The sequence below is a fragment of the Trachurus trachurus genome (genome assembly GCF_905171665.1).
Source record: "Trachurus trachurus genome assembly, chromosome: 11".
NCBI lineage: Eukaryota > Metazoa > Chordata > Actinopteri > Carangiformes > Carangidae > Trachurus > Trachurus trachurus.
In genome coordinates, this window is record NC_139904.1 from 4,493,752 (window position 1) to 4,637,001 (window position 143,250).

The 143,250-nt window shown below is 42.1% G+C and overlaps 7 protein-coding genes and 1 long non-coding RNA gene across 10 annotated transcripts in view; 2 read left to right on the forward strand and 6 right to left on the reverse strand.

The window, feature by feature from the left end:
• Positions 1-709: 709 nt before the first annotated feature.
• On the reverse strand, positions 710-20,268 carry LOC310993854 (T-cell differentiation antigen CD6-like; the record flags this gene model as incomplete). The annotated part of the gene is made up of 13 exons (XM_083982337.1): positions 710-1,029; positions 1,873-1,944; positions 2,307-2,477; positions 2,630-2,704; positions 4,314-4,436; positions 6,249-6,398; positions 7,290-7,439; positions 7,530-7,592; positions 9,146-9,457; positions 10,559-10,876; positions 13,494-13,808; positions 18,425-18,541; positions 20,217-20,268. 13 exons carry the CDS (start codon positions 20,266-20,268, stop codon positions 965-967), a joined length of 1,983 nt encoding a protein of 660 aa, XP_083838463.1. The 3' UTR covers positions 710-964.
• A 3,085-nt stretch (positions 20,269-23,353) lies between these two features.
• LOC310993739 (G1/S-specific cyclin-E2-like) lies at positions 23,354-35,804 on the forward strand. The gene is made up of 12 exons (XM_083982187.1): positions 23,354-23,589; positions 24,421-24,448; positions 25,027-25,078; positions 25,190-25,240; positions 25,382-25,488; positions 26,795-26,930; positions 30,184-30,330; positions 31,930-32,025; positions 33,327-33,461; positions 33,578-33,689; positions 34,534-34,688; positions 35,559-35,804. Exons 2-12 carry the CDS (start codon positions 24,435-24,437, stop codon positions 35,595-35,597), a joined length of 1,044 nt encoding a protein of 347 aa, XP_083838313.1. The 5' UTR covers positions 23,354-23,589; positions 24,421-24,434; the 3' UTR covers positions 35,598-35,804.
• A 189-nt stretch (positions 35,805-35,993) lies between these two features.
• Positions 35,994-61,081, reverse strand: ints8 (integrator complex subunit 8). Its single transcript, XM_083982138.1, has 28 exons — positions 60,939-61,081; positions 59,823-59,963; positions 54,894-55,068; positions 54,113-54,253; positions 53,402-53,473; positions 51,678-51,729; positions 51,301-51,483; positions 50,823-50,930; positions 49,135-49,287; positions 48,916-49,016; positions 48,164-48,305; positions 47,997-48,067; positions 46,747-46,922; positions 46,357-46,487; positions 45,276-45,386; positions 44,372-44,576; positions 43,529-43,650; positions 42,661-42,845; positions 42,403-42,436; positions 42,085-42,144; positions 41,508-41,569; positions 41,291-41,409; positions 38,977-39,080; positions 38,739-38,789; positions 37,766-37,839; positions 37,603-37,667; positions 37,375-37,418; positions 35,994-36,140 (listed from the first exon to the last, which is right to left on the reverse strand). Exons 2-28 carry the CDS (start codon positions 59,953-59,955, stop codon positions 36,024-36,026), a joined length of 2,991 nt encoding a protein of 996 aa, XP_083838264.1. The 5' UTR covers positions 59,956-59,963; positions 60,939-61,081; the 3' UTR covers positions 35,994-36,023.
• Positions 61,082-63,420: 2,339 nt separating this feature from the next.
• On the reverse strand, positions 63,421-91,844 carry LOC310993704 (putative C-mannosyltransferase DPY19L4). The gene is made up of 19 exons (XM_083982140.1): positions 91,466-91,844; positions 90,297-90,497; positions 89,903-90,027; positions 88,377-88,467; positions 88,175-88,296; positions 82,969-83,114; positions 82,259-82,382; positions 80,502-80,636; positions 79,373-79,504; positions 79,179-79,280; positions 78,523-78,596; positions 76,129-76,287; positions 73,681-73,800; positions 73,429-73,549; positions 72,430-72,486; positions 68,046-68,128; positions 67,807-67,939; positions 66,896-67,054; positions 63,421-64,159 (listed from the first exon to the last, which is right to left on the reverse strand). Exons 1-19 carry the CDS (start codon positions 91,569-91,571, stop codon positions 63,995-63,997), a joined length of 2,355 nt encoding a protein of 784 aa, XP_083838266.1. The 5' UTR covers positions 91,572-91,844; the 3' UTR covers positions 63,421-63,994.
• Positions 91,845-93,753: 1,909 nt separating this feature from the next.
• On the reverse strand, positions 93,754-111,242 carry LOC310993710 (uncharacterized protein). 3 transcript variants are annotated; one of them, XM_083982149.1, is made up of 12 exons: positions 110,895-111,242; positions 108,101-108,211; positions 107,904-108,011; positions 106,645-106,752; positions 105,171-105,290; positions 104,974-105,081; positions 103,204-103,365; positions 100,551-100,670; positions 100,274-100,465; positions 97,987-98,151; positions 97,218-97,364; positions 93,754-94,156 (listed from the first exon to the last, which is right to left on the reverse strand). In XM_083982149.1, the coding sequence occupies exons 1-12, from the start codon at positions 110,938-110,940 to the stop codon at positions 94,086-94,088; spliced, it is 1,458 nt and encodes a 485-aa protein (XP_083838275.1). In that variant the 5' UTR covers positions 110,941-111,242; the 3' UTR covers positions 93,754-94,085. The 3 variants fall into 3 exon arrangements, with proteins under 3 accessions (XP_083838275.1, XP_083838276.1, XP_083838277.1); XM_083982150.1 differs by lacking the exon at positions 106,645-106,752; XM_083982151.1 differs by lacking the exon at positions 105,171-105,290.
• Positions 111,243-113,699: 2,457 nt separating this feature from the next.
• LOC310994205 lies at positions 113,700-114,061 on the reverse strand. Its single transcript, XR_014595783.1, has 2 exons — positions 113,890-114,061; positions 113,700-113,857 (listed from the first exon to the last, which is right to left on the reverse strand). It is a non-coding gene; the product is annotated as an uncharacterized lncRNA (long non-coding RNA).
• Positions 114,062-114,572: 511 nt separating this feature from the next.
• On the reverse strand, positions 114,573-136,890 carry kdm1b (lysine demethylase 1B). The gene is made up of 21 exons (XM_083982753.1): positions 136,738-136,890; positions 136,371-136,513; positions 134,988-135,109; positions 134,804-134,893; positions 133,927-134,038; positions 133,727-133,840; positions 132,714-132,752; positions 131,669-131,861; positions 130,401-130,585; positions 128,432-128,602; positions 127,871-127,945; positions 127,637-127,771; positions 126,385-126,556; positions 126,171-126,298; positions 125,094-125,225; positions 123,895-123,969; positions 122,708-122,824; positions 121,928-122,053; positions 117,295-117,417; positions 116,393-116,545; positions 114,573-115,129 (listed from the first exon to the last, which is right to left on the reverse strand). The coding sequence occupies exons 1-21, from the start codon at positions 136,751-136,753 to the stop codon at positions 115,046-115,048; spliced, it is 2,505 nt and encodes an 834-aa protein (XP_083838879.1). The 5' UTR covers positions 136,754-136,890; the 3' UTR covers positions 114,573-115,045.
• A 115-nt stretch (positions 136,891-137,005) lies between these two features.
• The window catches only part of cfap69 (cilia and flagella associated protein 69), a gene marked incomplete at its 3' end in the record, with an annotated part of 35,852 nt that continues 29,607 nt past the window's right edge, over positions 137,006-143,250 (forward strand). The window contains exons 1-11 of the mRNA XM_083982338.1: positions 137,006-137,043; positions 137,213-137,379; positions 138,410-138,472; positions 138,570-138,635; positions 138,962-139,071; positions 139,214-139,290; positions 140,441-140,539; positions 141,353-141,505; positions 141,746-141,923; positions 142,931-143,054; positions 143,150-143,198. Coding sequence (XP_083838464.1) covers positions 137,299-137,379; positions 138,410-138,472; positions 138,570-138,635; positions 138,962-139,071; positions 139,214-139,290; positions 140,441-140,539; positions 141,353-141,505; positions 141,746-141,923; positions 142,931-143,054; positions 143,150-143,198 — 1,000 coding nt within the window. The 5' untranslated portion in view covers positions 137,006-137,043; positions 137,213-137,298. The remainder of the gene's footprint in view (positions 137,044-137,212; positions 137,380-138,409; positions 138,473-138,569; positions 138,636-138,961; positions 139,072-139,213; positions 139,291-140,440; positions 140,540-141,352; positions 141,506-141,745; positions 141,924-142,930; positions 143,055-143,149; positions 143,199-143,250) is intronic.

Consider the following 143,250-nt stretch of genomic DNA (forward strand, 5'->3'; position numbering starts at 1 on the left):
GAAAGAACGAAGCTGCTGCAGAAATAAAATGTTACAGTTTGATTCCAGCTTTGTGGCAGTTTGAGGGAGTTTCACCGTATTAAACTGTACAGACATCATTTAACTTCTCTTCCTGCCTGAACATTCACGTCGAAGTTCATCAGCTCGTCGTCTGAACACGCTTTGACTTCTACGAGTTTGAATCTGCAGGAACTTTCTCTGGAATCACTAATAATGAGTCTTTTTTTCTTTGTGAAACTAAAACGACATTTGTTCGACGTCAAGGCGGTTGATGGCGTCAGAGCAGCAAGAAGCAAGAAGCAAACTACATCTCCCATCATGCCTTTCACAGCAGGCTGCTGCTGCTGCTGCTGCTGCTGCTGCTGCACTGCAAAAACTCAAAATCTTTCCAAGAATATGTGTCTTATTTCTTGTCAAAATGTATAATTTCTAGTCAAAACTAAACTATTTCCACTTAAAATAACTTGTTTTTAGATAATTTTTACTTCTTTCAAACAAATTTTCACTTGAAATAAGTAGAAAAATCTGCCAGTGAAAGGAAGTTTTTTGTGCTTGTAATAAGAAAGAAAAACTTGCTCCACTATCAGATTTTTCTACTTATTTCAAGTGAAAATATGCTTGAAAGAAGAAAAAAGTGTCTTAAAAACAAGCTACTTTTGATGTGACGAGTCTTATTTTGAGTATAATTTGATTTGTTTTGACTGGAAATGACATTTTGACTAGAAATAAGACAAATATTCTTGGTAAGATTTTGAGTTTTTTGCAGTGTGCTGCTGCTGGAGAGGAGTCGTCTCAGTTTGTCTATGAGAATATTTAAATCCCTTTATAGTTCAATGTGTTGATGAGTTTCGACCTCTGGAATTCACACCAGAGTCACAGAAGGTGAGGATGACTCATCCAGAGCGGGAGGAAGGTCACGTGACCCCCAGTGACCTCCAGCTGACCTTTGACCTCCTGCTGACCTCTAACAGGGGCCGAGGTCTTCACACACATCTGGGCTGACGGGGGAGTAGAGGTCGTCATCCTCACCTGAGGAGAAAGAAAACATCTGTTGGAACACCTGTTGAAGTAACATCTGGAACATCTGCTGCTTTATAGGGATAGTTCACCCAAAATTCAAATTTCACTCATTATCTACTCCCCCTCATGTGGACTCAGGGCTGGGAGAAGTTTCAGAGTCCTCCGTGGCTTCTCTGAGTTACAGTGGGGCTCCGTGCAGCACTGCATGTCCATATGACGGTTGAGAACGGAGCTCCCTTTTCTTCGTAACAAAAAGACACACCAAAAAACATCCAAATACCTCCATGCTGCTCGTCTGTAATGTCCCTCTTGTATTGAAGCCCCAACATGAGAAATTGTTCCGAAAAAAATTAAGTAAGTCTATGTTTTAAGCTTGTTTGTAGCGGAAGCTCCCAGTGTTGCTCTTCTTGGTCCGTCCAAATCTCGCAAGATTTGCATTGACGTCCAGTTCATGACTCCGCAAATCACACGAGATTCGCTACAAACAAGCTTGGAATATAGACTTATTTAATTTTTTTCGTAACAATTTCTCATGTCGGGGCTTCAATACAAGAGGGACATTACAGACGAGCACTATGGAGGTATTTGGATGTTTTTTGGTGTGTCTTTTTGTTACAAAGAAAAGGGAGCTCCGTTCTCAACCGTCATATGGACATGCAGTGCTGCACGGAGCCCCGCTGTAACTCAGAGAAGCCACGGAGGACTCTGAAACTTCTCCCAGCCCTTAGTCCACATGAGGGTGAGTAGATAATGAGTGAAATTTCAATTTTGGGTGAACTATCCCTTTAACATCTGTAACATCTGTTGGAGTAACATCTGTAACATCTGTAACATCTGTGTGGTGCCACCTACTGGAGCTCAGGCCAGCTGTTCGTCCGTAGTTGTAACCTGCAGGACCGACAGAAGCTCCGCCCTCCTGAGTTTCTGTCGTTAAAGAGAGAACAGGTGTAACATCTGTAACATCTGTAACATCTGTAACATCTGTAGCACCACATGTTTATCAAGCTTTTGTATTGCATTGTACAATGTTAAATCATGTTAAACCATGTTTGTATTTATTATGTATGAACGATTTTTGTACCTCACAAATGTGTCTATGCTCATTAGCTTAGAACTGTAGTTGGAGAATGCCACCCTACGAGCCCCTGGAGGGGTTATTTTGGCATTTCCCCTTCACATTATTTTGGATTTTATATGTTATATCTTTTTTAACTTTGATATGTGAAAATAAACAAATAAACAACATAAATAAATGTTTATGTCTCTGAGGTCAGAGGTCAGCTGACCTGGCGTCACCAGGACGTATCCGTTGCCCTTGGCGACGTTCTGGTAGTCCTCTCCTGACGAGGTGCTGGAGCTGTCGAACGAGTCCTCGGAGATCTTGGACACTCGGGCGTACTGAGGCTCTGGGGCGCCGCCGCCGTAGCCCGCCGCCTCGCCGTGGGTCGGCTGCACATCTGGAGACAGACAGAGGGAGGCTGCACATCTGGACTGGAACAGACGCTGTGATGTGTGTGTGTGTGTGTGTGTGTGTGTGTGTGTGTGTGTGTGTGTGTGTGTGTGTGTGTGTGTGTGTGTGTGTGTGTGTGTGTGTGTGTGTGTGACTCACCCTCCTCGTTCAGGCTGTCGAGACCTGACGACCTCGTCATCAGAGGATGTCGGTCGTTTCTTCCCTTCTGGGAATCTGAGGTTAGAACGATGCAACTTTTAATCAGCAGCTGCAAACTGCACACACACCCACACCACACATGCACACACATACACGCACGCACACACACACACACAGCAGCAGCAGAAGCGACCGCAGGCTGCAGACACACACACACACACCCAGCCAGTTGTTTTGCAGACGGAGACTCACTCTTGAACGTGGACAGGGGGACGGACGTTGCCTCAGCGCCTAACCCTAACCCTAACCATAACTAACTGGAATAAACCAGAATAAACCAGAATAAACCAGAATAAACCAGTATAAACCGACATGAACCAGTATAAACCATAATAAACCAGTATATACCGGCATGAACCAGTATAAACTGGTATAAACCAGTATAAACCGTAATAAACTGGAATAAACCGAAATAAACCAGTATAAACCGGAATAAATCGGTATAAACCAGAATAAACCAGTATAAACCAGTATAAACCAGTATTAAACCAGTATAAAGCGGAATAAACCAGAATAAACTGGAATAAACCGGTATAAACCGTAATAAACCGGTATGAACCAGTATAAATCAGTATAAACCGCAATAAACCGTAATAAACCAGAATAAACCGTAATAAACCGAAATAAACCAGTATAAACTGAAATAAAATCGGTATAAACCAGAATAAACCAGCATAAAACAGTATAAACCGGAATAAACAAGTATAAACCGGAATAAACCAGAATAAACCAGTATAAACCGGAATAAACTGGAATAAACCAGTATAAACCGGAATAAACCAGTATAAACCGGAATAAACCGGAATAAACCAGAATAAAACAGTATAAACCGGAATAAACCGGAAAAATAAACACACACACACACACACACACACACACCCAGCCAGTTGTTTTGCAGACGGAGACTCACTCTTGAACGTGGACAGGGGGACGGACGTTGCCTCAGCGCCTAACCCTAACCCTAACCATAACTAACTGGAATAAACCAGAATAAACCAGAATAAACCAGAATAAACCAGTATAAACCGACATGAACCAGTATAAACCATAATAAACCAGTATATACCGGCATGAACCAGTATAAACTGGTATAAACCAGTATAAACCGTAATAAACTGGAATAAACCGAAATAAACCAGTATAAACCGGAATAAATCGGTATAAACCAGAATAAACCAGTATAAACCAGTATAAACCAGTATTAAACCAGTATAAAGCGGAATAAACCAGAATAAACTGGAATAAACCGGTATAAACCGTAATAAACCGGTATGAACCAGTATAAATCAGTATAAACCGCAATAAACCGTAATAAACCAGAATAAACCGTAATAAACCGAAATAAACCAGTATAAACTGAAATAAAATCGGTATAAACCAGAATAAACCAGCATAAAACAGTATAAACCGGAATAAACAAGTATAAACCGGAATAAACCAGAATAAACCAGTATAAACCGGAATAAACTGGAATAAACCAGTATAAACCGGAATAAACCAGTATAAACCGGAATAAACCGGAATAAACCAGAATAAAACAGTATAAACCGGAATAAACCGGAAAAATAAACACACACACACACACACACACACCCAGCCAGTTGTTTTGCGGACGGAGACTCACTCTTGAACGTGGACAGGGGGACGGACGCCGCCTCAGCGCTCGGGTCAAACTGCTCGTAGTCGGTATCGATGGAGGTGCTGTCGCCGCTGAGCTGCGTCCACAGGTAGCGAGGGGCGGCGGCGGCTTCAGGGACACACACAGACAGAGACGATGAGATGATGAGACGATGAGACAGAGACGATGAGACGATGAGACGATGAGACAGAGACGATGAGACAGATGGTGCCTTCATGTGCTATGGTAATTATGGTAAATACCAAAAGACGACATGAAAAGTGCACATGAACACCCTCTAATGTGGTATTTTCCACTGGGCAACTCGTAGAATTTTTTGATGCCCGAGCTGCCGAGATGAAAATAACCTTTGGCCTTTTCAACATGGCGGTGAGCAACGCAAGATTCGTTAATGGTAAGCAAGGCAAGCCTTTAGAAAACAGTTAGCAGCTATTCACTTTATGTATGCGTGCATGTACAGTAAAAAAAAACGCTTTTAAAAAGCTAGCCAAATAGCCAGTGCTGAATCTCCATGAATATTAATATATACCGTTTGAGTTTTGATAAGTCATGTTCTTGCTGTAAGAGATGAACTAGGCAAGCCAAGATTGTTTTACCCCATAGATATATACACGTAGATGCCACACGTGTATATATCTATGGTTTTACCCAAGTAACAAGTCTGAATCTGTGTGTCCACCATCTTTATTTTCTCTGTACAACAACAAAAGCACATGAACACAACGCACTGGTAATAAAACCCCAGTAGTCTAAAAAACTGCTGACCATATTGTTGGCAGCAAGTAAGAAATGTGTCACTAGGAAATGGTTAAAAGTGGAACCTCCCACCATCGACGAATGGATTGAAATTGTTTATGAGATTTATGTTATGGAGAAGATTTCTTTTTCCCTCAAAGTTGAGAAAGACATTTTTTATAGGATCTGGACCAAATGGACTGAGTATGTAAAACCAATCAGATCTGATTTTATCTGATTATACTTGCGCTTTGAGTGAACCTACCCTCTTCTATTTTTATTTTACTTTTTTTTGTTTTTGTGAATGGAGTATAGATTACATGTAGGGGTGCGCTCCCCGGTTTTGTTGTTTTTGTGTTATTGCTTCCACCTGGTTTGTGTCCGTGGGAGAAAAATCCAGAGGGGCAGAAGGTACAACATCATTGTATCCTTGACAAACTGAGTAAATGTATGTGTGAAGTGATGTATGTGATGGATGTCTGCCTTTCTGAATAAAAAGAGAATTTCAAAAAAAAAAAAACCCCAGTAGTCTAATCTTTGTATGACTGATTTATTCTTCGTAAGACCCTGACTAATACTCATAGTACACTGTAAAAACTCAATATCTTTCCAAGAATATTTGTCTTATTTCTTGTCCAAATGTCTCATTTCTAGTCAAAACTAATCTCTTTCCACTTAAAATAAGACTCATTACCTAAAAATTAACTTGTTTTTAGATAATTTTCACTTAAATTCACAATAAATAGAAAAAACTGCCAGTGAAAGTAAGTTTTTTGTGCTTGTAATAAGGAGGAAAACTTGCTCCACTATCAGATTTTTTTCTACTTATTCCAAGTGAAAATCTGCTTGAAAGAAGTAAAAAGTGTCTAAAAACAAGCTACTTTTAATATGATGTGTCTTATTTTAGGTAGAATTAGATTTGTTTTGACTAGAAATGACATTTTGACTAGAAATAAGACAAATATTCTTGCTAAGATACTTGAGTTTTTGCAGTGTAATGCTGCATTAGCATCAAAACAAAGAAGGCTAAATAAAAAACGATAATACATAAGTAGTCTAAGAAAAAAAAGGAAAAGTTAGGGGGAGGGGCCCACTTTAGTATTCTTTAAGGGGGCCCAGAATTCCTAGCAACGGCCCTGACTGCAGCACAAAGACACACACACATTAAACACTGGAGACACTGACCGTCAGCGTGGGGGGTGGCGGCGGCGGCGGCGGGGGCAGCAGCGGCGGTGGGGGTGACTTTGACCAGGTCCACGGGGCCGTTGAAGACGTAGGAGTTGTGATGAGGACCAGAGGACGGACGAGCGCCGCGAGACTGCTCCAGGAGAAAGGCTGAGGGGAATCGAACCGACGATCAGCGGTTAATAAATAAAGATAAGAACAAGAGTCACTTCCTGTTGTTCATGTTCATGTGACCTTTGATCTTCTCTCTGGTAACGAAACGTTTCTGTTCTGATCTGAATCTGAAGTTTCATCTTCACATCAGTTTATTACTTTATAGAAACACATTTAAAGAAACAATCTGTAGTTTTTTTACACCTTAAAAGAATAGTTCACCCAAAATTCTAATTGCACTCATTATCTACTCACCCTCATGTGGACTAAGGGCTGGGAGAAGTTTCAGAGTCCTCCGTGCCTTCTCTGAGTTGCAGCGGGGCTCCGTGCAGCACTGCATGTCCATATGACGGTTGTGAATGGATACCACTTTTCTTCGTCCAAAAAGACACACCAAAAAACATCCTAATACCTCCATAGTGCTCGTCTGTAATGTCCCTCTTGTATTGAAGCCCAGACATGAGAAATTGTTCCGAAAAAAATTAAATAAGTCTAGTCAGTAATCGGCAGGAAGAGGAGCTTCCGCTACAAACAAGCTTGAAATATAGACTTATTTAATTTTGTTCGGAACAATTTCGCATTTTGGGGTTTCAATACAAGAGGGACATTACATACGAGCACTATGGAGGTATTTGGATGTTTTTTGGTGTGTCTTTTTGGACAAAGAAAAGTAAGCTCCGTTCTCAACCGTTATATGGACATGCACTGCTACGTCGAGACCCCCTGTAACTCAGAGAAGCCACGGAGGACTCTGAAACTTCTCCCAGCCCTTAGTCCACATGAGGGTGAGTAGATAATGAGTGCAATTTGAATTTTGAGTGAACTATCCCTTTAATATAACGTTTTTCTAACTGATCCAGAACTGATCCAGTGGACCGGGGGACTGACCGTGTCTCCTCTTGTAGTGGCAGCACAGAACCGTGTTGGTGACCAGAACCACCAGCAGCAGCACCGACACCGACATGGAGACCAGCTGCTCCACAGACACCGGGGGGGCGGAGCCACTGTCAGAGGGGGGGGAGGAGGGGGGGGCGGGGGCTGCAGAGACACACAGAGGGTCACATGACCATCACCACCATCACCATCATCATCATCATCAGTCAGAGGGACATGAAGGTCTCTCCTCACCTGTCGTCCAGCTGCTCACATTGGTGGTGTTGGCTGTGGAGGGAATGAAGAGACCGAGGGAACCTGAACACACACACACACAAACACACACACACACACAAATTCGTTTATTGATTACTTGATGATGTGTTGAAGATGTTCCTTATTTATCTGAATTTGTTCATTACTGTTTTATATTTTAGTGTAGTTGATTACATTCATGCCTTCATTATTATATAAATCCTTTATTTCAACTCCAGAGCCCATTGAGGAGAAGTCCTCATTTACAATGGTGTTGAGAAGTTACAACAAACTGGAATAAACCAGTATAAACCGGAATAAACTGGAATAAACCGGTATAAACCGGAATAAACCAGAATAAACCTGTATAAAACATTATAAACCGGAATAAACCAGTATAAGCCAGAATAAACCAGTATAAACCGGAATAAACCAGAATAAACCAGTATAAACCGGAATAAACTGGAATAAACCGGTATAAACCGGAATAAACCAGTTTAAACTGTAATAAACCAGAATAAACTAGTATAAACTGGAATAAACCAGAATAAACTGGAATAAACCATTATAAACCGGAATAAACCGGTATAAACCGGAATAAACCAGTATAAACTATAATAAACCAGAATAAACCAGAATAAACTAGTATAAACTGGAATAAACCGGAATAAACCAGTATAAACTAGAATAAACCAGAAAAAACCGGAATAAACCGGAATAAACCAGAATAAACCGGAATAAACCAGTATAAACTAGAATAAACCAGAATAAACCAGTATAAACAGGAATAAAGCAGTATAAGCCAGAATAAACCAGTATAAACCGGAATAAACCAGAATAAACCACTATTAAACCATTATAAACCGGTGAACCGGAATAAACTAGTATAAACCAGAATAAACTGGAATAAACCAGTATCAACCAGTATAAAACAGTATAAACCAGAATAAACCAGTATAAACCAGAATAAACCAGTATAAACCGGAATAAACCAGAATAAACCAGTATAAACCGGAATAAACTGGAATAAACCGGTATAAACCGGAATAAACCAGTTTAAACTGTAATAAACCAGAATAAACTAGTATAAACTGGAATAAACCAGAATAAACTGGAATAAACCATTATAAACCGGAATAAACCGGTATAAACCGGAATAAACCAGTATAAACTATAATAAACCAGAATAAACCAGAATAAACCAGTATAAACTAGAATAAACCAGAAAAAACCGGAATAAACCGGAATAAACCGGAATAAACCAGAATAAACCGGAATAAACCAGTATAAACTAGAATAAACCAGAATAAACCAGTATAAACAGGAATAAAGCAGTATAACCCAGAATAAACCAGTATAAACCGGAATAAACCAGAATAAACCACTATTAAACCATTATAAACCGGTGAACCGGAATAAACTAGTATAAACCGGAATAAACCAGTGTAAACTGGGAAAAACCGGAATAAACTGTACTGTTTATACCGGTTTTTCCGGTTTATTCTGGTTTATTCTGGTTTATTCCATCTTCACTCGTCTCTTTAACTTGTTTCTGTCTGTCTGTCTGTCCTCTGACCTCTGACCTCTGTCCTTCCTCCTGTGTTTCCATCACTCACCGTTACAGACGACTCCCGCTGCCTTGGAGTCGATACACAGGTGCCGTTTGTTCACCACCTCCCTACAATCCCACAGACTCTGCTCCGGGAATAAGCAAAGGTAAAACCAGTTGTCGCCGTTGTGGCTGAGCGGCGGGACGAACTGCGACACCTGCAGCGGCGGCGTCCCGCAGCCCAGCATGGAGCAGACCAGCGCCGCCATCTTCTCGTCCCAGCAGTTGTCGCACACCGTCCCCCAGCTGCCGTTACGGTGGATCTCCAACCGGCCCGAGCAGCGGTCCAGACCGCCGGAGAGCCGGAGCGCCCGCATCTCTGCACACACACACATAGAAGTATAGAATAAGAATAATAGAACAGGAATAATAGAATCGGAATAAGATAAGAAGAATATAGACTAGAAGCTGTGTAGCAGCGGTCAATAACTTACATTGGAACTGAAAACACTATTAGTCAGGACTCAGGATACACTAAAAACACCTTTTACCTATGTGTATATTGCACATTTACGTTTTTTTATGTAGGCTATGTGCTACGTGCTATGTTTATGTGCTCACTATTTATTGTTTATTGTCTTTTTTTTAGAGATTCTAGAGAGTTGCCAGACAAAGTGTCCAGTGACAATAAAATGTATCCGGTAACCCTTTAATTTACAGGCCACTAATCGCGTGATAATGTCAAGAAATAGCCAAGAAATAACAATTATTGCGTCATAATGTCTAGAAATAGCCAAGAAATAACGGTCTATTTCATAGTAATGTCTAGAAATATGGCCAAGAAATAAACATTGATTGTGTAGAAATAGCCCAGAAATATCAGCCAATTGGTCAACGACTTGGTGGAGAAAAATTCTGGCCTTTCCCAAAAAATTTAAAGCATGAAAAGCATGTGTAATCTACCTTTACCTTACCTTTATGAAAAACATGACATTATTATGAAACTCACTGACTCATTTTGAGTAATTATCCCACAATTTTGAGTAACTATCTCATCATTTTGAGTAATTATCTCATAATTTTGACTCAGTATCTCATAATTTTGAGTAATTATCCCATAATTGTGTTATTATACCACAATTTTGAGTAATTATACCATAATTTTGAGTAATTATCTAATAATCTTGAATAATTATCTCATAATTTAGAGTAATTATCTCATAATTTAGAGTAATTATCTCATAATTTAGAGTAATTATCTCATAATTTTGACTCATATCTCATAATTTTGACTCTTATCCCATAATTTTGAATAATTATCTCATTATTTTGAGTAATTAGCTCATAATTTTGACTCTTATCTCATAATTTAGAGTAATTGTCTCATAATTTAGAGTAATTATATCTATTTTTTTAAATAAACTGTCAGAAATGAGCGTCCATACTCTACAGGAAGTGACCTGGCTCTAGTTTCTGAGACCTGAGCACACGACGCCGGCGTCCTCCTTGTGTCCACAGTCGTGCTCCTCCTCGGCGGCGGACGGACACGCCCACAGGTGCCCCTCCCCCCCGGTGCAGTTGAGCTCGTCCAGGTGGACGGGGCCGCGGCCGGGTGGGAAGGGGCCGCCCTGCCCCGTCACGTTGAGGGCGTAGCCGCAGCCCAGCTGAGCGCACGCCACGTCGCCGTCCCTCAGGTCCCAGCCGTCGTCGCACACCGTGCCCCAGCTGCCCCCACGCCACAGCTCCACCCGGCCGGCGCAGCGGTCGGCCCCGCCCACCAACCGCACCTTCTGATGACCTGAGGATGACATCATGCTGTCAATCACCGTCAATTACTCTCCTCTTTTTTTGTGAAGTGTTCATTCTGCAAAGCTGCACTGCATCGTCGTCATGAGAGTCTTTCACTTTATGTTCTCAGTATTTGCAAAAAAAAAAAGAAACAAAATACGTGCAAAACACCTGTATTTTGGACATTTGTGTCTGTGTTTAGTTTAAACTTTGTGATTTTGAGGATGAAATTAACTAATTAAAATTTTTTTGGGTAACTGTGTGTTTTAGGTTTGATGTGTGTTTTGAAAAAGTGTTTAAAGTTTTGACAAACGGGTCATAGCGATCGTAAAAAACTGTAAAACAAAGATGATGAATCCATGATGAAGAAATAAAAAAGTTAAAGCAGCTGAACTTCCTGTCGTCGACTTCACTGAGAGTTTAAATGATCAAACACTGATTCATGTTGATACTGATGACTCGTTAAACTCATTAAACTTTATAGCGTTACAGTTTTGTTTTTTTTATGATCACTTTAAACACTTGTTCAAAACTTTTAACGCACATCAAACCTAAAACACACTGCAAAAACTAAAAATCTTTCCAAGAATAGTGCTGAATAGAATAGACTTGTTTTATATGGTAAAAATGCTGGGTAGCTTAATTTGGTATGTAGGACAGGCATTAATATAAGCATTATGCTTCTGCCTGTGCCTTTTCAGTCACTATTTTGTCGATAATGTTTTGTGTCGATGGGGTTATTGTGTGATGCGACTGAATAAAGAATTTCAATCAAATCAAATCAAATCAACTTCCCATGAGAGCAGAATTCGAAATGTTCTAGAAAATTCAGTTTTTGAGATAAAATTCTAATATTTGCTAAACTTCATCAACCACGACTTGAAAGGGATAGTTCAACATTTTGGCAAATTGGCCCATTGCCATAATCCCTATAGTCTTAGCAGTAGGTTTGTTACCTTTAATTGTCGGTGCAAGCTATTTTTAGAACGGCGGAGCAGAGCCGCGAGCTGCTCAGAGCTACGCTACGGAGGCTCATGGGATTTCTTGGTTTCCCTCATCAAACTCATCAAATACACAATCCAACAACTCCAAAACGCTCTGGTGGACAAGTTGTGACCTGCACATTCACCACGCTATGAGATAATAACAGAACGTTGCGATTTACAATTAAAGATAACGAACCTACTGCTAAAACTATAGGGATTATGGCAATGGGCCAATTTGCCAAAATGTTGAACTATCCCTTTAACCAAGAATTGTCTGGTACAGTCAAATGTTTTCATGCACCGTCGGCTCAGTGTTTGCAAATATCAAAAATCCAGGTGTTAACTTTGTGTAGAACGGTCTGAAGATGCAGTCGCAGCAATTTGGTGACAGTTGAGCAAAAATAGTGGGAGGAGAAAAGTTGAATAAGTTTTACAGTTTTTGAAGAAAAAAAAAGTGAGTGATGGACTTCATAAGTTTAATAGTAGGGAGGTTAAGCGACTTTTGACTTCAAGTCATGATGCAAAGGTCCCCTTTGGCATGGAAGTACATTAGGGTCATACAAATAAATCTATCCAAAGACACAAGTGAGATCACACTTTGTATCCGAAATAAACACGTTTTTAAAATGCCTTTTTTTAATTGAGAAAAGGCATGCTAAAAGCACATTCCATTTACAATGTCCATATAAACTACAATGTTTTCAGCTCCTGGATGTTATCTACAGCTTATTTGTAACATGATTGCAATATTTCAGGATTGTTTCTCAGTTTGAATGATGAACAGGGATCTAATGTCTTTCAATCTGTAGGGTGGACTCACATAAGAAGCATGAAGTCCAGTCACAACATTCCATTATGGCTAATTTTAAGAAATAAATAAAGATACTGTAACATCATGAGATAGATAAGATGAGCATTTTCAAGCATTCACAAAAGTAAAAATCTACCAAAATAATGAAGCTTACCAGTTTCTCAGCATTACTCTAAGAGAGGATCTTAGCCAGCTATACTGCGCTGGTGAAATAAGTCAGTCCTAATCATATGCTTTATGTCAGAGCTGCGAACCTAAACTTCAGTATAGTTTTATTAATGTTTTTACATTAATAAAGCCCAATATCCTGTCACACAAGCAGCTCCATGTTGTCATAGAAGCTGTAGATCTCATCCAGGAGCTGAAGGCATCAGGGGATCTGCCTGAGTTTATATGGACTTTCTAAATGGAATGTGCTTTTAACATGCGTTTTCTCAATTAAAAAAAGGCATTTTAAAAACGTGTTTATTTCGGATACAAAGTGTGATCTCACTTGTGTCTTAGGATAGATTTATTCGTATGACCCTAAGGTACTTCCATGCCAAAGGGGACCTTTGCATCATGACTTGAAGTCAAAGGCCTATTTTTTGGGCTTAACCTCCCTACTATAAATAGACAAAAGTTTCTAGTAGGAAGTGGGATTTCCTAGGAAGAGGAAGAAGAAGGATACTTGTGAAAACCTTCCACAGAGAAATAAAAAGGTGTTAACCCCTGAACCGCTGTGTATAAAACCAGATATAGACCCATAATAAAAAGGGGACTGAGATGACGTCGATGTGGTTTTACAGTCAGTACAGAGATGACTATGCTCTGTAACCATGGTAACCTACCGCAGACCGCCCTGGTGACCACGGTGCATTCACTTCCCACGCGCTCGGAGCAGTTGTGCAGGCGTCCGTCTCCGTGGGAACAGCCGTGGAGGCAGGACGAGGCGTTCAGGGGCGTCCGGGCGTCTGTGTTGTTGTTCAGCTCGTAGGAGAAGACGCCGCCGCAGCCCAGGTCCTCGCAGATCTGCTCCACCAGCGCCGGCGCCGTGGCGACCGGGAGAGACACAGCATCATCCTCCTCCCTCCCACCGCTCCGGTTACCAGGCAACCGTAGAGTCCACTCACACCTGCCGGCCAGGTGGAGGACGTAGGGGTCACCTGAGGTCACACAAGACGATCGATTAGATCAATAATCAATTAAAACAAAGATGATGATTCAATAACTAAGAAATAAAAACCTTTTTTTTTCTTTTTTCGATCGCTACGACCAGTTTTTCAACACTTTTAACGCAATTTTTTGTTCTTTTGACACAAAACAAACACATTTTACACATTTAAAATTAGTTTTAACTTCTTTTACAACAACCACACTGCAAAAACTCAAAATCTTTCCAAGAATATTTGTCTTATTTCTTGTCAAAATGTCTCATTTATAGTCAAAACTAATCTCTTTCCATTTAAAATAAGACTCATCACCTAAAAATGAACTTGTTTTTAGATAATTTTCATTTGTTTCAAACAAATTTTCACTTGAAATAAGTAGAAAAATCTGCCAGTGAAAGGAAGTTGCTTGTGCTTGTAATAAGAAAGAAAAACTTGCTCCACTATCAGATTTTTCTAATTATTTCAAGTGAAAATCTGCTTGAAAGAAGTAAAAAGTGTCTAAAAACAAGCTACTTTTTAATATGATGAGTCTTCTTATCGTATAATGAGATTTGTTTTGACTAGAAATGAAATTTTTGACTGGAAATAAGACAAATATTCTTGGTAAGATTTTGAGTTTTTGCAGTGCAAGACCAAAACAGTAGTGTTGTTGTGTCAGTTGCTTTCACACTGTTTGTCAAAACAGAAAACCTCATGTTCAAAGCCAAACCTAAAGGTCAAGTGAACAGTTGCAGTTCACATTGTAGGCTGAAACTAATGTATTTTAGGCTGTAGGCTGAAACTAATGTATGACCTGTATTTTGTTTCATTGCTTTAGAAAAAACAGTTGATTGAGCTCATGCAAATACATCATCATTCTTTTTTTCTTTTTATCGTCGTCGTGACGGTCTTTCACTTTTTGTTCTGAGTATTCGCAAAACACCTGTAGCCTATTTTGGACATTTGTGTCTGTGTTTAGTTTAAACTGTGTGATTTTGAAGATGAAATTAACAGTATTGGGTAATTAACTGTGTGTTTTAGGTGTGATGTGCGTTTTGAAAAAGTGTTTAAATTTTTGAAAAACGGGTCATAGCGATCGTAAAAAACTGTAAAACAAAGATGATGAATCCATGATGAAGAAATAAAAAAAGTTAAGGCAGCTGAACTTCCTGTCGTCGACTTCACTGAGAGTTTAAATGATCAAACACTGATTCATGTTGATGCTGATGACTCATTAAACTCATTAAACTTTATAGCGTTACAGTTTTTTTTTTTACGATCAACACTTTAAACACTTGTTCAAAACTTTTAACGCACATCAAACCTAAAACACACTGCAAAAACTCAAAATCTTTCCAAGAATATTTATCTTATTTCTTGTCAAAACTAAACTCTTTTTACTTAAAATAAGACTCGTCACCTAAAAATTAACTCGTTTTTAGATAATTTTCACTTCTTTCAAACTAATTTTCAATTGAAATAAGTAGAAAAATCTGCCAGTGCTTGTAATAAGGAAGAGAAACTTGCTCCACTATCAGATTTTTCTACTTATTTCAAGTGGAAAATCTGCTTGAAAGAAGTAGAAAGTGTCTAAAACTTATTTTAAGTATAATGAGATTTGTTTTGACTAGAAATAAGACAAATGTTCTTGGTAAGATTTTGAGTTTTTGCAGTGCACACAGTTACGCTCAAAATCTCCAAAATAAAATAATACGCAATTCACCAAATTACAATCTACAGGATATTATAGGCTATTGATCATAAATTGTTGTAACCTAGTTTCTTTTGAACCCTTCTTCATTTTTCTATTGTTAGGTTTAGTAAAAGCAGGAATTATTATTATTTTTTTGCAAACACTCGGAACAAAAAGTGAACGCCCCATCTCAGAGCAGAATGAACACTTTACAAAAAAAAGAGAATAATTGACAACATTTCCACGGTAAAGCAAAATGCATATCATCATCATAGCTGCTGTTCATTCATAGATGTGTGAAAATGCATTTTACAAACAGAAAAATGTATATAGATGGAATCAGCTGTGATTGATGTGTTTGCATGAGCTCAATCAACTGTTTTTAAAAAGCAATGAAACTAAATCTACAGGACATAAAAGTGTTTCAGTCTGCACTATGAACTGCTGTTCACTTCAGCCTTTAGCTTCAGTTCAGAACATTTCAGAGCTTTTCTGTTGTGACAAACAGTTTGACAGCAAACGAAAAAAAGCTTTGTGTGTAAAAGAAGTTAAAACTATAATTTTAAATGTGTAAAATGTGTTTGTTTTGTGTCAAAAGAACAAGAAATGTGTTACTTGTTCAGCCCACACAGGCTGATGATGTGGTAACTGTGTGAAGAGTTTGGAAAAAGTGTTAAAAAAAAAAGGTCATAATGAAAGAAAAAAACTGTAATTACTAGAGCTGCAACTATTTATTTTTACTGACAACAATAATCTTCCATAAGTACGACAGAGTATTAGGGCCACATTGAGAAAAAAATAAAGTCATAAATTTACGAGAATAAAGTCGTAAATTTACGAGAATAAAGTCGTACATTTCATACGAGAAAAAAGTCATAACATCACGAGAATAAAGTCGTAAATTTACGAGAAAGTTTGTGATTTTTTTATTTGTCAATGTGGCCTTAATACTCCGTCGTACATAAGTCATTTATCATTTCATTTACATTCATACTTTAAAAACAGTTTTGACTTTTAAGATGTAAAAACTTTAATAACTTTAATAAGTTTCTTTATGAGCTAATGTGACTGAACCTGATTCTTTCAAACGCATCGTTTTACTTTGTGTTTTCACTTTGTTCTACTTTGTGTTTTCACTTCATGTTTATGACATTGTGTGATTTGTGTGATTTTAATCTACATTTAATAAATATGTTGGTTAAATATTTCCGACCAACAAACAAACAACAAATTGTGTCACCTTGAGGTTTCACACATCAGAGCTCAAACAGGTTCAAAAACCACACGTGTCCTGTTTTAATGTTTCCTGCTGCTTTTCATAGTTTATAATTTTCATTGTTCTTATCGTTGTTAATACGACCTCCTCATGTAAAAGCACTTTAACTGCATCACATACTGCATATTTATATTTAAGATAAACTGCATACAAGTTTCATATATGCACATACAGTATATCCTCATGAGGATATATAGGATATATATGCACATATATGAAACCTATATGCAGTTTATCTGTGCATATATGCACCATATATTAGCATACATGCGTATATATGAAAACGGCCAATTTTATGTATGTCACATATATTCAAACCTATATTAAAACCTAGTCACTGCAAAAACTCCTTAAATCTTACCAAGAATATTTATACTATTTCTAGTGAAAATGTCATTTCTTGTCAAAGCAAATCTAATTATACCTAAAATGAGACTCATCACATAAAAAAGTAGTTTGTTTTTAGACACTTTTTACTTCTTTCAAGCACATTTTCACTTGAAATAAGTAGAATAATCTGATAGTGGAGCAAGTTTTTCTTCCTTATTACAAGCACAAAAAACTTGCTTTCACTGGCAGATTTTTCTACTTATTTCAAGTGAAAATTAGTTTGAAACAAGTCAAAATTAATGATTAAAGATTTAGTGTTTTTGCAGTGTAGGTTCTGTCCGTGTGGGTTAACTGATGTGACTGAACTTGATTGTTTCAAACACATTGTTTTAGTTTGAGTTTGTGTTTTTTCACTTAGTGAGTGTATGAAATCTTCTTTGTGCAATTTCCAATAAATTGAAACACGTGGGTTAAATATGTGAAGTGTCTCAGCTTCATCTTCTATCATGTAAATCAGACTTTATTGTGAATTCTGTCTCTAAGAAGTAAGAGTTTCACATTGACGTTTTTCTGGGACAGAGTTGTTGAGAGAGTGTGTGGGAGCGACGGCGCTCTGCAGCAGCAGCAGCAGCAGGTCGATGTGCAGCTGCAGCTTCACACAGATCTGTTTCAGAAGCAGGTCGGACTCAGCCCACATCCTGTGACTGCAGAGGAGGCTTCACCCTGCCTCACCCCGTCTCCCCCTGCCCCCCCCCAGCCCCCCCTGATCCCCACCCTGACCCCGTATATGGCAAGCCATTTTAACATTTAAAAGCCAGACTGGATATGTGTTGCAGTCAGATATCTGTAATTCAGTTTTGCCTATAGTCAAAAAAAACATTTCAGATATCTGCAACTACATTCTTCCTATCCACAATAATTGTCATTTCAGATATCCACAACTACTTTCTTCCTAGGATAAATGACGTCACTTTAACCATTCATGTGTATGGGGTTTGTCATTACAGATATCTACAATTCAGTTGCAGATATCCACTATGTGAATTACAGATATCTGTAACTGGATTACGACTAGTACTAATTCCAGTTTGAGATATCTACAATTTGATTCTGACTAGTCATAATTCCAGTTCAAGATATCTTTAATTCACCTCAATTAAAGATATCTACATGTCCCTTTTTTGGATATCTTAAATTAAGTTTTTACTATAGGCGATATGACGTTGTAGATATCTCAAACTGGAATTCGTACTAGTCGTAATTCAGTTACAGATATCCGTAATTCACATAGCGGATATCTGCAACTGGCCTGGTGGTTCTGCTGTGACTTACTGCTGCTCTCCTCCTGTGTGAGCGTGGTGTGTGTGCTGTTTCCTTGTGGCGTTGTCGGTGTCGGTGTCGGTGTCGTCGTCGTTGCAGCTTCGCTCTGAGACGACGAGTTCTGAAAAGCTGAAACACAGAGAAGTCGACACGTTGGTCTCACACACATGGTAGTGGGGGGAAAAGGGGACCTGAGTAGTAACCCAGGGCCTGAGTAGGGAGAGGAGAGGGCCCATGAAAATCCTGAAATTATTATATTTTTGTGTGATGTTTCTATTTTGAATGAATTGGGCCCTCCAATTAATTGGTATCACGAGCTGTCCTCATGCTGCCCAAAAAAACAGAAATTGGGGTATCAGAAAAAGAAAGAGCGAAAAGAAAAAGAAAGAAGGCAACTGTTAAAGGGATAGTTCAACATTTTGACAAATTGGCCCATTGCCATAATCCCTATAGTCATAGCAGTAGGTTCGTTACCTTTAATTGTCGGTGCAAGCTGTTTTTAGAACGGCGGAGCAGAGCCGTGAGCTGCTCAGAGCTACACTACGGAGGCTCATTATGGGATTTCTTGGTTTACCTCATCAAACTCATCAAATACACAATCCAACAACTCCACAACGCTCTGGTGGACAAGTTGTGACCTGCACATTCACCACGCTATGAGATAATAACACAACGTTACCAGACAGAGTTGTTTTAGAGGGAAATACAGAGACTGCTTGATGAAAAACTGTCCCTGAAGGCAACGTGCATCAGTGGTTTTTCACGAATTTCCCTCTAAAACAACTCTGTCTGGTAACGTTGTGTTATTATCTCATAGCGTGGTGAATGTGCAGGTCACAACTCGTCCACCAGAGCGTTGTGGAGTTGTTGGATTGTGTATTTGATGAGTTTGACGATCCCCTTTAATTTAATTTATCCCTTTAATGCATCATCACCGTTAATGATGCTCAAGACAGAGTTGTTTTAGAGGGAAATACAGAGACTGCTTGATGAAAAACTGTCCCTGAAGGCAACGCGCATCAGCGGTTTTGCATGAATTTACCTCTAAAACAACTCTGCGCTTCGTGCACTGGCGTGGATAGGGGCCTATTACACACACTAACATCTGTGTCGTGTGTGATAGGCTAATATCCAGTCTCAGCACCAACACCACTTCAAACACTCTGACCACAGGGGCTGATGGGTAACAAGTGGCCGTGGGTGTCAGTGTGTGTGGACGGAGGCAGCGTGGTCGAGCTGTGATGAGGTCACAGTGGCCGCCGCATGTTACTGATGTGAGTCACATCAATAAGTATCAGATAATAATATTAATATCATGTTAACACTGAACCACATCTACAACCGTCACATCGCTCTAACATCAAATAACAGAGTAAATGAACAGATAAACCAACACGACGTCCGTTCACACGACATTTTCTGAAGTTTCAGAAACAGTTTCTCACTTTTTCTCGTTTTAACTGATCCTGCGTCTTTTCGAAAATGTTAATAACACATAAAAGAAGAAAAAAAGAGAATTCAGCTTCACATCAACTTCGTTTGAATCAAGAAAAATGTTAAAACTTTTCACTCACAGTTTCTATTAAACTATTCAGTCAAACTGAATCTTTTCTAAACTAGAAACTCATTTTCTGAACAGATTTGGTAAATAGATTTACAGTAACTTCATGTATTTACATAAGTGTTTAACTGTTACAGCAGAGATCAATAAACTTCTCCGCTGGTGGTGAAAAACGTTTAAAAAATATGTTAATAAAAGCAGAAAAGACTGAATGAAACTTTATGAAGCTTTATGAAACGTTACCTGCACAGATGCAGCTCAGGTAGAAAATTAAAACGATTTCCAGCAGCTTCATGTTGAACTGATTCTTCTGTTTCTGAGCTCGGGGCAGAGAGAGACAATGTGTGTGTGTGTGTGTAACTGTGTGTGTGTGACTGTGTGTGTGTGTGTGTGTGTGTGCAGCTTCCTCTTCTCTTCTCTTCTCTTCTCTTTATGTTCAGCTCACACATCTTCCCATTTGCCAGCGCAGAAGAGGGAAGTGAACTGAACTATGACGTCACATCTGAATCTTGTTTTGAGTTTGACATTAATTTTAAATTCTGGTGTAAATGTGATATTATGGTAAATTAATAACATATTAAGACTGAATATCTTTTAAAAAACAACCTGCACTATAATTTGTAATCACAGTTTAAATGATCAATGTAATCAAGATAAACAGAATTAAATCTAATGATAGTAAAATGTCGATGTAGTTAAAGTTAGGAAATGAACATAACACATGACGTCATGACAACAGTTTTGTACTATATTACAGTTTTTTTCCAATTGCTAACAAACTAAAATGACATGCTGCAATCAGACAAAATCAATCAAAATCATCAAATCAATTACATCCGGTTTGCCTGTCCACCTGCTGGCTTATACCAACCGTGCTCTTTCTTTTAGTTTTTAGTATGTTTTTATTTGAACTTGTATTACAAGTATTTTACTCTATTTATTGCACCCCGCACTTTCTTTCTTTCTCTTCTCTTCTCTTGGATATGTTTGCCTTTGTTACTGTTTTATTGTATATTATGCACTGTGTATGGATGTTTTACATGTATGGCAGCTGTCACAACTCCCTTGCCCAAGACAAATTTCCCGTTGTGGGACAAATAAAGTTTATTATTTGATTTGATTTATTTGATTTGATAAATATTTATACTGACACACAGAGAGCTACTGTAAACCTCATTTTCTGCTTTACACACATTTTGTGATTCAAAATGTCACTTTTTAAAATTCACTGACCACGGTTCTCTGCATCAAACACGACAATCTGACATAAAGTCACATGTTGGACATTTCAAAATGAAACTACATGAGCCAACAGGTGACATGTGATGTGATGTGAACATGTGATGTGCCACTTGGGCAAACACCTCGGTTACATCGTCACCACTTCAATCAGGAAGTTAGCAACTAAAATACCTCAGTTTGTTTACAACAACTGTAGAAGACGTTGCAGAGAGAGGAAGAGAAAGAGGAGGAGTTTTTCTATATTTTTATATAGATATATCTGCTGTATGTTGCACTGACTTGTTTGGTTTCAACAGGATGTTTGTGTATCTGCAAATACTTCTGTGCATGTGAACAATCTGATTTTGATAATGATAAATGTAGTTTTGGTTGCAGTGCTTCATTTTGCAGGATGTATGAGGTATTTTGCAGTTTGTGTGTGTGTCGTTTTGTGAATTGTGTTGAGTATTTTGATAAAAACCAGGCTAGTTTGCAAAATTGTGTTTTAGCGATTGGAAAAAAAACTGTGAATAAAAGATATGAAGTGTATCAGCCAGGTGACCTGATTCTACATTTAACCAGCAGAGGGCGACACAGACGAGCAGCTGTTGGTCTGAACCTGGATCAGTTCTGGATCGTGAAGCGTTTAAATGTATAAAACCACATGTAGTTAAATGACAGAGAAGATTTATTATATATAATGTCATTAATAACATCTGGACCTTCATGTTCAACCTGCAATATTATTTATTTCTATATTATAGTCACTTACACTGAAATATTTTATGTATATAGTTTATACCTGCAGTACTGGTTATACCACTGTCACTTACTTTGTAATATTTGTACATCATGGTCACCTTACATTATGATATTTTTTTATTTCATGCATACCTGCTGTATTAGTATATTTATATTCATATCTATATTTATATCATTGTCACTTACGTTGCAATATTTTTTATTTTCTTTCTTAACTTGGCTGATGTAACAACTAAATTTCCCCGTTGTAGGATGAATAAAGTACATCTAATCTAATCTAATGTTGGGAAACATGTTTTAGAGACCATGACTGGACAGCTGAATAAATGAAATCTGGAATATACATAATAATAATATTATAAATGATAATAATATTCAAGTGTGTGTAAAGAGAGAGATGTTGAGTTGTCATTTATTGTTTGTTACATTTATTGTTATTAATATTATTTATCATTATCATAAATCTTATATGATATTATTATAAATATATGTAAATGTTTTATGTTTTAGGCTATACACTGCAAAAACTCAAAATCTTTCCAAGAATATTTGTCTTATTTCTTGTCAAAATGTCTAATTTCTAGTCCAAACGAATCTCTTTCCACTTAAAATAAGACTCATCACCTAAAAGTTTACTTGTTTTTAGATCATTTTCACTTCTTTCAAACTAATTTTCATTTGAAATAAGTAGAAAAATCTGCCAGTGAAAGCAAGTTTTTTGTATTTGTAATAAGAAAGAAAAACTTGATCCGCTATCAGATTTTTCTACTTATTTTAAGTGAAAATCTGCTTGAAAGAAGTAAAAAAGTGTCTAAAAACAAGGTACTTTTTAATGTGATGAGTCTTATTTGAAGAATAATGAGATTTATTTTGACTAGAAATGACATTTTGACTAGAAATAAGACAAATATTCTTGGTAAGATTTTGAGTTTTTGCAGTGTAGCCTATGTATTAACTGTTTGTGAGAATATTTTCACATGAACATGAAGTTTAACGCTTCTCCACATGAACAGTTAATAAGTTAATAACTTTGGGCTCTTACTGTGATGACAGCTCTCTCCGCTTTGTTTACATCCGGCTGCAGGAGCACGCGCTCAACTCAACTCCGTCTCCTATTGGCTGTCGCGTCTCTGAGGCTCCGCCCACCGCCGGCAACCCGGAAACCCGACAAAATAAAAGCCGAACAGAAGAAAAAAGAGGGGGAAAAGTAGAATTTAATGTAAAAAGAGATGTTATTTATGAACATTATCGGGAAAACAACAACAGTTATTGACGCATGACACGAAGATATGATGAAAACAGAGGAAATAAAACAGATAAAACCGATAAAAACCTCAATTTCCTGGTTCAGTCCCGCGCATGCGCAGTGAGTCTCCGGGTGTTGGCGCCAGCGGCGACCGGAGGGAAGTTTGACCTGAAGGAGGGAAACAAAACAAACCAAACCGGGTCATATGATGTCGGACTGAACTCCGGTTCCCTGGTCCCGGTTCTTCGTCTCTACCGGTTCTGACCCGGTGGTCGGTGACGTCAGAGCCGCTGCTGCACGAGCCCCTCCGGCCACCGGAAGCTGCTGCTGCTTCTTTTTCTCCTTCTCTCTGCGGCGGGAAATCACCGACCGAGCTCCGGTGTCACGGTGAGGAGAGCTGCTGACGTCAGCTTCAAGTAGTTGTTACTGTTGTTTATGAGTTATATGCATATGCATGAGTAAATTAGAGTAACTAGTGTTAATTAAGTGCATATTATTATTATTATTATTAGTAGTAGTAGTATGTGTTGATAATGATGAGGCTGTGTGTGTGTGTGTGTGTGTGTGTGTGTGTGTGTGTGTGTGTGTGTGTGTGTGTGTGTGGCTCATGGATCTATTATAAGACCGATAATAATAAATAGATAATATAATACATCCATGGTGAAGCTGCAGGAAGTTTATCTCTGGTCCTTTGACTACAAATGTGGATCAGCAGCAGATTGTATTTGTAACATGTATGTTGTCAATTTAACCAGAGAAACAAACTTGACTTTGTTTTTTTTCCCAATATGATACATTTAGCAGCATAGCAACTCCTTGCAGCTTTATGTTTAGTTCAGCTTCACGCCAGTTTTAGAGTTAAACAGCCTCCAAAAGTTAAAGAACAACACCCACAGCAGCAGAAAAGCAACAGAGATGTACAGTAGAGGATTTTGAAATTTTCATTAACTGTGTGTGTGGTGAAAAACATAAAAGATTCATGCACGAGTAAAAACCTGCAGACAGGAACCAGACTCAGACTGAGCTGCAGCATCGGGAGCGCTGAAGGTTTTGTTTTATTTTATTTTATAGTTTTTACGTGGGTTATTGATCGTATATTGGTGCGTGTGGTCGCTTCGTGCACCAGCTGCAGCTTCATGTGGTTTCATGTCTCAGTGTTTTGAGCTGCAGCAGCTGCAGCTTCACCTCTAACTTCTGCTTTTCTTTCCTCTCACACAGAAGCAGCTGCAGCCATGACCAGACAGAGGTAAACACTTCCTCCTCCTCCTCCTCCTCCTCCTCCTCCTCCTCCTCCTCCATCACTGTGTTACCTCCTCCAGCTCAGAATTAAAGGACAATTCTGGGCAAATTCAACTCGGGGCTGTATTTTCCTAACATTTTAGGTCTAAAAGAAGGAATCTGCAGATTTTTACATGTGTTGTTGTGATGTTTACATCCCTCAAAGCCACAGACAGCGTCAGATGGAGACTCAAACATGCACCCAGAAGTTTATTTACTCCAAGCAAGTCAAGAGTTGATATTCCTGTGTTTATGACACAAACGGGAGCTTCCGACTGCACGTGAACACACCGAGCACGGCAACTTGGGTCTCGACTCTGCGAGACTTTGAATTAGATCTAGTTTTACAAACATGTCGGCTTGCTTGAAGTAAATAATAAACTTCTGGGTGCATGTTTGAGTCGCCATGCGCGATGCAGGGACAGACACAACTACCGCAAAACAGGAGCAATTAAACTGAAAATCTACAGATTCCTTCTTTTAGACCTAAAATGTTAGGAAAATACAGCGTTGTCCTTTAATTAACTCAGTGTCGTGTCTCTGCAGCGGTCGCCTCCACAGGAGATCAGAGAACGGTCCGGGGCAGAAGGCGTCGAAGGTAGAGATGATAATAATAATGATAATAATAATATAATATAATATAATATTGTTATAATAAACCATGTGATGTGACCTGACTGGAGCGTCTCTGTCTCGTGTCGTCTTGCAGCAGAGCAACAGGAAGAAGACTCCGCCGCTGTCCAAGCTGCAGTGTGAGAAGGTGATTATTCATTTCCTCTTCTGCTGTTTTCACTGTGTTTGATCAGTTTGTGCGTCGCTGCAGCCGAGTCACAGACGACTGAACAGAACCACAGAGAGCGACATGAATAAATACAACCGAGTGTGTTTTCCTTTCTCTCAGAACCAGCTGGTCCCTGAAGGCATCGCGGCGCCCGGCGTCCTCGCTGAGAGTCCAGAGAAAACAGACCCGGTCTCTGTGACCCGACCATCTCCTCTGCCTCAGCTCAGGTAACCCCTAGCAACCATAGATCTGTATAAGAAGACGCCACACGGCCGCCATCTTGGCTCAGTCCGCTCGCCCCCTCAGAGCTTCAGAGCCTCTGGTTCATGTTCTACTGTTATGAACGACAGAAATACAGTTAACCCTCCTGTTGAAAGAAAGAAAGAAAGAAAGAAAGAAAGAAAGAAAGAAAGAAAGAAAGAAAGAAAGAAAGAAAGAAAGAAAGAAAGAAAGAAAGAAATATTGTGGAAGGGAACAGATTGGGTCAAGAAAGGAAGAAGAAAGAAGGAGGGAGACAGGAAGGGAGGAAAGAAGACAGATTGGTTCAGGGAAGGAAGAAGGAACGACCAAGGGAAAGAAAGGAGGAAGGAAGTGAAAAGTATGGTGGAAAGAAAGAAGGATGGAGAAATAGAGGAACAAGGAAAGGAAAGGATAGGAAGGAGAAAGGAGCAAGAGAGGAAAGAAAGGAGAGAGAGAGGAGGAGGAGGGAGGAAAGGAGGATGGATGGAGGGAGAGAAGGAAAGGAGGAAAGAAGGACCAGTCAAAACAGAGTCAGTTTGACCCAGGGGGACAACAGGAGGGTTATCCCTCCTGTTGTCCCCCTGGGTCAAAACTGACCTAATCTGTTCCCTTCCTCCATCCTCCCTTCTTTCCTTCCTTCCTCTCTTCCTTCTTTCTACAATCCTTTTCCCCTTTCTTCCTTCCCTACATCCTTCCTTCTTCTTCCCTCCTCTCTTGATCCAATTGACCCTCCTTTTCTTTCCTTCCTTCTTTCCTCCCTCCCTCCCTTCATCCTTCCTTCCTCCCTTCCTTCTTTCCCTTCATCCTTCCTTCCTTCCTCCCTTCCTTCTTTCCCTTCATCCTTCCTTCCTTCCTCCCTTCCTTCTTTCCCTTCATCCTTCCTTCCTCCCTTCCTTCTTTCCCTTCATCCTTCCTTCCTTCCTTCCTTCCTTCCTTCCTTCCTTCCTTCTTTCCCTTCATCCTTCCTGCCTTCCTTCCTTCTTTCCCTTCATCCTTCCTTCCTCCCTTCCTTCTTTCCCTTCATCCTCCCTGCCTTCCTTCCTTCTTTCCCTTCATCCTTCCTTCCTCCCTTCCTTCTTTCCCTTCATCCTCCTTGCCTTCCTTCCTTCCTTGACCCATGAGCGTTAAAATCATGAATAGTTTTCATCATGTACTTTTTTCTGAAAGTTACATGATGCAAATAGTTACAGTAATATATTGGCTGGTCCCTTCCTGTGTGTGTGTGTGTGTGTGTGTGTGTGTGTGTGTGTGTGTGTGTGTGTGTGTGTGTGTGTGTGTGTGTGTGTGTTGCAGCTGGGGCTCGGAGGAGGCCGTGTGGCGCCACCTGCTGGACAAGGAGCAGAGCTACAGACACGACAAGAGCTTCCTGCTGCAGCACCCGGGGCTGGAGGCCAGGATGAGGTCGGTCCTGCTGGACTGGCTCATAGAGGCAGGTGTATGACATCATCATCACCATGACGACGGGTTCCTCTTTTCATTCTCTGTGTCATAATCAGGGATGCAAACAGCGCGCCGAAAAGCGAAACTCGCTTTTTTCATGACCAATTAGGTGACTTGTGTGAATCATTCAGATCCGAAGAGTTTTTGTTTTGAGGGGGGGGGGTCTCAGCGTCTCAGCTGGGGTCAGTAAAATGTTTTTCTAACAGGCTGACAGTGACAATCACGTGAAACTGAGGCGAACTCATTCATGGTTTCTGATCATACTGATAACTGCCGACCTCCAATGTTGACGCGCGACGTGCGCGCTCGTTACCCAAAGCGGCGCGTATCCGCGTGCAGTCGGTACATTACTGTGTCAGGCAGGTGTCTCCCACGGAGCTCTGCCCCGTTTCAGAGGTGAAGGAGAGACGTCGCCTCCGCGATGTAGAATGTGTTCAATTAAAGTGAAACTAACACATTATATAGGCTATGTCCATTACACACTTTTAGGTCTTAAAATGTCTTAAATTTGTTGAATTATTGTTTTTTTCAAGTCTTAAATAATTTTAGACAGGTCTTAAATTTTCTTATGCCCACCATGGGCGAGCATTTCACTCGCATTTGCCCCTAAAAAAAAAAGACATGTGTGAACCGGGAAAATCACAAAAAAGAAAGAGCACAACCTGCGATTGGTCCAAAACTACAAATCCCACAATTCTCTGGCCTTAACAATAACAGTAGTTAGTGTAAGTAAGGGAGAGTGGAGCTGTAGGTGAAAAGAGGAAACAACGCACGTCTGGTCCTGTTCTATGTTGTTCGTTCACACCGTCACCGTTTATTCGTTACGTCCGCGGTGTAAAAGGCCGTGACGCAAAGACGCGATTAGGCGCGAGACGCGGTATACGCGACTTTTTTTTTTTTGCGACGCTACACGCGATTCTTTTTGTGCGACGGGACCTTCGCGTCTTCGTCCTTTTCATCGTGTTTGGCGGGAAGACCCGCAAGGGGCTTCCCGCCAAACACGAGGAACGCTTTTTTTTTCGCTCGAGTTTTTACGCGCGACCAAACGCGAGATACGCGAGAAATACGATTTATCGCTCGTTTTGACTCGTGTCAAAAAAAAAATTCACGAGCCCGCCAACAACTTTTTTTTTTTTTTTTTTCAAAGGAGGTTCAACTGGACTTAGTTATTTGTCTAGGAAGACGTTTCACCTCTCATCCATGAGGCTTCATCAGTTCATGTAGCATCTGACCAGGCTGGGACTGGTTCAACTAACTGGTGTGGAGACTCAGTATAAGTCCAGTTGCTTTCGATTTAACCTCCTTTGAAATACTATGACCTGGACAAATGAGAATATGCACAGGCCTACAACAACATTTCTGCTCTCACCAACCATGGTTGAGGTCACAACGCTGCTGTAGCTGCTCTGGAAGTCCGAGACACTGAGGCCAAACGCCGCCGTCGCTTCTGATCCATGACGGCGAGTTCCGGGCTGATGAGCTACAGAGACTGAGCAGCGCGTCGCTGTGTCGGACTGTTTGTTTGGATTTAATGAAGAAGCTGCACAGAGTCAGGTGAGCAGAAGCTGCCCCCCCCCCCCCCCCCTCACCGTGGAGCCGCTGCTGTCTCACAGCCACCACCGACCCCTAGAATAAAACACCACCGACCCCTAGAATAAAACACCACTAAGCCGTGGACGGTCGCTGCGTGGATAAAATGCTGACGACCAAAACAGCCGCCACCAGGTCACTGACTGGAGAGTTTTAAAGTCGGCACATGAACGCAGCTCAGACCGGCCGGTGCCTCAGCGCGGTGATCAGCAGGACGCTATAGCCTACCCAGTACCGGCCAGCTCAGTACAGAGGGGGGGGACGATAACGTGACGCACAGTATACTGTTATGAGACACATTATGCATCCCAAATGTCTTTTTTTTTAGAGGATTTTTTTTTTTTTACCAAGAATGCGCCCAAAAAAATCATGATCCAGGGGCCAAAATTCGAAACAAATATATATTTTTTTAATCATAATTCTCATTATTCTCCTGATGTCGGTTTAATGTAAACAGATTGCGCTGATATGCGTCATGTGACAGCGGGGCAGTGCTGCAGCTGCTGTGCTGTGATGGACCTGATCAGACTGCTGGTGGTCCACAGTCAATCAGTCCCAGATCCTCCACCGTCAGCAGATCCCCCGGAAGCCCCCAAGTTGCACCTTTTCGTCGGCTTATTATTTGCGGATTATTTTTTTTATAGCCTATATAACGTCACTGCAACATGCGGCTCTCAGTGCTTGTCGGTGTTGTGTCTATAAATTGTGAAATAACTTTTCCTCGATAGAAATATGAGACGTGGTCGACAGGTTTCATTCATCCATGTTTTGGCAGACAATACAAATAACCAATGATAATGAGATTTCCACCGCGCCGAACCAATCATGTGGCTGGAATAGAGCCAGTCAACAGTAACATGTGCATGTGTTTGGGTTGCTGCAGATGTGCACATCAGCTGACATCGCCGGTAAAAGAGAGAGAGAGAGAGAGAGAGAGAGAGAGAGAGAGAGAGAGAGAGAGAGAGAGAGAGAGAGAGAGAGAATGAGTGTTGTCTCGAAAAAAAAAACAGTAAAGGAGAACTTGGACAAGTGACTGACAAGACGCGTGGTGCGTAATGGGGACACCAGGCAGCTGGAGCGGACCGCGGTCACGGTGCGGCCGCTCTGCTGCTGCTCACCTCAGTGTGTGCGACAACTCATTCATGGTTGTCTCTGATTATACTGGTAACAGCCTTCCTATTCACCTCCAATGTAGACGCGACGTGCGCGCTCGTTACCCAAAGCGGCGCGTATCCGCGTGCATTCGGTGCGACGGCGCCGCCGTTTCCCCCCCCCGTGCATGTCCGTTGCTGTGTCAGGCAGGTGTCTCCCACGGAGCTCTGCCCCGTTTCAGAGGTGAAGGAGAGACGTCGCCTCCGCGATGTAGAATGTGTTCAATTAAAGTGAAACTAACACATTATATAGACCTATATGTCCATTACACACTGAATGGGATGTTAAATCCCATGTCTTTATTTCTTCTGTTTATTTTAATAGTAATAATTATGACTAACATTCAGTGAAGACCTAAAAATCAGTATTTTCAAAATTGAAATATTGCAATGGTTTTTATTTTTTTAAAGCATTTTTAATAGAAATGTTGCCCCCCCCCCCCCCCCCCCCTTTGCATCCCTGCATAATAACAACAACAACCATGATGTCACCATTGCCAGGTGAGCGAGGCGTACTCCCTGCAGCGCCAGACCTTCTACCTGGCTCAGGATTACTTCGACCGCTTCATGTGGACTCGCAGCGGCGTGGAGAAGAGCGTCCTGCAGCTCATCGGCATCACCTGTCTGTTCATCGCCGCCAAGATGGAGGTGAGGACGCCGGGGTCAGAGGTCCAACCAGGGACGGGTCATCTGATCTGAACCTGCATATATTTATTGGTTTGTTGTGTTAATGCAACAACATCCAACAATTTATGGAAATAATAATAATACGGAAAAGAATGAAGCTAGTGGAAGACAAATAATAAAAGTAAACCAATAAAATTAAACAGGATTAATCAAACTGCACTTTAATTCAATTAGTCAACAAATTACTGTGCAATGAATATTAAATGAAAAAAGAGAAAGAAATATCTTCCAAATGCTGTAAAATTCAGAATAACGACAATAATCAGTCAGTTTCTCAAGAGCCAATTCACCATTCAGTCTACGATTCGGTTTGATTCGATTGAACGATGCATCACATCTTCAGTTTTCTATGTTCCCTCACATGGCTTCTTCGTTAATTAACATAAATAGTCAGATAAATATATTCAACTTTTTATTCACATAAGATAAAATAGAAAACATGATTTTAAATGCATTTCCACAAAGCAGCAGCTTCCTCGGAGTTTGAGAGCACAAAGAAAAAGAAAAGGCCCAGGCTGCTTAAAGGTGCACTTGTTAATTTCTCAATTTTTCTTTTGAATTTAAATAAAAATCAATAATGTGACGTAACTGCATCGATTCAGAATCGTCTCATTAAGAATCTCGATGACGTTCAGCGCCTCCACATCGACCCATTGACTTTAAATCTTAGGAGCGCAAGTAGAAAACGTAGCCGCACAAACTGTAAATATTGTTCACATTTCTCTCTTTATTCACCTTTTCATTCATGCTAAAACATATTAAACTAACTGAAAATTCAACCACACATAAGTGCTACTGGACATATAATCAATTTTAGGCATTTTATGACTTTTATTTAATATTTAATCCTTATCTCCTATATAAGTGCATTGCATTCTTTCATGACGGTATTGAAACTGATACCGTTGCTATTTTTAAACAGCTGCAGTAATATACGGTATTACCGTAATACCGCCCAAGCCTAAGATAAATAATATATTAAACCTTTTATTCACATAAGATAGAATAGAAAATATGATTTCCATAAAGTAGCAGCTTAATTGGAGTTTGAGAGCACAAAGAAAAAGAAAAGGCCCAGGCTGCTTAAAGGTGCACTTGTTAATTTCTCAATTTTTTGGGGGAAAATCAATAATGTGACGTAACTGCATCGATTCAGAATCGTCCCATTAAGAATCTCGATGCATCTTTGAAAAGATGACATTCAGCAGCCTCTACATCGACCCGCTGACTCTAAATCTTAGGAGCACAAGTAGAAAACGTAGGCGCACAAACCGTTAATATTGACTTGGAAAGCAAATTTCACATTTCTTTCATTATTCACCTTTTCATTCATGATTCTCACTAAGTGTTAGAAGGAAAATAGCAGATTAACTGGTGGTTGCACATGCGCAAGTAAATGAACAATTTATTGCACCGTCTCAATTTTCAGGACAAAATGCCTCAATTCAGAGTCTAGTTTAGTCTGGACCCCTGCTCTCTGATCAATAATCAGTAATAATAAAGTGTTTTCTTTGTGTGGGGATGAAATCTGACAGAGTTGAGTTGTGTGTTTTCCTACAGGAGGCCACGCCCCCGAAGCTCTCCCAGATGGCCTACGTGACGGCGGGGACGTACTACGAGGACGAGATCCTTCAGATGGAGCTCATCATCCTGAAGGTAAAAACACTGCATTCACTGAGTCATTGGTTTGTTTTTCGTGGTAATTTTTTTCTGACTTAACAAGATTTTTAACCGCTGCAGTCAAACCTCCACTTCATCACGGATCTATTACATCTTAGATCCATGAGACACATTGTTAAGGATTTTTATTCAAACTCCACTTTGGTTCAGGTTCCACCGTTGCTTTATTTTCCAGACTCGAACACATAGAAGCATCAACAAACTTTTCCCGGGACAAGCTACACACGACAAGTCAGGGAGCGTATAACAAACATCCTTCAAAATAAAAGTACTACTCTTAACACAATGAGTAAAGGCGCTTTCTTTTACATTGCTTAACATACATTACATCCATGGATATGCACCACAAAAAAATACAGTCTTATTGTCACTGTGTTCCCAGTAAATTCAGATTTATATTGAAAGGAAACGACCTGTTATTACAGAACTCCTCCTCAGAGAGAGTCACTCAGAACAGTCTGATGGAGCACCTTTATTTTGAAATCAGTCCTCTAGTTACTTGCAGGTGGGAGATTCTCGCGGGATTTTGAAATCTCGAAGCTAAATCAGAAAAAAAGTACCACGAAAAACAGAAAAAAATTATTCCAAAAAATAAATTACTCAGAAAAACAGGATTTTTTAAAATTATTAGTCAAGTGAATGTAATACACTTCCGTACAGAACCATCAGAGGATCGATCGATAATCAATAACAGAGCTGTAACAAAACTCAGTACCTGAGGATGAAAGACTATGCACATTATGTAATTTAAATGTAATTGAGGATGAACTGCATTTTGTGTTTCATTGTCCGTTATATGACGAAGCCAGAACAGGCAGTTTCTGTTTCAGAAAATGCAAAATGTGAAACCTGAGTTGTTTTGGGTTGATGATGATGAGGTAAAGTTGGAATGGTTCTTCAGAAAAGAAGTCTTTACTATAGCTACTTTCATAAAAAGTGCCTGGTCAAAAAGAAAAAGTGAATTATTTATGTGAACTCCATGTGGTTTCTGTTTTTGTTTGGTTTTATCTGTGCTCTGATGATTTTGTTTGGTGTCTAAATATGATGATAATGTGTCTTGTAACTAAGCCCTTATAGGCTGGGCGCCTTAATTGGTGCACGACACGTAAATAAATATAAATTCATTCATTCAAATTCATTCATAAATTCATGTAGTGTGTGTGTGTGTGTGTGTGTGTGTGTGTGTGTGTGTGTGTGTGTGTGTGTGTGTGTGTGTGTGTGTGTGTGTGTGTGTGTGTGTGTGTGTGTGTGTGTGTGTGTGTGTCTGTGTGTTTTAGTCTCTGCGGTGGAGCCTCTGTCCTGAAACCTCCGTGTCGTGGCTGAAGCTCTACCTGCAGGTGGCGTCGCTGAGCGCGGCGTCGGAGCTGCTGGAGCCGCGGTTTCCTCACGACGTCTTCGTCCAGACGACTCGGGTCGGTTCAGAGTCCAGAGCAGCTCCTCCTCTCCTCTCGCCTGCTGCTGCTTCCAGATGTTTTTTCCAGATGTGTTTTTGTGTCTCACTCACATCGTCTCGTCCTGTGTCTCTCAGCTCTTGGACGTCTGCGTCCTTCACATCGACTCTCTGGACTTCCCGTACCGAGTGTTGGCCGCTGCCGTTCTCTGTCACTTCCTGCAGCAGGAAACAGTGGAGCAGGTCTCAGGTCAGATTCAAACCACACGGACCCAGATCACAAACTCCTTAGTGTAAATACGTATATAATTAAAGGGATAGTTCAACATTTTGTCAAATTGTTCCCATTGCCATAATCCCTATAGTCATAGCAGTAGGTTCGTTACCTTTAATTGTCGGTGCAAGATTTTTTTAGAACGGTGGAGCAGAGCCGTGAGCTGCTCAGAGCTACGCTACGGAGGCTCATTATGGGATTTCTTTGGTTTCCCTCATCAAACTCATCAAATACACAATCCAACAACTCCACAACGCTCTGGTGGACAAGTTGTGACCTGCACATTCACCACGCTATGAGATAATAACACAACGTTACCACACAGAGTTGTTTTAGAGGTAAATGCAGAGACTGCTTGATGAAAAACTGTCCCTGAAGGCAACGTGCATCAGCGGTTTTGCATGAATTTACCTCTAAAACAACTCTGTCTGGTAACGTTGTGTTATTATCTCATAGCGTGGTGAATGTGCAGGTCACAACTTGTCCACCAGAGCGTTGTGGAGTTGTTGGATTGTGTATTTATTTGATGAGTTTGACGATCTCTTTTAATTTAATTTATCCCTTTAATGCATCATCACCGTTACTGTTGCTCAAATCTCCCTCTTTTCAATTCCATCATTACATCATTATCATTATTAGTTCAGGTTAGTCGTGGCACAATCATTAGAAAATATCCCTCCAAAAAAAACTAAAACTAAAACCCAGGAAGCTCTTTTCCTTCCAGGTATTAAATTCACTATAGCAGCACTAACCACCAGGTGAGTCGACTGACCTGTCTCTCTCTCCGTCTCTCCATCTGTCTCTCTCTCCGTCTGTCCAGGTCTGTCCTCCGACGTCCTGCAGCCGTGTCTCACCTGGACTTCTCCCTTCGCCGAGTCTCTGCGTCGCGGCGGTCGAGCCTCGTTCAGAGATTTCTCCAGAGTGCGAGAAGACGGATTCGACCTGCAGACGCACACGGACTACCTGAGCCTGCTGGTGAGGTCACTGCTGCTGCTGCTGCTCTGATTGGTCAGGGGGAGGTCAGAGGTCACATGGAGCCGACCTCACTGTCTGAAGAGCCCAGAGCAATTGATATATATCTATATAGATGATATATATATCTATATATCAATCAATCGCTCTGGAAGAACCTCATGTGGGCTGAAGTTTATTAACAATGACACTGATATATATTAGATATTACCCAAAGGATTCGATCAGGCCTCTAATGGAGCCGTAACATCAAACCTCCATTACGGTTATTAGAGTTTAAAATGTTCACTAGTTTTTATTTAGTGTTTCAGTTTGCTTTTTTATTTTTAGTTTAGTTTCAGTGAGTTCAACAAGTGATGAATCCGTTTTAGTTTAGTTTTTATTTAGTCTTAGTTGTAGTTGTTTTCATTTAGTTGTAGTTTTTATTTAACTTAGTTGTAGTTTTTATTGAGTCTTAGTTGTAGTTTTTATTGAGTCTTAGTTGTAGTTTTTATTGAGTCTTAGTTGTAGTTTTTATTGAGTCTTAGTTGTAGTTTTTATTTAGTCTTAATTGTAGTTTTATTTAGTCTTAGTTTTCCAGGTTTTAGGAGAAAGCCTCTGTCAGACCTCTGAGGATGAACTTGTTCCCTTTTAGTTGCATCCATCCCATAATGTTCCCATCAGTCCTCATCAGGTTCCATTCACTCTTATCTACTGTAGCTGTGGGTCGAACTCCAAGTCGTCCCATATTATTGAGCTGTGGCGTTTTCTTCCTGCAGCTTTAGACATCGACAAGACAACTACAACTAAGCTGCTGTTATCTGATGAAACTTTCCTCTACTGCTGCTTTAGTTTTATATTTTATATTTTATTTCACTTACTTTGATCTTTCAGGATGACATCAGCAAACAGGAAGTGAGCGGCCGGCCCTGACCAAGGAGGAGGAGTGGTTGTCGTTGTTGGAAACGGAGCGAATCATCGTGGGATCATGAGTCTGAAGTCGACTGAACGATTCGCTGCTTCGACTCAGGAAAAATGTTTTTTTTTTTAAATCAAATTGTGGTGTGATTTTAAAGCTGTTGTTGGATTTTATAAGATGAAATAAGTTGAAACGCTTTTTTAAAAAACGGCTTCAGGTTAAAAGTTGAATCTGTAAATGTGATGATGATGATGATGAGGAGGAGGAGGAGATGTTCTTCATCACTGAGTCTCAGGGCAACAACAAAATGTACAAATGAACTGTATTTATTATTTAGATGTTTATTTTCTACTACAAAATAAAAGCTCTCCCCCCTCCCTCCGCCCCCCCATGTGTGACACTGATGATGATGATGCTGATGATGCTGATGATGATGAAGATCAGAAGTAGAGCTTGGCCATGGCCTGCAGGAACCTCTTCTTCCTCTTCTGGGCGGCGAGCTGCAGAACCTCCTCAGGGTTACTGGTGTTGAGCTCCGTCTGCCCGATGGCCTTCATCTAAGGAGGAGGAGGAGAGGAGGAGGAGGAGGAGGAGGAGGAGGAGGAGGAGGAGGAGGAGGAGGAGTCATTATCACTGGTTTTCACTATTTACGTTGGTTTTAAAGGGATAGTTCAACATTTTGTCAAACTGGCCCATTACCATAATCCCTATAGTCATAGCAGTAGGTTCGTTACCTTTAATTGTCGGTGCAAGCTATTTTTAGAACGGCGGAGCAGAGCCGTGAGCTGCTCAGAGCTACGCTACGTTTCCCTCATCAAACTCATCAAATACACAATCCAACAACTCCACAACGCTCTGGTGGACAAGTTGTGACCTGCACATTCACCACGCTATGAGTTAATAACACAACGTTACCAGACAGAGTTGTTTTAGAGGGAAATTCAAGAGACTGCTTGATGAAAAACTGTCCCTGAACGCAACACGCATCAGTGGTTTAGCATGAATTTACCTCTAAAGTTGTTGGATTGTGTATTTGATGAGTTTGATGAGGGAAACCAAGAAATCCCATAATGAGCCTCCGTAGCGTAGCTCTGAGCAGCTCACGGCTCTGCTCCGCCGTTCTAAAAATAGCTTGCACCGACAATTAAAGATAATGAACCTACTGCTATGACTATAGGGATTATATTATGGCAATGGGCCAATTTGCCAAAATGTCAAACTATCCCTTTAAATCCGAGTGTGGCCCGAGATGTGTCAGATGTCAGTCCTGCAGTTTGCATGTTCTGTTACTTAGGCAGTTACTCTCAGTAGATTTAATTACCGCGTAAAACGTAGCTTCAGTACACATCATCACCCTCCACTGAATCTATTACCAGCTGCAATAAACCAGACTTTATACTCATATTTCTGCTGTTATTTTGACGAAAGTAACTCAAAAGTGATGCAAAAGTAGTGTAACGCATTACAATTCTGAGACAGTAATATTGTAATGTAACTAATTCATTTCAAATGACAGAAACTAATAATATGTAATGTATTATATTTTGGATGTAACTTGCCCAGCACTGGTTAGAACTGGATCGGCTAATCAGCGAAACTCGCACCAACAAAAACCAACTGTGTGTGTTTCAGGACAGAGACGCGTCGAGGAAAACTTTGACTTCCTCCAAACAAACTGCAAAACCTCAAATATAATATAAATAAATAATATAATATAAATAAACATAACATCCAGCTGCAGTTCGTCAGTGTAACATCTGTAAAAACCTCATGCGTCTCTGACTGACTCACCGCGATCTGTCTCTTCTCCGTCTCGCCGCGTTTATGGTGAATATCTGAACTCACATTAAGGAGAAGAAGTGGAGCAGGTGAAGGTCATGAAAGGTCGTTAAAGGTCAAACTAAAGGTTGTTAAAGGTCATGAAAGGTCGCTAAAGGTCATGAAAGGTAAGTAAAGGTCGTTAAAGGTCAAACTAAAGGTTGTTAAAGGTCAAACTAAAGGTCGGCGTGAGGAGGATACGTGTGAGATACTCCAGGATGGTGACGTCCCAGATGTAGTCGTAGAACGAGTCCATGGCGTCGTGGCTGTGGAGACGAGAGGAGGAGGCAGATGTTACAGATGTTTCACAGAGGGGGGGGGGGGGGGGGGGGGGGGGGGGGCTGATGCTGATGCTGTGACTCACCTGTTCTGCTCCTGAAGAGCTTTGAACGCCGTCATGTAGTCGACCTCACGCAGGAACTGACAGAGCACCGCCACCTGGACCACACACACACACACACACACACACACACACACACACAGAGTCACGGCGTGTTCACAACGGGCGCGAGGCGAATTTTTCGCGCGATCAGATTACATACAAAGTCAATGTATTGTACAGACGCGAATGGACGCGAATTTGTGCCGGCGGCGCGAATGACACCTTGTCCTGACATACAGTGAGCAGGCGAAACGGCAACGAAAACTCGCGCAAAGGTGTCCTGATAGGCAGCGTGACGATTTTGTCGCGAGTATATTCTATTGGTTCAGAATCCAAACCAATCAATTTATATAGGGACGTAAACAAACCTGCGGCGCTATTTTGAGATTCCTGGCATTTCCTGGTTGCCGTTTTTCACATCTTTGAGTGTTTTTTCCTCTCATATCCTCCTCTCTCTGATAACTAGCTTGTCAACAGAAAGCAGCGTGTACTTATCAACCAATATGAAGTGTTTAGGGGAGGGACACCGCCGCGAAATGTCGTCCAGATAGAGACAACGCCAGCGATAATTTCAGGGTTGAGCGACATCGCTGGACGGCCCGACGTCGCTCGCGGCACGTCAGGACAGGCTGATTGAAAAGTAACACATTCTAATCACTTTTCCTCGCTCGCGTTGCTGTCGCATCGCTGTAGGTCAGGACGGGGTGTGACGCGAACGCCGCGGCGCGAATGAAGCGAAAACGCGAAAATCGCCTGTTCGCTCGAGTTCAAAATATTGAACTCAAGCGAAATATTCGCGCGAATGCCACAAGTAAAAACAAATATTCCAGCGGGCAAACTCGAGCGAGTAGAACGAGGCGAATATTTTACTCGTGCCCAGTGTGAACGAGTGTGAGTGTGTGTGTGTGTACGTGGACCAGAGTGTGTGTGTGTGTGTTGCATCGTGACCTCTGACCTGAGTGTGACAGTTCATCATGGAGCAGCATTTGATCATCCTCTTCAGAACCTGCAACACACACACAGTCACATACGGGTTCATCTGTGTGTGTCAGAGTGTGTGTGTGTGTGTGTGTGTGTGTGTGTGTGTGTGTGTGTGTGTGTGTGTGTGTGTGTGTGTGTGTGTGTGTGTCACTGTGTGTGTGTGCGTGTGTGTGCGTGTGTGTGTGTGTGTGTGTGTGTGTGTGTGTGTGTACCTGGTCGGTGTAGACGTCCGGTGGAACCGTCTTGGTGAAGAAGTCGGAGCTCACGGCTCCGGCCTGAAGGTAGAGGTTCAGAGCAGCTGAGTACTGATTGGTCACTGCAGAGAGGAGGAGGAGAAACATCTGGATCAGTGGAGCGTCCACATGTTCATCATCCAGATGTTCATCGTCCAGATGTTCAGTGTTTGACACAAACCCTTCACAATAAAAGCCTCCAAGTTTCACAGTTAGTTTTTGACTTTAATTTGAAAAGCTCTGGATTCAGCTGTGGAGCCTCTGGACAGATGTTTCTGTAAACAGATGTTTCTCTCTAACCAGATGTTTCCCTGTAAACAGATGTTTCTCTCTAACCAGATGTTTCCCTGTAAACAGATGTTTCTCTGTAGACAGATGTTTATCTCTAACCAGATGTTTCTCTGTAGACAGATGTTTCCTGTAGACAGATGTTTCTCTCTAACCAGATGTTTCTCTGTAGACAGATGTTTCTCTGGACAGATGTTTGTCTCTAACCAGATGTTTCTCTGTAGACCAGGGCTATTCAATTACAAATTCATTAGGGCCAGATTTTAAAAACCGAGACCTGAAGCTGGGCCGAACATTTTCAGCGGTCTATAAGAAGGTTATGACAAATGAGGGGCATTTTTAAAACCCAGCATTAGCTATTAAAACAAATCTACACAGCCAGAAAAAAGAGAATAAGTCAATAAAAGTAGTACCTAGTGATAGTAGTAGTAAAGGTTTATTTGTTAATGCTTTGAATTGGAGGTTTTTTTTTAGGAACTAAAAGTTTCCTGAGGCCTACTGTCTGAGTTTCTACTGACTACAGCAGGGGGTTATGTAAATCACTAAATGTAGGGTAGTCTTAAAATTAGGCCTAAAGATGAACAAAGATTTATTTTCTAACATATTTTGATTGGTCAAAAACAAGGAGCAAAAAGCCATTTGTGGCAAACTGGGAAAGTATTTGATTACGGATTATTCCTTTGAAAAGTAGCTATCCTAATCAAGTTACTGTTCTGATTCCATTGCAAGTATTTAGTTGCGTTAAAATTAAAATATTGGCTACTTCATTCCCTCAAAAAGAAAAAAGAAAAAAAGGACAGCGGAGCGTGGCGTGCTGTCACTGCGTGGACGGTGCTCATGTGTGACTGAAAGGAGTGGAGAGACTGGTGGAGTATTAACCAGCCACCACGGCTTATTGTTGGCTGATGGGAGGGCTGAGGATCGTTCAGCTGCTCTCCAGAAACACCGTGTGGTGCCACAGCGGCCCGGTGGGGAGTGTGAGGTCCGTCGGTCCCAGACGGACGGGGACTTGTCTCTCGCTGACCTGTAGCACCACAGGACCATGGAGGGCAGCCTCGGCCGCGGCGAAGCCTCCCGCTCCGTGACGAGCGGCTGTGGCCCGACACGGCGTTTCTGGAGAGCAGCTGACCGACCGAGCCTCGGTTCTACCGGTAACTTTCAAAACAACGCACTGACTGGGTGGGTGGGTTGCGTGTTGCTAGGCTGCGTTGAGTGGTGCATTCACTGTCTGACCTACAGTAGGGATTTTGAGTTCTCGCAAAACGTGTTTCCCTCTGTGTCTTTTTTTTTTTTTTTTTTTTTTTGGGTGACCACGGCCCGGGCCACTCGGACATTGGTTCGGGGCCGGATGTGGCCCGCGGGCCGCCAATTGAATAGCCCTGCTGTAGACAGATGTTTCCTGTAGACAGATGTTTCCCTGTAAACAGATGTTTCTCTGTAGACAGATGTTTCTCTCTAACCAGATGTTTATCTGTAGACAGATGTTTCTCTATAGACAGATGTTTCTCTATAGACAGATGTTTCTCTATAGACAGATGTTTCTCTGGACAGATGTTTGTCTCTAACCAGATGTGTCTGTTCTGTGTCCAGATGTTTCTCTCTAAACAGGTGTTAGTGTGGACAGAACATGTTTCTGTAAACAGATGTTTCTCTCTAACCAGATGTTTCCCTGTAAACAGATGTTTCCTGTAGACAGATGTTTCTCTCTAACCAGATGTTTCTCTGTAAACAGATGTTTCTCTCTAACCAGATGTTTCTCTGTAAACAGATGTTTCTCTCTAACCAGATGTTTCCTGTAGACAGATGTTTCTCTCTAACCAGATGTTTCTCTGTAAACAGATGTTTCCCTCTAACCAGATGTTTCCTGTAGACAGATGTTTCTCTCTAACCAGATGTTTCCCTGTAAACAGATGTTTATCTCTAAACAGATGTTTCTCTCTATCCAGATGTTTCCCTGTAAACAGATGTTTCTCTGTAACCAGATGTTTGTCCAGATGTTTCTCACCAAAGTAGATGTCGGCCTGCGTGACGAGCCAGGACTGGTTGTTGGGGTTGAGCGTCAGAGCGTAGGACACCAGCTCCTTCACCGTCACCGCCACCGCCTCCACGTCCACCGCCTGGATGCTGAGCAGTGACATCATCGTGACATCATCATGACATCATCACCGTCACGTTTAAATTAACGAGTAACGAGGAGTTAGTTAACGGCTCTGGGTTCTTACTTTGCGAGTGTGGACGGCCAGATGGACAGATGTTCTGCTGTCACTTCGTTCACGATGTCGTCCTGGAGGAGAAGAAGAAGAAGAAGAGGAGCGTCTTCATCATCATCATCATCATCAGGTTAAAACATGTTTTTATTCCCGTGTGTCAGTGACAGAGCAGCGGCGGCCATCTTTCCACAGCTTCTTCCTCTACATTGTCATGACACTGTGACGCCATCGACCTTCAAATAATAACAATAACCTATCTTTATCCTATTCTATTTCATATAAACCCTCAATTATATATAGTATATGCTTTTTTGTGCTAGAATATTTTTTCAGTTATAATATTTTATTCTATTTTATTTCAATCTTTATTCTATCACTACCTTTTATTATTATTTGGTACCTTTTGTGTTCCCTGTGCTATAAATTGAGCTTTACTGCTCTTTACACAATAAAAACATTTCTGGTTCTGACTCTGAAGCAGCTGAACTGGGTCTCAGCTGTTCTAGTGAAAATGTTTCTTTAGACTGAAGGATGAGCTGATGACATCACGGAGGTCAAAGTTCAAGGTCAAACAGGAAGCGTGTCGTACCCTGACGATGCTGTGCAGCCTCACGAACAGAGAGATGAGCGTCGTCAGCACCAGCGGCTCCTGGAACCAGGCAACATGAACGAATGAATGAATGAGTGAGTAATATAAAACACATTTAAATCACTTCCAGTAAATGTTTCATCAACTTCCACATGTCCAACCAATAAATCTGACGTGTTTTTTTAGACACTGTTGAAACGTGAATCTGTAAACTATCATCACAGGAGTCAGACTGATGTGTGAGGATCATGATTTATGGTGTACACAAACCAACAAACAATACAAAATAAAAACACATCGACGTGTGTTCACACTCACTCTGAGCTTCTTGATGAACGTGATGAATTTACTCCTGAAAACAAAGAAACAGAGTTAGAGACAGAGACAGGTGGAAACACCAGGCTCTTCAGAGGAGAAGTTAAAAAGTTTAACCACATTTTATTAACTTGGTGCTTTTATTTTGACGGAAAGACCCGTCTCTCTCGCCCTGGATCCGGCTGCTCACCAAAACAGCGAGTCAACGGCCCCAGACTAGTGTGTGTGTGTGTGTGTGTGTGTGTGTGTGTGTGTGTGTACCTGTACAGGATGCCCATGGAGGACTCCCGGTGCTTGATGAGTCCCACTCGGCCGTCGCTGTTCCTCTTGTGCTGGATGGAGACGCTGCAGATCTGCACCACCACGTCCCACAGCTCCTTGGCCGTGCGCCGGCACTCTTTAGGACCCGGGAGCTCCTTACAGGTGGAGGCCAGCAGCTGCCCCAGCTGGCAGAGAGGAGGGGGAGGGTCGGGGGTCAGAGGTCAGGGGTCAGAGGTCGGGGCCACAGCAAGGTTCAAGGTTTGTTTTTATTTTACAAATCATTTTAAAATCCTTAAATCCTTAAATGTGAAAAATATTATGAAATACAATTCCTATCTCTACCTAAAATCTAACCTAACCCTAACCATCTAAGGTATAGAGTATATGGTTTAACACAATAACGACTCATCAGGCACAGGTACATGAAAAAAAAAATCTCTTTTTAAAAAGAGACAGAGATGCAGACTCTTTTATCGTGCTCTCAACCTCATTCCAAGTCTGTGGTCCTTTAACGGTCACACTGAGACTTACTTGTACCTTTCAGTTTCTGTCTCTTTCCCTTTAGAAGTTGTGGGTAAAGAAATTGGGATGAGATGGCAGCAGAGTCTGTCATTGAGTCTAAATGCTTCATCATACATTACACAGGCGTTGTGGAAAAAGTGTTGCATTCAGTGAGTTTCAGAAGTTTGTAACTGTAGAAAAGAGGATCAGAGGGGGCATTTAACTTGGTCCATGATATTACTCAAATGACTTCCTTTTGTAAGATCTTTAATTTCCTGAGATAACTGGGATATGTATTACACCATATAACATTACAATAGTTCAAATGAGCAGTGAGGGGGCGTGGCCTGTGTGACTGACAGCTTACCTTGATGTAGGGGTTGTTCATGACCAGAGATGGAGGCACTTGCAGCGTCAGGTAGTCGTTCTCCCTCCAGTTCAACATGAAGGCAACACACTCCTCCCCCACCACCTGACGCAGAGGCAGGTCTGCATGCACACAAACACACACACACACGCACAAATACAGATTCAACAATCTGCCACATGTTGTAATAAAGTTTGCAGCATTTAATCCACTTCTAATTTGCAATTTGTAAAGGGATAAAGGGATTGTAAAGGCAAATTGGCCCATTGCCATAATCCCTATAGTCTTAGCAGTAGGTTTGTTTCCTTTAATTGTCTGTGCAAGCTATTTTTTAGAACGGCGGAGCAGAGCCGTGGACAAGTTGTGACCTGCACATTCACCACGCTATGAGATAATAACACAACGTTACCAGACAGAGTTGTTTTAGAGGGAAATACGGAGACTGCTTGCTGAAAAACTGTCCCTGAAGGCAACGTGCATCAGTGGTTTTGCATGAATTTCCCTCTAAAACAACTCTGTGTGGTAACGTTGTGTTATTATCTCATAGCGTGGTGAATGTGCAGGTCACAACTTGTCCACCAGAGCGTTGTGGAGTTGTTGGATTGTGTATTTGATGAGTTTGATGAGGGAAACCAAGAAATCCCATAATGAGCCTCCGTAGCGTAGCTCTGAGCAGCTCACGGCTCTGCTCCGCCGTTCTAAAAATAGCTTGCACCGAGAATTAAAGGTAACGAACCTACTGCTATGACTATAGGGATTATGGCAATGGGCCGATTTGACAAAATGTTGAACTATCCCTTTAACAGTTTTGAAGGTCTTGAAGGAAGAAGGTCTTCTCCTCACCGTGGATCCTCATCTCCAGGTAACCTCGGACCCTGCTGACCAGGTCGGGGGGCGGCCGCTCCTTGCTGCCCTCGGCCGCCGTGCTCTCGTGGGCTCGCACCTCCAGCAGCAGCATCTCGTTCAGCATCACCTGACGCAGCTTCGGGGAAAACTCGGTGACCAGCTCCAGACAGGAGGAGAAGAGCAGCCGCGCGTGGGCGAAGTCCTGGGACAGACAGACGGACGGACATACAGCACCGTTAGCACCGTTTCTATGGCAACTCACTCATTCTGTGATGACGTCAGCGTGAACAAACATCCATCAGTAATAATCCAGACGTTCCAGAGAAAAATACTTGTCATCCTTCTTTTGAATGTCGTTATACCTAACCTTTTGTTTTGGAGGGAACTAGAAGACATGTTTAAATTTTTTGACAGGCATCAAGATTAAACTTAAAAAAAAAAAGAGATATAATTCTCACTTATGATGTAAAGAAACTTAAGGAAAAGGAATTGTTTTTTGTTGAATCTTTTCATTTTACAAGGAAAATATTACATCCATAAATGCAAATGGTCATCCAAACAAACAAATTTGTATGAGTTTAAAATAGAAATCAGATATTATTTGCAGCTACTACAAAATATGAAAGACAGAAAAGCTATAAAAACCTTGGAATATTATAAATTATTATTAGAAATAACTACAGTATATGATTTAATAATAAATTATTAATACAATTAAGCAATATCACACGAGAGGGAGTGCTGTTGTACTGTATATCAGCACGGCTGTGATTCGGTCGTAGGCACGAGGCCGCAGGCCGAGTGCCGCAGATAATCACACCTACTATATGATTTAATAATACCTATAATATATAATACCAATGCTCCTTTCTATGTATACATTTAAAATAATAATCCAGACCTTCACTGAGATGCAGTGGAGCCCTTTGGCCATCAGGATGTAGACCAGGTCCTTGGTCAGGTTGTCTTTGATCCCCAGGATCACGTTGATGTAGTCTGGAGGAACCTCCCACTGCGCACACACACACACACACACACACACACACACACACACACACACACACACACACACACACACACACACACACACACACACACACACACACACACACACACACAGGAAGGGACCAGCCAATATATTACTGTAACTATTTGCATCATGTAACTTTCAGAAAAAAGTACATGATGAAAACTATTCATGATTTTAACGCTCCTGGGTCAAGGAAGGAAGGAAGGCAGGGAGGATGAAGGGAAAGAAGGAAGGAAGGCAGGAAGGAAGGAAGGAAGGAAGGCAGGAAGGATGAAGGGAAAGAAGGAAGGAAGGAAGGAAGGAAGGCACACACCAGAAATACACAAACAATCAATGTACGTTTAAATTAGGCATACATTTTTGAAAGATAATGGAGAAATTTCTGGGAAAAAAGTGGTACAATTTCTCCACAAAAAAGTTGAAACATTTCTAGAAAAAAGTGGTAAAAATTCCCACAAAAAAATAAACAAAAAAGTGTAAAAGATTTTTAGAAAAATCTGGTAAAATTTCTCAAAAAAAGTGGTCAAATAATAATAAAAAAAGTTTATAAAGTTAAACATTTTTTTGAAGAAACTGGTAAAAATTCTAGGAAAAGTGGTAAAATAATTTTTTTTTTTTAAAAGTCAAACAATAATTAAAAAAAAAGTGGTAAAAGTAAAAAATAGTATATAGTAAATAGTAAAACGTTTTTTGTTTTTTTTTCTTAAATTTGAGAAGAAACTGGTAAAATTCCTCAAGAATTATAGAAAAATGTGGTAACATTTCTCAAAAAAGGGGGGGGGGGCAAACAATAATACAAAAAGGGGTACAATTTCTTTTTAAAAAATTTGTAAAAAGTAGAAAAGAAAAACTGAGAAGAAACTGGTAGAATTTCTCAAAAGAATTCTAAGAAAAGTGATAAAATGAAAAAAGTCAAACAATAATCAAGAAAGTGGGGGGGGGGGGGTCTGACCTTGCTGTTGACCCTCCAGAACGGTCTCTCCGCCATCCCGTGCAGCTCGATGAGGATCTGTCGGATCCTCCGCGGCTCCAGACACAAGATGAGCTGCTGCTCCAGCTGCCCGATGCTCACGCTCGCCGAGGCTGGAGACACAATGAGGAGACAGGGGGTTGGTTACCATGGAGACCGTTTCCTCTCTCTGACTGAATGAGTCTTTCAGGTTTGAACTGTTTCCATCTGGTCTGGTGTTTACATTGAGCCACTACATGTATTCACAGTGTTGTTAACGACCTGGTTCAGACTGAAGTTATAAAATGACTCGGCTCATTTCTCCTCTTTGGTTCAGGTCAGTATTAATGTATTAAAGCTAGAGAGCTGCGTTGAGCTGCGTTCGGTCCGTACCTGGGATGTCGTAGAAGGACGGCAGCGGCTTGGCGCTCAGGTTGATGGTGGCCGACCTCTTCCTCATCTGCTCCACCAGCAGCTTCCTCTCCTCCTCCCTCAGCAGCTCCATGAACAGTTTATGAGACGACACCATGAAGACCAGGGACAAGTCCTCCAGGCTCTCACACAGAGTCCTGGCCACAGGGGGAGGTATCAACATCTGTATGAACATCTGTCTGAAGGTCTGAGGTTACATGGGTGAACATCTGTCTAAACATAAGTGTTGTGCAAGTTACTGAAAAATAGTAACTAGTTACAGTTACTAGTTACTTCATTTAAAAAGTTAAACCAAAAAGTAATGCCTTACTGAGAAAGTAACTTTTTCGTTACTTTAAAACGTTTTTGTTTTTTTGTTTTTTCCAATGCTCCCACTAAATAGGCTAAAGGTTGATTGAATAGGCTGTCTGCACAGCTCCACTACTTCCTGAACTTAAACCAGCTCCTTTATTTCCTGTCTTACATTATTGGACAAACTGATTAATCCAGGTGTGTCTGTCAGTGTCACAACAATGGTCAGACACCTGGATTCAGGAGCAGTGGAGCTGTGCATTAAGCCTTTTCCCCTCTATCCGTCATTTCTGTACTGATGCTGATGAAAGAACGCGTGTTTTTATCTGTAAATTTTTACCATCATCATCATCATGCTGCATGATGTCAGCAAGTACAGCAGCTTGACCTAACAGAACTGCAAAAAAATCTTGAGGATACGTCTTGACCGAGTTGTATTCAAGAACCTGTTTTCAGTGACGGAAGTGAATTCACTGTGTGTGCTCGCTGTGACTCTCGAGCTGTGTCCCAGTTCAGGGGCTGCAGGCTGCACTGGGACACAGCTGATCGGTCTCGGATGCTGCGTTAGCTACGTTACCTTAGCTCGTCGTCATGCCCTGACCTGAGGCAGCTGACGTGTGGCCGAAACCACCTTGCGTTTCATTCAGCCGAACTGTGGTAACGCGCCACTTCACATTCTCAGTAACAGAAACGGCGTTGTAACGATGGGAAAAGTAATTAATTAGATTACTCGTTACTGAAAAAAATAGCGCTGTTAGTAACGCCGTTATACTCTAACGCTGTTATTACCAACACTGCTCAACATCTATCTGAACATCTGTCGGAACATCTCAGATCAGAGGTCAACATCTGTCTGAAGATCTGTCTAAACATCTGGTGTTAGACAGGTGAACATCTGTCTGAACATCTGTTTAACTCACTTCATGAAGATGGCCATGTTCCTCCTGGACGTCTCAGACGGACGCTCCTTCTCCAGAGAGCGACTGCAGACCTGCAGGAGGAGGAGGAGGAGGAGTCAGATGAAGCTTCATGCGGCTGCACCTCATGACCTCTGACCTCTGACCCCATGACCTTTGACCTCACTCACCTCCAGGATGAAGTCGACCATGCGCTTGCTGGGTCGGAGCAGCAGCTGCTGGAATCGGACGCTGAGGACTTCTCCCTCCAGAGCGTCTCTCACCGCGTTACACACACACAGCTGGTGACACAGCTCGTCCAGACCCACGTCCCTGAGGACACACACACCGATAGATAGATAGATAGATAGATAGATAGATAGATAGATAGATAGATAGATAGATAGATAGATAGATAGATAGATAGATAGATAGATAGATAGATAGATAGATAGATAGATAGATAGATAGATAGATAGATAGATAGATAGATAGATAGATAGATACTTTATTGATCCCAATCTGGGAAATTACAGTGCAGCAGCAGCATTACACAGACACACAGTGACGATAACAACATATAGTATAAGAATATAGAGAATAAGAATATAAACTATACATAATAAAATAGCAATAGCAAATAAAAAAAAATGTGATGTACAAAATTATATACAAAAACAAATTGGCAGCGTTGATTTTAGTGCAAGAAGAAAATGTGCAATGTGTGTAACTGTGTGTAGAAAAATAAGGTGCGTAGTGAGTTTTTCAGCTGTTATTATACAGTGTGATGGCATGTGGCAGGAAAGATTTCCTGTATCTGTCCCTTCGACAGCGGAGCTGGAGCAGCCTGTGTGAGAAGGTGCTTACACACCACCCCTCTGTGTGTGTGTGTGTGTGTGTGTGTGTGTGTGTGTGTGTGTGTGTGTGTGTGTGTGTGTCTCACCCCTGCTGGACCTTGTAGAGGAACTCCCGCAGCACCGAGCGTCTGAAGTGGTTGGGTAAACTACGGCTCACGTTGTCTTTGATGAACGCTTCGACCACGGCCTGAGGACAGAGGAGGAGATGATTGACAGCTTCAGCTTCCTGTTGCTGTGACTGTCAGAGTGTGTGTGTGTGTGTGTGTGTGTGTGTGTGTGTGTGTGTGTGTGTGTGTGTGTGAGACCTGGTAGTCGTGGGCTCTGATCAGACTGTTGATCTGGTCGTAGGGCGGCGTGGTGGCGTCGGCCGGGTCACAGTCTCCGGTCAGAGCTCTGCAGGCGTTGCAGTATCCAGACAGACGCTTCTCGTCCAGGTGGACGTGAACCGGAGCGTCCAGCTGAGACGGAGACAGGAGACACTGGTCAGAGGATCAACACCTCTCTTTCTCTAGTCACCTCTGTTCTTTACGTCCTTTTATTCTCAATTTATCATAGTTTTAACCCTCTTGTTGTCTGTTCACTTCCCCCATCCTTCCTTTCTTCGCTTCCTTCTTTCCACAATCCTTTTTCACTTGATTCTTTCCTTCCTTCCTTCCCTTCGTCCTTACTTCTTCTTCCTTCCTCCAGGGTTTCCCGCAGCGCTTTCCTGTTAAGGCGGCCGCCTTAACAGGAAAGCGCTGCCGCCTAAACTAACGTCTTAAAAAAATTAAAATGTAGCGATATTCGCCGCCGCCGCCCCCCCCCCCCCGTCGGACGAGCGCCTTCATTCATCTCCGCATTCTCTCACACACATACACACCACAGAGAAGCGCGCATGCATGACAGCAGCGCGCGTGGTGAAACTTAATACGGCGCGCCGAACCCCCCCCCCCCCCCCCCCCCCCCCGCCCCGCCAACAGGACAGACACCACCTTAACTAACACATTTTCTGGGGGAAACACTGCTTCCTCTTTTGATCCAGTTGACCTGATCTGTTCCCTCCCTCCATCTTTCCTTCCCTTTTCCCTTCCTTCTTTCCACAATCCTTTTTGCCTCCCTCCCTTCCTTCCCTTCATCCTTAATTCTTCCTTATTTTTTGACCCAATCTGTTCCCTCCTTCCTTCTATCTTTCCTTCCTTCTTTCTTCCCATCGCTCCCTTTGTCCTTCCTTCTTTCCTTCTTTCCCTTTGTCCTTCCTTCCTTCCTTCTTTCCTTCCTTCCTTTTGTCCTTCCTTCCTTGACCCAGGAGGACAGCAGGAGGGTTAATCTGTCTGTCTGCTTATGGCTCGTACTCCTTTTATATTTATACGCATACAGTATATATTATATTACTATAATTTTTTGCCACTTTATTTATTGGTTTTCTTTTCACAATTGAAAATGAAACATCATGTATACAGACATGCAAGAACACACTTTTCTCCCACACCCCACCCCAGGCGACAAAGAGAGAAATAAAAGAATATTTCTCTGTCATTCTATTTTTATTAAAGTAATCGGTTACTCAAGTAAGACCAGGTTAGGTTACTCGGTTAGAAAATTACTGGAAATGCCCATCCCTAGTGTTAATAGATGTTGTATCTTCGACAAAAACAATGACATAAAGGACCAAACCCTATACTTCTTCCAGCAGGTTACCACATCCTGCTGAAACTATCATCAGGTCGTAGAGCCAGTCTCATCTTTTCTAGCTTCAGGAGTTGTAGCATATCTCTAACCCAGTGTTTATAGGAGTGGGGGGGGGGGGCAGCCTGTTCTACCGGTTTATAGTCCGAAAAGTACGGCATGGTATATTGGACCAGACTGAGTTTTCTTTGCTGCTCCTCTGACAGGAAGCAGGGCTGCTGATTTCAAAATAAAAGCTCAGTGAAATAAAAGCCAGTGTGTGTGTGTGTGTGTGTGTGTGTGTGTGTGTGTGTGTGTGTGTGTGTGTGTGTGTGTGTGTGTGCTGCACCTTCCTGAGCAGCTCCCTGGTCTGTCTGAAGTGTTCTCTGGCCTTCTCGAAGGCCGGCTGGTCTGTGCAGCCTTGTTGGAAGAAGATCCCTCCCAGATCATAGTGAACCTGCAACACACACAGAGACACACACACACACACACGCACAGGGATGAAGGGATGAAGAACCATATAAGGAGATCCTATTTTATCATGATGACAGATGTAGATGTACAGCTGCCTGATCTCTCTCACTGCAGGTTAACTGTTGACTTGCTCAGGGTTTAAAGGCAGCTGTTGAGACGACTTCCTGCTGTCAGTTTTTTTTTATTATGTTGCTGGTGTTTCCCCCCACTTGTGGAAATAAAAAAAATAAAAAACGGTTGAATCTTTTAACATCTGGTAACGTCTTTATTTTTTACACTAAATTACATATTGTAGTATCGGTAAGTATCGGTAATGATGAGGAGTATCGGCATTGGTATCGGTAACTACTGACCTGACAGTGCAGCTCGTCGGCGCTGATCCTGAGGCCGGCGGTGGACGACTCCGTCTCCCCGTTGGCGGCGGCGGCGTCTGCAGCCAGCAGGTCCAGAGTCCTCAGGGTGTGGACGTAGAAATCCTTCTTGAGCTGCAGAGCTCCCTCCAGGACGCTGACGGAGTCGGACGCCTGCTCCTTCAGCTGAGGACGAGACGGAGACGGAGTCAGAGTCGTATTGTAATATTGTAATGTATATACAGTATGTAAATATTTTGTAAAATGCTTTGGAAACAACACATTTCTGTTCATGCCAATAAAGCTGTTTGAATTTGAAAAATTTGACAGAGTCAGAGCAGCGTTTCATCAACATGTTGACCAGAGGAACCTGAACTCACCACGGTCAGGATGTTGTCCGTCATCTCCTTCTCCTGCTGCACCACACTGAGCCTGGAACACACAGGAAACACACACTCAGGATTCACCTTCAATCACACACACACACACAGTATCCACATGTTCCTGAACTGCTCTCTCCATCCATTTTAAGTATCTATTAATATAGGACCAATTATTGAAATGTTTTCATTATTTCAGTGATTATTTGTCATTGATACCAAATGTTTACGTTTATTTTAACAGTTTTTTCTTCTTCTTCTTCTTCTTCTTCTTTTTATTCCTACCAATTCAATATTACATTTGTTTGCGTTCTGTGCGAGTTGCACTGATCTGCTGACACAGAATCTTTTTAGGAAAGTGACGGTGTGATTAGCCTCGCGTCACCAGGCTCTTCAGTGAGGAGAAGAGTCTGGTTTCTGTTTACTCCAAATTCTGTCTGCATTCTGGTCCCGGTCTTCTAGCGGATCCAGAAATCACCAAATTCACCAAAGTAAAAGTGTTCACCAACATAAAACTTATAAAATAGACATTAACTTGTAATACACTGAAAGAAAAAGGTTAACTTAATGGCTCAGGGATTTTCTTGTAAATTATATTCCTTAAAGGAGTATTATTATTATTAATATTTTTATATATAATTATTATCCCCCCTCCTCCTCCCTCACCAGGCTGAATGAACGTGCAATCGCGGGAAAAAGAAAACTCGCTAGTGGAAGCGGCAGCTCTACATCGCGCACAACCACAACAACGACGACAACAACAGCAACTACAACTTCCTCCTTAATAACGCTGAGAGGACAGCTGAAGAAAGACACAGGGACGTGGAGACAAAGTGTTCTACCAGCGATTCAGTGACTGTAAGCAGCCTGACACTGCTACATTACTATTTACTGTTGCATTTTTCCGGTTTGGAGGTCGGATTTGCAAGTTCCAAGTGCAATTGAACGCAGCAAGGATCATAACAAAGACAAATGCTGCATTTGCCCCACGGACACTACACTGTTGGCGATTTTTTTTGTAAATTTAGTTATGGCTCCCCCCGACCTATCTTTTGCATATTTCATCTTATTTTATGCTATTACTGCTGTATTTGCGATAATGCTCCTTTAAATTAAAAAGGTTGGGGCGGTGCGTGGCGCAGTGGGTAGAGCGGCCGTCCCATGTAGAGGCTACAGTCCTCGCCGCAGGCGTCCCCGGTTCGAATCCCGCGTCGGGCAGACCTTTCCTGCGTGTCATTCCCCCTCTCTCTGCCTCCCCATTTCCTGTCTATCTCTACTGTCATCACTATCAAATAAAAGGCAAAAAGCCAAAAAATATACTTAAAAAAAAAAAAAAAAAAAAAAAAAAAACATTAAAAAGGTTAACTGCATTTTATCAGCTTGGTGCTTTTATTTTGACGGAAAGGCCTGGTTCCAGCTGCTCACCAGAACAGCGAGTCAACGGCCTAGGTATTGAGGAATGATTATGATTAATTAATTATGGCGATTAATTGTACAAACAAGTCATGGTGACATCACTGTACTGTTATCCACCTCAGATTTCTGTCTGTTGGTGTGATAGTCATAGTTACAAGCCGGCATTAATAAATCCATGAGTTTACTGTGACTGTGACAGCTGCTGAAACCATGGAAACGTAAACATACAGGTCCACCAGAAGAGAAAAACCAGCTTCTGTTTGTGAAACATCTGGATATGAGGATGTGTACACAGCTGCAGAACCTACATGTTCATCTGATGAGGTCCAGGTTTGGTTTGTTTCTCCGGGAAACTGGACAGGACGATGGTTCTGATGGCCCTGGGGGGGAAACACGACATCGACATCATCATCCTCATCATCATCAACACCATCACCATCACCATCACCATCATTAGGGGTGTGCCAAAAAAATTGATTCACATAAGAATCGCAGTTCTCATTTAATACGATTCAGAATCGATATAAAATGTCCTAAAAATCGATTTAAAAAAATAAAAAAAATTAAACAAATCTGCTGCTGTCGGCCTCCATTTCCTTAGAATTTAAAAGGCAGCGTGTTTAACTGCACTATTTTTTTTAATAAAGAGACACTTTTAATTTTATTACTTAAGCAATGTGTGATATTGGTTTTATGCAACAGTTTCAACAATTCCATCTAAGCATGGATAAATGTTTAAAGCTCAATAAATGTGAAAAAGACACTTTAGTCATTCTGTCTTGCAAAGCAGACTGGAGTAGATCAGGACGATCCTTTCACACCGACAGACTGAAGCAGGAATCATTAGGAATCAAATCGCTTTGAATCGAAAATCAGTTTTGAATCGAATCGTAGCCCCAAAAATCAAAATCGAATCGAATCGTGAGATAGTAAAAGATTCCCACTCCTAATCATCACCATCATCATCATCATCATCATCATCATCCTGTCTGACCGTGGCCGTGGGCCGAGCTGCTCACCAACGGTTGTAGATGATGACGGCCATGGCGGTGGTGGGGGGCAGCGTGGACAGGTCCAGGTCCACGTGTTTGACCCCCGGCGGCACTTTGCTCACACACAGCAGCTCGTTGAGCAACATGTTCAACACCGGGATGGTCAACCTGTCAGAGACGGAGACACAGAGTGGTGTCATTATCACCACCGGTCTAAATGTCTGTTCATGTCAAACAGTTCATCAAGTGGAAGATGAAATGATCTCTAAAAAAATAAAAAGTTAAACATGAAACACTCTTCTGCAATATTTTAATCAATATCAGTGTATTAGTTTAGTTTTCTGGGTCAATGACGTGATGCAACCAGTATTTTTTCATTAAAATCTGACTATATACAGGAAAATAAACCTGGACTCAAATGTAGAATAAATGTAAGTCACTTTATTAATGCCACACTATGTTTTTTTAACAGACTTTTACATCATTTCTCACATTATTGAGAAAGAAAGTGCTGTTTTTAGGACATGTCATGCCCTGTCCAGATTTGCCAAAATGCATTAAAATTCAAATAAAGAAACACAGCAAAACAATCTATTTCTAATGAATGATTTCAGAAGAAAGTATACTTTTTATAAGTTCACTTAAATCCACTGTCGGTGGATAAAACATTTAATATTTATCATTCTTCACATCATTTGACGTTTTCCAGGCATTCAGTCTGACTTTTGTTCAAAAACGGTTCAAAAGTCATAAAACTTTTGCATGACACTCTATCTGAAACATTAAACACATAAACACACAGTCGTACCCTTTCTCCAGCACCTCCAGGTCCCACTTCATGTGCGCCGCCACCTTCAGCGCCAGCAGCTTCAGCGTTCGGTTCCTGCGGTTGTCTGCTGGAGGCTGCACCTGGTTCTGCTCGTTGACCGACGGCTTCGACGCCTGCTCCAGGAACTGGACGATCAGCTGCACCGGGGTCGGGTCTGACAGACAGAGACAGAGACAGAGACAGAGAGGAGCAATTAGAATTTATTTGTCATTGCACAACAACACAACAAGAGTAAAAGCTAAACCTTAAAGCAGATATCAGCTTCACGGCCGTTTCGGCTAATGCTGCGTTCAAGGCAGGCTTTTGAAACCGTAAGTTACAGCTTCAAGTCACAACTACGACTTGGTAGCGTTCCAGGTAACCCGTAGCTCGTGTTTTTACCATCCTGTTGTCTGTGAAAGTTCCCTATAACGGCCACTCGTAACTTCCGACCCGTGAACTCGTACCAGATCGAACTGGTATGACTTCACAGGAAGGAAAAACACAAAGTACGAGTTTCTTTGAACGCACCATGAGTTAGCAGCCCCCGCCCTTGTCAGGCATCAATTGGTCCTCGTGCTACGTCACCACATTCACGCGCATCCCTTGGCTGCACACACAGCCCTTCATGCCGTTCTCTCTCCTCATTGGATAACACTTGTATCCCACAAGGAAAATTTTCTCCTCGGGTTACAGCAGAGCAGAGTGACGGAGAGACTCGTGTTTAGGCTGAAATACTTCATGTAAGTGATTGCTGACGGAAAATAGGACTATTTAGGACTTATATTAACAAAAACATTCCACTGATATCTGCTTTAAAGTGCACCACACATAGAAACAAGACAGACAATTACAGTAACGCATCAGTGCCGACATTCAGTTGTACAGCAACAACAATATGAGTATGCGTATGCAGGGTTCCCACGCAACCTGGAAAACCTGGAAAATGGTTGACCAATTATCCAGTCATGGAAAACACATGGAAATCGAGAAAAAGGGTCAAATGTCCTGGAAAATCTTGAGTTGTCCTGGAAAATTGTTTTATCACGTGGTGACATCAGCTACCAGAGCTCGATTTGACTTTTTCAGACCCTGCTAAGGATTTATTTTTACAAAGATGTGCCCAGCGAGAAAAGAGAGCTGTTTTAGGTGCGGTTTAAATAAAAAACAACATGTTTTTGTGTTGTTCTGTGATAAATTTGTCGTAATTTCTAAGCACGTAAGATATTATTTCATAGATAAGTTAGAGCCATAGACTACACATCGTTAAATCAAACTTCGGGGGGTGAGAGAAGAGAATAAATATAGAAACAAATTGCAGGGATGCAAACGGGTCAGGACCAAAAAAGAGAGGAATTGTCTGGCGGGGGGGGGGGGGGGGGGGGGCTCACCATTAACAATATCACAGAAAAGTCCATTTCCAGTAGTTCAACCCCAACCAAGTATTGAGTGCATATAGATGGAGTTTTCAGAAGGCCAACATTTCTAGATTAAAAATGCTTTAAAAAAATAAAAACCATTACAATATTTCAATTTTGGAGATACTGATTTTTAGGTCTTCACTGAATGTTAGTCATAATTATTACTATTAAAATAAACAGAAGAAATAAAGACATGGGATTTAACATCCCATTCAGTGTGTAATGGACATATAGGCCTATATGTGTTAGTTTCACTTTAATTGAACACATTCTACATCGCGGAGGCGACGTCTCTCCTTCACCGTAGAAACGGGGCAGAGCTCCGTGGAGACACCTGCCTGACACAGCAACGGACATGCACGGGGGGGGGGGGGGGGGGGGGGAAACGGCGGCGCCGTCGCACCGACTGCACGCGGATACGCGCCGCTTTGGGTAACGAGCGCGCACGTCGCGTCTACATTGGAGGTGAATAGGAAGGCTGTTACCAGTGTAATCAGAGACAACCATGAATGAGTTGTCGCACACACTGAGGTGAGCAGCAGCAGAGCGGCCGCACCGTGACCGCGGTCCGCTCCAGCTGCCCGGTGTTCCCATTGCGCACCACGCGTCTTTTCAGTCACTTGTCCAAGTTCTCCTTTACTGTTTTTTTTTTTCGAGACAACACTCATTCTCTCTCTCTCTTTTACCGGCGGTGTCAGCTGATGTGCACATCTGCAGCAACCCAAACAAATGCACATGTTACTGTTGACTGGCTCTATTCCAGCCACATGATTGGTTCGGCGCGGTGGAAATCTCATTATCATTGGTTATTTGTATTGTCTGCCAAAACATGAATGAATGAAACCTGTCGACCACGTCTCATATTTCTATCGAGGAAAAGTTATTTCACAATTTATAGACACAACACCGACAAGCACTGAGAGCCGCATGTTGCAGTGACGTTATATAGGCTATAAAAAAAATAATAATCCGCAAATAATAAACCGACGAAAAGGTGCAACTTGCCACTTAACTTCTTGTCGATGTATTATTTGCGGGGGCTTTCGGGGGATCTGGTGACGGTGGAGGATCTGGGACTGATTGACTGTGGACCACCACCAGTCTGATCAGGTCCATCACAGCACAGCAGCTGCAGCTCTGCCCCGCTGTCACATGACGCATATCAGCGCAATCTGTTTACATTAAACCGACATCAGGAGAATAATGAGAATTATGATTTAAAAAATATATATTTGTTTCGAATTTTGGCCCCTGGATCATGATTTTTTTGGGCGCATTCTTGGTAAAAAAAAAAAAAAAAATCCTCTAAAAAAAAGACAGTTGGGATGCATAATGTGTCTCATAACAGTATACTGTGCGTCACGTTATCGTCCCCCCCCTCTGTACTGAGCTGGCCGGTACTGGGTAGGCTATAGCGTCCTGCTGATCACCGCGCTGAGGCACCGGCCGGTCTAAGCTGCGTTCATGTGCCTACTTTAAAACTCTCCAGTCAGTGACCTGGTGGCGGCTGTTTTGGTCGTCAGCATTTTATCCACACAGCGACCGTCCACGGCTCAGTGGTGTTTTATTCTATGGGTCGGTGGTGTTTTATTCTAGGGGTCGGTGGTGGCTGTGAGACAGCAGCGGCTCCACGGTGAGGGGGGGGGGGGGGGGCAGCTTCTGCTCACCTGACTCTGTGCAGCTTCTTCATTAAATCCAAACAAACAGTCCGACACAGCGACGCGCTGCTCAGTCTCTGTAGCTCATCAGCCCGGAACTCGCCGTCATGGATCAGAAGCGACGGCGGCGTTTGGCCTCAGTGTCTCGGACTTCCAGAGCAGCTACAGCAGCGTTGTGACCTCAACCATGGTTGGTGAGAGCAGAAATGTTGTTGTAGGCCTGTGCATATTCTCATTTGTCCAGGTCATAGTATTTCAAAGGAGGTTAAATCGAAAGCAACTGGACTTATACTGAGTCTCCACACCAGATAGTTGGTCCAGTCCCAGCCTGGTCAGATGCTACATGAACTGATGAAGCCTCATGGATGAGAGGTGAAACGTCTTCCTAGACAAATAACTAAGTCCAGTTGAACCTCCTTTGAAAAAAAAAAAAAAAAGTTGTTGGCGGGCTCGTGAATTTTTTTTTTGACACGAGTCAAAACGAGCGATAAATCGCATTTCTCGCGTATCTCGCGTTTGGTCGCGCGTAAAAACTCGAGCGAAAAAAAAGCGTTCCTCGTGTTTGGTGGGAAGCCCCTCGTGGGTCTTCCCACCAAACACGATGAAAAGGACGAAGACGCGAAGGTCCCGTCGCACAAAAAGAATCGCGTGTAGCGTCGCAAAAAAAAAAAAGTCGCGTATACCGCGTCTCGCGCCTAATCGCGTCTCGCGCCTAATCGCGTCTTTGCGTCACGGCCTTTTACAACGCGGACGTAACGAATAAACGGTGACGGTGTGAACGAACAACATAGAACAGGACCAGACGTGCGTTGTTTCCTCTTTTCACATACAGCTCCACTCTCCCTTACTTACACTAACTACTGTTATTGTTGAGAGCAGAGAATTGTGGGATTTGTAGTTTTGGACCAATCGCAGGTTGTGCTCTTTCTTTTTTGTGATTTTCCCGGTTCACACATGTCTTTTTTTTTTTTAGGGGCAAATGCGAGTGAAATGCTCGCCCATGGTGGGCATAAGAAAATTTAAGACCTGTCTAAAATTATTTAAGACTTGAAAAAAACAATAATTCAACAAATTTAAGACATTTTAAGGCCTAAAAGTGTGTAATGGACATAGCCTATATAATGTGTTAGTTTCACTTTAATTGAACACATTCTACATCGCGGAGGCGACGTCTCTCCTTCACCTCTGAAACGGGGCAGAGCTCCGTGGGAGACACCTGCCTGACACAGTAATGTACCGACTGCACGCGGATACGCGCCGCTTTGGGTAACGAGCGCGCACGTCGCGCGTCAACATTGGAGGTCGGCAGTTATCAGTATGATCAGAAACCATGAATGAGTTCGCCTCAGTTTCACGTGATTGTCACTGTCAGCCTGTTAGAAAAACATTTTACTGACCCCAGCTGAGACGCTGAGACCCCCCCCTCAAAACAAAAACTCTTCGGATCTGAATGATTCACACAAGTCACCTAATTGGTCATGAAAAAAGCGAGTTTCGCTTTTCGGCGCGCTGTTTGCATCCCTGAAATTGGTTGAATGTATAAAATAATGTACAACTGTCGAACTACAACTTCTCCAAAGCATGAATGGGACGGGGCGATGTGTATGGCCTTAGTAACAAGTCTGTCAGACTGTAGCAGCTGAAAATGTCCTGGAAAAGGATTTCAAGAAAAGAGTGGGAACCATGGTATGGATAAAGTGATAAGTGCAAGTGCATTGTGCTAGCAGGGTAAAATATGAGAGTATATGTATAAAAAAATGTAAAAAATAAGAAATAAAAATATAAAAGTCAATAAATAAGAGATATTATATAGCCATAGGCTCAGAAACAGCTGCTGGAGCGGCTGCTACCTGGGTGGGACTGCTGCAGGTGTGCCTCCAACAAGCTGCCGTCCAGCAGGAACTCGAACCAGGACGTCTGCAGCGGCGTGCTGGGCCGGCCGCCGGTCACGGCCGCCACCCTGTCGGCCGCCTCAGAGCTCATCCTCCCCTGGAGAACATGGACATGGACACAGACCTGGAGTCAGTTCAACTCAATACAACAAACAATACAACATCAGCATGATCCGATGGTTCAGACGAGATTAAAGATTCAACACTGAGAGGAAGATGAATATGAATTAATATTAATATAAACTGTGATCAATAACATCTCTGGATCAACCAATGAGGAGGCTGTGGGTTCAAACTCACATTTAACCAATCAGCTGTAATAATATATTCATAAACTTAGATTATATAACACTGACAGATACTATTAATGATTTAACAATAATCAAAATAAGGCAGTAATATTTCTTGTAATCAATATTTTAACATTAAGATGTGATGATATCTCTAACTAGCTCACCTGAATTCGTCTTTATTGTTGGTCTGCTATTATTTTTAATTGTGTAAAATCTATACAATTGAAAACACGTTGTAGTATAAAGTATATTTTGTCTATATGAATCAAAGTAATACTCAAAATGAAGAACACAACTGGCTTGTTCTTCCAGTAACTTACAACCTACAGACCCACACTTATGAACTTAATTGATGAGTTTATTGGCTTTAGGTTCTTAAATCTGATAATTTGAGCCTTTAATTTGTCATGTGTGATAAAAATACACAAAAACAACACGGTATTTCACATTTTTAACGCGTATTTTTCGCTATTTTCCGACGTAACAACGGTAGAAATCGGGTAGAAATCATCGTTTTAGCTGAATATTATTGTTCAGTTCTCAGTTATGACAAAGGGGATGTTTGATGTTTATCGTGTTCTGTACCGGGTGGGCGGGGCTTATGACTGTAACTAGTAGAAGTGTAGGGAGGTGGAGCTGTGTCCGGGCTGCCGTTGCGTTTAAAACGAACGCACCCTTCCACCCAGAGTCCCTGCAACAACAGTCCGAGCTAATGTTGTAGCTAAGTGGCTAAAGGTGCAGAGCGCGAGCCGCGGCCGTTACGACGTAGTTTCTTACCTCACAACACGTCAGAATGAACAGGTAGAAGGTTAAAGAGCTAATTAACTAAAAAAAAAACTAAACTAAACAAAGAGAAACCTCAAATAAAAGCGCGGGAGCAGAGGAAGTTTATTTTCTGTTCTCTCCGGTTCTCACATAATTCATTCTCCGCTTCCACATCTCTCCGCGCCACTTCCGGTTCCTCCGCGTCACCAGGGAGACACGTCGTGCGTCAGTGCGTCACATTTGCGGTTGTTGTTTCTTTTTTTTTCTTCAATCTGAATAATTAGTGTCATGTTTTATTAGACTCGTTATTATTTTATCCAGAAACAGGATTTTAAAATTAAACTTTTAAGGAGAAAACTGAAAATGAAAATAAATTACGAGTTAATAGTTTTCTGTTTTTCATAATTAAATGTCAAAAAGTAAAAAAGAAAAGAAGATTGATGTTAATGTTACAGAGGCAGACACTCTCTATTCCTCTATGAGGGGGACACATCAGGTTACATGGAGCCTCTCCTCCTCCTTTCCTGTCCTCTTTTCTTTCCTTTCCTTTCCTCACCTCTCCTCTCCTCATCCTCCTCTTTCCTTTCCTCTCATGTCCTCTCCCCTTTCCTTTCCTCACCTCTCCTCCTCCTTTCCTGTCCTCTCTCCATTCCTCCCCTCCTCCTTTGTCCTCTCTCCTTTCCTCCCCTCTCTTCTCATCCTCCTTTACTGTCCTCTCTCCTCTCCTTTCCTCCCCTCCAGTCCTCTCATTAAGCTGCTCTCTCTGCTGTTACTCAAGGCCTGTAGCCTATTTAATGTGGCCTGCAATAAAACTTCATTTTTCTATTATTAACTGCCTGACAGTATAGCACTCACTACAAATCCCATAATACTCTGCAACAGCTACTGATCATGCCCAAGTAATAGATCAACAAGCTCCTATATCTGCTCCTCTGGACCGAAAACCAGACTTAAATATTTGTGTTTTGTTCCGTTTTTTTGTTTTTTTCCACACCGTTTCTGACATCACATTTCATTTCATTTCATTTCATGTCTGGCCCACAACGTACTTTGTGTTTTACATTTTGGCCCCTTGTCTGATTGAGTCGGACACCTGAGCCTGCAGCAGCTTCCTCCTTCATCAGCTCTCATTGACCATTTCCATGTTTTTCCATATTCCGATCCCTCCTCTGTTGCTCATCCCGAGCTTTCTCCAACGTTTTCCCTGTTAAGAGGGTTTTCTCCTGGGAGTTTTTCCTCAGTGGATGTGAGGGTCAAAGGTCAGAGGATGTTGCTATGATGCTGTTTAAAGACCTTTGAGACATAATAAACATACAAATAAAACTGCCTTGCCTAAGAATTAAAACAGCTGTTGTGAAACCTGTAACACTGAAAACCCCTGAACACATAGAAAAGGAAAACTTTAAAACTGAAACTGAAACCATTGCCAACAAAATGTCAGAAATATTATATTTATGACACATTCATCAGATAAAACAATAACTTCAGGGAAGGTGAAGGTTAAAACAGTCAGGGTGATGTTGACTATCAAAAGAATAAAGCATTGTAATAAATCTATATGTGGAACAGAGAAGGAAACTGTATGATAAAATAAACTATAACACACAAAGTGCTTTCACCATTTTATAATGATTGATTAACAGGAGCGGAGCAACGACCTGGAAACAAATATCAGACGACATTAGAAGCAGCACATCGTTTATAAAAAAAAACATTTTAAAAAATCATTTTGATTGGAATCAAGTCGGTACAGTTTTATTTTCCTTCAGTTAATCAATAAAAGCTGAATAATAATCACTACATGGCCTTTGGAGATCGATCAGTGAATACTTCGGGTACCGGCCACAGCGTGGGAAACGACAGCGTCACAGACAACAGCTGAGGGTGTGAGTGTGTGAAAAGGCATGTAAGGCATCAGAACCAGAACCAGGCTCAGTCCGACAGGTCAAACTCCCATCATGCATCATGTCGGGCACCATGGGAAACTGTATATTTAAAGGGATAGTTCAACATTCTGGCAAATTGGCCCATTGCCATAATCCCTATAGTCATAGGAGTAGGTTCGTTACCTTTAATTGTCGGTGCAAGCTATTTTTAGAACGGCGGAGCAGAGCCGTGAGCTGCTCAGAGCTACGCTACGGAGGCTCATGGGATTTCTTGGTTTCCCTCATCAAACTCATCAAATACACAATCCAACAACTCCACAACGCTCTGGTGGACGAGTTGTGACCTGTACATTCACCATGCTATGAGATAATAACACAACGTTACCACACAGAGTTGTTTTAGAGGGAAATACAGAGACTGCTTGATGAAAAACTGTCCCTGAAGGCAACGCACATCAGCAGTTTTGCATGAATTTCCCTCTAAAACAACTCTGTCTGGTAACGTTGTGTTATTATCTCATAGCGTGGTGAATGTGCAGGTCACAACTTGTCCACCAGAGCGTTGTGGAGTTGTTGGATTGTGTATTTGATGAGTTTGATGAGGGACAGGGGACCTGCTGTACCGTTCACCTCCATTGTGTTCACTGAGCAGCTCACGTCTCTGCTCCACCCATCTCAAAACAACATGCACCGATAATTAAAGGTGATGAACCCGCTGCTATATGACTATAGGGGTTATGGTGAGAGGAGGAGCTGACTAAATGTTGAACTGTCCCTTTAAATCAATAATCACCATTTAACGAACCACCAGAGTCTGGTCCTTGGGGGTCGACTCGTATCCCTCCGCCGCCGCTCAGACTAGTTCCTGTTCATCTTTTAGAGTCAGAGTGAAATGTGAGGACTTGAGTTAAAGCTAAAAGACAGACAGACCATAATCACATGACTCGTCTGTCGTCAAGGCAACAAAAAGAAAAAAATGAGTTTGTCACATAAAGATGAAGACAGACTCACATTAACCCTCCATCAGTAACAGTAACACATGGCTTATAAAACTACAGTACAGTGACGACTATGGCAAAGTCCAACAACATCAACATCAACAACTGTCCATCTGCACACACACACACACACAGACACACACAGACACACACACACACACAGACACACACACACAGAGGAGCTGCTGTCAGTACTGGAAGGAGATGACTGAGTTGACTTTGTAGACGTGGAAGGAGCGGTTCCAGAAGACTCTGCTGAAGTAGTTGGTGTAGGGAGAGTAGTTCATCTTGATCTCGTGGCAGAAACGTCCGTGTTTGGAGAACGAGTAGATCTCTCCTCTGTCGTACACAACCTGAACCGCAACACAACACAAAACAACACACACAGGCGTTAACCAGTTAATGCAACATTTCATTGATTAATCAAACAATAATCGACTATTAAATTAATCATCAACTATTCTGATAATCTAATAATCAGTTTGAGTCGTTTTTTAAAGGGATAGTTCAACATTTTGTCAAATTGGCCCATTGCCATAATCCCTATAGTCATAGCAGTAGGTTCGTTACCTTTAATTGTCGGTGCAAGCTATTTTTAGAACGGCGGAGCAGAGCCGCGAAGCTGCTCAGAGCTACGCTACGGAGGCTCATTATGGGATTTCTTGGTTTCCCTCATCAAACTCATCAAATACACAATCCAACAACTCCACAACGCTCTGGTGGACAAGTTGTGACCTGCACATTCACCACGCTATGAGATAATAACACAACGTTACCAGACAGAGTTGTTTTAGAGGGAAATTCATGCAAAACCGCTGATGCACGTTGCCTTCAGGGACAGTTTTTCATCAAGCAGTCTCTGTATTTCCCTCTAAAACAACTCTGTGTGGTAACGTTGTGTTATTATCTCATAGCGTGGTGAATGTGCAGGTCACAACTTGTCCACCAGAGCGTTGTGGAGTTGTTGGATTGTGTATTTGATGAGTTTGATGAGGGTAACCAAGAAATTCCTTTAGCTTCCATAGCGTAGCTCTGAGCAGCTCACGGCTCTGCTCCGCCGTTCTAAAAATAGCTTGCACTAGGGATGGAGTGATTTTCGATCGGATCGTCTATCGGCGATCGAAGGGACGATCGTGATTTTTTTTTCAAATGGTGATCTTTAAGGCGATCTTTAATTAATTTACTGCCATAATGTTAAAGAAATAATCTCTAGAACCTGCGCTACTTGAAAAATATTTTGTGGAGCAACATGTCTGCATACAGAGCCCTTGGATCTGTGCAACAGAGGAGTGAATATTAAACTCTTAATTACACACCCTGTTGCATCTTTTTTTTTCCCTTCTCACTTTTTTTCGGAGGTGCATGCCGCGGACGCAGGCTGTGCGGGGCGGGGCGGGTCATTAAAAACACTGATGATGAAGTCCAGAGTGTGTTATCAGGGGTGCGCTGATGTTGACGTGAAAGCTGGCGGAGGTGTGAAGGAACCGGTGGTGAGACGGCGGCTGGGCGCATCAGCAGAGCGGGGCTGGTTGCACTGAGAGCAGAGAGCAGACCGGGGAGAGGGAGAGGCGGCGGCCGCCGCGGCTGCTGCACTCGCTGCACTGTGACTCCCACTTCTCACGAGCTCCACACTGACAAGCTACCGGCAACTCTGTCTGCCCTTTCAAAATAAAAAGCCGCTGTCTGACGTTTAATAGCAGCGGGGATGGTTGTGAAAATAGATGCGGTGGTGCGGGGCGGGTCAAAATACTTCGGGACTCGCGGGTAGGAAAAAAATCCCGACCTGCGCGTCATGCATGCGCGCTTGTCTGTGTGTGTGGACGATATAGCAAGTTTTTTTTTTTTTTAAGATGACGTAATTGCCCCGCGATTGGATCGCCTATCGGCGATCGACAGTGTCCACGATCGAATGATCTGAATATAGGGCCGATTTCCCATCCCTAGCTTGCACCGACAATTAAAGGTAACGAACCTACTGCTATGACTATAGGGATTATGGCAATGGGCCAATTTGACAAAATGTTCAACTATCCCTTTAAGAAAAAAAAGTCCAGATTCTCTGATTCCAGCTTCTTAAATGTGAATAGTTCTGGTTTCTTTGTTCCTTTATGACAATAAACTGAGTCTCTCTTTGGTTTGTGCACAAAACAAGACATTTGAGGACTAGGGCTGTCAGATCGAACTTCGCTATTCAAACAGAATTCGAATTGTTTTCAAAATGAGAACATTCAAAGGTGAAAAATGACGTTCGAGTGTGTACCTTCCGCAACGACACAAATTAACAAATTGACAAAACAAAATGTAGTTGCACGACGTAGAGCTGCAGCTTCAAATTTATGATCAACTTCGATCCGTTGCACCACTACTTAGAATATTTAGATTTCCCTTCTTGAAGTTTTATATTGAGTTGGTAAAACTTAAGTGTGTTGCAAAATAATGTTACATAACAGATATGATTGGAATGCCCTTTAGTGGACGCGTGATGTAATAATAATAAAATAAAAAAAACAACACATTAAAAATTTGAATATAATTTGAATATTTAGCATAAAAAGCGTTAGAAATTTGAAATTTTTATATTTTATTGACCATACAACTAATCGATAATGAAAATAATCATTAGTTGCAGCTCTAGGTTTCTGCAGGTTTCACCAACTCAAATTTAAGACCTTTTAAAGACCTTTTTAAGACCATGATGGATGAAAGTTAAGACCTATATCATGAAACGTACAAAAGTTTCAGAAAAATCCAGAGTTTCTTGCAAAGTAAACTGGCTGCAGTATCTAAGTTGTGCATTGGGCTCGTTTGTAGGTGAAAATACATTCAATAAAGCTCAATGAAGTGTCTCTGACTGAATAAGCCGGATCGGTGCTTCAATAGTTTTAACTGGTTTATGATCATCTGTATCTCCTTGACTCTAACTGACTGTCTCAAATTCTCTGTATTTATCTTGAACTGTAGGAAGATGTTCAGTCTATATATATATATATATATATATATATATATATATATATATATATATATATAATATTTATCTCTAACAACAGTGTGTATTGATGAATCAGCGTCAGAGTGAGTGATGAACCCACGTGTCCGTTGGCGACGTCCAGCAGGTCTTTGACCCTGCAGCCTTTGTTGGCGCTCAGCTCGGTGCAGAGCGACTCCTCGATGATCACGTAGTTGGTCTTGTGGGACGTCAGGATCTTGTAGACGTCCTCCGCTGACCTCATGGCGTAGACCTGGTACGTCTGCCAAGCCAGGACACACACACACACACACACACACACACACACACGGTCACAACAGGGAGGATGTCATCATCATCATCAATTTGTTAACATTAATGGATCGACATAACATGTGGGGTTCCACAGGGTTTTGTTTTACTGATGGACAAAGCAAAGTCTGACTTATATTAGAAAAAAAATCTTCAAATGGTTCCAGTCAAACAAATTATCTTTAAATTAAAAAAAAAAATCTAATTTCATTGTATTTTCTTCAAAGAACATTGGAAATAACGCTATTTCTCAGGTCTCATCTACACTCTTTCTAATGTAGTTCTAATTGATGAAACCTTAAGCTGGAAGACTCACATTCAGTCTGTCTGTACGGTAATAAAATATCCAGATCTGTTGGTATCATTGGCAAGATTAAAAGTTTGGTTCACAAGAAGTGTCTATTGACCCTTTATTATAGGTTAATATATTCTTACCTCATATATTGTAATGTAATTTGGGGAGCTACCTATCCCACTCACTTGGACATGCTTTTTATTCTACAAAAAAAGTTCTGTAGCTTTTATGTTTTGTTTGTTTTGTCTATTGTTGTGGTCTTTTATTTCTTGTTTTTATGAGGTGAGATTTCTCTTATAAACTCCTCCGGGTTTGCTGTATTTATGCTGTTTTGCTTGCTTGTAAAATTGTGCAAATTAATTAAATAAATAAATAATAATAAATAAAAAATCGTCATCATCAGCGAGGTCGTCAGTGACGTCACTCACCTCCTCGCTCCTCCTCAGCAGCTCCAGGTCGGAGGTCACAGGTAAACTGGTCACAGCTGCACCTGAACACAGCTTCACCGTCCCCAGCAGCTGAGGACTTCCTGCAAACACCGCGGCCGCCGGCGCCTGAGACCTGGACACGAGACGAGACAGAGACAAGACGAGACGTTACAGAGACGGACGCACCTGAGACCAGTGGACATCAACCGACCAATCAGAGAGGAGCGTCGTCTGATCACCTGATCCAGCTCATCAGCTCCACCGTGTCGGGGTCGTAGAACTCCTGCAGGTCCGAGAGCTCGGCCAGGACCCGAGGACAATACTGCAGGACGGACAGAGGAGGAGGAGGAGGAGGAGGAGGAGGAGGAGGAGGAGGAGGACAGAGGAGAATGAAGGAGGAGAATGAAGGAGGAGAGAGGAGGAGGACACGTCATGATGAGACCTGCTCAGTGTCTGAGCACCAGAACAAACTCGGGGTTCATGCACATTTTAGCCAACAAGTCTCCCAGATCCCCAGTTCTTCTCACCATCTTCCTTTTCTCCCAGTGTATGGAACTTTATGAATTGATTAATATTCAGGGATGCAAACGGGTCAGGACCAAAAAAGAGAGGAATTGTCTGGCGGGGGGGGGGGGGGCTCACCATTAACAATATCACAGAAAAGTCCATTTCCAGTAGTTCAACCCCAACCAAGTATTGAGTGCATATAGATGGACAGTTTTCAGAAGGCCAACATTTCAAGATTAAAAATGCTTTAAAAAAATAAAAACCATTGCAATATTTCAATTTTGGAGATACTGATTTTTAGGTCTTCACTGAATGTTAGTCATAATTATTACTATTAAAATAAACAGAAGAAATAAAGACATGGGATTTAACATCCCATTCAGTGTGTAATGGACATATAGGCCTATAATGTGTTAGTTTCACTTTAATTGAACACATTCTACATCGCGGAGGCGACGTCTCTCCTTCACCGTAGAAACGGGGCAGAGCTCCGTGGGAGACACCTGCCTGACACAGCAACGGACATGCACGGGGGGAAAACGGCGGCGCCGTCGCACCGAATGCACGCGGATACGCGCCGCTTTGGGTAACGAGCGCGCACGTCGCGTCTACATTGGAGGTGAATAGGAAGGCTGTTACCAGTGTAATCAGAGACAACCATGAATGAGTTGTCGCACACACTGAGGTGAGCAGCAGCAGAGCGGCCGCACCGTGACCACGGTCCGCTCCAGCTGCCTGGTGTCCACATTACGCACCACGCGTCTTTTCAGTCACTTGTCCAAGTTCTCCTTTACTGTTTTTTTTCGAGACAACACTCATTCTCTCTGTCTCTTTTACCGGCGGTGTCAGCTGATGTGCACATCTGCAGCAACCCAAACAAATGCACATGTTACTGTTGACTGGCTCTATTCCAGCCACATGATTGGTTCGGCGCGGTGGAAATCTCATTATCATTGGTTATTTGTATTGTCTGCCAAAACATGGATGAATTAAACCTGTCGACCACGTCTCATATTTCTATCGAGGAAAAGTTATTTCACAATTTATAGACACAACACCGACAAGCACTGAGAGCCGCATGTTGCAGTGACGTTATATAGGCTATAAAAAAAAAATCCGCAAATAATAAGCCGACGAAAAGGTGCAACTTGCCACTTAACTTCTTGTCGATGTATTATTTGCGGGGGCTTCCGGGGGATCTGCTGACGGTGGAGGATCTGGGACTGATTGACTGTGGACCACCACCAGTCTGATCAGGTCCATCACAGCACAGCAGCTGCAGCTCTGCCCCGCTGTCACATGACGCATAACAGCGCAATCTGTTTACATTAAACCGACATCAGGAGAATAATGAGAATTATGATTTAAAAAATATATATTTGTTTCGAATTTTGGCCCCTGGATCATGATTTTTTGGGGCGCATTCTTGGTAAAAAAAAAAAAAAATCCTCTAAAAAAAAAAGACAGTTGGGATGCATAATGTGTCTCATAACAGTATACTGTGCGTCACGTTATCGTCCCCCCCCTCTGTACTGAGCTGGCCGGTACTGGGTATAGCGTCCTGCTGATCACCGCGCTGAGGCACCGGCCGGTCTGAGCTGCCTTCATGTGCCGACTTTAAAACTCTCCAGTCAGTGACCTGGTGGCGGCTGTTTTGGTCGTCAGCATTTTATCCACGCAGCGACCGTCCACGGCTTAGTGGTGTTTTATTCTAGGGGTCGGTGGTGTTTTATTCTAGGGGTCGGTGGCGGCTGTGAGACAGCAGCGGCTCCACGGTGAGAGGGGGGGGGGGAGCTTCTGCTCACCTGACTCTGTGCAGCTTCTTCATTAAATCCAAACAAACAGTCCGACACAGCGACGCGCTGCTCAGTCTCTGTAGCTCATCAGCCCGGAACTCGCCGTCATGGATCAGAAGCGACGGCGGCGTTTGGCCTCAGTGTCTCGGACTTCCAGAGCAGCTACAGCAGCGTTGTGACCTCAACCATGGTTGGTGAGAGCAGAAATGTTGTTGTAGGCCTGTGCATATTCTCATTTGTCCAGGTCATAGTATTTCAAAGGAGGTTAAATCGAAAGCAACTGGACTTATACTGAGTCTCTACACCAGTTAGTTGAACCAGTCCCAGCCTGGTCAGATGCTACATGAACTGATGAAGCCTCATGGATGAGAGGTGAAACGTCTTCCTAGACAAATAACTAAGTCCAGTTGAACCTCCTTTGAAAAAAAAAAAAAAAAAGTTGTTGGCGGGCTCGTGAATTTTTTTTTTGACACGAGTCAAAACGAGCGATAAATCGCATTTCTCGCGTATCTCGCGTTTGGTCGCGCGTAAAAACTCGAGCGAAAAAAAAGCGTTCCTCGTGTTTGGCGGGAAGCCCCTTGCGGGTCTTCCCGCCAAACACGATGAAAAGGACGAAGACGCGAAGGTCCCGTCGCACAAAAAGAATCGCGTGTAGCGTCGCAAAAAAAAAAAAAGTCGCGTATACCGCGTCTCGCGCCTAATCGCGTCTCGCGCCTAATCGCGTCTTTGCGTCACGGCCTTTTACACCGCGGACGTAACGAATAAACGGTGACGGTGTGAACGAACAACATAGAACAGGACCAGACGTGCGTTGTTTCCTCTTTTCACCTACAGCTCCACTCTCCCTTACTTACACTAACTACTGTTATTGTTGAGGCCAGATAATTGTGGGATTTGTAGTTTTGGACCAATCGCAGGTTGTGCTCTTTCTTTTTTGTGATTTTCCCGGTTCACACATGTCTTTTTTTTTTAGGGGCAAATGCGAGTGAAATGCTCGCCCATGGTGGGCATAAGAAAATTTAAGACCTGTCTAAAATTATTTAAGACTTGAAAAAAACAATAATTCAACAAATTTAAGACATTTTAAGGCCGAAAAGTGTGTAATGGACATAGCCTTCACTTTAATTGAACACATTCTACATCGCGGAGGCGACGTCTCTCCTTCACCTCTGAAACGGGGCAGAGCTCCGTGGGAGACACCTGCCTGACACAGTAATGTACCGACTGCACGCGGATACGCGCCGCTTTGGGTAACGAGCGCGCACGTCGCGCGTCAACATTGGAGGTCGGCAGTTATCAGTATGATCAGAAACCATGAATGAGTTCGCCTCAGTTTCACGTAGTCTGGGGCCGTTGACTCGCTGTTTTGGGAAGGAAACGGATCCAGGGCAAGAGAGACAGGCCTTTCCGTCAAAATAAAAGCACCAAGCTAATAAAATGTGGTAAAACTCTTTAATTTAAGGAATATAATTTACAAGAAAGTCCCCGAGCCATTAAGTTAACATTTCGCTTTAATTGTATTGCAAGTTAATGTTTATTCTATAAGTTTTATGTTGGTGGACACTTTTATTTTGGTGAATTTGGTGATTTCGGTATCCGCTACAGACAGGAACCAGAATGCAGACTAATTCAGAGGTAACGGACACCAGGCTCTTCGCTTGTCTGAAGAGCCTGGTGATGCGAGGCTAGTTTCACGTGATTGTCACTGTCAGCCTGTTAGAAAAACATTTTACTGACCCCAGCTGAGACGCTGAGACCCCCCCCCTCAAAACAAAAACTCTTCGGATCTGAATGATTCACACAAGTCACCTAATTGGTCATGAAAAAAGCGAGTTTCGCTTTTCGGCGCGCTGTTTGCATCCCTGAATATTAAATGAATACGGATGAATATCAAAATATGAAGCTCTAAGATTGAGGGGGTCGTTTTGCTGATGTCATCAGCATCTGCGTAAGAAACTACCCGTTCATTTGCATCGTAGTGGAGGAGACCAGAGATGGAATGTGGAGTCAGAAATATATTTGTCAAACATTATGTTGCACCATTTGAATCATTTCTTTTTAGATGTGAATCTAAAATGTGAAGTCTGAAAATACATTTGTTCAATTTTGAATAATTTAAGGTATTTTTATTGGGGGGGGACAATTCATGTTTTTGAGATTTGTCGATACAAAATTTTTATTCATCAATTTTAAATCAACCACAGAGGCTGTTATTACTAACTGGGAAAATAAAAATCCTTGACTTGTCCAAAACTTTTGGGGTGGACTGAAGTTTTTTTTCAAAACGTACGACCTCTGACCTCAGAGCTGCAGGTCTCACCTCTCTCCACAGACTGAAGCCGATGATGGTGGGAACCGCCGTGCTCAGGATCAGAGACTGAGGAGAGAAACACAGGAGCAACAAGCTGGATCAGATTCAATACAGGGTTCCTACAGCTTAAGCCAAGTTACATTTAAGACTTTTTAAGACGTTTTTAATGCCACTTGAAATGAAATTTAAGACTGACTTCACATTAAAAACAAATGCAAAAAAAAAAAAAAAAAAAAAAACGTCACCACATACATAGGGTTAGGGACAATTTTACCCACTTTCCTATGTGGTCCAAGGTAAAGTGACTGCTACATGAATGATTGGGGGGGGGGGGCTATGAGTGAGTGAGTGACATCATTTAACAGCTGTGTAGTTGTGGAGAGGAGATGATGAACTAAAAAGGACACGTTTGCTCGTCGGTACTGTATGTTTCCATCCAAAGTGATTCAAATAACTGGGAAATGCGCATTAAAAGAAATTTGAGCTCTGTGTGTTTCCATTAAAAGTACGGACTTTGGTGAAAACTACAAACTCGCACGAGTTTTCCACAGCTGTCCTTTCAAAATAAATGCATTAAAAAAAAAAAAAAACTGACTCGGGATCTGGTGGCGGTGAGAGATTTGCGGTGACGGCCACCACTAACTAACTTCTCTATGTCAGAATGTTACCAATTATTTTGAGATTTGAGACTAATTACAATCATAAAATACCACTTACCATGTGTTAACATTTTTAAGACTTTTGAAAAATTGATTTAAGACATTTTAATGCCAATTAAGGCCTTGTTTTTAGATTAATGAATTCAATGCCTGAAGGATCCGTAAGAACCCTGCACTAACAGTATATAACTTTCTCTATACATCTATCTAACAGTATATATATAACCCTCTCTATACATCTATCTAACAGTATATATATAACCCTCTCTATACATCTATCTAACAGTATATATAACCCTCTCTATACATCTATCTGTAACTGGGGCTTCAGAGGTCAGAGGTCACGGACCAGCACCACCGGGTGGATGGACTTCAGCTTGAGCCACCTGAACACCGTCATCCACACGTCAGGAGAACACACGCCGAACGCCGTGAACATGCAGACGTACGGCGTCCACAGGAACTTCATCCTGGGGGAGGAGAGAGAGAGAAGGAGACGATGGATGGACGACACCTCGGTTACCGTGGAAACCTGACAGAGGCCCGTGCTGTTAAATAAAAACAACGACGAGGACGAGGACGAGGACGGACTGAGACTCACCCGTCAAACAGCAGAGTGAGAGCTCCAAACAGCAGCGTGTGGAAGACGTGGTAGACGACCTCAGGCTGTTCCCCGACACGACCGTCCTCCAGCTGCAGCCGGGGCGCCGCGGGCTCACCACTGACACACACACACACACACACACACAACCACACACACACACACAACCACACACACAGAGGAGGAGGACAAGACACAAGATTATTATAATTAATTACCGTAAATTCCGGACTATTGAGCGCACCTGAATATAAGCCGCACCAGCTAAATTTTAAAAGAAAATAGATTTTGTACATATATAGGCCGCACCTGAATATAAGCCGCAGGTTTTTCATGTTGTAACATGAGATATTTACACAGAAAGACAGTGCACGGAAGATGTGTGGAACTATGCAAGTCCGCTCGCTTTTCTGCTGTTTTGGTTACGCTCCTAGCCATGTGCATTTGTTGACAACGAAGCCGGGGAAAAATCAATAAATGGAGCAGGTGGATAACATTACATAACATAAACGATGTTACGGCGTGTGTGTTTGTGTAGTCTTAAAGCAGAAGTAAGTGGTCCGGTCGTTTTCGCTAATGCTGCGTTCCAGGCAGGCTTTTGACATCGTAAATTACAGCTTCAAGTCACAACTTACGACTTTGTAGCGTTCCAGGCAACCCACTCGTGTTTTTCCGACCTGTTTTACCGGTGAAAGTCACTATAACGGCCACTCGTAACTTCTGACCCGTGAACTCGTACCAGATCGAACTGGTACCACTTCACGGTCGGAAAAATACGAGTTTCCTTGAACGCACCATAACAGTCCTCGTCGCTACGTCACCACATTCACGGCGTTCCTTGGCTGCACACACAGCCCTGCATGCCGTTCTCTCTCCTCATTGGATAAAAACTGTAGGATACGATAAATGTTTTCTCCTCGGCTCAGAGCAGAGCAGAGTGACTGACAGACCCGTGTTTCAGTCCAAACACTCTATGTAAGTGATTGCTGTCGGAAGATATAACTATTTAAGACTTATATTAACACAAATATATCACTTACTTCTGCTTTAACCGTCATGAACAAAAAGATTACGGGTTACGGAGCGCGTTTGTGTCACGGTGCAGCAGAGAGGAGAGCTGGGACACCGGGGCAGCGACCCTTTTCAGTGAGACGCCAGGTGAAGACACAGAGCCTCCGTTCTCACTCGTAACAAGTAGCGAGTTAACCATCACAATTACTCCGGAGCTTTTTAATTAAGGTAAAAATGTAGCAGAGCCACGGGAGAAATCCTGCTTATGCTTTTTTTCCCCTAACTGTGCCTGAAAATCGGCAGTAGCCTACGGCACCAGCACGGCATCAACACAGCACCAACAGACAGTAACATGCCTGGTTAGAAAATAAAACACTGCACCAAAACTCAAAACTAGTGTCTTCTTCGGTGCATAATCTTTCCCCACATGTCTGTCTCACTTGCGCTTCCTGCTAGAGCCGCAGTAGTTCCTGCCCCCCCCCCCCCCCCCCCCCCCCCCCGGAGGCCGTTAGCCAGTAAAAATCTATAAATTAGCCGCATCGTTGTATAGGCCGCAGGGTTCAAAGCGTGAGAAAAAAGTAGCGACTTATAGTCCGGAAATTACGGTATAATAAACTTCATTTGTACTGAACAGGTTGCAGCACTAGCAGTTTATTTGATCTTGTGCACAAATCGTTACAGTCAGGCGTCAATCAATATTCAAAAAATTCATTCATTAATTCAAACTTAATTCATAAATGTTACATAGATTGAAAAGGTGCAGGCTGAAGCTATTCAGCTTATAAATGCCGACCCTTTAATTCTTCATGTTCATCTCAGTTAAAGCTTTGGAGCTCTTCATGGTTTCAGTAGCTGAAATCTTATAATCAACTGATGAAGCCAAAATAAACAAACAGCATTAAAGTTGCAGTCAAATCCCAAATGATCAGTCCTGTTTATAGTTTTTCTATCAGACTATGTTTTCATTTCTTTGTAAACTGTGTTGTGTCTTTGTTTTGTTGCAGATCCTCTGGCAGCCACAGAGATACACATGCTTCTTTATAGGTTAAGTTTCCCTCTCAGCTCGTATCTCTCCTCTCTCTCTCCTTTGAATATTGCTAGGGAGTAAATTATTCTTTGCTTTGTATATTTTCTGTGTAGTTTTAATTTTCACTAAGTCAGCAAACTTTAATAATACTAATTCTCTCAATTTGATAAACACATTATAGGTGTGGTGGTTCTATCCTGCATGATTTACTTTCCTTATGGCCATTTTCTGCATAATATAAATAGGTTGGAGGTTGGTTTTGTAGGTGAAGAGAATAAAAGACAAACACAGCAAGTTAAAACTCTAAAATCAACACTCTGTGTATGTGTGTGTGTGTGTGTGTGTGTGTGTGTGTGTGTGTGTGTGTGTGTGTGTGTGTGTGTGTGTGTGTGTGTGTGTGTGGTTGTCACCTGAGCCGTCTGTAGATGGCGTGCAGCGTGGACAGCAGACAGACCGCCAGCACCAGGCAGTAGAACGGCAGAACGGACGCCTGCGTCAGTCGGAGGAAGAAGTCCTGACCCGGTCTCTGCAGACTCTCGTGGCAAAGCAGGAAGTTGGTGATGAAGTCACTGACACACACACACACACACACACACACACACACACACAGGGAGGGAAAGGAATAGATTACATCACATTACAGTGGATTACATTACCAGGGCTTAAAGTAAAAAAAAAACCTGAGCCTGAACTTTTTTCCAAGGAGCGGGGTGCAGTGGATCCGACGCATAGCCTACACATTATAGGCAATTTAGCAAACAACTTTTTAGCATTGTGCTTGGTAATGTACACAGGGTTCATACACATTTTAACCAACACATTTCCATGACTTTCCCATGACTTGGCAACACGTTTCCATGACATTACAAGACCTCTAAAACATCAATATATTCATGAAATGTATGAAAACTATGTAAAAAAAAAAAAAGAAAAAGTGGAAATGTCAAAAATAGATCTAATGACAATGGGCTTTATGCACAGCTCGACTACTTCCTGAGCTCAAGCCAGCTTCATTATTACATACAGACAAACTGATTAATCCAGGTGTGTCTGACCTCACAACAATGGTCATTCCCCCCCAGAAAAAAAATTAAATGTGATTTTAACACATTGAAGCATTCTGGTGTACTCTGAGAAGAACATGAAGGGAACATTTGTTTCAGATAAAAAAAAAAGGACATTGAGAATTGACTGAGGTTCCTATAGCTTAATTGTAAGGCAACAAGGCAAGAATGGCTGGAGTGTAAGAAACTGAACTCAACTGGTCTAGTGGGGAGCAAAAACAAATCTCATATTATAAATCTAGGGGTCTGGACCAGCCATTCAAGGGCCCGTTTCCTCTGCTATGGGGCGCGGGGGGGGGGCGCTGCGGACATGCACGGGAAAAAAAAAAAACGAAACCGAATGCGCGCCGTTACGTCCGCTCGGACAGCGGCAAGAGACCCGACGCTACTTGCCGTATCACTGCCTCCAGCGAGTGACTGAGTCACGTCACCAGGCTCATACAGTACGCGCAGGCAGGCCAGGGTTGTCTTGCATACGACACATTTACGGTAGCTTTGTCTTTGTCCTCCGTCTTCTCCAGCCATGAACTTCTCTGTGTGCAGCCAAATATTGTGTGTGTGGTTTTTTTTTTTTTTTTCTGAAATTTGCAAACGCCGGAGATCCGGCACGGGGCCGGAATACTTTAAGCCCTGCATTACACATGGATACTGTTCCTCATGAACAACTGGGTATGAATCTATCTGAAGCCAAGTGGTAAATACTCCTGAAAGAGGTTATAAAGTGGAGAGATGCAAGTTTTCAGTTATTGTGGATAAACACATAACACTGCTTCTTTTTTATTTTTGTCATTTAGATTTTGCTATTATTGCTTTTTATTTTTAACCAATTATATAACGATAAAGTTTATCTTTTTACAAGTTTAACTTTTATAAAATGCAATAAACTTTATTAAATTATCTCTTTAATGCAGTGCTTATTTCATGTATTTGTTGTATTGACCTGCCATCGGGACCTGCCAGTAAATGCGCATAAAAGTTTTTACGCTTTGGGGGGGTGGATTTGTCAGCGTATCGATTAAATGAAAATGCGACTTTTTGTTATGGAAACAGATTATGCGAATTGAGCCAGAGTTTGTGGGTGAAGTGCTGCTGGACTTCACCCAGCGACGTTCAAACTAATGGAGAACGACGCCCCGGTCTCCCAGCTCTCGTCTCTGCACACCACAACACAAACGCGCTCCGTATCCCGTAATCTTTTGTTTATGACGGTTAAGACGACACAATCACACGCCGTAACATCGTTATGTAACGTTATCCACCGCTACATTTATTGATTTTTCGCCGGCTTTGTTGTCAACAGATGCACATGGGCAAGAGGAGTGTAACCAGAACAGCATAAAAGAAGCAAGCGGACTGTCACAGTTCCCGACTGTCTTCCTGTGTAAATATCTCATGTTACAACATGAAAACCTGCAGCTTATATTCAAGTGCGGCCTATATGTGCAGTATTTTCTTTTAAAATTTAGCTGGTGCGGCTTATACAGGTGCGTCTATAGTCCGGAAAGTACGTAAATTGTCCATGATGTTGAGTGTCAGCTGAGTGTCAACTGTTGGATACATTCACGCTCTCTTATGACGTAATCTCACGGCGCACTCCTCCTAATCGCAAAACACTAATGAATGGAAACGGTCATAAATTCGCATTTGCTTTTTGCGCATTTTCACAAAATCCGCTCTTAAATTCGATACATTTGGATGGAAACCCAGCTAGTGTCTCCAGCAGCTTCAGCTTTGACTCACGTCGTCGTGTTGAGTCCAAACTTCACCTCCAGGAACTTCAACACGGCGTCTCCTTCGCCGACGGGAAGCAGCTTCTGTGAATCAGAGCGTTTGTTCAGTAACAGTGAGTGATGATGTCAGCTTCCTATTTCAAAGTAAAAGCACAAATTCTATCGTCATGGTTTTCTGTATGTAAAGGACAACGGGTGTTTTATTTTGTGAAAGTAACCGGAAGTGCGTTGGTCACAACGGCTAGCTTGAGTAGCGCCGAATTCGTCCGAACAAAATTGTAAACAGCTGGTATTTAGACAAATTAACGACACACTGCTGATCTAAACGGCTACTTTCTCCCCTAAACATGTTTGAAATGTCGATAAAGTGATATATTTACAGAGTTTAGAGCTAAAATGAAATCAGCTTCTGACTGCTGATTTCAGCTCGGGTAGGAGGCAGGCTAACACTACCCATACACTTCCAGCGTTTGAGCTAAGCTAATTACGGGCGATACGGCTCTATCTCCCTTGTTACTGCACGCACAGTCGAAAGGATGGTGTCTATCTGCTGGTCATGGACTCGGGAGTGAGGCAAGACACGAAAAAAAAATGTTGGCATATCCCTTTAAAGAGCAGGTGTGAACATGTTCTAAGCTGGAGTTCCAGGTGTCGAGGTGCTCGTACCTTGACCAGGTAGCTGAAGGTGATGGCGGTGGTGAAGACGAGGTGGAAGTGGAGGAAGAGCTTCATGACTCTGGCCAGCAGAGGACCAACCTTCATCTTGTGCTGCAACAACACAGAAACATTTATAATCAGATTAAACAGAAGAGTCAGAATAAACTGTGACTGCAGGAGGGAGGGGGAGGAGCTAACTCTACCTGGAAGTACCTCGCCAGCACCGAGCCAATCAGGAGGCTGAGCAGCGGCGAGCTGAGCAGAGACGTGTTCTGGAACTGGAGCAGGTAGGTGAGGAACAGACACGTGAGGTAAACCTTATGGATGTCGGCCATCTAGGGGGAGAGAGAGATTTCATTTATTTAATTTTTATTCATGTTTTCATAAAAGTAACATGACATATACGTTTCCTTTAATTGACACATTTTCCCTTTGTACAGCTGCACATAATCTTTACACTTACAATCAAGAATCATGTAAGAAAACAGTGTAAATACATAACTACACATTTAAAAATATATACGTATATGATAAGATAAAATTATAATAAAAAGAAAACAGTAATAATTACATTATACAAATTTAGAATGAAATAAAATAAAATAAAAATGAATTAAAAAAAAAATAATAATAATGATAACGACAAGTTTCCATCGTTTTTGAAGCCTTAATGAGTACGTGATTTGCTCCATTGTAGATATCCCATATTTTCTAAATCCATACATTATATGTAGGCGGATCTGGCTTTAACTATTGGATAGTTATGTATTTTAATGTCGCCGTGAGCAGTATATTAGAGAGGTGTTAGAATTACTTTATTGATCCCTGGAGGGACTTTTTTATTTGTTACAATTACAAACTCTTGAATAGTCAGAGAAAACCAACAAAAAGTGTGATATACGTACATAGATAAATAAAATACTATTACTAAAATAAAAGCAGAATAAGAATAAATAGAAATATAATAATATTAATTCATGTATGTAAAACAGAGAGAGAGTAGAAAATAGTAAAGAAGTCCAGGTTAAAAACATTTCTCTCTTCATGTGCTTTCTTGTACTTTCTCTATTCTTTTTTCTTGCTTTTAATTGTATGTTTAATGTTTATAATTTTTTTTCTATCATAGGTTTTGTTTTAATTTGTAAAAAATTGTATGTTTTTATGCTGTTTTTTCCCCCGTTTCTATTTCTCACTGTTAAATGTTTTGTGTTTATGTAAAGCACATTGAGTTGTGACAGGTTCTAGTGTCTGAATGTTGTGGCTCATATCATGGGGCTTTTATTTTGTGGTTGAGGCAGGGTGCTTTTATTGTGGCGGGCGGGTGCGACTGACCTTGCGTGGCGGCAGCAGGTCGAAGGAGTCGAGCAGGAAGAGACAGACGGCCTGGACGAAGAGCACGTAGTGGCCGTGCTCCCAGACCAGCAGGAAGGAGAAGGAGGAGGCGCTCAGCGTGAGGTAGCACAACATCTGGACACACACACACACACACACACACACACACCAATAGACATTAGAGGAAACTTTCCCAAGAAATTAATACCCCAGCAGCTGAACTGTTGTGGAACTCAAAATTTGTGGACATAAATATAAACTGGAAGGAACTCAGTATGGACTTCAAGTAACAAATACTGTGTCACGAACAAAATTAAGGAAGTTTCTTTTAAAATGATGCACTCAATTTACCCGGTCAATCAGGCCATCTCCAAATTTAAAAATATTAATATCCACTGTACTTTTTGTGAACAGGAGGAGGAAAATATTTGTCAGCTTTTTTTTGAATGTCGTTTTATACCCATTTGTTTTGGATAGAACTAGAAGACATGTTTAAATGTTTGACAGGCATCAAGATTAAACTAAAAAAAAAAAAGATAATTCTCACTTTTGATGAAAAAAAACTTAAAGGGGACATATTATGCTAATTTCTGCTTCTTGACATGGTACCTTGATGTCTAAAAGTAATGTTATGTATGTTACATTGATATACCTACTCTTTTTCTACTGGTATGTGTGTAGATATATATATATATATATATGTGTGTGTGTATATTTTTTCTGATAACCGGTATATCCACCTGTGGTGGTCATTTGTGTTTTTCAAATTTATAGACAGAGGCGCCTCTTTATTGTAGTTAGGTTGCTGTGTCCCTACTACGTAATATTACGACTCTGGCTATTTATTTATTTTCTACAAAATTATGAACCTTTTGTACTCTATAGATCCATTACAAAAAAAATGTTTCTCTTCACCATGTACTTACCTCATGAACATGTATTGTTGCCTATACTATATATATTTTTTTTTCTTTTGTTTTGGATATTTTATAGAAGTCACAAACCCCCCCTTTTTTCAAAATGGTTTACCCCAATTGGGTTGATTGTTCACCTGGCGGGGTCGTTTGTATATATATATATATAAGCAGTTTCCTGTCTGTACCAGTATACAGCAGTTTGAAAAAGAGCATTGTTTTGCTCGAAACATCACGCTATTAAATTTTTCTGAAGGGAGCTCATGGTGTGCGGATTTTTTCTCTTTTTGCATTTTTTTTTTAAAGTAATGTTAGTGACATGCTTTGGTCAGAAAAACCAAAAGATTGAGCACAGCTGGTTTCCTACACACCAGTTTCACAGCCCTGCTCTAAACGGTCGGTTTAGAATCTTTGCTCTGGTAGCTGAGGTAACCATGGGAGCGAGGGCTTGAATATTCACATCACCCGGCTTGTGATGTAATAAGCCCGGTGAAATTAAAACGTCTTGTTCAGAGACAAATTTTCTGATTATGGCAGTTTACAAAATGTTGACGTAGTTGTCAAAACTTACGTTTAAGGGGTGAAATATGAAAGACAGAAAAAACCTTGGAATATTATAAATTATTACAAAAAACTATATGATTTAATAATACCTATAATATATAATATAATTAATACCCCTTTCAATGTAAAAACACACACACACACACACACACACACACACACACACACACACACACACACACACACACACACACACAGCTGTTAGTCAGTCTGACCTCTGACCTCTACAGTCCCATGACCCCCACTGAGCCAACATGGCCGCCTCCATCATGGACTCACCTCGGTGGACGAACTGATGTTGTTGCTAAGGAAACCGGTCAGAGCCGCCACCTGACAGGCGAAGTACGGCAACGCCCAGTTGTCACGGAGAGGAGTCACCTGGTCGACTCTGGTGGTGTCCTGTCTGAGGAGGAGGAGGAGGAGGAGGAGGGAGGAGGAGGAGGAGAGGAGAGAGGGGGGGGGAGGAGGAGAGGAGAGGAGAGGGGAGAGGAGGAGGGAGGAGAGGAGAGGGGAGAGGAGGAGGAGAGAAGAGAAAGAGAATGAGGAGGAGGAGGAGGAGGAGAGGAGGGAGGAGGAGAGAGGAAGAGGAGGGGGAGAGGGGGAGAGGAGGAGAGGAGAGAGGGGGGGGGAGGAGGAGGAGGAGGAGAGGAGGAGGAGAGAGGAGAGAGGAGAGGGGGGGGGAGGAGGAGGAGAGAGGAGAGAGGAGAGGGGGGGGGGGGAGGAGGAGAGGAGGAGGAGGAGGAGAGGAGGAGAGGAGAGGAGAGGAGAGGAGAGGAGGAGGAGAGAAGAGAAAGAGAATGAGGAGGAGGAGGAGGAGGAGAGGAGGGAGGAGGAGAGAGGAAGAGGAAGAGCAGAGAGGAGAGGAGGGGGAGAAGAAAGGAGGAGAGGAGAGAGGAGTAGTAGTAAATAAAACCTGCAGCTTGTCTGACCAGGTGAGGAGCAGGAAGGAGGAGGAAGGAGGAAGGAGGTGCTGTGTGTCTGTGTCTCACCTGTTGATGAGGAACCAGGCGGCGGCCAGCAGCCCCGACACCCAGGTGCCGCTCATCACCCAGCTGCAGACGAACAGAGCGCTGACGTAGACGGCCTGCAGCCCGAACACCGCTCCGATGTAGAAGTAGATCGGCTCCACCACCTCCTGCAGGAGCAATACACACTTTATCACTGATTACTGATTATTGGAAACGACCTCATTTAGGACATTTTTACAGCCTCAACAGTCCTGTATTGAATCTGCCTGGGGCGTGCTCTCGCCTTCATGTGACGCACGTGGACGTGACCAGACTTGGCCTCAATGACGTTGTTTCCATTAAACTCTGGACTATTTCCCTTCAGGACACTTGGATTGCAGTGGACGAGCAGTGTGGAGGAATCTTAACTCATTGAGTGCCAACCACGTAATTTCTAGTTTTTCGTTCCCATGCGTTGAGTGCCAAAAACGAGATTTCTCGTTTTTTGCTTCTTTTTTTTAATTATGAAACTAGACACTTTAACACACATTGGCCGCGTTTCCCAGATTTGTTAAGAAGCTCTTAGCGCTAAGATCTTCTTTGGAGCGCTCTTAAAGGATAATTTCCGTTTTTTACAACCTGGACCTTATTTCTAGCATAAAATAAGATCATTTTACTCACCCAGAAACTTTGGTGTCATTTGGAGTCGTTTTGACGAAATAAGCCCCAGTGGAACGGCGCGTATATCCGTGTAATGCGAGAGCACGGGGCAGCGCAATGCAGCCTCTAAATATCACATTATCCGCCGCAAAACTCGTTCATTTCGCCAATATTTAGTTATGATAGGCTAGTGTTATTCCCCTCCGAGCCCGTGGTGGCATGTTATCAACATCCGGCGCCTGTAGGTTGACCTACTGACCTCTGACCTGGATGATGTCATCTCCGACCGCTGCCCGGCTCATTCTGATAATAATCATTCTGCTTCGGCATTCGGGTCCATTTTTTATCTCAACTAGCCGGAGCTTTAGTGAGTCCAGGTTGAGGAGAGGAAGCCTGTGGAAGCTGAACTTCATCCAGCTGCTCATTTTGTTCTGACAAGTCAGAAACACGCAGAAACGAACCATAGCACTATCGCTCTGATTAGCCGTAGCAAGTTAGCCGCGCCGGGCAGCGGTCGGAGATGACATCATCCAGGTCAGAGGTTAGTAGGTCAACCTACAGGCGCAGCATGTTGATAACATGCCACCACGGGCTCGGAGGGGAATATCACTAGTGTATCATAACAAAATATTGGCGAAATGAACGAGTTTTGCGGCGGATAATGTGATATTTAGAGGCTGCATTGCGTGCCCCGTGTTCTCGCATTATACGGATATACGCGCCGCTCCACTGGGGCTAATTTCTAATTTTCACTCCAAATGACACCAAAGTTTCTGGGTGAGTAAAATGATCTTATTTTATGCTAGAAATAAGGTCCAGGTTGTAAAAAACGGAAATTATCCTTTAAGAACGCTGTGAAAGAAGAACGTGTTTCCCAGAGTCGCTCTTAGCTTAAGAAGATCTTTCACTAAGAAGGAAATGTAAGATCGAGCTGACCCACTCTTTCGAGTCTTCTTAGCGACTTTTTAGCACTTTTTCAAGGCAAATCAATATCACACTAAGCAAGATTTAAACAGTGCACATCGTATGTTTAAAACATATTAAATCATGTGCCGAAATAAAAAATAGAGATAAAAAATAAAATAAGAACAATAAATAACCTAAATATGAGGAATAACGTGTGCTCTGCATATCAGGCACACAAATAAAATTAATCATCATGACTATCATTTATCATAATTTTTACGCACACATCCACGTCCCATATCTGCATGAAGATCAAAAACACAGCCGTTCTTAAATCAACCCCTAGTGTCGCTGTTGCGTCGTGTTTTTATGCAGTGGGCAGCTTCTTGGTGTGGTGGGGGCATCGCAAGCAAGGGTCAGTGTCACGGAGTGTGGCAGCCGTGCCCGTGACACCGATCCTCCCGTGCCATTTTATACTGGCACTAAAAAGACTGTCACGCATTAACACTCCACTGCCTAAATATATATATGTAGCCTATATACATATGTATAGCATTGATCATTCAGTGATGATGAGAAAAGAAAAACGTGTTGACCACCAACATAATTTTCTATTGGGTGGATTTGAACCCAGACCACAGCAATGCTTCAACTTGCAGTGGGGATACTCTATGAAGTGAGCTATTTGCTACCTTGTGTTCTCATCCTTTCCAGAGTTGTCTGGCTGTAAACCAGCCAGCCCCTGCGCACATTTTTATTTTTATTTTCACACACGTCAATCACATGGTCACGCAGCCGTCTGGCTGCATCTTTATGCGGCTGTGCCACCTGTGTGCGGCTGTGTCACCTACGGCCAGTCCGTCGCTGCCCGTGACCAACGCGGCAACAACAGCGGAGAAGTTTCTAATCAGGCCCGCCGACACCTGTGTTAACCCCATGTTTGACAAGTGGAAATCCCGTTTTCGGTTTATTCATCGCCCGTCGGTGCAGCTGCGCTTGTCACTGTGTGTGATTTATGCGCGTAATAGGTGCCGTGTGATATAATAATCGATTTGCCTGGCATCGATTGATTCAGTTTCAGTACTGTGGTGGTGGACAGCTCCCGTTAAGAGCTTCTTAAGAAGCTTCTTTGGCGTGATCTTAAGAAGGCAGTTAACTCTTTCACTGCCAAAGACGAGTTATCTCGTCTTAGCGAATCCAAGCGTAGTCTGCCAAAGACGAGATAACTCGTCTTAGCGTTTTTTTAATGGCAACGCCATGTTGAATGTCTTGCCCTACTCCTCTGTGAAGATCAGACTTGTATCATCAAAATAAAGTGCAGAAAAACACATTTGGATTGACATATAAAAAATATAGCGTGTTTTTCCCCCCTCACGGAGCGGTGCGGGTGTCTGACTGCAGCGGCGCCGCTCCGTGACTCTGGCCGCCGGTGAGAGCTTAGGGGGCGGCGGCGGGGCTCATGGCGGCTCGGCAGCTCGGCGAAGCTCCGTGCAGCTCCGTGATACAAAGCACAAACGTTAGTAACAACAACCCCGTTGATCGCTCGTCGTTAGTCGTCAAGAGCGTTTGGAAAGTCGCCAGATTTTGCGAGAAATCACTCGGATAGCAGCTTGAAAATCCCGCGATCTAGTGGATGAGGAGCGGACGGCGCCGGCGACGTGACGAGAGGTAAAGATGGTGTCTGTCTGTTGTGAGCAGACTGTCTGTGGCTGTGAGTTCAGGGGGCGTCAGCCAGAGCTGTAGGCTGTGTGTGTTGATGTGTGTGTGTGTGTGTGTGTGTGTGTGTGTGTGTGTGTGTGTGTGTGTGTGTGTGTGTGTGTGTAGATGTGTGTGAGAGACAGAGAGAGTGAGTGAGGCCGCTGCCTGCTGACCAGAGGAAGCTGGATCTGATCTAAAGCGCCGTGTTTCGGCTACAAAAACCTGTCGAACTGATCCGCGCACGCACACACAGAGACACACACGCACGCACACACACACGCACACACACACACGCACACGTACATGCACACGCACTAAAAAAAAGGAAAGAAAAAGTTGTAATTCAAAGAAAAGAAAGAAAAGAGGCTGGAGTAGTGTGTGTCAGTAGCTAAATGTTTTGTCTGTTGTCATCAAAAGTCATTTGTCAGTGTTGATTTAGTTGTTGTTTACAAGAGAACAACTGTACAGATGTTGAGGCATCACTAAGGCAAAATATAAAGGAGCCAATTGTACTGGTTCACCTAAAAATGACACCCGACACAAAAACCTCTTTTTCTCAAGATTTTGGTGCCAAAATGGCATTTTGGGCTAAAGTAACCTATATTCAACCGCCAATTTCACAAGACTGGAACAAGATAGAAACAAACAGGTTTTTTAGCTGGAAAGTAGAGACCCTAATCTTTCCTTTGATGGGTTGAATGTGTATGTAGTAACAGTACATAATATATGGTGGGTCTACGGAAATCAGTCAAAAAGCTGGAAAATGCCTGGCAAGCTGGAGAAAGCTGCTGTGAGAATGGCTGGCAGTCAAAGAGTTAAGAACGCATCTGGGAAACACCCGTATCTTAGCGCTCCTTCTTAGCCGAACCCTTCTTAAGAGCCTTCTTAAGTCCTTAAGAAAGATCGAATCTGGGAAACGCGGCCCTTATGTGTAAATTTGGGGACTCTACGACGAGGAGAACTGAAATAGATGACGATCAAAAACTCATGACAGCTCATGATCTGGAAGTTTTTATCATAACTCGGCTTCTGCAAACGAGTTCTGCATACAGATGCAGCGCAGCTGCTCTGCTCTCACCCGCGCTGCTGCAGCTGCTCGGAGCTGAACCAGGAAGCTCTCAGCCGACAGTCCCGCCCGGTCTTCATCTGGAGCAACACCGTGTCCTCCCCAAAGTCCTCCCGCGGTAAAACGTGATGGTCTCTGGACCAAAGCAGACCGGCATCACTGACCCGTACCACAGAAGGACGGGCCTGCTGTGGCGGAGAGACCATCACACTCCCACGTTCCGCGGCGAGAGGCTGTGACACGGCACGGTGCGTCTGTGTTATTGTTGTTTAGTGGCGCCCCCCCCGCCCCCGATGGTGGATTTGTGAATAGAACAACAATTGTTGTATATATTTATCTTACACGAGCCCTTTGATCCAGAAATGCGAGTGTCAGAAGAGCGACAGGCACAAACAGAGCACCTTTCATAAAAGTCCTTTTCTAGAAAAAAAGGAGGGATTTTGGTGAAACCCAGCCATGTTTAGCTTGACTTTTCTCAGGAACGGAGGCACGTAGAAACAAACGGTTTGTGGCCATTTGAAGCAGAAAGTTTCACCTTTCAATTGAGCTACAGTATGTGTTGGTGGCAATAATATAGAATACACTGTGGCTCTACAAAAATGGTCAAAAATGGTCTAAATTGCCGGTACACTTGACTAAAACTTTGGAAAGGAGCGCGGCACTCAATGAGTTAAATGGTTTTTGTGTAGTTTTATGGTCGTTTTTGTGTCGGGCCCTATTGACTCTCATATAAAAATTTGGTTGGACTAGGAACCAGCCTCCTGGGTCTCCAGATGCACTTTGAGGAATAAAAAACTACTCCAGAGTATTCATCAGCATGAGGGGGAGTCAATAATGAATAATGAATTTCATTTTTGGTGAACTGTTCCTTTAAACGTCTCCAGCTCTGTTCATTATAGTTGAAGTGGAGCGACCCACCTGTCCTCCAGTGACTCTGTAGATGAAGCTGGTGATGAGCTCAGGATACAGAGACAGACGCTCCACAGCGTTGATGGTCTGACCAGACAGAGTCCTGTTGTCCACCAGCAGCTCGTACAGACCTGGAGGAGGAGGAGGAGGAGGTGAGCACGAGCAGCAGACCTTTAACTCCTCCAGGTTCGAGTCCGGTCCGTCTACGTACCTGTTCTGAAGGACGGCGCCGTCACCAGGTGTTTGTAGTAATAATAGTAGAAACCACTTCCTGCCTGGAAGGTGACCTCCCGCTCCAGATCCTGATACACAGAGAGAGGAGAGATGAGTCAGTGTTAGAATAAAATGATCTGGAGTTTTTATTTATTTTAAAATCCCTTGTTTTTCCATCCAGGATCAATAATCAATAATCCATCTTTACTTTGATCCCAGTTGGATCGGATCGGTCTGATCCTTTTTTTTTTTAAAGTATATTATTTTTTGGCTTTTTGCCTTTATTTGATAGCACATAGTGAGATAGACAGGAAAGGGGGAGGCAGAGAGAGGGGGAATGACATGCAGGAAAGGTCTGCCCGACGCGGCGGGATTCGAACCGGGGACGCCTGCGTTGAGGACTGTAGCCTCTACATGGGGCCTTAACCACTGCGCCACGCACCGCCCCAGATACTGAGTGTTAAATGTGACTGTGTGTCAGACTGAAGGCTGTAAACAACCTGGTCTGACCCACAAAAAATTAATAAAAAAGCAAATTAACATTACTCAAACACATTGTAAATATTTTTATAAAATCAAAATCGAAATTTCAATTTTCATTTTAATTATCCAGTAGTTGGGAAAAAAACATTAAGAATTCTTCATTTGTGTAACTTTATTCACTTTATCACTGTTTGGTATAAAAAAACAGGTGCAAAATATAAATCAATAATTAATGTTTATACTGTATACTACTTAAATACTACTATATATAAACTATAAATGTTGTTTATTTGAACAGTTTAAAGGGATAGTTCACCCAAAATTGAAATTTCATTCTCATTATCTACTCACCCTCATGTGGACTAAGAGCTGGGAGAAGTTTCAGAGTCCTCCGTGGCTTCTCTGAGTTACAGCGGGGCTCCATGCAGCACTGCATGTCCATATAACGGTTGCGAATGGATACCAACTGTCTTTGTAACAAAAAGACACACCAAAAAACATCCACCGGGAAGAGGAGCTTCGAAAAGCTTCCGCTACAAAACAAGCTTGAAATATAGACTTATTTAATTTTTTTCGGGACAATTTCGCATTTCGGGGCTTCAATACAAGAGGGACATTACATATACAAGCAGCATGGAGGTATTTGGATGTTTTTTGGTGTGTCTTTTTGTTACGAAGACAGTTGGTATCCATTTGCAACCGTCATATGGACATGCAGTGCTGCACGGAGCCCCGCTGTAACTCAGAGAAGCCACGGAGGACTCTGAAACTTCTCCCAGCCCTTAGTCCACATGAGGGTGAGGAGATAATGAGTGAAATTTCAATTTTGGGTGAACTATCCCTTTAAATTGAGTTTAAATGACATTTTGTTCCTGAATCCACCAAACATTTTCAACACATTTGATCCGATCCATGATCATAAAATCTGATCAGATGACGTCTGAACATCTGGACCCAGATGTGAGGAGGTGAGTGTTGGACCAGGTGGAGGTGATGATGATGATGATGATGATGATGACGATGATGATGATGACGACTCACCTGTCGAGTGGAGAACCAGAACTTCCTGTCGTGGTAGGTGGACAGGTAGACGGCGTAGAGCATCCCGCACGCCACCGCCGCCAGAGCGCCGAAGAAGACCCGCAGCACACGCTGGAGGAGAGCGGCTGAGGAGCAGAGGACAGGACAGGACAGTGAACGCCTCATCATCGCCATAACAACCAGGTGTTTAAAGGGATAGTTAAATATTTTGTCAAATTAGCCCATTGCCATAATCCTTACAGTTTTAGGAGTAGTGATTATGGCAATGGGCCAATTTGACAAAATGTTGAACTATCCCTTTAAAAGTAGGGTGAGTGACACTGTTACTGTTTCTTTAACTTCCTGTTTTGTATAATAAAGTTTTTATATCTGAATATCAGAAACAGAGACTCACCTGTGGAGGCGGCCGTGGTTCTTCTGACAGGTGTCTTCACTCTGGTTGGTTCCTCGTCTGTCAGGTGACCGCCATCACCTTCATCCTCCTCCTCTTCCTCCCCCTTCTTCTTCTTCTTCTTCTTCTTCTCTGATGAGTCATCACCTGCTGCGCCGCCGGACAAACTCCCATGATCCTCTGCTTCCCCCGGCGCCGTCACACCTGACAACAACAACAGACGGTGTGAAGGTGAGTCTGGTTTCTGTCTCTTCTGTCAGTCAGTAGTTTGAAAATGAAAACTCCCATCATGCATCATGCCTGGCTGGCACCATGTGAAACTGTGTTATTTAAAAGGGACAGTTCAACATTTTAACCAGTGCATGTTGTTTTGAGATGGGCGGGGCAGAGACGTGAGCTGCTCAGTGAACACAATGGAGGTGAACGGTATAGGTCAACCTGTCCCTCATCAAACTCATCAAATACACAATGCAACAACTCCACAACGCTCTGGTGGACAAGTTGTGACCTGCACATTCACCACGCTATGAGATAATAACACAACGTTACCAGACAGAGTTGTTTTAGAGGGAAATACAGAGACTGCTTGATGAAAAACTGTCCCTGAAGGCAACGCACATCAGCGGTTTTGCATGAATTTCCCTCTAAAACAACTCTGTCTGGTAACGTTGTGTTATTATCTCATAGCGTGGTGAATGTGCAGGTCACAACTTGTCCACCAGAGCGTTTTGGAGTTGTTGGATTGTGTATTTGATGAGTTTGATGAGGGAAACCAAGAAATCCCATAATGAGCCTCTGTAGCGTAGCTCAGAGCAGCTCACGGCTCTGCTCCGCCGATCTCAAAACAACATGCACCGATAATTAAAGGTGATGAACCTACTGCTGTGACTATAGGGGTTATGGTGAGAGGAGGAGCTGACTAAATGTTGAACTGTCCCTTTATTAAAGCCTGATGGAGCCAGGTGACCACAGCTGCTACACACACACACACACACACACCTGACCACTTCCCTTTCATTGGCCCCGCCCCCTACACAGCTGAGCAACACACACACACACACCTCCCTATGTGTGTGTGTGTGTGTGTGTGTGTGTGTGTGTGTGTTTACCACAGGAAGCCATTAACCGGCGTCCTGACTGTTAGCATCGTTAGCTCCGTTAGCTTCACTTACCTTCAGTCACTTCCGGGTCACTTTGGCGCCTCTCCTCTTCATCTTCTTCCTCCTCCTCTGCAGCTCTCTCCTCAGACTCGGTTCTCCGGCACCGTAGCTCCGTCATGACGAGGTTAGATTAGTCCCAGAGGAGAGAGAGTGATGTGTCGGGGCAGCAGCATGCTAGCTGACCCGGTACCGGTACCGGTGCTCGGTGCTCGGCCGGTGTCCGCTCGAGCCGCCGCCGTTATTCTCTTTCTTTTTCCTTCTCTTCTTTCTCTTCCTCTTCCTCCTCTTCTTCAGCTCGACTTTCTCTTCAACTTTCCTCCTCCGCCGGGCGACGAGCCACCATGAGCGGCCGCTGTTGACTGACTCTCGGCTGCTGCTCGGCTGTCTCCGCTGGAGGACTCGGCTCCGAGCTGCCGCTGCTCGGCTGTTACGTCAGACTCGGAAACGCGCCGGAAATTACCGAGTCCGTCCGAGTCAGTCCGGTAGAAAGAGCGCAACGAAATAAAGTTCATGCATCGATCCACCTGAAACTCTTCTCTCGTGAAGATGTCGTGTTTGGACTTTTCACAGATGAGTTAGACCAGGGGTTCTCAACTAGTCTCACTCTGGGCTCCACATTTTCCCATGGTCATTAAGTCACGACCCACTTTTATAGAATTCAAACCAAGAATTGTTTTTTAAGCCTTTAAAAACTCATTTTGCTCTTTATTGAGCAAAGTGCATTTCAGAGCACATGAATGAAACTGAGGAGGACCATGACAACTGCATGTACGGAAGTGAATAAAAATAAATATATAATATAAATATCAAACTGCACAAAATGGAGAACAACAAAATGATATATTTGACTTCTAATGCATCTCTGCATTCAGAGCATGTTCACAAAAGTGAATAAATATCAAATTGCACAAAATAAAGACCCACAAAACAAAACAAGATTCACTGCATTCAGGCCACATTAATAAGAAACTGATATATTTGCATTCAGAGCAAATGGAGCAAATAATAAGAAACTGAGGAGGAGCATTACAACTGCATGTGTTCACGTGTCTCGTGTGCCTTTCAAAATAAAAGACATGTCCAACATCAGATGTGCATTAAATATTATTTACTTTTTTGACCAGATGTCCGCGACCCATCAAGAACAGGTCTGCGACACACTTTTTGGTCCCGACCCACCAGTTGAGCACCACTGGTTTAGAAGATGACTTCCTCATCAATAATATTCTCATCCTGGGTAAATTTTACATACACAACTGTAAATTTCTAAAATCAACTCCTCTGGGTTTTACATGTTTCATAACTAATTTCTTTATTTCATAAAAGCCCTCAATCTTATCTCACAAAAATGTATATCACAAAAATGACATTAAACTGTTTAGCATTATTGACAAGTATGATTTACAAAAGGAGACCTAGCCTTTGTTTTATTTCATGACAGGTATGTGTATGTTGTGTATAAACATTTTGTTGTAATTTTGTTCTCATATGCACCTGTTCCTTTATTGTGTTGTTAAAGGAACGTATGCCATGGATGTTTTTACATAACTATTTGTTCAATAAAGAAAAAAATACAAGTTGTAGTTGTAGTAACTGGAAGGAAAACCGGCTGCAAGGAAAAAGACAAATCTTCTTTGCTTTGAGGACAACATGAAAGAAAAAGACTTTATTTTGTACAACTTATTTTTATTTTAAAGTAAATTTCACATTCATTAAAAAAAAAAAAAATGGATAGACTCCAAACCAAAGTTTTACACACTTTCTGCATAAACCGTATCAATTTGGCACCACTGTTGATGGACTGGAATACCAAAAGGCAATAAAAATTATGGTCAAATTTTTATTTAATTAATAGGTCTGGTGGTTTTTTCCATTGCTTTTTGTTTTTGTTTTATTATGTTTCCTGTTCTTCGTGTATAATCATTTATACACCTGTTTTAATAAAAGTAAAAACACAAAAGATATTCAGTTTCTCTCCTTCTGCTTAGTACATTAATTTAAATGTGTTCTAACAGGTTTCAGCCTCTAAAATGTGAAGCTTTGGTTCCTTTCTCCTTTTAAAATCATTCTGATGTGAATCAACAGAAAAACTAACTGTCTATAAATAAATAATTCTTATCTAGCAAATATAACAACATTTTTCAAACTTTTGACTTGAGAAATTTAATAATTGACTACCGGTAATTATTTAAATGGCAATTTTAAGTAATAGTATAAAATATTTGTTGAACTTTTTTTTTTTTTTTTTGTCAGCGTGTGTGTGTGTTTTTTGTCAGATGAAACAGAGACTGACACTTGAATCTAATTTTAAAGTGAAAGCATTTTAATGCGACACATGAGACTCTGCTGCATGCTGAGTGAACCTTTAATGTACGGAGAGGAAACAGCTGATGCAACCTACAGGCAGAAATATTAAAACATTTAGAGACTGTGCATAAAATCTTCCTCAAAAACCCCGTTCCCAAAACCTAAAAACTGGAGTAGAAATACAACCACCATAAATTAAGACATAATGTATAGAAAACACAGAGTAGATTTACATGAACACTGACTGGTTGTTTTAGGGAGTTTCTCTCCATGATGGAAGGAGCCACTGACTAGTTTTAACCGGTTTTAACCCAAAAGTTCATCATCATTCCTCCTCTGACGAGTCCGACCCCTCCACCCGCTCCTTTGTGCGCTCTTCGTCCGTCTCGGTCTCTGCTGTGGAGAATAACAGCGGCGTTACATTCGGTTTGATCGATGCATCGCTCATCAACACAAATTTATTAGTTTTTAAAACAGCAAACGCTCTGAAATCCACTGATCTGGTTCAGCTGCATCATCAGGGTATATACAAGAATCTTGAAGTTAATTTCAATACTTAAGACTTTTTCAAGACCTTCTCAACATTTTTTAATACCTCACCGCCACTTCAAGCTGTAACCATGTAAATGACAGTGACACTTTTAACGTAACAGTTTTAGTTTTTGTAATAAAGACTATAGACCACTATGATACAACAGAATTCAAAAAAGGCTGGGATAATAAATCAAAGGCAAATTTTATCAAAAAAAACATTGTTGTTTTTGTTTTTTTGAGAGTGGAGCAATCTTCTTTTCTTTTTCATGAACCGGTTCATCTTTGTTTTTTAATAAAACGAATAAATTCACACACTTCCGCAATGTTTTTTACGACTCAAACTCTTGGACAGCTAATTCAGAAAAAAATACCTTCAATATTTAAGTCTTTATAAAGTCGTGAAAATACTTTTTTAATACTTTTTAAGGGTCTTAATTTTCCTAAGATTGATTTATCACCTTTTAATACTTTTCAAGACCCCGCGGATACCCTGATCATGTACAAAGCCAAGAGACAATCTACTCCTGGGTGATGAACAGAATACGTTGCAGCGTGGGTTTAATCTGAGAGAGGAACTTAATTTTAAGATAATTAATGTCAGAACAACTCTGAAAAGTGTCTGTGTAACATCTGTGGAGAAGGAGCTCAAAAATAAAACAAACAGAAAACTGTTTTTAAAAAATTATACAAAAACATGTTTCTAAAAGAAATATAAGGATGAGGAAAAGTAAGTTGGAGAGTGGAATATTATTTTTGACTGCATGGGGATACGAGATTATAAAACTAGGAGAGAGGCTGTAGACTTTGTTTGCATTTGGTTTTGGTTTGGCTTTAAAGGGATAGTTCAACATTTTGTCAAATTGGCCCATTGTCATAATCCCTATTGACCCCTTGCACGTGACGTCACGTTCCACTCGCGATAGCTCCGGACGCCATGATGGACGGCAAAAGAACAGTGAACGTCAATGTAATTGAATGGGCGCGTTATAGTTTTGTGACATACCGGGGTTGTAGGGTTTCCCCTCCTTTTCCACTGAGCTGGTTCGAGTGCTGGTTCGGAGCCAGAGCCTGACTAGCACCGGTTCTTTGCTTTTCCACCGCTCAAAAAACGGTTATTGGTCCTTAAAACTGGTCTGAAGCACCAACTCCTTGCTGGTTAGAGCTAAGAACCGGTTAAAACTGGTCTGAAGCACCAACTCCTTGCTGGTCTAGAGCTAAGAACCGGGGGCTGGCCACTGGAAGCGGGGTTACATGAGCAACAGGACCAGTGTGAAGATATACAGACACGTTATCGATGCCATTATAAGTTAGTTTATCTACAGTGTATAGTCGATGTAAACACAGTTGAAGCTAACTAGCTGAGCTACATGCTGTGGCTAACAACAGCTAACGCTAGTATTAAACATAGCACCGTCACAACGTAGTTGCCGCCGTCGGATCGCGGCGATTACAACGAAGACGGCTTCCTGTTTTCTTTTATTTTTCAGCCGGATTTAATCAGAGAATGATCACTAATTATACAGACGTCGGGTCAGGTCTTCAACACCCACAGGTCGGACCAGGTTTTACTTTCCAGGTCCGTTAACTGTAGTTAGCAGCAGCAAAGACAGCAGCAGCTGCTGTATGGGGAGTGTGGCACTGACTGACGTTAACTCCTTAGCAGTGGAAAAAGCACAGAAAACTGAGATATTCTACGGTGAATAACAAAAAAACAAACATATATTGCAACGGATGAGTAGATATTCTATTTTAAATAAGTGATAATGCTGTGAGGTTGTAGTGTGAAGTGATCGAGCCACATTGTTGGACGGCACCCATACACAGTACATTATCACTGAGCACTTTCTGCCGTCCGTCATGGTGTCGCCTCTCGCGTCACGTTCTAATTGTGACGTAGCTGCAAGGGGTCAATAGTCATAGCAGTAGGTTCGTTACCTTTAATTGTTGGTGCAAGCTATTTTTAGAACGGAGGAGCAGAGCCGCGAGCTGCTCAGAGCTACGCTACGGAGGCTCATTATGGGATTTCTTGGTTTCCCTCATCAAACTCATCAAATACACAATCCAACAACTCCACAACGCTCTGGTGGACAAGTTGTGACCTGCACATTCACCACGCTATGAGATAATAACACAACGTTACCAGACGAGAAATTCATGCAAAACCACTGATGCTCGTTGCCTTCAGGGACAGTTTTTCATCAACCAGTCTCTGTATTTCCCTCTAAAACAACTCTGTCTGGTAACGTTGTGTTATCTCATAGCGTGGTGAATGTGCAGGTCACAACTTGTCCACCAGAGCGTTGTGGAGTTGTTGGATTGTGTATTTGATGAGTTTGATGAGGGAAACCAAGAAATCCCATGAGCCTCTGTAGCGTAGCTCTGAGCAGCTCACGGCTCTGCTCCACCGTTCTAAAAATAGCTTGCACCGACAATTAAAGGTAACGAACCTACTGCTATGACTATAGGGATTATGGCAATGGGCCAATTTGACAAAATGTTGAACTATCCCTTTAAATAATCTGTTTATAGTGATCAAGAAATCCGCTTATAGTGTTCATTTTTGGTCATTTTATGAATGTGGGCACCACTGATCTGCACCGAGACTGTTGTTAATCTGTCACGTGAGTTAAATGATGCCTGTCGGGTGATGATCGAGGTGCAGACGGTCGAGTTTGGAGCCGACGAGAGGATCGAAAAGAAGAGAGCGAGACGATGTGGCTGTAGCCGCCGTGATGTGACGACCTCGCCGTTTCGTTACATTTTTCTCATTGAAAAACAGAACAAATGGCATTTAGATGATGTTCTGCATAAAAAATGAAGTCAAATGATTAAAAAAAACGCTTCTAGTGATCACATTGACTCTGGACCCATGTGATCACTATAAGTGGTTTCCACTGTAATCAATAATAATAATAATCAGTACCTGCTCTCTTCTTCTTCTTCGGACTTCCCGTCGGCCCGGCGTCGTCTCCGTCACAGCGCTCCAGGATTATTCTCAGGATCTTGGTCACTTGTGGGTGTTTAGCAGCTTTGATCAGCGGTTCGTCGTCTGAGCTGTGGCTCGACATCACTGACAGAACATTAAGAAAACAAACATGTTGCTCAGATGAAACATTTATTTAATCTAGGGATGTCACGATTACTTGTTTTCACAATTAATCGTGGTATTAAACGCCACAATTAATTTATTGCAAAGATTCCTAAATACCGTCACTTTCCAAAAAAGATTATGTCGGAACCGTATCGACAGATGTGGCGCCAAAATAAAGGTAAATGCACAGATACTGGTCCATTTACCTAATGTAACATTGAATTGGTAGGAATTTAAAAGTTTGCGTGTCATTTGTAATTAAAATAAAAACAAAAAATCGATTAAAATAAACTTAAAATAAACAACAATTGGTATAGATGACAGTTAATGACTTGAATAATTCAAACACTTCCCCTGGGGAATATAATTGGTCCTTTATTAATGTTTGTGTAAATAATTAGCATTGCAATTATTTAGACTATATTCGATTTTACACATACTATATAGTGTTGTGAAATTAATTAATGCATAAAAATTGTGATAATCGTAATATCGTGATTATTTCTCTGGCAATAATCGTACCAAGAAAATCTATAATCGTGACATCCCTAATTTGATCCCAATGAAGAGTCGGAGTGTTAATTATTAGCTCCATGTTCACCTGATGCCGGTGTCTTGCTGGACTTCCTGGGAGTCGTGTCCCTCTTCTTCGCCTTATTCTTATTCACGGCGGCAGCCTTCGCTTTACTTTTAGTTTTCTTCCCTCTGTTGTTCTTCTTCGCCACGTTGATGAGAGGTTCGTCATCCGAGCTTCCGTCAGACGCTCCTGAACAAACGACCACCACAGCAGGAAGATTTCACTGTTATTGTTATTATTCTGGATTTATAATTAAGCTGAGACACTACAGGTGAATAGGGTAAAAATGTAAACTAACAGATATCACCATGAAACTTCCCAAGTTTATCACTTATATTAGGACAATTATATTTTGTACTACAAGTTTTACCAAATCTTATGTTTAAATATGTAAATGAAGCAATATCTAATGAAATATGCGCAAATTTGCATACATTTCCAGAACAGAAATCTGAACAATGGATAAAGCTACTTTGTTTCGTTTCGTTTTTACAGAGGAGGATTTTGGATATCTCTTTTTATCACTCTGTAAATGAGAAAATACTGTCACCAGCCCTAAGAAACCTTAATGTCTCCATGTTTTTAGTAATAAAATGTTGTATAAATGAGGCTGTGAATGATATATCAACAATCACCTCTGTAGAAACCTTCAGAATATAGAAAGGGATCAAAGTGGAAGGTTTGGTGTCTGTAAGTGCTGCTGAAGTGGAGATTTCTAGCTCAGAGTCTGAGTCTGAAAAACTCTTTCTGAGAAGACGGCCTTTAAAGACTTGGACTGTAAAACTACATAGATTGTTAATGTAAATTGTACTTTTACGATTGGTTGCTGATACAGAGGAAACAACAATTTTGGAGCCACATCATTGTTCAGGAGAGATAGAGCTTTACAATGATACCTGACATGACATGGCTCAGACTAACTTCTGGTGAATTTAGGCGAAATTTACAGACAAAAGAGACAAAATGAAGTCCCAAGAACAAGATGCAAAACTAGAGGTGACAGAGCTTTTGCGGTGGCAGCACCCAGGCTCTGGAACAGGCTTCCTAGACACATAAAATCTGCTGAAGATGTTGTGCAATTCAAGTCTTTGCTCAAGACCTACTTTTTCTGGCTGGCCTTCAGTGTGGGTTAAAGGATAATTTCCGTTTTTTACAACCTGGACCTTATTTCTAGCATAAAATACGATCATTCTACTCACCCAGGCAACTTTGGTGTCATTTGGAGTCATTTTGACGAAATTAGCCCCAGTGGAGCGGCGCGTATATCCGTATAATGCGAGAACACGGGGCACGCAATGCAGCCTGTAAATAACACATTATCCGCCGCAAAACTCGTTCATTTGGCCAATATTTTGTTATAATACACTAGTGCTATTCCCCTCCGAGCCCGTGGTGGCATGTTATCAACATCCGGGGTCTGTAGGTTGACCTACTGACCTCTGACCTGGATGATGTCATCTCCGACCGCTGCCCGGCTCATTCTGATAATAATCATTCTGCCTCGGCATTCAGGTCCATTTTTATCTCAACTAGCCGGAGCTTTAGTGAGTCCAGGTTGAGGAGAGGAAGCCTGTGGAAGCTGAACTTCATCCAGCTGCTCATTTTGTTCTGACAAGTCAGAAACACGCAGAAACGAACCGTAGCATTAGCGGTAGCAAGTTAGCCGCGCCGGGCAGCGGTCGGAGATGACATCATCCAGATAAGAGGTTAGTAGTCAACCTACAGGCGCAGCATGTTGATAACATGCCACCACGGGCTCGGAGGGGAATAGCACTAGTGTATCATAACAAAATATTGGCGAAATGAACGAGTTTTGCGGCGGATAATGTGTTATTTAGAGGCTGCATTGCGTGCCCCGTGTTCTCGCATTATACGGATATACGCGCCGCTCCACTCCAAATGACACCAAAATTGTCTGGGTGAGTAAATGATCTTATTTTATGCCAGAAATAAGGTCCAGGTTGTAAAAAACGGAAATTATCCTTTAATATGGGAAACTATGTTTACTATGTTTACTGTGGAACTGTCTATTTGTGCTGAATGTGTTTGATATAATGTGTTTGATATGACTTGTACAGCACTTTGGTCAACAATGGTTGTTTTTAAACGTGCTATATAAATAAAATTGAACTGAACTGAACTGAAAATAAAAACATTAATGTGGATTTTCTACCATTTCTTTCCTCTGGTCTGAGAGAAGACACGATGAGGAAGAAAAATAACCCAAAATCTCAAAATCGTCTGTGAATAAATGATGCTACATTGACTCAGTCACGGTTTAACAACATCAGCTGTGACCCCGCCCCCTTACCTCGTCTCTTCCTGGGTGCACCACGTCGAGGCGTCGAGGCCGTCGTCCTCTTTGTGTTCCTCTTGGCTGGGCTCTGCTTCTTCTTCTTGTTCCCACGGCGATCATCATAATCATCATCTTTGTCATCGTCATCGTCATCATCATTGTCGTCTTCCTCTTCCTCTTCCTCTTCCTCTTTCTCCGAGCTGCTCTCTGAGGACGTAAAACACCAGAGGTCAGAGTCGAGGCTGCAGCTCCATGTGGCGAAGCTGAGGCCGAACCAGGCGTCTCTCCCCACCTTTCACTTTCCTCTTCGTCGTCCTGGTCGCCGCGGCAACCTTCGTGCTCTTCCTCTTCACCGCCGCCGGTGGTTCGTACTCCGAGCTGTCGCTGTTACTGGACGACTCCGCGTATCTCACTGCAACAAATACATCTTATTGGGTATATACATGAATCTTGAAGTTCATTCTAAAACCTTTTTAAGACTTTTTCAAGACCGTCTCAACATTTTTTAATACCTCACCGCCACTTCAAGCTGTAACCATTTACATCAGTGACACTTTTAACTAACAGTTTTAGTTTGTGATAAAGACTATAGACCACTATGATACAACAGAATTCAAAATAGGCTGGAATAATAAATAAAAGGCAAAGTTTATCAAAAAAAAACACTGCTCCACTCTCAAAAAACAAAAAGAACAATGGGCCTCATTCACGAACCGTTCTTAAGAGCAAATTTGTTCTTAAGTCCTACTTACGAAGTTTTTACGAAGAATGGCATTCATGAATGTTTTCTTATCCAGAATTTGTTCTTAACTAAGAACATAATCTAAGAACAGTCAGGAGTATACTTACGCACCTTTAAGTGCTGAGACTTCTGCAAAAATAACCGATTATAGCGTTTTCTTTTGTTCTGCAGTTGTATGACATTATGTGATTTGAATAAGAATTATTTTCTTATCTTTTATGATGTTTTTAATAATCATATATATTAATAATAATAATTGACAAATCATTGCAGTCTCTTAAAAAACATTAGACACTTAAAGCAGAAGTGAGTGATATATTTGTGTTAATATAAGTCTTAAATAGTTCTATCTTCCGACAGCAATCACTTACATAGAGTGTTTGGACCGAAACACGGGTCTGTCAGTCCCTCTGCTCTGCTCTGAGCTGAGGAGAAAACATTTATCGTATCCTACAGTTTTTATCCAATGAGGAGAGAGAACGGCATAAAGGGGCAGTCCTCTCTGTGTGTGCAGCCAAGGGATGCGCGTGAATGTGGTGACGTAGGGACGAGGACCAATAGATCCATGACGAGGGCGGGGGCTGCTAACTCCATCGGCTGACAAGACGTTATGGTGCGTTCAAGGAAACTCGTAACTCGTGTTTTTCCGACCTGTTAAGTCGTACCAGTTCGATCTGGTACGAGTTCACGGGTCAGAAGTTACGAGTGGCCGTTATAGTGACTTTCACAGGTAAAACAGGTCGGAAAAACACGAGTGGGTTGCCTGGAACGCTACAAAGTCGTAAGTTGTGACTAGAAGTTGTAATTTAAGGTTTCAAAAGCCTGCCTGGAACGCAGCATTAGCGAAAACGACCGGATCACTCACTTCTGCTTTAAGACATTTTAATGCCAATTGATAGCTTTCACTGACGTCACTTCCCAGGGACCTGGCGGTCAAAAAGCAACATTCCAAAGTGGCCCCGCAATGGACTTTCTATGGACAAACAACCGAGTAATGACTTAAATCATCTGTCAGCGGCCGAGAAAGAAAGATATAAAAACAACTTTGAAGTTTTGGGCACTTGTGACCCATATTCAACACCAGCTGCTGTATACGAGCTGTTTAAAATGACCAGTTCCCTGCCGAAGCTCCAGTTGGGCGATGTTTACATTTACCTGGTGGAGAATCCATCATCCTCCACCGCTTGCAACCAATAGCCTACCTCCGGTGTTATGGCTCAACTGGTTTCTGATTAAAAGCCCCATTTTGTAGTTTTTTTTTTATCTTAAAATAATGTTTCTGAACTCATTGAAGTGGTAGAAATGTACCTGTAACTTTCCTGTGTGGGAACACCGTCCTGGTACCGCAGCTCCGCTGAGCTCCACAGCTGAGCTCCAGCCCACTGAGCCCAGGCTCCCTGCTCCTCTCACCCACAAACCAGAGCCCTTAGCTGGGCTGCACGGTGACCAGCTGCCCCCCCTCCCCCCGGAGCTTTGCTACGCACCGCTACCGACGGCAACGATGACGGCGGTCCGATAGTAGCAGGACCGGCGGCGGCGGCGGCGGCGGCGGCGGCGGCGGCGGCGATGGTAACCCGGCGGGACCGCCCGCCACCGGACACCGGCAACAGTACCGCCCGCGGCGGCAGCGACATGGTAACGGGGGTCGGGACCGACCGCGGCGCGGCGAGGACGATGACCGGTATTGTTTAGCGTATTTTCAGAGTGTTTTCCATTAGTTCGTAACTTTAACATGACAGGCTTTGTCATAGTGTGCAGTGTTGTTCAGAGTGAGAGTAGTGTGGCGCTGACTGTAGATTGCCTGAACAGGTTCACTCACAGAAGCATAACAACGCTGCAGTAACATGTGAACTGCGGCTTTATTTGTGAATTTGTGACAAATCTGCGGACGGAAGTGCAGCACAGCTGTTGTTCGGTTCGGTAACCAGTTAAATCAGACACCAGTTGGGCCATAACACCGGTATTTTTGAAGCAGCAGGGAGCAGTGTGTGTTTTTCTGCCTTGTCCTAATCAGCGGACAGCGGGGAAGTGGATTGTTTTGACCGCCAGGGGGGCGTTCCATACGGGCCGTGACGTCACATGAAAGCTATCAATTAAGGCCTTGTTTTTAGATCAATGAATTCAATGCCTTTTAAGACTTTTTAAGGATCCGTAAGAACCCTGTGTTACGGCTGCTCTGGGATCAGTTTTCCAGCTCACCCACCTTTCTTCCTGGCGGCGTTCCGTTTGGATTTCACCGCCGTCTGTCGGGACGGAGTGACCGACGCCTTCCTCCGCGGCCGCGATTTAAGTTTCTTGGCAACTTTACTCAGAGGTTCATCGTCCACACTGTTGTTGTCGTTGTCGTCATCGTCCACTGGTGATTCTGTGACAAAAACATATCAATCATATTTCAACTTCAAAAACAGAGTTTACAAACAGATCACAGGTTCAATCTGGGCAGAGACGATGAGGAGATACAGATTTAGGCCCTGTCCCAATTCTCCCCCTAGCCCTAAATATTTGCCCTAACCCTATATTTGCGCGTTCACGTGTAGGGGTAGGGTGTCCCATTACTCTAGGGAGCAAGGGGAAATGCGATTTTGCCCTTAAAATCAGCCCTCAAAATGTAGTGAGGTCCGATGCGGGCTTAAAACGAAGTGGAAAATGAAATTACCGCTGAGACCAATCTGAAATGCTTGAAGAAACATTACTATTTCTCTGTGTTTGTGTTTTGTGTCGCTATGTGTGGTATTTATTGGGTGTCGCATCAGTAGCTGCAGCTGACAGGGACAGCTAACCGCAGCAGCAAAGCTAACGGCGGCAGCTAAGCTAACGGCGGTAGCATCAGGACGTCAGCTGTTAAAACCCTCCCGTTGTCGGACACGACGAAAACAAAGAATATCTGAGAAAAAAAAATAAAAAGTCAGAATTTGAGTTTTTTTTTTTTAAGATTCTGAGATAAAAACTAAAGCTGCGTTCATAGCGGACCTTTTGTTTTTCTCGCGGGCGACGAGTTTACATGTTAAGTCAATGCAAACGAGCGATTGAGCGTTTTATCGCCCAGGCGAAAATTCGCTGGGGCTCCGAGCGATTTTTCACTCCGTCGCTCGAGATGAGAAATCTCGACTCTCCGGCCGTCAGTCGCTCGTCGCTCAGCGCTGATTAGCTGCCGTAATCGATACGAGCGACAGCGACAAAAATAAAAGGTCCGGTGTGAACGCTCCTTAAGAATTTCTGAGATAAAAAAATATATAGTCCGAATTTCTGAGTTGTTTTTTTAACTCATTTAGTGCCAACCACGTAATTTCTCGTTTTTCGTTCCCACGCGTTGAGTGCCAAAAACGGGATTTCTCGTCTGTGTTATTGTTGTTTAGTGGCGCCCCCCCCCCCCCGCCCCCTGATGGTGGTTTTGTGAATAGAACAACAATTGGTGTATATATTTATCTTATACGAGCCCTTTGATCCAGAAATGCGAGTGTCAGAAGAGCGACAGACACAAACAGAGCACCTTTCATAAAAGACGCTCTATCTCCTTTTCTAGAAAAAAAGGAGGGATTTTGGTGAAACCCAGCCATGTTTAGCTTGACTTTTCTCAGGAACAGAGGCACGTAGAAACAAACGGTTTGTGGTAATTTGAAGCATTAAGTTAAACCTTTCAATTGAGCCACAGTATGTGTTGGTGGCAATAATATAGAATACACTGTGGCTCTACAGAAATCGTCAAAAATGGTCTAAATTGCCGGTACACTTGACTAAAACTTTGGAAAGGAGCGCGGCACGCAATGAGTTAAGATTCTATGATAAAAAACTAAGAATTTCTAAGATAAAAAATAAAAAGTCAGAATTTCTGAGATAAAAACTCTCTTATCTCAGAATCTTTAAAAAAAAACCTCTGTTGTTGGCCCCAATGCTCTTCCGTACACACAAACACACACAGTAAAAGTCAGTAACAGTGAATTTGAAGAGAAGCTTCAGCTGCAGCTTCTCTCACCTTCTTTCTTCGACGTCTTCGATGATGAAGACTTCTTTGCCGCTCTGGAAGAAACTTTGGCGATTTTACTCAGAGGCTCGTTGTCGGAGCTGTCGTCTGTGTTCACTTCTGAAACAAACACACACATCATCATCACATCACATCACTGCTGTGGTTTAGTATTGACAGTTTGTGTGTATGGTGATGTTGATCGTCACCTTTCTTCTTGTTGGTGCCGTTGGATCTGGATGATGTTTTTTCTTTCTCCTCTGGTTTCTCAGCAGCTGCAGAGTTCGTCTTCTTCTTTATCGGCGGTTCATCGTCTGAGGAGTCAGAAGCTGCAGCAGCAGGAAGAGAGAGAGAGAGAGGCATTCTCTATAAACAGCAGTTTAACGCGGTTACAGACGGATGGGAGCTCCTCTGAGCAGCAAACTGATCAAAGTGTTTCCAGCTGAACTCTTTACCACAAACAGGTGAGTTTAGAGTAGAAAGAGCAGCTGAACTGATGCACATGGCAGAGTAAATATTCTGTTTAACCCTGAACTCTCCAGATGTGCTCTCTCCTCCTCTGTGTCTCTAACCCTCCTCTCCTCCATGTGCATTTGTTTCCAACAACGAAGCCGGTGAGAAATCAATCCATGGAGCGGTGGATAAGGTTATTTATCATCTACCATGTCACCATGTGTATATCTGTGTAGTCTTATCTGTCATCAACAAGAGATTACGGGTTACGGGTTAGCGCGTTACGTTTGTGTGGCGGTGTCGCCATGGAGACGAGAGCTGGGACACCGGGTCGGAGGCTCTGATCTTACAAGGTTGGTTTTCAGCCAAGAGACGCTCCATTCTCCCTGGAACTAGTTACAAGGCATTGATTTCAATGGTTCTCAAAGTGAGGTCCGGGGACCCCCAGGGGTCCTTGAGAGGGTTCAAAGGGGTCCCCCCCAAGTTTTTCTTGAAATGTTACCACTTTTTTTTTTATTTTATTAGTTTTTTATTTAAGTTTTTTCTACTTTTACCACTTTTTTCAAGAAAATATTTTACTTTTTGTTTTTACTTTTTTTAAATAGAAATGTAACCACTTTGTCTAGATTTGCCTTTAACATTTTATTTGAGAAATTTTATCAATTTCTTCTAGAATTAAAAAAAAAAAACTTTTACCACTGAGACATTTTTGAGAAAATATTTTACTTTTTTTTTTTTTTAAGAATTCTAACCACTTTTTTTTCTAGAATTAACGTCTTTATTTGAACTTTTTAATCACTTTTTTCTAAGAAAGTCTTTTTTCCAGAATTTTCTCAACAATTTCCACAAATCCACGCCATTGGCCCTAATTTGAACATATACATTGACTAAAAAAGTAATTTCCTTCAGTCTCAGAACAAATATTTGTGTGGCGGTGTCGCCATGGAGACGAGAGCTGGGACACCGGGTCGGAGGCTCTGATCTTACAAGGTTGGTTTTCAGCCAAGAGACGCTAGGTGGAAGGCAGAGAGCCTCCATTCTCCCTGGAACTAGTTACAAGCCATTGATTTAACCAGAACTATATGACTCTGGAGCTGGAGCTAAGGGACACATGGAGCTGAGGTAAGGTGGAAATACTACAGAGTTCCTCTTTAAACACAGGAAACGCTGCACAGATCTGCATGTGACGAACTGAGAGTGAGTCGAGAAAGACGCTGCAGCTTCTCTCACCTTCTTCCTTCTTTGGAGACACCGATGAAGACTTCTTTGCCGCTCTGGAAGACGATTTGGCGACTTTACTCAGAGGCTCGTTGTCGGAGCTGTCGCCTGTGTTCACTTCTGAAAAACAAAACAAAACAAAACATTTCCACCGTGTTCACTCATCTCCTCACTGCTGTAGTCTAGCTCGGGTTCATCGTCATCGTCACCTTTCTTCTTGTTGGCGCCGTTGGATCTGGATATAATAGAAATTTAACCACTTTGTGTATATTTTTTTTTCCTTTTTTTTGAGAAATTTAACCAATTTCTTCTATAATTAAAAAAAAAAACTTTTACCACTGAGAAATTCTTGAGCCATTAACAAATGATTACATTATCATGGAAAAGTCAATTTCCAGTAGTTCAACCCCAACCAAGTATTGATTGATTGATTATAGATGGACAGAGTTTTCAGAAGGCCAACATTTCTATATTAAAAATGCTTAAAATTTTAAATTTTGGAGATACTGAATTTTAGGTCTTCACTGAATGTTAGTCATAATTATTACTATTAAAATAAACGGAATAAATAAAGACATGGGATGTTTCATTCGGTGTGTAATGGACATATATATTGTAGGAAGGGCACTACATATATAATGTGTTAGTTTCACTTTAATTATTCTACATCGCGGAGGCGACGTCTTTCCACTCAGGGCTTCCTTCACCTCTGAAACGGGGCAGAGCTCCGTGGGAGACACCTGCCTGACACAGCAACGTAGAGAACCGTGCATGTCCGCGGCGCACAGCTCCACGGACGGGAAGGGGGGGAAAAAACGGCGTCGCCGTCGCACCGACTGCACGCGGATACGCGCCGCTTTAATGAGCGCGCACGTCGCGCGTCTACATTGGAGGTCGGCTGTTATCAGTATCAGAGACAACCATGAATGAGTTTGCCTCAGTTTCACGTGATTGTCACTGTCAGCCTGTTAGAAAAACATTTTACTGACCCCAGCTGAGACGCTGAGACCCCCCCCCCCCCTCCCAAAAGCAAAAACTCTTCGGATCTGAACGATTCACACAAGTCACCTAATTGGTCATGAAAAAAGCGAGTTTCGCTTTTCGGCGCGCTGTTTGCATCCATGTATATGACTCTGGAGCTGGAGACAAGGGACACATGGAGCTGAGTTAAGGTGGAAATACTACAGAGTTCCTCCTTAAACACAGGAAACGCTGCACAGATCTGCATGTGACGAACTGAGAGTGAGTCGAGACGCTGCAGCTTCTCTCACCTTCTTCCTTCTTTGGAGACACCGATGAAGACTTCTTCGCCGCTCTGGAAGACACTTTGGCGACTTTACTCAGAGGCTCGTTGTCGGAGCTGTCGTCTGTGTTCACGTCTGAAAAACAAAACAAAACAAAACGTTTCCACCGTGTTCACTCATCTCCTCACGGCTGTCGTCGAGCTCAGGTTCATCGTCATCGTCACCTTTCTTCTTGTTGGCGCCGTTGGATCTGGATGATGTTTTTTCTTTCTTCTCTGGTTTCTCAGAGTTCGTCTTCTTCTTTATCAGCGGTTCATCGTCTGAGGAGTCAGAAGCTGCAGCAGGAAGAGAGAGAGAGAGAGAGGAACATGTGAGATTAACACCTGGAGCTATGAAACTTTGAACGTCTATTTAACTGTTTCCTCTTGTTATCAACTTATTTCTTTTATTTTTTATTTATTACGTTGTCTTTCATTCTTCTATCTGTGTATGTGTGTGGAGTTTGGGGTTGATCTTGTATCTTTATTCCTTAAATCCTGCAAAGCACTTTGTGTACATGTAAGTAAAGTGATGTAAAAATAAAGTATGATTGACATATTGATTAGTTAGTTGGAAACTTGTGACATTATATTTGTGACATCATATATTTTATTTATTTGGCCCCCAAACTTAAAATTTTAGGAGCGCAAGCAGAACATTTAGGCCCAATCCCATTTCACCCCTTGGCCCTACCACTTACCCCTACCCCTCCGTTTTGCGCGTTCACGTGTAGGGGTAGGGGTGTCCCAATTCCCGTTAGGACAGAGGGGTAGGGGGAAGGGGTAGGGCTACATAGCCCTCCAAACGGAGATTTTTCAGAGGCACACTCCAAACGGAGGGGTATGAAAAGTTTCCCAGAATGCATCTTGCGGCAGCCGGCAGCGGTGGCTGTAAAACGAAAAGCTGTTTTATTTCTCACTGTAGCGCGGTTATTACGTCACTTTATTAAGTTTTAATATTTTTTCTTGCGAGAAAGTAACTATTTAGGTCCCAAATGTGCGGTTAGTTTACCCAAATGACGGCGGGTTAGAAGTTTGCTCCGACGTTTTTTCGGAGAAGTGAAGCTCCAGGAGGAGCGGCTCCTCACAGAGGCAGCAGCCGGTCTGCAGCGCTGCTCCGCCGGCCAAATTACGTCCTTGTCCCGGTCCCGCCGGGAGAGAAGGCGGTCGTTAATTAACTTATCCGCGGGTTTTTAGAGGTTTACCACCAGCATGTTAAATTCTTTTTAGCATTTAAATGTTGGTCTTATTGATGAAATCTGACAATTGTGGCAGTAGCATTAGTTTATTTGGATGAAAAGTTATGCTTCATGTACCAGACAGAGGAGCAGGCAGCGCTGCCTCTGGGCTCTGTGTACAGAAATCACCACATTTACATCAGTAAATAAATGTTTTACAATGAACCGATCAGTCTGCATTAAGTTTTATCTTATTTTATGAAGTTATATGGAACACGCTATTTGATTTCTGGCAAAAGCTCGCCGCATCAGCTTACGTAAAAGCCAGTGAGACTACGTGATGACGTATGTGACTGTTGAAGGGGTGTCCCAATTCGGAGGGGTTGACTTTCTACCCCTACCCCTTGTAGCTCCGTTTCAAGGGGCGAGGGGCAAGGGGTAGGGGAAGGGGTAGGGGTAAAAAAGAGAAATGGGATTGGGCCTTAGAGGCGTGCACTGTAAATCGACATGCAGGTCAGTGTTATCGTTTGGTTATTGGATATTGGATTTTCTTTTGACGAAGAGGAGAAAACAATTGGTTTATTTGATTTTTATTTTGAAAATACAAAAAGTCAAATTGAAACACAAGGCATTCTTCGTTTTGAGCAAACAAACTTTTAAACACATTTGATTTTTATGTTCTATTTCTTAAAACATAAAATAAAATCTCCAGACAACAGAAATAAATGAAAAAAAAAACAACCAAATTTTTTTTTTCTTCATATTTTGACACCGGATGTTGTGATTTTCAAGGCAAGAGCGCCAATGAGCCCTACAAGACCTGTGTGTGGTTCTATAGGACAAAACGTCTTTGGCACTCTACTCAGATATGATTTCAGACACGGCAAAATATCACACCAGCGTTGGGACAGAAGAGGATTTTCTGCAACAAGTTTAAGGAGATTTAGAGCTGAAAATGGCAGAAGCTTGAAATTGTAATTTCCTTTGTATCCGCAACAAATCATAAAAGTACGATTGACAATAACAATCTATGTAATTTTACAGTCCAAGTCTTTAAAGGCCGTTTTCTCAGAAAGAGTTTTTCAGACTCTGAGCTAGAAATCTCCACTTCAGCAGCACTTACAGACACCAAACCTTCCAGTTTGATCCCTTTCTATATTCTGAAGGTTTTTACAGAGGGGTTTGTTGATATATCATTCACAGCCTCATTTATACAACATTTTATTACTAAAAACATGGAATCATTTGATTTTTTTTTTTAGGGCTGGTGACAGCATTTTCTCATGTACAGAGTGATAAAAAGAGATATCCAAAATCCTCCTCTGCAAAAACTTCTGACTAATATGTCAACAAGATAAAACAAGAACTTTGAAAGTACTTTTATCCATTGTTCAGATTTCTGTTCTGGAAATATATGCAAATTGGTGCATATTTAATTAGATATTTCCTAAGGTGTGTAAGTGATAAACTTGGGAAGTTTCATGGTGAAATCTTCATCAGAAGAAAACATACACTGACCATCCTCACACACACTGGCTGGTCTACAAAATAAAAAAAAACTAAAAAAAAAACTGCAATTGCAAATTTACTGGTTGCACGTGTGAAAGTAGATTTTTTTCATTTACTTGCACTGTCTCAAATTTTAGGGGCAAAACGCCTCTATTTAGGAGAAACTGGTTCCCCTCGTGTCCTAACCCTTCTGTGTGTTAATGGACTGTTAGCTGTTAGCAGTTAGCCCCATCATCGCCCACAGTAACGTAACGTGTCTGCAGTTACAGGTAACGTGTGAGCTCCTAAATCACCTGTGGGGGTGCGCAGGGCTGCGGGGGGGTCCATGGTGTCGGTCATCAGTCAGTTAATGTTGTTTAATGTCGTCGTTCATCAGACAGAAGCCGCCGAGCTGCTGGATGTGTCGTTAGCTGCTAGCTGCTAGCCGCTAGCTGTTAGCTCGGTTCGCGCCTTTCTCTTCCTCTTTCCCGCCGATTGTTTTTCTCCTTCGACCTCCGCTGAGCCGCAGAGGTTAATCCACCTCGGTTCAGACCAACCCGGTGTCTCCAGTCCGACGTGAAATGAAGTGAAGTGGTCTGGTCTGGTCCCAGTTCAGCTCCAGTTCAGCTCCCAGTTCACCAACACTCGTTTGTTTTCTTCAGGTTTTCTTCCGGCTCGTTTCTTTTTTTTTTTTTTCAGAGGAAACCGCTCCAGCGCGTCTTGATGACGTCTCACAACGTCATTGGCTCGCTGAGTTCAGAGATTGCCTAGCAACAAAACCATGGGGAAACTAGGAGACTGATCCTGACTCAAACGAAACCCTGAATCTAGAATTTAATATTGTCATAAATGCGATCCCTTCTGGAGCAATTATGTTATTTAGAAGTACATTAGTACAAAACCCAACACTCTTGCCCTTTGATCCAACCAAATTAGATATAGGCCAAATTTGTTTCTCCTCGTAGGCCGTAATATACGCTCTTTATTTCAGAAAGAAGTCGTATCAACTCCATATGTAGGCTAATAGCTTACTGGAATAACTTTGTTAATAACCTTAACTGGAAAAAAAAATCTGGAATTTACCTGCTAGATATAAAGTTAATAATAAGGTAAAATAAGTATCTTTTAAAATAATTCACAGAATTTACCCATCTAAAGTTTTTTTTACAACGATTTTAAAAAGATATAGATTTAAACTGCTCTTTCTGTGTAGGACACCCTGAAGATGTTTTTCATTTATTTTGTCTTGCCCTTTCTCAACTAAATTATGGGAAGATATTAGTAACCTGATTTGTTTTTCGATTGAACTTCTTTTTTCCCTGTGCTTTGAACATGTATTGTTTGGCTTCACTGACAATCCATCTTCTAAAGAAAAACAATAGGCTACTTTATCATCAATCTTATTATACAATTAGCCAAATGGCACATTCATAAATGTCGTTACACTAATCAAAAACCACGTTTTCTTATCTTTGAAAATGAAGCCAAACAATACATTAAAGCAGAAGTGAGTGATCCGGTCGTTTTCGCTAATGCTGCGTTCCAGGCAGGCTTTTGAAATCGTAAATTACAGCTTCAAGTCACAACTTACGACTTTGTAGCGTTCCAGGCAACCCACTCGTGTTTTTCCGACCTGTTTTACCGGTGAAAGTCACTATAACGGCCACTCGTAACTTCCGACCGGTGAACTCGTACCAGATCGAACTGGTACGACTTCACGGTCGGAAAAATACGAGTTTCCTTGAACGCACCATAACAGTCCTCGTCGCTACGTCACCACATTCACGGCGTTCCTTGGCTGCACACACAGCCCTGCATGCCGTTCTCTCTCCTCATTGGATAAAAACTGTAGGATACGATAAATGTTTTCTCTTCTGCTCAGAGCAGAGCAGAGGGACTGAGAGACCCGTGTTTCAGTCCAAACACTCTATGTAAGTGATTGCTGTCGGAAGATATAACTATTTAAGACTTATATTAACACAAATATATCACTCACTTCTGCTTTAAGTCTATTAAAAAAATCCATCAACATGAAAGCTTTAAAAACTTTGAATTTATGTATACTTTACAATGTTTTTGTATGAAAGCTTGTCTCTGCATTGTATTGTCTGTATTGAAACCTTCTTTTTACAGTCTATGATTGAAACCCCCTGGCGATGTTCTGTTCTGTTGGTGTATTGAATTGTATTGCACCATGCTGACTTACCGTAATAAAGTTTCTAAAAAAAAAAAAAAAAAAAAAAAACCCTGAAACTAAACTAAAAGAGATTGTTAGTGACATTTTCATTTTTTTAATACCCAGTTTCACCCAAAACAAAAGAAATACATCACAAAATAATGAATAATGAATAAAGTAAAAATAAAAATGTTTCCTCAATTGTAAGTGTTTGATGCTTTAAGTTTCATAATAATAATAACTTCAATTTAAATAGTGCCTTTCAAGAAACCCAAGGTCGCTTTACAAATGAAAAATTAATTAATTAATTAAGTGAAATTAGAATACAAATAAATAAAGGAGAGAACTAAATGACTACTTTGGAAAGGCCACGGGAGAAAAAAGAGAGTCTTGAGGGCTGATTTGAAAGAGTCCAGGGTTGAGGTGTGGCCGATTTCAGAAAGGAGGGAGTTCCAAAGAGTGGGGGCTGCAATTTTAAGGGAAAATGTAGAAGAAAAAAAAAAAAAAAAAAAACTGAATGAAAAGCCAAATATATAAAAAAAAATAACAGTGTAAAACAAATACTGATATCAAACTTGATCTGTAAATAATTTGACTTCCTGACCTGATGAAGACAAAACAAGGAGCCAGATATTGATCCACAGGTGAAACTGATCAGCTGATCAATGGTGGCAGTCGACAGCTCAGTTTATTTTTATTTTTTTTACACATACAAGATAAATAGTGGAGCACTGTAATGTAGAGACAAACAGGACATGATCATCTAGATGCACCGATTATTCACACACAGATATGAGTCGACACATGAAAACACGTTATCGTTAGTAGTCGACGTTAATAATCGAAGACGGTGAGGACGTCGTTGTGCTGTTGTTACCCTCCGATCAGAGCTGATCACTGTTCAGGGATCAATACAAGAGAAAGATGGAGGTTTTTTTTCCTCCTTTGGTTTGTTTTGTTTTTAAAACTGTCCGATCACATGATTTTCCTCTGTCACTTTGTGGTAGGTGATGTAATCCTGATCGAATCCCTGAGTGAGTAAAAGGGACAGTGTGGTGTTTTCTCCGACCGGTCAGTCACACTAACTAACTAACTAACTAACTAACTAACTAACTAACTAACTAACTAACTACTGGTTTTAAATCAAAGTGCTATAGCAGACAGACTAACAGTAAATATCCCACCTCTCTCCTCCACTGGTACCAACACATTAATCACATGTAACACGACACTGAGTCATCACATCATCATCATCATCATCACCACCGCAGCTCCCAGAGAAGACTCTTTAAAGGGATAGTTCAACATTTGTGTCAAATTGGCCCATTGCCATAATCTCTATAGCCATAGCAGTAGGTTCGTTACCTTTAATTGTCGGTGCAAGCTGTTTTTAGAACGGCTGAGCAGAGCCGTGAGCTGCTCAGAGCTACGCTATGGAGGCTCATTATGGGATTTCTTGGTTTCCCTCATCAAACTCATCAAATACACAATCCAACAACTCCACAACGCTCTGGTGGACAAGTTGTGACCTGCACATTCACCACGCTATGAGATAATAACACAACGTTACCAGACAGAGTTGTTTTAGAGGGAAATACAGAGACCGCTTGATGAAAAACTGTCCCTGAAGGCAACGTGCATCAGTGGGTTTTGCATGAATTTACCTCGCGGCTCACGGCTCTGCTCCGCCGTTCTAAAAATAGCTTGCACCGACAATTAAAGGTAACGAACCTACTGCTATGACTATAGGGATTATGGCAATGGACCAGTTTGACAAAATGTTGAACTATCCCTTTAAATATCCTCATTAATTATGATTTAATCTCTTTGAACTTGATCCCTGGAGATTCATGAATTCATTCATCTTATTGTTTCACTCATGATCAGAGTTGAGCAACGCTTCCTGGAGACTTCGGACCGTTTTATAACAGAAGTGCTAACAACTGAAACTCATATAATAACATCATCATCATCATCGTCGTCGTCGTCGTCCCGATCTCCAGCAGCAGCAGAGCGGAGCTGTTTAGGGTTCATTCATTCTTCACTGTTAAGTTTCTTTTTGCAGCTGATTGTTGATATAAATAAAACACACTTTAACTTCCTGTGTGTGTGTGTGTTAAACACAGTTTGATGAGGCGTCACGCTGAGTGGAGTAACCGTAACTAGTCAGTGAGTCGGTCAGAGTGATACCGGTCCGTGGGTCGGTGCTGGTGTGGTTCGGTTCGGTTCAGTTCGGTTCAGTTCAGTTCAGTTCAGTTCAGTTCGGTTCAGTTCTCCAGGACCGACTCGCTACATGGCGGCCATCTTGCTGGCCTCTCGGACCCCGCTGAGGTAGGCGCCTGTCACCGTCTGAGGGAAGTGTCTGTTGGTCGCCTGGTAACAGACAACAGACCATCATGAGCACAACAGGAAACACATTAATTTATCATTTGTAACATTAAAAACACAGCTTTTCATTTAGATGGTTTGGCTCCAAGGCTCTGTACAGAACTTCACTCTGAATGAACGAACAAACAGACAAACATTTTTAAAAGATAATATAACAGACAGAAACTGGTTCTATCAATACCAGGTGTTATTTTGTACAAATGTGGAACGACTTCACTATAATTTGACTCTGAGCAGAAGTTGTGTTTTGTTACTTTTGATCCATCAGTCTGGATGAAAGTAACGCATCAGCGGTATAAACTTGAATTGTTTGTATTATTCTTGTTTTTATTAAAAATGTCTGACAATGTCCTTATTATTATGTGATTGCAAACATATTATGACCTTTATCTTATTAAAAATGTATCAATGATGCACATTTGTTTAGTTTTTTTAGACCTTTGTAGATCGGCTCATCAACGCTGCATTTCTTTAAACTCCTGCTCTGAATCATACTGTGATTTACAGTTAAATATAATTTATTCACATTTATTCAATTTTTTACTACACTGACCTCTCCACTAGCTGAGAGTCAAACTTTACCAGAACACTGAACATCTCATCATCACGTTCTAAATCTCAGTTTTATTAGTTGTGCAGCACTTTGTAACATTTGTTTTGAAAGGTGTTATATACAGGGTTCCTACAGCTTAAGCCAAGTTAAATTTAAGACTTTTTAAGACTTTTTTAAAGCCACTTGAAATTAAATTTAAGACTGACTTCATAATAAACACAAATGCAGAAAAAGAAAAGAAAAACCCCACATCAATTACATAGGGTTAGGGACAATTTTACCCACTTTCCTATGTGATCCAAGGTAAAGTGACTGCTACATGAACATTGGATTGTGTCTCTTTCCAGCTGTCCTTTCAAAATAAATGCATAAAAAGTCCGAAAAAAAAAAAAAACACTGACTCAGGAGCTGGTGGCGGTGAGAAATTTAGCGTTGACGGCCGCCACTAAAACTTCTCTATGTCAGAATGTTACCAACTATTTTGAGATTTGAGACTAATTACAACCATAAAATACCACTTACCATGTGTTAACATTTTTAAGACTTTTGAAAAATTAATTTAAGACATTTTAATGCCAATTAAGGCCTTGTTTTTAGATTAATGAATTAAATGCCTTTTAAGACTTTTTAAGGATCCCTTAGAACCCTGTATATAAATAGAGTTTATTATTATCATCATCGGTCTCTGTCGTTACCTCCCCGGCGAAGAACAGCTTCCCCTGAACGTCCTCGGCCAGGATGTCGTAGGCCTCGCCGCTGCCGCCCGTCTTCACGAAGCTGTAGGACATCTGGGACCAGGCGTCTCTGCTCCAACGAGTCACGAAGAAGTTCACCGGCTCAGGGACGTCCTGTCAGCGATCAGATAATCAATCAATCAATCACCGATAATTCACCAATCAATCTATCACTGTTAAAGGATAATTTCCGTTTTTTACAACCTGGACCTTATTTCTAGCATAAAATACAATCATTTTACTCACCCAGAAACTTTGGTGTCATTTGGAGTTGTTTTGACAAAATTAGCCCCAGTGGAGCGGCGCGTATATCCGTATAATGCGAGAGCACGGGGCACCCAATGCAGCCTCTAAATAACACATTATCCGCCGCAAAACTCGTTAATTTCGCCAATATTTTGTTATGATACACTAGTGATATTCCCCTCCGAGCCCGTGGTGGCATGTTATCAACATGCTGCGCCTGTAGGTTGACCTACTGACCTCTGACCTGGATGATGTCATCTCCGACCGCTGCCCGGCTCAGTTAGTAGTCAACCTACAGGCGCAGCATGTTGTTAACATGCCACCACGGGCTCGGAGGGGAATATCACTAGTGTATCATAACAAAATATTGGCGAAATGAACGAGTTTTGCGGCGGATAATGTGATATTTAGAGGCTGCATTGCGTGTCCCGTGTTCTCGCATTATACGGATATACGCGCCGCTCCACTGGGGCTAATTTCGTCAAAACAACTCCAAATGACACCAAAGTTTCTGGGTGAGTAAAATGATTGTATTTTATGCTAGAAATAAGGTCCAGGTTGTAAAAAACGGAAATTATCCTTTAACTTGTATTTGTGTGTGTGTGTGTGATCGTCACCTGCTCCTTGAACAGCTCCCTGAGGACCTTCATGCACTCGTCCACCACCTCCTTGTCCTCCATGTCCCTGACCACAGGGACGGCGTCTCCAGTGACGACGGACATGAGGACGGCCTGTTTCCCCTGACGACACATGGACACGTCAACACATCACATCTATATATTTATTTAGGTAGACACAGATGATTTTATATATCTTTATATCTCTTTAACCATGATTTGTCTAGATCAGCGGTCTCAAACTTGTTTTAGTTCCGGGGCCACAAACAGCACAAGTTGATCCCAAGTAAAATGATTAATAGTGATGTTCAGGGACAGTCAGGACAGTCTGAGGACAGACAGCTCTGAGGTTGAAGTTTATATTAATGCACCATGACACTGTGGCAGGTCTCTGTACTAGGGATGTGAATCTTTGGGTGGCTCACGATTCGATTCGATTCCGACTTTAAGGGTCACGATTCGATTCAAAATCGATTTTCGATTCAACCGATTCTTGATTTTCTTTTTGCGATTTTTAGTTTGCTTTATTAACACCAGACCATGTGAAAAAGTTGAATGATGATGATGTCTACAGACTATTATATCAGAAGCCATATTTCCCCCCAAAAAATGCACATCACATGTTTCAGATTTATTCAGCAGCAATATATTCGAACCATTTTAAAGTAAACTGCTACATGAAGCTGATTTTATAGGCTACTCTCTTTTCAAAAGCCTGGACTGAAGGATGTGAATATTTGGGTGTCTCTTCGATTCAAAATCAGTTCTCATGCACATGCACATGTAACATCACCTGTAACAAGGGCTGCTAAAAAAAAAAGAAAAGAAAAAAAGACGGCACTCTGCTCTCACGCCAGCTGACCTGCAGCCTGTCTGACTCTGCAGCGCCACAGAGGAGCTGTCAGAGCTGCTGCTGCTGCTGCTGGTCCTCTCTCTTCAGCCTGCTGTTTGGCTGCACTTTGTATGAGTTTAAAAAAGTGAAGATCTAACGTCACCTGAGCACCGATCAGCTGATCCAGAGCGCAGTGGATGTGGCTGCTCACACCGTGTCCTAACTGGATGCGACGCGAGCGAGCGTCCGACAATCGCGTCACATCTGACGCTCTCTGTCCACACTGAATCCGTGCGTCTGTTGGACTGGAAGCACATCAGCTGTGCGCTCGCCCGCTCGACAGACTGGAGACGTAACTACCCGGTTAAAAGATGGGTGAATTGTGCCTTTTAAACAGAAAACAAGTTTCTTGAAATATAGAGCCAACAGCAAGTTGTCTCTATAGTGTAGGAACACGAGTTGTAAAAAACATAATGCAGGGTTTTCTGTAACATTATAAGACGGCGCACCGCCCCCCGCCCAAGATGAATGAAGAGGCTATTAATTAAAAAAAAAAAAAGTCCGCTAGTCTCCTTGAAGCGGCTGTTATGTGTAGCACACACTGAGGTGAGCAGCAGCAGAGCGGCCGCACCGTGACCGCGGTCCGCTCCAGCTGCCTGGTGTCCCCATTACGCACCACGCGTCTTTTCAGTCACTTGTCCAAGTTCTCCTTTACTGTTTTTTTCGAGACAACTCTCTCTCTCTCTCTCTCTCTCTCTCTCTCTCTCTCTCTCTCTCTCTGCTGATGTGCACATCTGCAGCAACCCAAACAAATGCACATGTTACTGTTGACTGGCTCTATTCCAGCCACGTCTCGTATTTCAATCGAGGAAAAGTTATTTCACAATTTATAGACACAACACCGACAAGCACTGAGAGCCGCATGTTGCAGTGACGTTATATAGGCTATAAAAAAAATCCGCAAATAATAAGCCGACGAAAAGGTGCAACTTGCCACTTAACTTCTTGTCGATGTATTATTTGCGGGGGCTTTCGGGGGATCTGCTGACGGTGGAGGATCTGGGACTGATTCACTGTGGACCACCACCAGTCTGATCAGGTCCATCACAGCACAGCAGCTGCAGCACTGCCCCGCTGTCACATTACTCTCGCATATCAGCGCAATCTGTTTACATTAAACCGACATCAGGAGAATAATGAGAATTATGATAAAAAAAAAATCGAATTTTGGCCCCTGGATCATGATTTTTTTTGGGCGCATTCTTGGTAAAAAAAATAAATAAATAAAATCCTCTAAAAAAAAGACAGTTGGGATGCAATGTGTCTCATAACAGTATACTGTGCGTCACGCTAGGGGTCGGTGGTGTTTTATTCTAGGGGTCGGTGGCGGCTGTGAGACAGCAGCGGCTCCACGGTGAGGGGGGGGGGGGCAGCTTCTGCTCACCTGACACTGTGCAGCTTCTTCATTAAATCCAAACAAACAGTCCGACACAGCGACGCGCTGCTCAGTCTCTGTAGCTCATCAGCCCGGAACTCGCCGTCATGGACAAGAAGCGACGGCGGCGTTTGGCCTCAGTGTCTCGGACTTCCAGAGCAGCTACAGCAGCGTTGTGACCTCAACCATGGTTGGTGAGAGCAGAAATGTTGTTGTAGGCCTGTGCATATTCTCATTTGTCCAGGTCATAGTATTTCAAAGGAGGTTAAATCGAAAGCAACTGGACTTATACTGAGTCTCCACACCAGATAGTTGGACCAGTCCCAGCCTGGTCAGATGCTACATGAACTGATGAAGCCTCTTGGATGAAGGTGAAACGTCTTCCTAGACAAATAACTAAGTCCAGTTGAACCTCCTTTGAAAAAAAAAAAAAAAGTTGTTGGCGGGCTGGTGAATTTTTTTTTGACACGAGTCAAAAAGAGCGTTAAATCGCGTATCTCGCGTTTGGTCGCGTGTCACAACTCGAGCGAAAAAAAAGCGTTCCTCGTGTTTGGCGGGAAGCCCCTTGCGGGTCTTCCCGCCAAACACGATGAAAAGGACGAAGACGCGAAGGTCCCGTCGCCCCAAAAGAATCGCGTGTAGCGTCGCAAAAAAAAAAAAAACGCGTATACCACGTCGCGCGCCTAATCGCGTCTCGCGCCTAATCGCGTCTTTGCGTTACGGCCTTTTACACCGCGGACGTAACGAATAAACGGTGACGGTGTGAACGAACAACATAGAACAGGACCAGACGTGGCGTTGTTTCCTCTTTTCACCTACAGCTCCACTCTCCCTTACTTACACAACTACTGTTATTGCTGAGGCCAGAGAATTGTGGGATTTGTAGTTTTTGACCAATCGCAGGTTGTGCTCTTCCCGGTTCACACATGTATTTTTTTTTTAGGGGCAAATGCGAGTGAAATGCTCGCCCATGGTGGGCATAAGAAAATTTAAGACCTGTCTATAAAATTATTTAAGACTTGAACACAATAATTCAACAAATTTAAGACATTTTAAGGCCTAAAATTTAGATTTTCAAATTTTAGACTTTTTAAGACCCCGTGGATACCCTGTTATTTCATATAAAAGTTTAAAGGGATAGTTCAACATTTTGGCAAATTGGCCCATTGCCATAATCGCTATAGTCATAGCAGTAGGTTCGTTACCTTTATTTGTCGGTGTAAGCTATTTTTAGAACGGAGGAGCGGAGCGGCAGGCTGTTCAGAGCTACACTATGGAGGCTAATGGAATTTCTTGGTTTCCCTCATCAAACTCATCAAATACAAAATCCCAAAACTCCAAAACGCTTTCGTGGACAAGTTGTGACCTGCACAATCACCACGCTATGAGATAATAATGGAACGTTACGAAACGGAGCCGTTTTCGAGGTAAATACAGAGTCTGCTTGCTGAAAAACTGTCCCTGAACGCAACGCGCATCAGCGGTTTTGCATGAATTTACCTCTAAAACAACTCTGTCTCGTAATGTTCTATTATTATTTCATAGCGTGGTGATTGTGCAGGTCACAACTTGTCCACGAAAGCGTTTTGGAGTTTTGGGATTTTGTATTTGATGAGTTTGATGAGGGAAACCAAGAAATTCCATTAGCCTCCATAGTGTAGCTCTGAACAGCCTGCCGCTCCGCTCCTCCGTTCTAAAAATAGCTTACACCGACAAATAAAGGTAACGAACCTACTGCTATGACTATAGGGATTATGGCAATGGGCCAATTTGCCAAAATGTTGAACTATCCCTTTAAGTGCATGCATATTTTATGATGCTGTGTATTTCAGGTGTAGGTTAATATACACACACCTCAGGAGGCCTGTCATTGATTGGTTAAAACAAGGTAATCAGTAGATGGGAATTAACGTCAGATTTAGTCACGGATCACCTTCAAACTCTCCTTATCATGATATTTGAATTAATTATACATCAACACCAGCATCTAAACCTATAAATAATGAAAACTATAAATTGTTCTCTTTGTTTTAGTCCAAAAAAGAACAGGTACAATATTAAGATGTTTACATTTCATGAACTATCCGTTCACAAAACACCATGAACAACCTGAAAATGTATAAAAAATTATGTGCAGTTGGTTTGGATCACTGCTTTTTATTGATTCTGTGTTCTTTCACAGTTTCTTTAGTGTGTAATTCATATGTCTGACTGCTGCAAACTTTTTAAAGGGATATTTCAACATTTTGGCAAATTGTCCCATCACCATAATCCCTATAGTTTTAGGCTGTTACTGTTGGACTGATTTATGTTTCTGTGTTTGTTTCTTCTTCACTCTGAGTGGCGAGGACAGGAGGGAATCGAACCTGCGGCTCCATGTCGTAGAAGACACTGAACAGGCCTCTCTTGTCCGGACTCGGTGGGATGTGGCCGAAGTAGTCCGCCCCCTGGATCTTACTGTCCCAGAACCTGTAGGGGAACTGGAGAGCGATCTGCACACACACACACACAGACACACATACAGACACACACACACACACACACACACACACACACACACACACACACACACAGACGTTACCACCTGAACCCTGAGCTCAGAGCGTCAGAGCGTTGTAGCGTCTAGAGCACTGGAAAAGAGAGTAACGACACCACCATTGACTCCCGTGGTAAGGCTTTTGCGCCCCGAGTGGCAGGATGTGGGTATTGCAAAAGCGCCCAGAAAACCCATTCACTCCAATGTATGTGTGTTGCCCACTTGCTTGTAAATTGATGAAAATGGCCGTGTTTTTGTTTTTAGGTGTCTTGGTCATATCAGATTATACTTATAATTTGTTTATTACAAAATGTAGATTGAAACATTAATGTAGACTACTGTGTTTTTTTTTACTCGCCTATGTGTTAATGTTTATCTGTAAAGGGTCCTCAATGATGCTATTAACGTGGGTGATCTATAAATGTCCTTAAATTATTGAAAATACCACACTAATGCTCATTCACCAACAATGCAGAGATGTCAGTTCTTGGGCGCTTTTGCAATACCCATATCCTGCCATCAGGAGGCGCTTCCATTGGATCAATGCGTGTCGTTACTCTCTTTTCCAGTGCTCCAGTAGCGTCGTAGCGAGTTGCTGAGCGTCCGTCACCTTCTCGATGATGCCGACGCCCAGACTGTGGACGGCCTTCAGCTTCCTGTCAGGGAGAGGGGGGGTGAACTGGATCTGGTTCTTCTGGAGCAGCGTCAGCGGCACCGTGACCAGGACCTGAGGTCAGAGGTCAGAGACAAGAGACAAGAAGAGGGTTGGTTGGTTTGTTTTCTCAGGGTTTATACAGGAATCTTGAAGTTAATTTTAATACCTTTTTAAGACTTTTTCAAGACCTTCTCAATATTTTTTAATACCTCACCACAACTTCAAGCTGTAACCATTTACATCAGTGACACTTTTAATGTACTAACAGGTTTAGTTTGTGATAAAGACTATAGACCACTAGATACAACAGAATTCAAAATAGGCTGGGATAATAAATCAAAGACAAATTTTATCAAAAAACAAAACAAAAAAAAATCGTCTGATAGATGAGTTATTACACTAATGTTAAGACCCACAGTGGACTCAAATTCAACTTTCTTTTCTGAACACCTTTAATGACTTGATTTATTATAAAATAATGTAAATAATGTATAGAACAAAATTAAAGTTACTTCCTGTCTGTGTACAAAGGTTTTTCTCAACACATTAATCCAGATATGATTTGCAAGATGTTTGTAAATTTGTTTTACAAGAAGCTAGAAAAGAGACAAAGAGGAGACGAACTACATCTGTTGTTGGAGTTAAACTATGGAACGACACTAACATGGATTTACACATGTGTGATTCATAAAAAAAAAATGGTATGTAGGGCAGTTGTTAATGATTTAATGTGTCCCCCCCCCCCCCCCCCCTTTTTTTTTTTTTACTTTTCTCTTTTATTTAATGATTTCTTTTCTTCTCCTATATATAATAACTGTTTAATTTGTTGGTTGTTGCTTTTTTCCGGTTTAGTTTTACTTTTTATGTTTGTTTGTTTTTCCAGTCTTGTAATAATGCTGAAGGGAAGCTTCATTTGCTTCATTTGCTCAACGTAGGACCGGTATAAATATGAGTATTAGCGCCTTGTTGACCGTGTCTGTAGTGTTGAATGTTGTTGTAATAGTGATGACTGACCGAACAGAGACTGAACTAACTGATTATTAGACTTTAGTGGATAAAGGTCAAAGGTCAGAGGTGGTATTAACGACCACCAGGAGGCGACAACATCTGTAACAACATGAACATCTGTCCCGATGTCTGACCTTCTGCGCCGTCCACTGGGCGCCGCTGGACGACGTCACTCTGACCACGTCTCCTGAGTAGTCGATGGCCTGAACCTGGAGTCGACAGAACAAAACCATAAACCTCATGTTTCACAACTTATAAATGAACTTATTGTACAGATTATAATGACAAGGAAGCTTGATAGCTAATTTATGAACAGGGAGTAAATGACTTTTACTTCTTCCCACTTCTCTTCAGATATGGAAAAAAAAAAAAAAAAATCAATTATTTTCATTTTTTCATGTGTTGTCTTTGTAAAGTATTTATTTGTTATGTCTGTCCATTACTGTATTATTTCTATTTCTTTGTCCGAAATAAACTGAAACTAACGGTAACACTTTATAATAAGTACACACTATTAAAGCAGAAGTAAGCGATCCGGTCGTTTTGGCTAATGCTGTGTTCCAGGCAGGCTTTTGAAACCATAAATTACAGCTTCAAGTCACAACTTACGACTTTGTAGCGTTCCAGGCAACCCACTCGTGTTTTTCCGACCTGTTTTACCTGTGAAAGTCACTATAACGGCCACTCGTAACTTCCGACCCGTGAACTTGTACCAGATCGAACTGGTACGACTTCACAGGTCAGAAAAACACAAGTTACGAGTTGCCTTGAACGCACCATAACGTCTTGTCAGCCGATGGAGTTAGCAGCCCCCGCCCTCGTCATGGATCTATTGGTCCTCGTCCCTACGTCACCACATTCAGGTGCATCACTTGGCTGCACACACATCCCTTCATGCCGTTCTCTCTCCTCATTGGATAAAACTTGTAGGATACGAGAAATGTTTTCTCCTCGGCTCAGAGCAGAGCAGAGTGACTGAGAGACCCGTGTTTCGGTCCAAACACTCTATGTAAGTGATTGCTGTCGGAAGATAGAACTATTTAAGACTTATATTAACACAAAAATATTGCTTACTTCTGCTTTAAGCATTAGTTAAGCATGAAATACTGAATTCTTCATTCATGGATACTCATTAGTATGTAGTTTATAAACGCAGTTAAAAATGTTTTGATAAGCACTAACTGTATTATAAACTACATACTAATGAGTATCCATGAATGAAGAATTCAGTATTTCATGCTTAACTAATGCTTAATAGTGTGTAGTTATTATAAAGTGTTACCTAACTAACTAACTAACAGGAGGTTTTTATTTCTAAAGGGTTAAAACGAACCGGACACTTGGTGCGGACGTCGAGGCCGTCGGCCAGGCGCTGCAGCAGAGCGCCGTAGCCCTGAGTCAGCAGCGTGTGGTCTCCTGAGAACTGGGCAAAGAACTCGTTATGGTCCCATGACCGAGCCGACACCTGGACACAAACACACAAACAATACACAAATAAAAACACTTTAATAACCCAAATAAACTGACCTGAACTCAAAGTGTTTATTAGACTTCCTGTTTGCATGAACCGTCCAATCAGAGTCAGTAGCTGCGTTCCCATTTCCCCTAGAAAGGTGTAAAACCTAAATATTGCAATTAAATGCTGCTAATGGAAACGAAAAACCTCTCAAATGTCGCTAAAACATTTTTACACCCTCATGAGATGTTTTTTTTTCCAGACATATCGATATAAAAGTCGTTATGGAAACACTTATTTCAGTTCAAGAACATCACAGCTGATTGAATATATCCTGGGTCATCATGAAGTTTTGTTTCCATAGTTCATCTGTGAAATCCTCGTTCACATCCTCTTTCGCCACAGCCACACATAATATAATATAACATAACATAACATAACATAACATAACATAACATAACACAACATTAGATAGATAGATAGATAGATAGATAGATAGATAGATAGATAGATAGATAGATAGATAGATAGATAGATAGATAGATAGATAGATAGATAGATATACTTAATTGATCCCAAGCTGGGAAATTACAGATATATAATATAATATAATATAATGTGATATAATATAATATAATGCAATATAATACAATACAATACAATATATAACATATACACAAGGGCTTTGCCTTTGAGCTATCAAGTGCTTTGTCTTCTGTTAAAAACAATAACAGCAGCAGAGTGAAGTTTCGCGGGCCGAGAATTATGGGATATCGCGAGACTAGACTTCACCAGAGTTATGGCTCATTTGCTAAAACAACGTTCAATGCAAACAGCAACTGGACTTTTTCTAGATTTCAGAAATATCACTTGTTTTCAGTGAAACCGTGTGATGGACAGGCAGCTACAGCAGCGTGACCTGACGTGACCTTTGACCCGGCGCGACCTGCTCACCTGGTCCAGGGCGCTGCCACAGGCGTACTCCAGGTTACTGAGGTGGAACTGAAGAACTTTCTCCTCCAACTCACTGAACTGGATCCCCGACTCCTGCAGGAAGTTCTTCTTCACCTCCTGGACCTTTTCTGTTCACACACAAACAAATCAACTCTATAACCTCTATAACACACACTGAGGCCTGGTTAAACGGTGAAACCAGCTGAGCCGTCACCTCCCAGCGGCGTGTCCTGGCTCTGGGACTTGTCCTTCCTCCACTCCGACACCACGTCCAGGATGGCGTTGAAGTGGAAGTCCATGCGCTTGTCGATGGCCGGGTCGGTGACCTGCCCCCCCTCCTGGAAGAGGTCGCAGCGCTCCCCCAGCTTGTGCATCTTGATGCCCATCTGCAGCACACACACAAGATAAGAGAGTTTAGTTTAGTTGAGTTTAGTTTATTTGGGTCTTGACATGTATCCTCATTGTACAATAGAAATTACATCTCAACATAAAAACAGCAGCGAGACGAGGTCTGGAAATAAAGTAACAAATCAGAAAAAACGCAAATCAAAGTAAATAATAAGTAAATGAAGAAAGTGAACAATAGACATTTAGACTGAAGCTTTGCCTACCCTAAATCAGGTTAAACTATGTAATCTACAAGTTCCTTTTATCAGCAAATAGACAGAGCCACCAGATTGTTCCATAGATTGACGCCCATTACCGTCATACATCTCAGTTTAGTGTTGGTTCTGACTTTTGTCTTTCTAAATAAGTTGTAATGGTTTTGTCTTTTATTGAACATTTCCTGAAGACAGTCAGGCAGCATGTTGTTGTTAGTTTAGAAGATAAGTCGTCCAGTTCTTCATATGTATTAATAAACAACTGAAGGCAGCGCTGATGGAATCTGCTTCAGTCACGTGTTTAGACTCAACACAGACAAAAAGCAGCAAGGGCACGTCCTGTCCCTCGGTGGGGGAGACTCTGAGACATGAGACTCTGAGACTCTGAGACTCTGATACCCCTTTCCCTCTGGCCAAAAACCAATCGGCTTTTGGTGGCAGTGGGAAAGGCGCACCGAGCCACGTCGACCAAACGACTCGGCAAGCGACGTGGGTTAAAATCACCTTTAATCGGTTCGGCTCCGATCGGCTTGCAGTGCGCGTCTCATATCACGTACCAAAACAAAGCTCTGCTCTCATTCGAGACTGGGATCAAAAACGATTGAAAAAAAAAAAGAAGCGACAGTCTGTTTAACTGACGTGTTGTTCACAAGGACCGCGGAGGACAGCCAGTCTGCCGCGGCCGTATGACGGACGTCCGCGGTCCTGGTGCTCCGCAGGTCGGCCAGACGCCTCGTCTGCCTCGGCCGAGGACGGGTCGACCCGCGTTTAAAAAACCTGCGTCGACCCGCTAATTTTAGTGGGAAAACGGCTTGAGACGTGAGACTCTGAGACACTGAGACTCTAAGACGCTGAGACTCTGACCTGCTGACACATCAGGGCGATGGGGTTGTTCACGCAGCCGTTGACGATCTGCGCTCCACGACCCACGGTGACGCCCAGAGACGAGTCGTCCCACACCCGACCTCCGATCCTGTCCCGGGCCTCCAGCACCAGCACCTGGACGCCAGAGGGACAGAGGGACAGTGAGACCAGGGTCCAGACCAGAGACCAGAGACCAGAGACCGGTTCACCAGGATCAGTGTAGTGAGTTTTTACCTGCGTGCCGAAGTTGTGCAGCTGTCGAGCAGCAGCGAGTCCTGAAGCTCCGGCTCCGATCACGATCACGTTCTTCTGTAAACATCAACAACATGACGGAGGAACTGTGAACATCAGGCAGCTGGAGGAGGATGACAGGGTTCCTACATATTTGAAATTTCCAAATTCCATACTTTTTCCAGACTTCTCGGTAAAAAAATTCAAATAATTTGTGATTTTTGAGTAAATAGTTGTGCATTATATAATAAAAGTCATGCAATTAATCATTTGTTTTCATTATTCTGAATGTGTATGCCATTATGTATGTCCAGGAGATTGTAGCTATAGGTACAATAGCGCATACAAAAATAATTAACCCAGATAACTTCAGATAAAACCAAACCCAGATATTTATCTATTAAGATAAATATATTTCCATACAATAATTTCCATTTTCCATACTTTTCCAGACCTGGGAATGTATCAAATCAAATTCCATACTTTTCCATACTTTCCATACTTGTGTAGGAACCCTGCAGGATGAAGATGATGAAGGTGATGAAGATGAAGGTGAGGACTCACAGAGCGGTTTCTGTCGGGGAGGAGCGGCTGAGTGACGGACAGGACGCCCGTGTTGATCAGACCCTTCCTGGTCATGAAGTTGAGGACGCGGTCCATCTCCTGAACGCAGCGCACACGCACCAACCCTCGCACGATGATGTGGAGCGCACACTTCTGAGACGTCAGGATCTCCTGCAGGACACACACTCTGCACTTTAATGACATCATCACTGTGTTTTAACCCTGAACTCTCCAGGTCTGGTGTCTCCTCCTCTGTGTCTCTAACCCTCCTCTGCTCCATGTGCATTTGTTTCCAACAACGAAGCCAGTGAGAAATCAATCCATGGAGCGGTGGATAAGGTTATTTATCATCTACCACGTTACCATGTGTACCAGAAATACACAAATATGTTTGTTTTGAGACTGAATAACGTTTTTTAGTCGATGTACGTTAAAATTAGGGCCAATGACGTGAATTTTTGGAAATATTGTAGAGAAATGTCTGGAAAAAAGTGGTCCAATTTCTCCAGAAACATTTAAACATTTTTAGAAAAGTGGTACAAATTTATCAAAAGAAAAAAGCTCTGAGTTATAAAGACTCATGGTTTGGTCTGAGAGGAGACAGAGATGAAGTCTCTCTAACCCTCCTCTCCTCCATGTGCATTTGTTACCAACGAAGCCGGTGAGAAATCAATCCATGGAGCGGTGGATAAGGTTATTTATCATCTACCATGTTACCATGTGTATATCTGTGTAGTCTTATCTGTCACCAACAAGAGATTACGGGTTACGGGGCGCGTTACGTTTGTGTGGCGGTGCCGCAGAGACGAGAGCTGGGACACCAGAAGCCACTGAGTTAGTATCTGAGTTACTACATTGTAAAAGTAACTAATTACCAGGAAAAGTGTTATAAAATGCCAAGTTACTTGGTCTCGACCCCCCCCCAACCTCCAGTTTATCAGGAACTAACCAACTCACTCAGTATCCCTCCACAATGCGCTGTATCACTCTGCAGTGTGTGGAGTCTTTTTTCCAACCAGTTGATGAACTGAAACTAATGTGTGTCTATAACGTCCTACACTTTATCAGGTGTGTTGTTTTAGAGGTAAATGCAGAGACTGCTTGATGGAAAACTGTCCCTGAAGGCAGCGCACATCAGTGGTTTTGCATGAATTTACCTCTAAAACAACTCTGTCTGGTAACGTTGTGTTATTATCTCATAGCGTGGTGAATGTGCAGGTCACAACTTGTCCACCAGAGCGTTGTGGAGTTGTTGGATTGTGTATTTGATGAGTTTGATGAGGGAAACCAAGAAATCCCATAATGAGCCTCCGTAGCGTAGCTCTGAGCAGCTCACGGCTCTGCTCCGCCGTTCTAAAAATAGCTTGCACCGACAATTAAAGGTAACAAACCTACTGCTGACTACTGACTATAGGGATTATGGCAATGGGCCAATTTGACAAAAATGTTGAACTCTTTCACAGGTTTTTGGTGTGTAATTCATATATTTGACTGCTGCAAACTTCTTAAAGGGATATTTCAACATTTTGGCAAATTCTCCCATCACCATAATCCCTATAGTTTTAGGAGTAGGTTCATTACCTGTAATTGTCAGTGCAAGCTGTTTTTAGATCCGGGGGGAAGAGACGTGAGCTCTGCATGGCACACGGTATTTCCGGGCTTTCCCTCATCAAACTCATCAAATACACAATCCAACAACTCCAAAACGCTCTGGTGGACAAGTTGTGACCTGCACATTCACCACGCTATGAGATAATAACACAACGTTACCAGACAGAGTTGTTTTAGAGGGAAATACAGAGACTGCTTGATGAAAAATTGTTCCTGAATGCAACGCACATCAGCGGTTTTGCACCGACAATTAAAGGTAACGAACCTACTGCTGACTACTGACTATAGGGATTATGGCAATGGGCCAATTTGACAAAAATGTTGAACTATCCCTTTAAGGTAGAAATCCTGAGTCTACCTTGCAGTTCTTGTGCCAGGAGGCCAGGATGAGGTTCCTCAGGGCCAGGTACATGGTGGGGTCTCTGGAGAACTCTGGGAACTCGTAGAGCTCGTCCAGCTCCATCATGTCGGGCCGGACACACAGAGCCTTGCCACACTCGTTGGGCTGGTAGAAGGGCTGGAAGTAGGGACACAGGCCTGGGACTGACCGGGGAGAGGGACAGAGAGACGCCATGTTAGAATGAATGAACTACAACTAGGACCAAACTCAGTAAAAATAATAAACACATATGTAAAAACAAGAGGTTTATCTCATGCAGGGGAATTTCTTTCTTTCTTTCTTTCTTTCTTTCTTTCTTTCTTTCTTTCTTTCTTTCTTTCTCTCTGTCTTTTTCTTTCGGTCTTTCTACACCCTTTCTCTGTCTTTTTACTCCTTTCTTTCTTTCTTTCTTTCTTTCTTTCTTTCTTTCTTTCTTTCTTTCTTTCTAACCCTATCTATCTCCATCTATCTACCTCTTTCTACATATATATCCCCCTCTTTCTTTCTTTCTCTGTCTTTTTCTTTCAGTCTTTCTACACCCTTTCTCTGTCTTTTTACTCCTTTCTTTCTTTCTACCCCTCTCTATCTCCATCTATCTACCTATCTATCCCCCTTTTTCTTTCTTTCTTTCTACGTCTTTTTACTGCTTTCTTTCTTTCTTTCTTTCTTTTTTTTACCCCTCTCTCTGTCTTTTTCTTTCTTCACCCTTTCTCTGTCTTTTTACTTGTTTCTTTCATTCTACTCCTCTCTGTCTTTTTCTTTCTTTCTTTCTACCTACCGCCTTTCTGTCTTTTTACTCCCTTCTTTCTTTCTTTCTTTCTACCCCTCTCTCTGTCTTTTTCTTTCTACAACCTTTCTCTGTCTTTTTACTCCTTTCTTTCTTTCTTTCTTTCTACCCCTCTCTCTGTCTTTTTCTTTCTTCCTTTCTTTCTACACCCTTTTTCTGTCTTTTTACTCCATTCTTTCATTAATTCTTTATTTCTACCCCTCTCTCTCTGTCTTTTTTCTTTCTTTCTTTCTACCCCCTTTCTCCGTCTTTTTGCTTCCTTCTTCAGCTGCTTTCAGCATTCACATGCATTTCCTTCAGAAAACGCTATCTTTTTCTAGTTTTAACTGTTATCCTCGTTTTTCTCTGTAAAGCACTTTGTACTTTCGTTAGATAAATGCTCTATAAATAAAGTGTATTATTATTATTATGAGTCATCATCTGTCCAGCTGTGTGGTGACAGCGGTCGGCGGTCTCTTACTCTGAGGCGTCACGGCTCGGCAGTGATCTCCTCTCAGCTCCGACAGAGACACGGTGCTGAGCGACCCCGACGGACTCATGCCCACGCAGTCGGGGTAGTAGGTGGTGAGGAAGGGACCCGCCGGACTGTCTTTGAACAGCGGCGGTAGAATCAGCATCGAATGCCACCAGCTGTCCGTCACCTCGGCAACGCGCTGTGAGGACGAGGGACAAACAGGAAGTGAGTTACTGTTACTACTGATACTGTGGATCATCAAGACATAAAACAGTTTATTCATCCCACACATGGGAAATGTGGTTGTTACAGTAGCGCTGTGGTATACAGAGTAAAAAAGTAGAACAATATGGAATATAAAACGATATAAAACAAACATATAAAAACAAAGAGAGAGACATTCTGTAGAGTTATGGCCAAATTGTTTCTATTATATATTCAGTTATTTACGAGTACGACTATATACGCAGTGTTGGTAGGTGTATGGAAGAAAGACTTGGTATGATTTTAGATGTATTGTACATTTTATTGTATTGTTATGTAATTTTTATGTCTTTTTTCTTACCTTCTTTCTTCTACTAAAAGCCGGTTGGAAACTATCATTAGCTATGATCTCTGTATGCAGAACATCATTCACATTGACGTGTTTGTAACGAGTGGAAGTGTTACTATGTTAACCTGCATTGTCCCTATCAAATAAACTAAATTAATTATAGAAACTATTGCACAGATTGGGAGGGGGGGGGTATGGGAGTAAGGTGTGTAGTTTTTACACAAAAACAGAAGTGTTGGACATAAATAAATAAATAAATAGATGAATAAATAAATAACAACAGTGTAAATACAGCCTAAATATTGGAATGAGAAAACTGAAGATGTGTAAATTGTGCAAAGTGCAGGATGATCAGAGTCCAGAGAGCAGGTTATTACAGAGTCAGACTGGTGGTGTACAGTCTGACGGCAGATGGAATACATGACCTGCAGAAGCCAAACATCTGATTGATTGATTGATTGATTCATCGATTGATTGATTGATCAGCTGGTCACTCACCAGGTCTTCGGGCTGGGAGCACTGGTCTGGACCTTCAGTCTGTGGAACGTCAGAAAACATCATCACGTTCTGTGTTTCAAGACCAAAGTATCATTCACAACTCTCTATCTTGGAAAATACACCGGATGGATTGAGTGAAACTGATATTTATCATCTGAGCGTCTAAGTTAAAAAAGCCATCACAAAATACTGGCTTCAGAAAAATGTCCCCACTCCCCACTACAGATTCTTTTGTTAATATTGTAAAACAGTTGCATGTCCTAAAGCAAATAACTTATTCAATCTGACTCCAAGAAGATCTGGGTGAAAACGACAGCAGAGATGAATGAGACTGTTTATGAAGTGTTGTGTTATGTATTTGTCTTTTGTTTTGCCTTTTCAGTCAGTCAAAGCAGAAGTAAGCGATCCGGTCGTTTTGGCTAATGCTGCGTTCCAGGCAGGATTTTGAAATCGTAAATTATAGCTTCAAGTCACAACTTACGACTTTGTAGCGTTCCAGGCAACCCACTCGTGTTTTTCCGACCTGTTGTACCTGTGAAAGTCACTATAACGGCCACTCGTAACTTCTGACCCGTGAACTCGTACCAGATCACACTGGTACAACTTCACAGGTCGGAAAAACAGGAGTAACGAGTTCCCTTGAACGCACCATAACAGTCCTCGTCCCGACGTCACCACATTCACGGCGTCCCTTGGCTGCACACACAGCCCTGCATGCCGTTCTCTCTCCTCATTGGATAAAAACTGTAGGATACGATAAATGTTTTCTCCTCGGCTCAGAGCAGAGCAGAGTGACTGACAGACCCGTGATTCAGACCAAACACTCTATGTAAGTGATTGCTGTCGGAAGATATAACTATTTAAGACTTATATTAACACAAATATATCACTTACTTCTGCTTTAAAGAGATTAAAAAAAGAAAAAGAATAACATCATCATCACATTAAAAACTTTAGTCAGTCAGTGAGTGAGTGAGTGGGCGGAGTCAGTGTTTCTCCACTTCCTGTTTGACCTTGATGTTGTTGAACTTCATCCCGCAGCGATACGTGGCAGCCAGAGCCGCCGTCAGCTGGATCTCCTTGGTCAGCTGGCGCCACTTCCTGCAGTCTGGTCTGGTGCACTGAACCTGGGAGGAACAAGGTCGCACGCATTAACTTTACCATGTTAATGACATGGAGAAGCAGGAGAACCAGGAAAACCAGGAAAACGTACCCAGAAGGGCAGCTGCTGGTCGGCCATGAAGGCCTTCAGACTGGGCTCACTCTTCCCGTTACTGGTCCAGACCTTCTTCCAGGAGGCGAAGGTCTCGTATCCGTCTTTGTGACTGGAAATAATAATAAAAATCAAACAAAAAAAGTCTGTAACAGTCAAATGTATCTGGATAAACAGAGTGAGCAGAAAGAGACCCCCCCCCCTCCTGTAGGTGAACATAAACACTAACAATTGTGTTTATCTAATCATAGAAAATGCAAATTTAACCATCTTTAGATATAAAATACATCACCCGTGTGCAATAATACAACTATACCTCATTTTAAAATTATGTTTAGGTCGCTCCTTTTGCACTAGTACTGTTTTATGCTCTATTTTAATCTAGTTTTTATCTTATTATATAGATATAGATATAGATATTCTTTCATTTTTTCTTGTAATTTCTTAATTCTTTTGTCTTGCTTTTAATTGTATGTTTAATGTGATACAATTTTTAATATTCTGGGTTTTATTTTAATTTAAAAAAAAATTGTTTGTTTTTATGCAGTTTTTTTTGTTTCCATTTCTCACTGTTTAATGTTTTGTCTTTATGTAAAGCACATTGAGTTGCCCCTTGGTATGAAATGTGCTATATTGATAAAGAAGCCTTTCCTTGCCTTTTAGCCATGTAGGATATATTTTATGATATATTTCTGTCCAATTCTTACGCATTGTTCCAAATTTGTATTTTACCTCCTTTGTATAATTGTATTTCCTCTGCACATTTCCTTTTGGAGCAACCTGGCATAAGAATCAAATTTCTGAGATGTTAAACACTAAAACATCTGTTTAACTGGGTGTTTCTACAGATCTGATGGTGCGTTCACTGTCCCGTTACCTTCTGTAGTAGTGATCGAAACACTCGTTGCAGAAATGCTCTCCACAGGACAGGTGGTACCAGCGGGATGTGTAGCCATTTTTAGCGCACCTGTGAAAGAGACAGGTGAGTCCAGTTCAGTCAGTGAGTCAGTCGGTTTAAATCCTTGTTCCTGTCACAGCGTCAGACGATGGCGACTCGTTACCTTTCAGACGCGCTGGCGAAGCAGACGGGGTACGTAGCAGAACATCCAGCCTTCTCACACTTCCTGTACTTCTTCTCTGACTGATCGTCCTCCTCCTCCGTGTCTGTCGCTTTCCTTTTGCTCTGAGGGAGGAGGAAGTGAAAACAACCACTGGAGTTAAAGCAGTACTAAAGAACTTTCAGTTTTGGTTGAGTTTGGCGGCGCCTGTGGACCAAAGCGGTAGTGTTTTGCCTGAAGGAAGACTCCATTTCCCATGAACACTAGCGTGAAGCCCTGTAAATATCCTGCATTAAAATTAACAAAAGACATCAAAACTAAGTTTCTGTTTCCAGTGGATCATTTCAAAGTGAAAACACAAACATAATCCATTGCTATAGTGCTGTTTTGCCTGTTCCCTCCTTGTTGTGACTCGCAAAAGTGAAAGTGAAGGAAGACTCCATTTCCCATGAACACTAGCGTGAGAGCAGGGTTCCTACCATGCTCCTCAAAGCTGCTTAGTGCCAGAGAAAGAGATACAGACCCCCTCAGGCCATGACAGAGGTGTCATTCAACTTGTTGTAAGTCGATGTATCATCACAAAAGTTATGAAAATATTTTATGAAGGTTGAAAAGTTCCTTAGTGTCGCTTTAAACTTAAACTTTAGTTACGTAAATCAAAGTTCAACAGCAGCACCGACGACCTGCTTACTGTAAAGACACAGTGTGACAGATACAGAGGGGTAAACATTACGCTCTGCCATCTTTTCTTAAAAAGTACTGTTAACATCAGGGTCAAATTATGATCATCGTTTCAATAGTTGAATATGAAGTCTTGATGCTGCAGTTCTATTATAAATGAATTGGTTTAAATACGTTTAAATGGTTCTATTTAGATAGATACTGTAGATAGATAGATAGATAGATAGATAGATAGATAGATAGATAGATAGATAGATAGATAGATAGATAGATAGATAGATAGATAGATAGAAAGAACAATAGATAGATAGGTCGGTAGATAGATAGATAGATAGATAGATAGATAGATAGATAGATAGATAGATAGATAGATAGATAGATAGATAGAATGACAGAACAATAGGTAGATAGATAGATAGATAGATAGATAGATAGTATGATAGAACGATAGATAGATAGAACGATAGATAGAACGATAGATAGATAGATAGATAGATAGATAGATAGATAGATAGATAGATAGAACAATAGATAGATAAATAGATAGATAGATAGATAGATAGATAGATAGATAGATAGATAGATAGATAGAACAATAGATAGATAGATAGATAGATAGTATCTAGTTCAACCTCTATATAACTAACCATGTGGTTGATGAAGGGTGAACACATAGTGAACCAGTAGTGCACACAGCAGCTGTACCTGTCCAGGTGGGGGGTTGTTGGTGCGCTTCACCCGGACGTTGATCTGCCTCCCGGAGGAGCGCAGGGTCTGTCCGTCCCCCGGTGACTCCCCGGAGCTCCTCTTCCTGGCTCTGCGGGCCCCGGAGGCGTTACCCGAGTAATCTACAGCGTTACGTTACAATACACAGAGGGAGAGAGAGAGAGGGAGAGAGCTCAGAAATAAACCGAGGCCGCTCATACACAACAACAGTGTGTGTATTGTGTGTGTTGAACTAAGCAGCCAAACACCGACATGTTTTACTCAGGTGGGTTCAGTCAGAAACATGTACGAGCCTTTTAAACAGAGCCACGTTAGCATGTAGCATGTTAGCTGCGCTCACACTGACCTGAGTCTGACAGCATGGCGGCGTCAACACCCAACAAAACACCCGGGAGTTATGTATCACTGCCCGGTACCGAGAGTCACCGACACGGGTTTTTATTAAAGTGTTGAATCCGGGGTTCTGGTTTATTGTTGTGGGCGGAGGAGGAGGAGGCAGGAGGAGGCGCTGACTGTTGTTTTCTGAACACCACTTCCTGTTCGCGAAGGGAAGTGGGCGTGTCTGTCCCGCGCGGCTCTCCGTACTACACCGTCTCCATGGCAACAGGAGTACGCGGCGCTCGAACTCGGACAGAAGCCAACGGAAGAAACGGTTAAACGTTGTTTTCTATCACTTTTATGATTATCTACACTTTACAGACTAAAAACACAACACAGCGTCGTGTAAACGTTAACTTGACGTCTTTTTTAGTGAACAGTCGTCGTTTTTACGTGTTTAAATCGGTTTAAATTGAGCTCTGAGCTGTTTAGTTAACGAACAGAACCAGAACCAGAACCGTTGGAAGAAGAGCGGCGATGTGTGAGGAGAGAGGCTGAAGCAGAGGACCAGTTCTCCGGCTGAGGTCACATGGATTCAGCGGTGAACCGGAGGAAACCGGTGGTTCCCGGGATCAGAGCAGCCAACCGGAGCCAGCTGTCCGGACCGGAGGTAAACACACTTTATTAACTATATTATAACTTATATTTATATTTTAAAAACTATTAACTGACTGTGTCTCCTGTTTTAACGTTATTCCAGTTTAATTTTATCTTTCATTTTAGTGTCTTATGTTTGTCGAATCATTCTCTCTCTATAAATCTGTTTTATTACATTATATATTTATTTTTTAAATCTTTTTTGTCGATGTGGACCGTTTATTCTGTCTGCAATGAAGATAAAGATTGATTGATTATCAAATAAAATCAAACTGTAACGTTATTCGTGTAAAAACTGTAGCACAAACTGCTTTACAATCAAATCAAAGATAAAAAATAACGGAAGAAAAGAAGAAAAAACAATCAAACAAATAAAATTGAATACATTTAGGTAACATAAAATAGAATAAAATGAGGTAAGACTCAATAAATAAATAGATAATACAACACCAAACAGTAACTCTATAAAATATGATAAGATAAAAGCTAGGATGAAATAATCTCAATAGAACCTGTTTTTGTTTTTTTTAATATGTCTTAGCCTATATGTTCTGTGTAAATGTCATTTGGTGTTGGAAGACTGTACTGTATGCAGGTGAACTCGTTTTAACACCCACTCATTATCTTTATTTTATAATAAAGAGTAAATTAAGTAAAACTGAATAACCTTCACTGTGGTTTATACACCCTTTCATACATACACACACACACACACACACACACACACACACACACACACACACACACACACACACACACACACACACACACACACACACACACACAGGACTATACATGACTTAATAATTCAAGAAGTGTAAATACACTACAATTCAGTCTGTTGTTCAGTAGAAATGTTTTATGTCAGTTGAAAAAAAAAAAAACATGCTTTTTACAAATGTTTGTGCCAAAAAGTGGATGATTAAAAAAAAAAAGATAATTTTATATATTTAATCTCCAGATGTTATAATAATTTGATTTATTGCACATTTTAAGATGACCCACAGTAAATGTAAATGTATTTATCGTTGTTGGCTCATCAGCAGGTCAGTGCTAAAAGTCTGGAGCTCAGTAAAGTGATCCGGCTGCTGGAGGATCCTCTGACTGTGAGTGTTTCAGTCTGATGGGATGTGATGGTTGTGTGTTTGTGTGTTTGTCATCATCATACTGGACTCAACTGTGTTGTTCTTGTTGTTCCTGAAGGCGAACCTGAAGGAGAGACACCTGTTTGTCCTGAAGAAGCTGCTGAAGAGAAGCCATGTTGGATTTGTATCCTTTGTTTTCCACATAATGCTCTCTGACATATAGTTTGATATGTACACACACACGCACACACACACGCCTCCTTCCAAGAACTCAAACTGCAGCATCATCATTTCCCTGGTGCTGTGATGTTTCAACCTGAATCTCCCCAGGCTCCAATTTACCGGCTCGTCTCTGAGTCCGTCAGCGTTTCTCTGTTCAGAAATAACCTCAGTTATCACCTCCTCCTCCTGCTCCTCCTCCTCCTAATCCTCCTCCTCCTCTGGGAGTTTTCTCTGTGAACCAGCTCACACGCTTCATGTTGAAACCTCTTTAACTCTGTGATGTAAAAGCTGCTGAAGGAGCTGACGGCCATCTCCAAAATATTCAACATCTGTGCGGAGAAGGTGAAGGAGCATCCAGAGTACGTTCCCATCCTGACCGAGGCGCTGCAGATCTGTAGGTGAGGAACTGACTATGATGGGTGCTATATAAATAAAGTTTTACTTACTTTACTTACTTGAAACACACTTCAATCCCACGAGGAAACTAGTTGTTGCTGTGTTGTGAATCATCTCAGAGATGTTTTCTGTCTTCCTTCTCAGGCTTCCCTTCCTCAAGGAGAAAACATCCGATGAGGCGACGTACGCCCAGGACGCCATCGACTTCCTGTCTCACCTCGGTACGAACTCAGATCAGTTCTTAAAGGACTCAGTGGTTTTTAACAGAAGAACTGAGGAGTATCACGTGTATTTAAGGTTTTGTTTTACCTTTTATCAGCCACTAATTTCACTTCTTTTATTATTACTTTAAATTAATATTAGGACTTGAAAGTTAAAGGAAAAGGCTGAAATTCATAGGCAGAGATCATGTGACCTTCAGGGTTCCCACACATCCTGGAAAACATGGAAAACCTGGAAAATGGTTGCCCAATTTTTCAGTCATGGAACACATGGAAAATGAGAAAAAAAAAGTAAAATGTCCTGGAAAAGGTTGGAAAATTATTTATCAAATCTTGACATCAGCTAGCAGGAGGATTTATAAAAAGGATTTATTTTCTAAAGAAGTGTCTAGTGAGAAAACCAAAGACTCTGAGTTGATGAGTGTTTCCAGTATTGGACAGTTTTCTCTCCCGCAGGGTGGTTTAACAACAAAAACAACATGTTTGTGTTGTTTTATGATAAATTTGTCACAATTTCTAAAAATGTAAGAGATTATTTCATAGATAAGTTAGAGCCACAGACTGCACATCTTTTAAATGAGACTTCTGGGGTTGAGAGAGGAATACACATTAAAACAATCATATCCGAAGTAAGGTACAACCGTTGAAAGAACACTTCTGGAAGAGAGAGAAAATGTCCTGGAAAATGATTTAAAGAAAAGAGTGGGAACCCGGTCCTTCATTGTCTGAACATTTACTAAACCCAACACCACTGGTTCTCTGTCTGGAGTACATCTTATATTTATAGAGGACTATTTTCACCTGCGGATTAATACACGTTTATCTGAAAACATTCAAATTAAACTGCAGTGCTCATGTCTGATTTGTCTCCCTGGTTTATTTGATCATTTTTGGACAATAATCAATAATAAATCTGACAAAACATATGAACCAATCACAGCCTGTTTCTGTAAGATCAGTCATCTGTCACAGTTATAATACCGGTAGTTTTTAGTTTATTTTCTGTTTTTACCACCTGGTGTTTCATGTTCTTCACCAGGTGTGATGATGATGATGATGATGTGTGTGTGTGTGTGTGTGTGTGTGTGTGTGTGTGTGTGTGTGTGTGTGTGTGTGTGTGTGTGTGTGTGTGTGTGTGTGTGTGTGTCAGGTTGTCTGATGAGGGTGTGTCAGTCCGAGGTCAGGCAGCAGCTCGTGGACTTGGTCCAGTCGTTCTTCAGCTCCGTGTCTCCAGACTCTGGACCTGACGGTACGGCGCTCAGCACGGGGCCGACGGCGCCGACGCTCCACTCTCACAGATTCTCTAGACTTTCACTGAGTGAGGCTCTGATTGGCTGTCTGTGGCATGCTGGTGCTTCTCCTCTGGCTTTTCTTTACTTTCATCTCCATCATCTCTTTCTCTGTTTCTTTCTTTCTTTCTTTCTTTCTTTCTTTCTTTCTTTCTTTCTTGTTTTCTTTCTTTCTTTCATATCTTTATTACAGACTCATGGTCCATTTAACAGAAGGTACAATACAAGACAGACAGACACAGATTACTAAAATAACACAATGAAAAGTACAAATAATTTTCTTTTTCTTAATCTTTTTTCTTGTTTTCTCTTTTTCTTTCTTGTTTTCTTTCTTTGTTTCTTGTTTATTTTTCGCGAGTGGTTCATATATAACTTCAGAAATCGGTCTGACCTGCCTTCTCTTCATGTCTGTGTTCACTGAGCTTAATGCTTAGTGTCAGTTTTGCATGTTAGCATCAGCTGGGGCTTGTAAGTTTCTGAGCAGATTAAACTCTGTGATGAAGTCAGCTGCTCATTAAACTGATGATAAGTTATCAGAAGAAGTTCATGAGTCTGTTTCAAGAATTTCATTTCATTATATAAAGTTATTATAGAAGTTATTTCACTCAAACCAAACCTGTGTTTGTTTAAACATGAGTTCATGTTGTGTTGAATCTCTTTCCCTTCATTTCTCAGTGTTGTTCCTCTGATGTCCCGTCCACACACTCCTGTCAGCGCTAACAGAGTTATAATCTAACATGTACAGTATGTGTGTGTTGTGTGTGTTGTGTCAGGGCTGCAGCCGACCTCTCCAGGCTACAGGCTGCAGCTGCTGGAGCTCAGTGATGTGGCCCAGACGCTGCTCCTGTCTCTGGCTGCCGTGGAGGAGCAGCCGTCCGTCAGGCTGGCGCTGCTGCAGACGCTGCAGCTGCTGTCAGGCTCCTCAGGTCAGTCCCTGCTTCAGTATGACCCTCCGTCTATCTGTCTGTCAGAGCTGTCAGGTGAACAGGTAACCTCCTTCATTAGACGCAGCACTCGAGAGCTTAACTCACCTCATTAACATCAACAATCAGAATCTGAAGAGTCCTCCAGTCAAAGTCAGCAGGTCAATGGGCTGATTTTACTCTTAATCACTTCATCAATCATCTATTTATGTGTAATTGTGTTTTTCTCTCTGACGGCCGCAGACCTGAACTGTGCTCTGATGCTGAACGCCCGCGGAGCCGAGAGCGTCTGTCTGCACATGAACGAGCCCGACCCGTCCGGACAGGTTCTGTTCTGCTCCTCTGAGATCCTGTGGAACCTGCTGGAGAGAGGCAGCAAGGAGGAGGTCACGGCCCAGCTCAGCTCCATGGACTGTGTGGTGTACGAGCCTCTACTGGTTCTCTACTGGTTTAGTTCAAAGGGATAGTTCAACATTTTGTCAAATTGGCCCATTGCCATAATCCCTATAGTCATAGCAGTAGGTTTGTTACCTTTAATTGTCGGTGCAAGCTGTTTTTAGAACGGCGGAGCAGAGCCGTGAGCTGCTCAGAGCTACGCTCCATAGGCTCATGGGATTTCTTGCTTTCCCTCATCAAACTCATCAAATACACAATCCAACAACTCCACAACGCTCTGGTGGACAAGTTGTGACCTGCACATTCACCACGCTATGAGATAATAACAGAACGTTACCAGACAGAGTTGTTTTAGAGGGAAATTCATGCAAAACCACTGATTCACGTTGCCTTCAGGGACAGTTTTTCATCAAGCAGTCTCTGAATTTACCTGATACAGAAACATAGTTTCTACATTTAAAAAAGACCAAATCAAGTGCAATGCATTTTAGTAAGGTGTACACTATCCTGTACCTGTATGGTTAGTGAAAAGAAAAGCTAAGTCATCTACATGATACAAAATACAATAAAACATTTTAAGAAGCCCAAGTTCCTATTACAAAAGACCTTACAATGAATGGAGGCTCTCTGCCTTCCACCTAGCGTCTCTTGGCTGAAAACCAACTTGTAAGATCAGAGCCTCCGACCCGGTGTCCCAGCTCTTGTCTCCATGGCGACACCGCCACACAAATGTAACGCGCCAGTAACCCGTAATCTCTTGTTGATGACAGATAAGACTACACAGATATACACATGGTAACATGGTAGATGATAAATAACCTTATCCACCGCTCCATGGATTGATTTCTCACCGGCTTCGTTGGTAACAAATGCACATGGAGGAGAGGAGGGTTAGAGAGACTTCATCTCTGTCTCCTCTCAGACTAAACCATGAGTCTTTGTAACTCAGAGCTGAAGAAGTTTCATGTTGTTCCTCTCTGATCCTCTCTGGTCCTGACGTTGTGTTCTCCTCCTGGTTGTTTTGGACCTCAGGTCTCTGAAGGAGTCGTTTCTCCAGCTGCTGATGAACGGGTCCCGACTCTCAGAGCTGCAGCTCAGGAACGATCTGCTCGTCATCACCACGCTCATCGCTGAGAATCCTAACTCTCTGCTCATAGTGAGTGAAGCGCTGACATCATCATCCTCTCATCATTAATGTATGATGTCATCATGTGTCCGTCATCAGTGTGATGTCATGTGTCTGATTCTCAGGAGAGTTTATTTGCCAAAGAGATCGTGAGTTTGGCCACGTTTCCAGAGTGTGAGTCAGATAATAACATCCATTAACTCCACTTTGTTTTGTCTCATTAAAT

What these genes read in the sequence shown, in the direction of transcription:
- LOC310993739 (XM_083982187.1), top strand. An exon ending in TGGAGCTCATCATCCTGAAG is followed by an intron (nt 32,026 to 33,326) that starts GTAAAAACACTG and finishes TGTGTGTTTTAG; the next exon opens with TCTCTGCGGTGGAGCCTCTG. An exon ending in CGGACTACCTGAGCCTGCTG is followed by an intron (nt 34,689 to 35,558) that starts GTGAGGTCACTG and finishes TTGATCTTTCAG; the next exon opens with GATGACATCAGCAAACAGGA.
- ints8 (XM_083982138.1), bottom strand. Translation starts at nt 59,955, where the DNA reads ATGAGCTCTGAGGCGGCCGACAGGGTGGCGGCCGTGACCGGCGGCCGG. An exon ending in GCAGGCCGACATCTACTTTG is followed by an intron (nt 39,081 to 41,290) that starts GTGAGAAACATC and finishes TCCTCTCTGCAG; the next exon opens with TGACCAATCAGTACTCAGCT. An exon ending in GCTCTTCAGGAGCAGAACAG is followed by an intron (nt 37,668 to 37,765) that starts GTGAGTCACAGC and finishes TCGTCTCCACAG; the next exon opens with CCACGACGCCATGGACTCGT.
- LOC310993704 (XM_083982140.1), bottom strand. Translation starts at nt 91,571, where the DNA reads ATGACGGAGCTACGGTGCCGGAGAACCGAGTCTGAGGAGAGAGCTGCA. An exon ending in GGCGCCGTCCTTCAGAACAG is followed by an intron (nt 88,297 to 88,376) that starts GTACGTAGACGG and finishes CTCCTCCTCCAG; the next exon opens with GTCTGTACGAGCTGCTGGTG. An exon ending in ACCTGCTGCCGCCACGCAAG is followed by an intron (nt 79,505 to 80,501) that starts GTCAGTCGCACC and finishes CTCTCCCCCTAG; the next exon opens with ATGGCCGACATCCATAAGGT.
- LOC310993710 (XM_083982149.1), bottom strand. Translation starts at nt 110,940, where the DNA reads ATGACCGACACCATGGACCCCCCCGCAGCCCTGCGCACCCCCACAG. An exon ending in GAACGCCGCCAGGAAGAAAG is followed by an intron (nt 100,671 to 103,203) that starts GTGGGTGAGCTG and finishes TATTTGTTGCAG; the next exon opens with TGAGATACGCGGAGTCGTCC. An exon ending in GAAGAAGAAGAAGAGAGCAG is followed by an intron (nt 94,157 to 97,217) that starts GTACTGATTATT and finishes TATTCTCCACAG; the next exon opens with CAGAGACCGAGACGGACGAA.
- kdm1b (XM_083982753.1), bottom strand. An exon ending in CCTGGCACAAGAACTGCAAG is followed by an intron (nt 128,603 to 130,400) that starts GTAGACTCAGGA and finishes TGTGTCCTGCAG; the next exon opens with GAGATCCTGACGTCTCAGAA. An exon ending in TCGCCCTGATGTGTCAGCAG is followed by an intron (nt 126,557 to 127,636) that starts GTCAGAGTCTCA and finishes TGTGTGCTGCAG; the next exon opens with ATGGGCATCAAGATGCACAA.